This window comes from Eucyclogobius newberryi, unplaced genomic scaffold (genome assembly GCF_026437365.1).
Source record: "Eucyclogobius newberryi isolate DKJ021-1_F unplaced genomic scaffold, fEucNew1.0.hap1 SCAF_19, whole genome shotgun sequence".
NCBI lineage: Eukaryota > Metazoa > Chordata > Actinopteri > Gobiiformes > Gobiidae > Eucyclogobius > Eucyclogobius newberryi.
This window is the reverse complement of record NW_027315823.1, coordinates 6,184,474-6,328,652: the sequence shown is the minus strand read 5'-3', so window position 1 is coordinate 6,328,652 and position 144,179 is coordinate 6,184,474. Positions and strand designations below refer to the sequence as shown.

Below are 144,179 nucleotides of genomic sequence, written 5' to 3'. Positions count from 1 at the left end.
ACTGGTCTAATCCGCCCTGCTGGACGCTGAGAATACTGCAGGAACCAAAGTTGTTCTTTAATGGCCTGAGCGAGTGCCCGTCCGTGCTCTCTCCAACATGTGCTTTTACGGCAGCTCTAGGTTTGAGCACTTACGACCGTGCCCTACTGAGCATGTGCAGAGGAAAATGCCAATCAACAACAGTGTCAACAAGTGACACAAACGTTAAGCCTTTAAGCTCTGTTCACGTTTCAGATGATTCGATGATTAGCTACGAATACAGGCAGTATTTTAAAAACGTAGAGCGCTAGTTTGTGTGTGTTAGAAAATCTGAATTGAGCAGTGACACTATTAGCTCGGGTTGACAACTATCTCAACCCCAAATGAGGGACACTTTCTTCCAGGTGCGTGCGCGCACGCACTCCAACAGCTGACCAATAATAATTACAGAAATTACAAGGTTTCATTAGCCATACCATAAACCTACTAATTTCAGTGTAATTTTGGCAAACCACTACTGTACTTGCTTGGATGTATTGTTCATTGGAATAGTGAAGACAATTATTAATTATTATTAAGTTTCTCTCAAATGTCACGTTAGCATTAGCCTATAACCATGTGCTGCAGACACTGAACTGAACTGAACTGACGCTTAACCTTCTGTTTCCCTTTATGGATATGAATAATACTTGATCTTGAGCTGGCGGTGGCAGTCAGAGAACGAGGACAGGCCAGGTATTTTAATTCAATCTAACCTCGGATCAGCGTGCAGCATCCGGAGTTCGGCTGCTGCACGCTGATTGGCTGAGACGCGCGTCTGTCACGCTAATTCCAGGAAGTGGAGCTTCGAGAGGCGCGTGGTAAATGTATGCATAGCGCGTTTGCAGTAGCCAATTATTGGCCGGCGAGGCTGTGATTGGAATACGGGACTGATAATTCGGGACATCCCGGGCAATCCGGGACGGTTGGCAACCCTACTGTTAGCACCGTTAGCACCGTTAGCATGCGAGTTTGGCTGTAGAATAAGCAAACATCTTGACTAAACATCGATGAGTCACGGCACGCTACTGCTTTACGTTATATCTTTGGGCCGAGACTTTTCCCTCGTTTTCCATTTGAACGAACGGACTTTACGGAAGTGTCAACACAATAGAAGTGCTAATCCTTGGAAAAAACAAGCAATAGTGGGCATAAAGTCTGAAAAAGTTGGTTTAAAAAAGGACAACGAGCACTGAACAATGTGCCAAACCCAGTGCAAACTCTGTGTTTGAAAATAGCGCTGCGTTAAACTAATATGACGATATCAGCACAAGTAGATCAGAAATAGGCGATGTATATGAGGCACGTGCAACGCCCCGCCCCCCCGCTTCGTCCCATCCTCCTCCTCCCATCCTCCTACTTCCATCCTCCTCGTCCCATCCTCCTCGTCCCGTCCTCCTCGTCCCGTCCTCCTACTTCAATCATCCTCCTCCCATCCTCCTCCTCCCATCCTCCTACTTCGATCCTCCTCCTCCCATCCTCCTCGTCCCGTCGTCCTCGTCCCGTCCTCCTCCCCCCGTCTTCTTCGTCCCGTCCGCCTCGTCCCATCCCTCTCGTCCCATCCTCCTCCTTTTTCCATCCTCCTCGCCCCATCCTCCTCCTCCCATCCTCCTCCTCCCATCCTCCTCGTCCCATCCTCCTCCTCCCATCCTCCTTTTTCCATCCTCCTCGTCCAATCCTCCTCGTCCCATCCTCCTCGTCCCATCCTTCTCGTCCCATCCTCCTCGTCCCATCCTCCTCGTCCCATCCTTCTCGTCCCATCCTCCTCGTCCCATCCTCCTCCTCCCATTCTCCTTTTTCCATCCTCCTCGTCCAATCCTCCTCGTCCAATCCTCCTCATCCCATCCTCCTCCTCCCATCCTCCTCGTCCCATCCTCCTCGTCCCATCCTCCTCGTCCCACCGTCGATCTGATCTTTGGCCCCGATTCCCGGTGACAGGGCGCAGATTGAGTTGCACAGCTTCTCTAATTCTCTGTATTAATGAGACACGCTCCGCACTGCTGCCCCGGACACCTCCTATTTATCACAATTTGTCATCTTGTCTCCGCTCCAGCCTCCTTGTCTCCTCACCTCCTCGCCTCCTTGCCTCCTCGCCTCCTCGGTGCCTTGTTCCGGGGAGCATACTCATACCCCGTCGCATGCCTCGGAGAAGCCCAAATACCTCATATTCTCATTCTACTGCGGAGGTTTATACAGCCTGATGTTTTGCACTCGTCCCTCCAGTCCCTTCAGTCTCTTTAGTCTCTTTAGTCCCTTTAGTCCCTTCAGTCTCTTTAGTCTCTTTAGTCCCTTTAGTCCCTTCAGTCTCTTTAGTCTCTTTAGTCCCTTTAGTCCCGTTAGTCCCTTTAGTCCCTTTAGTCCCTTTATCTTTATATAGCCTTGCAACAGTTCTATGTGGACACTGTTGCACAAATTGGCAGCAACTGAAAGACTGCTGCAGAGAGTGCAAAGAGAGTCCATATTCACGCAGCAGCAGCAGGAACAGGGACCTGAACTTATAATTTGGGTTTTGACAGTTCTCTTTTAAGATGAAGGTAATAAAGCAAAAATGTCCAGGTGGAATCGACATAAAAGTCCTAATCATTTTTCATTTTAAGGTAATACTTTACTTTTACAGACCCTGATGCTTCCCAAAACTATGCATTTGACTGGAAATAAGAGTGTTACAGCTTCATTTCATCTACAGTATAGAAGCAGCTTGAGAGTTCACTTTTATAAAATAGTGGACAAATAGAATAAATAAAGAAAAAGTCCAACGTCGCACGCGCACGGATTAAAACGTCCACGGGCTGCATGTTTGATACCCCTGCTTTAGTCCCTTTAGTCTCTTTAGTCCCTTTAGTCCCTTTAGTCTCTTTAGTCCCTTTAGTCCCTTTAGTCCCTTTAGTCTCTTTAGTCCCTTTAGTCTCTTTAGTTCCTTTAGTCCCTTTAGTCCCTTTAGTCTCTTTAGTCCCTTTAGTCCCTTTAGTCCCTTTAGTCTCTTTAGTCCCTTTAGTCTCTTTAGTCCCTTTAGTCCCTTTAGTCTCTTTAGTCCCTTTAGTCCCTTTAGTCCCTTTAGTCCCTTTAGTCTCTTTAGTCCCTTTAGTCCCTTTAGTCTCTTTAGTTCCTTTAGTCCCTTTAGTCCCTTTAGTCTCTTTAGTCCCTTTAGTCCCTTTAGTCCCTTTAGTCTCTTTAGTCCCTTTAGTCCCTTTAGTCCCTTTAGTCTCTTTAGTCCCTTTTGTCCCTTTAGTCTCTTTAGTCCCTTTAATCTCTTTAGTCCCTTTAGTCCCTTTAGTCTCTTTAGTCCCTTAAGTCCCTTTAGTCCCTTTAGTCTCTTTAGTCCCTTTAGTCCCTTTAGTCTCTTTAGTCCCTTTAGTCCCTTTAGTCTCTTTAGTTCCTTTAGTCTCTTTAGGCCCTTTAGTCTCTTTAGTCCCTTTAGTCCCTTTAGTCTCTTTAGTCTCTTTAGTCCCTTCAGTCCCTTTAGTTCCTTTAGTTCCTTTAGTCCCTTTAGTCTCTTTAGTCCCTTTAGTCCCTTTAGTCTCTTTAGTCCCTTTAGTCCCTTTAGTCTCTTTAGTCCCTTTAGTCCCTTTAGTCTTTTTAGTTCCTTTAGTCCCTTTAGTCTCTTTAGTCCCTTTAGTCCCTTTAGTCTCTTTAGTCCCTTTAGTCCCTTTAGTCTTTTTAGTTCCTTTAGTCTCTTTAGTCCCTTTAGTCCCTTTAGTCACTACTCTCTAAAGGTTAGTGGGCAGTGAAGGTTTGCAAATGAAGGGTTAGTTGGTAAATGGCCTCAGTTTAGTCATAAAGTCATTGTAGTATTAGTACTGTAGTATTAGTACTGTAGTATACTAGGGTACTTGAATCCTCATGACCGGATAACAGCAAGATGACTTGTTTTTGAGTGAGATGGACCTGAGCCGTTACTATTGGTCATAAACTCATCACACAAGGAAATATAGTTAAATCACTTGAATATTTGTGGAACAAACAAGTAAAAAGTGAGTCTGGAGGTTTATGGACCAAAAAGAGTCGAGGTTGTTACAGAATCATTATTTTAATGATAAAGATAAAAAATAGTCTCTTCAATCGAGCCTGAGCCTCGATGACAATTTTATTTATTTTAATTATGTGTCATTCCCAGTTTGTCCTCAGTGTTTGTCCTCATCAGACGTGTCTTTGGAAACCGAAGAGCTGAAACTGAAGCTGTACATTTATACACACTCAACATAACTACATTTATATCACAACTTAAATTGAGTTTGTGTGTTCGATAGACATCGGCATCAGCAGCTCTAGGTTCTGGAGTGCTCGACCATCAGCCGTATCCCATGACAACAACAACAACAACAACAACAACAACAAACCACCTTGACTTTTGGTGAAAACAGCATCCTGTAGTTTAATTGCACCAAACATCGCCCGCGTGTAGGTGACAAATATGTAATCAGCGAACACCAATACGGTTCTGAATTAGAGTCTTATTTACCGCCGGGAGAGGAGCTTACTTAACCTTGGGGCGCGGCATGAATGTAAATGTCCCGGAGGAGAGAGCTGCTCTGTATGCCTGACCGGAGCGCACAGGACATCGCCGTGGAAACCAACTCAATGTAAGAAGAAAACCTTTTGGAACTGATGTCATCATTTCAGGGCCTAAATATCTCACTGATTTTTAAAGAAGGATTCACATATTTGGACTTTATTTATCTTAGAGCTTGTAGAGATTGTCGAGCCTTCCTGGAGTTTAGAGTCTGGTACTGATGTAAACATTCTAGCTCATTCGTTTTAATTAGGCAGAGGTTCGTATGCAGTGCAGATTAATTGGTTTTGTTTATTACATTTACAAACAGGTGTTAAGGGTCGATATCTAACTTATTTTTTTATATTTTCTATTTTTTTACATCTTCATTAAGGTTTAATTATCAGACAAATGTGAAATGTCCAGAAATCTCACTTCTTTGCCCTAATTGAAAGTTGTTGTTTTTTAATCAGCTCTTTATTTTTATTTTTTTTCAGTTTTCAAATGTATAAACAGAACTAACAAATATATCAATGTCTAACTCCTTTCTTTTTTTTTAACGTCTTCATTTAGGTTTAATTATCAGACAAATGTGAAATGTCGGTAAAATCAATTGCAAATATTTTCACTTCTTTACCTCAATTGAAAGTTAATTATTATTATTATTATTATTATATTATTATTATTATTAATAATAATAATAATAGTAATAATAATAATAATAATAGTAATAAATATACACCTATAATATCTCTATGACCTTTTTGCTTTTCACAACAAAGAGCCACCTTTTTTTTAATCTTTATTCTGACCAACTCTAAATTGTGAATATATTAAAACCAATTATATTTCATTTGTAAATTCTAAATGTCACGCACGCCCTTTTCGATGCATTTTTCTACCATTTTTAGTCATTATTTTGTGTTTATTCCAAAGCGAGTTCCTTGTGTTTCAGATTCTGATGAGCTTTGATCAGTCCGATATCACAATCAGACCGAGGCGCGCTGCAGAAACGACAATAGTTTGTGCATTTCCCGTGTCACGAGCCGACGCCTTTGCCCCGTATCTCCGCCCCGTTTTACACCGCGGACGTGAAATAAGATGTCAATCGTGATATGGAGGGATTGGATCTGATTTCATTTACCGCCCGTCCGTCGCGTCGGCTGTCAGCCCGAGTGTGGGGAGCTTATCCAGGCCCAAACCCAACCATAAACACCAAAAGAACACAGTGTGAAATGGTGAATAATTGAACAGCTGTGCTGCCGAGGCGGCTTAAGCGGCGACAGGAGGAGGAGATGGAGCCGGCAGCCCTTGGGACGCCGACGCTTGACCTGGCAACCCGGGGGACGCCGGCGACCGCATTAGCTCGCCGAAAGTGGTGGAGCCAACTAATGCAGTAGTAGAACAACAATATAAGTCATTTCTACTCATTTTTGTATAATCCAGAAACTAAGGATGACGCTGGAACGCTTCTTTTTTGGTCTAAACTTACACGTCGGACAATTAATCGAATTCAGACTCAGATTGGGTCATAGATAATTGTCCATAATCAAATCTTCTGTCACTTAAACCTTGTTGTTTGGAGCAGAGTTTGGGTTTTGGTGAAATAAATGTGGCTATTTTGTGTGTTTAATGGCAATGATTTAAAGTCTTTCCTGTTTATGTTCATAAAATCATCACCGAAAGCAATTTTGTTGTTTTGTTTTTTGAAAGAATAAATTAAACTGAATCAAAAATTCTGTTTAATTTATCAGAGGATTTTTATTTTATTTTATTTTTGTTTTGTTTTTTTGCTTTACTTTACAGCCCTTGTCGTACTATTTTTTTATCGCCCACCAAATCCGTCTGGAGCAGTGGCAAACCTGGGCCCCCCACGAGGTTCAAGGTTCAAAGGACGCTCTTGTGCTACGTTTGGGGTACATTTACACGGCCAGGAAAAAGCAGCTCACTGGATACATAAGGAATCAGATTACTTACATCAGACGTGACTGTTTACATTTCAATAATCTAATTGAACTCCAGAAATCAGATCATGATCAGATTTTCGGTCTGCAGGTTAAACACGAGCTGCAGGTCTCACAGACTTTGGGCGACACAGTGGGCGACACAGTGGGGCCTTTCCGTGTGGAGTTTGCACGTTCTCCCCGTGTCTGCGTTGGTTTCCTCCACCACTAAACCCGGTGCAATAGGTTCCTCCCCTCTGGGCCAGGACCACCTCTCAGTGGGACTTTCCTGATCAGATAAACAGATCAATAGAACAAACGGTGACGCGCCCAAACCGACCAAAGCAGCTAATTTAGCACAAAGCAGACTATTTTTATTCACGTTCTTTTCTAAACCAGCGGAGGGAAGCGCAGACAGTGACACGCACTCCCTTTATTTATAGTCCCTACTTTTGTTTCTGTAACTAACCTCGAAATGCTTCTCCTCCAGTTCAGCCCAAACAAAACCGTCCGAGTTTGACTCGAGGCGAAGTGAGAATACAAAACAATGAGAGCGTAACCTGTGTCAGAGAGGACAGAGAGGCAGCTGGGGCGGAGGGAAAGAGCGAGGGATGACAGGGGCGAGGGATGACAGGGGAGGAGAGAGAGAGGGCAGAGGGAGAGAGCGAGGGATGACAGGGGCGAGGAATGACAGGGGAGGAGAGAGAGAGGGCGGAGGGAGAGAAAGAGGAGAGAAGAGGGAGAGAAAGAGGGCGGAAGGAGAGAGCGAGGGATGACAGGGGCGAGGGATGACAGGGGAGGAGAGAGAGAGGGCAGAGGGAGAGAGCGAGGGATGACAGGGGCGAGGGATGACAGGGGAGGAGGGAGAGAGGGCGGAGGGAGAGAGCGAGGGATGACAGGGGAGGAGAGAGAGAGGGCGGAGGGAGAGAAAGAGGAGAGAAGAGGGAGAGAAAGAGGGCGGAAGGAGAGAGCGAGGGATGACAGGGGCGAGGGATGACAGGGGAGGAGAGAGAGAGGGCAGAGGGAGAGAGCGAGGGATGACAGGGGCGAGGGATGACAGGGGAGGAGAGGGCAGAGGGAGAGAGCGAGGGATGACGGGAGGAGAGAGAGAGGGCGGAGGGAGAGAGCGAGGGATGACAGGGGCGAGGGATGACAGGGGCGAGGGATGACAGGGGAGGAGGGAGAGAGCGAGGGATGACAGGGGAGGAGAGAGAGAGGGCGGAGGGAGAGAGAGGAGAGAAGAGGGAGAGAGAGAGGGATGACAGGGGCGAAGGATGAAAGGGGAGGAGAGAGAGAGGGTGGAGGGAGAGAAGAGGGAGAGAGCGAGGGATGACAGGGGCAAGGGATGACAGGGGCATTCAACAGAGGAGGAGAGAGAGGGAGGAGAGAGGGAAGGGAGAGAGAGAGAGAGAGAGAGAGAGAGAGACGGGGATCAGGCACGAGGGATGACAGGGGCATTTAACAAGGGAAAGGAGGAGGAGAGAACGAGGGGAGTGGAGAGTGAACTGCCGAGCGCAGAAAAGAAAAGACAAGAAGTGAGGGAGACTGAGAGAAGATGGTGGAGAGGAGAGAAGAGAAAGCAGAGAGAGAGGGAAACGGAGGAGAGACGGGGATGACAGGGGCGTTTACGCCAGGAGAGAGAGTGACCTTCTTTTGGCTCTTTAAGCGAAGCTCTCGGCGGCGGTGAAGGTCTGACGTGTGCCGGACGTTATGAACTCTAAACATGAACTCTAAACATGAACTCTAAACATGAACTCTAAACATGAACTCTAAATACACCGACATCAGGCCCAGGACGGCTGAGGGAGGACGGAGAAACACCTCACCCTCCTTCTCCCAGAGCCTCCCCTGTCCTTAGACCCTCCTTCTCCCAGAGCCGCCCCTGTCCTCAGACCCTCCTTCTCCCAGAGCCTCCCCTGTCCTCAGACCCTCCTTCTCCCAGAGCCTCCCCTGTCCTCAGACCCTCCTTCTCCCAGAGCCTCCCCTGTCCTCAGACCCTCCTTCTCCCAGAGCCTCCCCTGTCCTCAGACCCTCCTTCTCCCAGAGCCTCCCCTGTCCTCAGACCCTCCTTCTCCCAGAGCCTCCCCTGTCCTCAGACCCTCCTTCTCCCAGAGCCTCCCCTGTCCTCAGACCCTCCTTCTCCCAGAGCCTCCCCTGTCCTCAGACCCTCCTTCTCCCAGAGCCTCCCCTGTCCTGAGACCCTCCTTCTCCCAGAGCCTCCCCTGTCCTCAGACCCTCCTTCTCCCAGAGCCTCCCCTGTCCTCAGACCCTCCTTCTCCCAGAGCCTCCCCTGTCCTCAGACCCTCCTTCTCCCAGAGCCTCCCCTGTCCTCAGACCCTCCTTCTGCCAGAGCCGCCCCTGTCCTCAGACCCTCCTTCTCCCAGAGCCTCCCCTGTCCTGAGACCCTCCTTTTCCCAGAGCCTCCCCTGTTCTGAGACCCTCCTTCTCCCAGAGCCTCCGCTGTCCTGAGACCCTCCTTCTCCCAGAGCCTCCCCTGTCCTGAGACCCTCCTTCTTCCAGAGCCTCCCCTGTCCTGAGACCCCTCCTTCTCCCAGAGCCTCCGCTGTCCTGAGACCCTCCTTCTTCCAGAGCCTCCCCTGTCCTGAGACCCCTCCTTCTCCCAGAGCCTCCCCTGTCCTCAGATCCTCCTTCTCCCAGAGCCTTCCCTGTCCTCAGACCCTCCTTCTCCCAGAGTCTTCCCTGTCCTCAGACCCTCCTTCTCCCAGAGCCTCCCCTGTCCTCAGACCCTCCTTCTCCCAGAGCCTCCCCTGTCCTCAGACCCTCCTTCTCCCAGAGATTCTTATGATTTTTAATCTGTTGACCTGTGTGGTTGCTAGGTAATAGCTACCCCATATTTCACATCTGTGTTACATTTTATGCATAAAAACTGCTTAAGTTTAATATAAAAATATTCAGGTCACACTGGAAAAAGATCTCAAAGGGCTCTTGCCTGGATAAATAAAGGGGAATAGATAAATTAAAAAGTATAAATCAAGTTTGATTGGTTGATTGAGCTGCTGCCCAAGTCAAACCAGGAAATGACTTCAGTGGAAATCTAGGAAAAATAGGTAATATTTTAACATCTTAAATGTGATCATGTTAACTATGTTTAGTTTAATAAATAACCTGTCATATGCACTTTGAAATCATCTTTCAAAGATTGATAAGTGCATTTACCAGTGGCTCAGTCGAATATCAGGTTGTTCAACAGCTTTTTTGTTCACTTTTTACATGGTTTTGGCTAATGTATCTCTATGCACATTTAGCTAGGGCCTGGTTCATGGGCCCCTGGTGGAGGTTTAGGGCCTCATCATCTCTCGCTCATCATCATCGCTCCTCTGATGGCGTCTCCTCAACTGATGCACCTGTACTCATGTTCATCATTTGGGCAGATATTTTAGCATCCTTTCGAAACGTAACTCAAAATGGGCGGGCCACTTCCGTATTATCAGTCGTTTTACTTTAAAAAGCTCACGTCCAGTATTTGAGTCCTTTTTCTCTCGGGGGATTAATAAGTGAACTTATTTCTGAAACAAATCTCATCCCGTCTCCTCGGTTACTCCCACGTGCCGCCGTCGGTCATGTATTTACCACAGACGTTGGTTTATTTTTATCTCCTGTGTGTCTGACAAACGCCCTGGAACATCTCATCAGGCTGAACTTTAGAACTGTGGGGTGTCACCACGATAACCTGAAGAAGGAAGAATCCTGCTCCGGAAGAATCCTGCTCCAGAAGAGTCCTTCCCCGGAAGAGTTCTGCTCCTGAAGAGTCCTGCCCCGGAAGAGTCCTGCTCCGGAAGAGTCCTGCTCCAGAAGAGTCCTGCCCCGGTAGAGTCCTGCTCCGGAAGAGTCCTGCTCCAGAAGAGTCCTGCTCCAGAAGAATCCTGCCCCGGAAGAGTCCTGCTCCTGAAGAGTCCTGCCCCGGAAGAGTCCTGCTCCGGAAGAGTCCTGCTCCAGAAGAGTCCTGCTCCAGAAGAATCCTGCCCCGGAAGAATCCTGCTCCAGAAGAGTCCTGCCCCGGAAGAGTCCTGCTCCAGAAGAGTCCTGCTCCAGAAGAGTTCTGCCCCGGAAGAGTCCTGCTCCGGAAGAGTCCTGCTCCGGAAGAGTCCTGCTCCAGAAGAGTCCTGCCCCGGAAGAATCCTGCTCCAGAAGAGTCCTGCCCCGGAAGAATCCTGCTCCAGAAGAGTTCTGCTCCGGAAGAGTCCTGCTCCAGAAGAATCCTGCCCCGGAAGAATCCTGCTCCAGAAGAGTTCTTCTCCGGAAGAGTCCTGCTCCAGAAGAGTCCTGCCCCGGAAGAGTCCTGCTCCAGAAGAGTCCTGCTCCAGAAGAGTTCTGCCCCGGAAGAGTCCTGCTCCGGAAGAGTCCTGCTCCGGGAGAATCCTGCTCCAGAAGAGTCCTGCCCCGGAAGAGTCCTGCTCCAGAAGAGTCCTGCTCCAGAAGAGTTCTGCCCCGGAAGAGTCCTGCTCCGGAAGAGTCCTGCTCCGGGAGAATCCTGCTCCAGAAGAGTCCTGCTCCAGAAGTGTCCTGCTCCAGAAGAGTCCTGCTCCGGGAGAATCCTGCTCCGGAAGAGTTCTGCTCCAGAAGAGTCCTTCTCCAGAAGAATCCTGCTCCTGAAGAATCTTGCTCCTGAAGAATCTTGCTGCTGAAGAGTCCTGCTCCTGAAGAGTCTTGCTCCAGAAGAGTCCTGCTCCAGAAGAGTCCTGCTCCAGAAGAGTCTTGGGTTCTAGTCCTGCTCCAGGTTTAGCTCTTGATCTTGGGTGCCTTCAGACTTTTGCTTGTCTGGTCCCGGTTTGAGTCCGGTTTAATCCCGATCAAGATATTGTTTAGTCCTGGTTTAATCCTGGTTTAATCTTGTTTTAGTCCTGGTTTAGTCTTGGTTTAGACCTGGTTTAGTCCCGGTTTGGTCCTCGTTTAGTCCTGTTTTAGTCCTGGTTTAGTCTTAGTTTAGTGCAGGGCTGAGATCAAACCTTGAGTTGAGGGGAAAGTCTGAAGTTTTTTTCTTTTTCTTCTAGGGCAAGTTTGAGAATGAGTCTTCTGCAGAAGATCATATTTTTCTGACTCACCAAATTAAATATTCATCATTGTATTTTTAAAAGGGAAATGATGTTAAAGATGGATGTTTAAATGTTTTAGGACCAGATTTGATGAGAAGAAAGCCATGGGAAAATACAAGAGGAGCGTCTGGACGTACAATAAACTACAATAAAAGAATTAAAAGACATTCCAACATTTCCTGGATAATAATTTCATGTCAATGTCACAGCTCGTCAGAAGTAACCAATCCAAATGTCCATAGCTCAAAAACAGCACGTTGAAAGCAAGCGTTTTGTTAAGCTGCTCCCACAGCTCGGAACACTCTTCAGACGGTTCTGAAACAAGTGCTGCTTCTGAGTATGTGTCGTGGAGAGAACATCACATGAACCGTGTTTATGGTTCTAATGCAGCTTTGGTCTGTGAAAGACTTTGTAACTTTGTGACGACCAGAAGAACCAGAACCAGAAAAGTTTAATTGCCGTTGAGAATGAACAGAATTCACAAACAGGAACTTGTTTTGGTGAATCTGTGCAACATAAAACAACAACAATGATAAACCAACATATATAAAGTCAGAAAGAAAAACAATTTAAATCTGCCATAGGATAAAAATCAAAATGACCAGTGGCTTTATCCTAAATAAACATCAAATACCGTATTTTCCAGACTATAAGTCGCACAGTTTTTCATAGTTCTGGCCGGGGTGTGGCTTATATTTATACTCATACTCCGAAGCGACTTATATGTGATATTATGTTATTTTCACACTGAAAACCACAAGAGGGCGCTCTAGGCTCTAAGCGACGCAGAAGAAGAATCTGCACTTCCTCTTCCTCTGGAGTTTGTAGAGTTGTTTAGAAGTGACACAGAGGAAGAAGAATTCAATGGATTTAGTGATTTGGGGTAAAACTGATGCTTTGGTAAACTTGTTAGCATGTTCTTTATGCTATAGTTATCTGAATAACTGTTCATATGTTACGTTAACATACCAGACACTTACCACAGTTCTGTCTGTGCGTCATGTAGCTGAAGGTGTTAGCGTTAGCATACGTCATGTAGCTGAAGGTGTTAGCGTTAGCATACGTCATGTAGCTGTAGGTGTTAGCGTTAGCATACGTCATGTAGCTGTAGGTGTTAGCGTTAGCATACGTCATGTAGCTGAAGGTGTACACCTATTCACCATGTTCTCTCATCTGTTATTATTTTAAACTGAAGATTAAATGTCTGTTCTTGGTTTTGGATTTTATCAAATTAATCCCCCCAAAAAATTCGATTTAAACGATAAACTGAATCCCACTTTTACCGTTTTGTGCCACAAGCCCAAGTTACAAATCTGATCCGTGGAGAGGCAACCCCGCTCTCAGTAAGAACGCATTTCTCGCTTGTTTGGTTTTTCACTCTCAAGTCTCCCGTAATGTGCCAGATTTGTACATTGAAAGCCTGATTATGGAACATTCTCCTTCTCTCACGTTAATCTGCTGTACAATTATTTATATGAATATTTTTACGCCACAACCTTATATACATGAGACTAGATGCTAAATAAAGGATGTTATTTGCTTGCATTGAACAGTTAGCTAGAGGTTGGCTGTTATCTGATATTTCGGCATCTATTACGCGGTTCAAATGAAAGGACGTAAATGTGTGTCTGAATAGAACCTCTCGCCGCCTGGTACATATTTATGAGCGCGGGGCCCATTCTTCTCCGCGGTGAAAACACGACTGAATGATGTTACGGGGAAAAGAAAAGCAGTCAGAAGAAAAGCCCCGACGCCGTGTACGCTGAGTTATAATGTGCTGCGCTTACGGACCAGTCTCTAAATCTGAGGACTCGCGTCTTTGGGCCGTACATCTTCTCTTTGCTTCATTATCATCTCGCAAAATAATCACGGCTTTATTTCAAACTGGACGTCTTTCAGCGTCGCATTAGCTCGTGTCAGCGCATTACGGCGGCAGCGTGGCGTTCTGCCGGCTTTTATTCGCCAAAAGAAACTGTCTCCGGCTTATTTTTCTTATTGATTGGAATTTTACAAAATGCAGCGACCAGATTGTAGTCAGTATTTATGCTTTAGACCTAGTTTAGACCTGGTTTAGTCCTGGTTTAGGCCTGGTTTAGGCCTGGTTTAGGCCTGGTTTAGGCCTGGTTTAGGCCTGGTTTAGTCCTGGTTTCGTCCTGGATTAGTTCTGGTTCAGTCCTGGTTCAGACCTGATTTAGTCCTGGTTTAGTACTGGTTTAGACCTGGTTTAGTCCTGCGTCCCGGCTGGAGCGCAGTCACACGGGAGAAGCTCGGAGTAGAGCCGCTGCTCCTCCATATCGAGAGGAGCCAGCTGAGGGGGCGGGGTCTATGTCTCTCTGTGGCCTGGGAACGCCCCAGGAACCTCCCGGAGTAGCTGGAGGAGGTGTCTGGGGTGAGGGGAGTCTGGGAATCCCTGCTCAGACCTGGCCCCAGACAAGAAGAAGAATATGGATGTACAATATTTAAAGCAAACTAATCTGATCAGTTTATTTTGCTTCAAAATTAGCACTAGCATTAGCATTAGTATTAGCATTAGCATTAGCATTAGCGTCGACTCAAACAGACCTTTATAAACGCACACGTGATATTCACCTCAGTTGAAATATCTTACACATGTGTGACATCCACCTGTATTTATTTACTTCAGTTTAAAAAGAAAACCTGAGCGGTAAAAGTTCCGCAGTGCAGCTTTCCCCGTCTCGCTCTCGGTGTTTTCTCCTCCTGAGCTCTGAATCATTCATGTGAGCGACACGCGGGTGTTTGAAAAGTGGTTCTGGAGAACGAAGTCATGAATGATTCAACTCAGGTTAAAGTCGGCTGTTGATTAACCCTTATCCTCCGCCTCACCCGCCCCACCCGCCTCACCCACTTCACCTCACCAGCCCCACCCGCCTCACCCGCCCCACCCACTTCACCTCACCCGCCCCACCCACTTCACCTCACCAGCCCCACACGCCTCACCCGCCCCACCCGCCCCACCCACTTCACCTCACCAGCCCCACCCGCCTCACCCGCCCCACCCACTTCACCTCACCCGCCCCACCCACTTCACCTCACCCGCCCCACCCACTTCACCTCACCAACCTCACCCGCCCCACCCGCCCCACCCACTTCACCTCACCCGCCCCACCCACTTCACCTCACCCGCCTCACCCGCCCCACCCGCTTCACCTCACCCGCCCCACCCACTTCACCTCATCCGCCCCACCCACTTCACCTCACCAACCTCACCCGCCCCACCCACTTCACCTCACCCGCCCCACCCACTTCACCCGCCCCACCCACTTCACCTCACCCACCCACCCACCCACTTCACCTCACCAACCTCACCCGCCTCACCCGCCCCACCCACTTCACCTCACCCGCCTCACCCACCTCACCCGCCCCACCCACTTCACCCGCCCCACCCACTTCACCTCACCAACCTCACCCGCCTCACCCGCCCCACCAACCTCACCCGCCTCACTCACCTCATCCGCCCCACCCACCTCACCCGCCCCACCCACTTCACCCGCCCCACCCACTTCACCTCACCAACCTCACCCGCCCCACCCACCTCACCCGCCCCACCCACTTCACCTCGCCGCCCCACCCACTTCACCTCACCCGCCCCACCCACTTCACCTCACCAACCTCACCCGCCTCACCCGCCCCACCCACTTCACCTCACCCGCCCCACCCACTTCACCCGCCCCACCCACTTCACCTCACCAACCTAACCCGCCTCACCCACCCCACCAACCTCACCCGCCTCACCCACCTCACCCGCCCCACCCACTTCACCCGCCCCACCCACTTCACCTCACCTGCCCCACCCACTTCACCTCACCCGCCCCACCCACTTCACCTCACCCGCCCCACCCACTTCACCTCACCCACCCCACTTCATCTCACCCACCTCACCCGCCCCACCCGCCTCACCCGCCCCACCCACTTCACCTGACCCGCCTCACCCACTTCACCTCACCCGCCCCACCCACTTCACCTCACCCGCCCCACCCGCCTCACCCACTTCACCTCACCCGCCTCACCCGCCCCACCCACTTCACCTCACCCGCCCCACCCACTTCACCTCACCCGCCCCACCCACTTCACCTCACCAACCTCACCCGCCCCACCCACTTCACCTCACCCGCCCCACCCACTTCACCCGCCCCACCCACTTCACCTCACCCGCCTCACCCACTTCACCTCACCCGCCCCACCCACTTCACCTCACCAACCTCACCCGCCTCACCCGCCCCACCCACTTCACCTCACCCGCCTCACCCGCCCCACCCACTTCACCCGCCCCACCCACTTCACCTCACCAACCTCACCCGCCTCACCCGCCCCACCCACCTCACCCGCCCCACCCACTTCACCTCACCCGTCCCACCCACTTCACCTCACCAACCTCACCCGCCCCACCCACTTCACCTCACCCGCCCCACCCACTTCACCTCACCCGCCCCACCCACTTCACCTCACCAACCTCACCCGCCTCACCCGCCCCACCCACTTCACCTCACCCGCCTCACCCACCTCACCTGCCCCACCCACTTCACCCGCCCCACCCACTTCACCTCACCAACCTCACCCGCCCCACCAACCTCACCCGCCTCACCCACCTCACCCGCCCCACCCACTTCACCTCACCCGCCCCACCCACTTCACCTCACCCGCCCCACCCACTTCACCTCACCAACCTCACCCGCCCCACCCACTTCACCTCACCCGCCTCACCCACCTCACCCGCCCCACCCACTTCACCCACCCCACCCACTTCACCTCACCCGCCCCACCAACCTCACCCGCCTCACCCACCTCACCCGCCCCACCCACTTCACCCGCCCCACCCACTTCACCTCACCAACCTCACCCGCCTCACCCGCCCCACCTCACCCGCCCCACCCACTTCACCTCACCCGCCTCACCCACTTCACCTCACCAACCTCACCCGCCCCACCCACTTCACCTCACCCGCCCCACCCACTTCACCTCACCAACCTCACCCGCCTCACCCGCCCCACCCACTTCACCTCACCCGCCTCACCCACCTCACCCGCCCCACCCACTTCACCCGCCCCACCCACTTCACCTCACCAACCTCACCCGCCTCACCCGCCCCACCCACCTCACCCACCTCACCCACCTGACCCGCCCCACCCACTTCACCTCACCTGCCCCACCCACTTCACCTCACCCGCCCCACCCACTTCACCTCACCCGCCCCACCCACTTCACCTCACCCACCCCACTTCATCTCACCCACCTCACCCGCCTCACCCGCCTCACCTGACCCTCACAATAATAAAATAACAGACAAAAAACTGATCTTTGGTCTTTTCTCTCGACAACCGCCTTTTCTTTTTCATACTCACTTATTATAATATGTTTCACGTCTTTTCTTCGATGCACTTACTGTTCTCGATCCTTTGATTTCTTCTGTCACAATCACTCCGTATATTCACCTTTTGTTTTTTTTTTATATCTGCAGCATTTTGTCACCGTTTCTTTAAAAAAAAAAATAATAGAAGACATACACAATGTTTAAATTTAGCTTGAATACAAAACAACCATTGACACGATCCCAGTTTTGATATATCTGGTTCTAGTCGTTCTCGTCGTTTCGTCTTAAAGCAGACTCTATGTAAAGTGTTAAGTGCCCGCTGCGGAAGCCGGCGCGAAGTGCGCGTGTGTACATGTGTAATTGGCGTGACGAGACAGGATGTTGAGGAGGCGGCGGAGCGTGTCCCCACAGCGCCTGAACGCACCGCGGAGGGCCCGCCGAGAGAGGAGCGAGGAGGGGAAGACAGAAGGAGGCTACGAGACCAGGGAGGAGACGCGCAGCCATGAATAGTCAATGTCTCCGCGCCGGGCCAGGACGAAACTAAGCCGTTGTGTTCGAGTCAGATCTGGAGACGGGGTTTTATCGTGTCAAATTCAAGGGGTTTTCGCGGCAAATTATTGGCCCATTTTTCCGTTTTGTCGACATGTTTTCCTGTTATACGGACGCCATTTCTGTTGTGGTTAGCAACGGAATAAAGACAATGGATACGGTTAAAGGGCCTATGACAGGTTTTTAAATATCTCAAATTTTTACTTTATTTTGTGTATTTATACCTGTTGTACATATAAATTGGAGTTTTGCACCAATCGAGCAGGTATTTGTGGAGAAAAATATGCAGAAAATAACAGGAAGTGACTTCACACCAGGAACACTCATTCCAGACAGAGGTTATGCAGAAAAATGCTATCACAGAATAGCACATTTTTTAGATTTATAATTTCACTTCCTGTTTGTGACATCACAGTAGGAAAATTACCCAGCAAACACTGGGCCAACACTATCTAATGTCACAACGGTTAGCCACGCCTCCTCATCAGACCCACTCCCTACACCTGTCTCTACTCCACCCCACCGGTTAGCCACGCCTCCTCATCAGACCCACTCCCTACACCTGTCTCTACTCCACCCCACCGGTTAGCCACGCCTCCTCATCAGACCCACTCCCTACACCTGTCTCTACTCCACCCCACCGGTTAGCCACGCCTCCTCATCAGACCCACTCCCTACACCTGTCTCTACTCCACCCCACCGGTTAGCCACGCTTCCTCATCAGACCCACTCCCTACACCTGTCTCTACTCCACCCCACCGGTTAGCCACGCCTCCTCATCAGACCCACTCCCTACACCTGACACAGCTCTGGCTGCATTTAAGCCTACTCCTGTCAGTTTAAGACGAGCTCAAACTGTCCCATTTACGAGCCGCAGACACCGAGCAGGCGAGTGCATGTGTCCCTCTGCGGAGAGACAAGCTCAAACAGTCCCGTTTACGAGCCGCAGACACTGTGTTTAAGGGAGGAAACGCAAATCAATTCCTACTTTACATCTGTAACAGAGAAATACCACTTTATGGCGAGAAAGCGGTTTGTTTTTGTCTTTAAAAAGCCCCAAGATGCCCTGCTGTGCATCACCTGTCGCAGTAGAAATGCAACGCCGAATAAATATAGCTCATGACAAATTTTTTGGGGATTGGAATTATGTCGCATGAAACTTCTGCTCGGAAGTTTTGTGGAGAAACATCAAGTCTTCTCAAGTCATTAAAATAGTGAGTCAAGTCTTCCCTATCAAGGTTCAAACAGGGACGACCTTTGACACTTGACAGGACTTAACACCTGGAGATTGATGTGGACTCAATCTCCAATTAAAAACGATAAATCACACAACATGATTCGGATGCTGTTCATGGGCGTTTCTCTCAAAAACCAGTGAGAGTTCTTCATCCGAAAAGAAGACAGATCATGGAAAGTCCCGGTATAAATCGTTTGACCGTTTCACTGACAATAATCACAAAACTCGTGTAAAAATAATTGTTGTTGAGAAGACGTTTATTTCCGTGTGGCTTTAGTTAGATGAATAAATACCAAACCTGGACAAACATCTGCATTTTGACATGAAGTCCTGCCCTTTGTGCGAGTGCCAGAACCTCGAAGTCTTACTCATAGCTGCACTGAACAAATATATATATATATAAATAATATATTCAAAAACATTCATTTTTGCATGTTCTCAAAGGCAGTGACATGTTTTAAGGAAAGGGAACTGGGAGCGGCTAATCACAGCTCCATGTCAGGCCAGAACCCAATGTGACTCATTACGTTCTAGCACCTTGTGGATGCAGCACGGAACTGGCTTAAAATACTCTTTTGCTTTGCTCTTTCTGCAGAATATTCAATTCAATTATAAGAAAAAAGCGGGAGTAGGAGGAGAGGAAATGAAGCGTCCACACACACAGTCAAGAGAGCAGTATTTTACTCTTTAGAAAATGTAGAATATAATGTGCGGGGCTAGTTTGTGGGAGCTTGGAACTAATGAAATGGATTTAAATACTTTCGTCTTTCTGTGAGCAACATCCAGATTTAAATGACTAATTCTGTTATGTTAAGGCCATTGAAAAACTGTTCAAAGAATGGCTGATTCTGTTCCTATGTATGTGTTTTCTCCAGGATAAGTATCTAGTTTCAAAATATGTGAATATATCAATACGTTCCTAGCCGTTGATTCTTTGACCAGCCTTTGGTGTGTGCGCACGTGAACTCAGCTCCTCATGAACCGAGTCCAGCTCCTTGTCCTAAAATGACTTTGCTCCTGTACGTCTCGTGTCTCTGGTCTCGTCCAGGTCTCGTCCGCCGCCGTCCTCTGCCGAGACACAACTTTGAGTTCTGTGTGGACAGTGTGAGCGGCGAGAGCGGCGAGGGGCCGACGGAGCGTGTGCGAAGTGACAGCGGTGACAACGGGCCCTGCGACCTTTGGGGGGGCAGGGCTACAGGAGCATGACGGCTGGGACAGAGGACGGGGGAGGAGACGAGACGAGGGGGAAGGAGGGAGGGAGGGAAGGAGGAGGGAGGAGACGAGAGACGAGGGAGGGGAGGAGAAGGGAGGAGACGAGAGACGAGGGAGGGAAGGAGGGGAGGAGAAGGGAGGAGAGGAGTGGAAACGAGGGGAGTGGAGACAAGGGGGAGGGAGGGAGAGAGGGAGGGAAGGAGAGGAGACGAGAGACGAGGGAGGGAAGGAGAAGAGGGGAGACGGGAGACGAGGGAGGGAAGTAAGGAGAAGAAAGAAGATGAGAGACGAGGGAGGGAAGGAGAAGAGGGGAGACGGGAGACGAGGGAGGGAAGTAAGGAGAAGAAAGGAGACGAGAGACGAGGGAGGGAAGGAGAAGAGGAGACAAGGGAGGAAGGAGAAGAGAGGAGACATGGCGGGAGGGAGGAGGGGAGGAGAGGAGACGAGAGACGAGGGAGAAGAGAGGAGACGAGGTAAGGGTGCCATGAGAAGAGAGGAGACGAGGTAAGGGTGCCATGAGAAGAGAGGAGACGAGGTAAGGGTGCCATGAGAAGAGAGGAGATCTGTTTTACAGTTAATTCTGATCATTTAAAATGGACACTGACTGAATGAAAACGTTATTGCCTCGAGGGGAATTTGTCTTGCACACGAAAAGGACGTAAGGACGACATGAAGCGGCAGGAACACAGTCCACGTGAAGAGCAGAGAGTGTATCATCTAACGCCCTTGCAGTTCGGCGTTCGAGGCATCACAAACCTTCGTCCAGACGTGGGAGACGGTGTCCAGCCCACAGAGAATGGACAAACTTCTGAGTTTCATAAGCGTCCATTCTATCTCCTCGAATCCGGCTCTCTATTCTTACAGTCTGATCTAGAGGAAAGTTTTGCCGCTGAAATACAGTATAAAGTAGTTTTGGTTTGTCTAAATGTTGAAGGTTCACGTGCGCCAACAAGTCAACACGATCAAAGGCTCCGCCCGGCGCAACGTTTTCGATCTTTCTTTTTGACTCATAATTCCAGTTGTCTTCTCCATTTGTACATTGCCGGCGGAGCAACTTCCCAACTCGCAAATCCCGCTCTAGAAACGCAGATAAAATGTCGATGCCCGAGTTAGAAAGCTGTAGGTCGCCGCGCCCTGCGTTTGACGGAAGCTAAATAACCCACAGCTTCATCAACGACGGTTGTTTTCCTGTTGCTTCTCCACTCGCCGCGTTTGGACCGGCGAGTGGAGAAACGCTGCTAACGTCGCTAACGCCGCTAACGTCGCTAACGCCGCTAACGCCGCTAACGTAACGACAACGTCCGGATAAATGCGTTTGTCTTAAGTCGATCTCGGCTGATTCAAGCAATTCCTTGGTTGTTGTTTTTATTGCGACCGACTTGCCTCTGTAATATTACTCCTCGTCGACAACCGGAACACAGAAACCCGGAGAAAACGTAGCGCTCTTGTACGAGTTCCGACCTCCACAAGCGACGCTAGAGGACGGCTTGGGTGTATTACTGTAGACGTTTTCTGCACAGGACTAGAAACAAAGACGACGTTTGCAATTCGCACGATGTCAATGAGTAAAACTAATCCCGTCCGTAAAAAGGGCTTTAGGTGACCGCGGATGAAGAGGCTCCGGAGAGCGAGGAGCACATGGAGAGAGCGGTGATGGAGTGAGAGAGGAGGAGAGTGAGCGGGCGGAGTAAGTTCACCCACGTCAACTGTCTGTTTATTCTGTTTCCCGGAGGTCACTTTGATACTCGCGCCGTCTAAAGCGCTCGTTAAGGGCCGACGGCTTCAACCGCAGCTCCAGCGCGCGAAAGAATTTAGTTTCTTCGCAGTTTTCTTAGAGCCTTGGTCGCAATTTGACTGTTGAGATTCGTGTACCGTATTTTCCGGAGTATAAGTCGCACCAGCCAAAAAATGCATAACAGAGAAGAAAAAAAACATATGTAAGTTGCACTGGAGTATAAGTATATAAGTATAAGTATAAGTCGCACCCCGGCCAAAACTGTGTCGTTTTCATACATATTTAAGCCATTTTATATGTAAACGTTTGGGACGAATAAGTCTGAAAAGTCAAGAGCCAGGGTTACATTCTTGGTTACATTTTGTTGACATATTTAATTAAAATTTACCGTGGCCATTTTGGATTTGGAGCTAGTGACTGAGTAAACTACATCCACCAGAATTTGCCATAAAAAGTCCAAATTCACCAAATGTTTCGGAGTTCAAGGCGTTTCCATGCCGACGGTCCTCTCCCCCATGAGCCTCAGAAAACACTCAGTTCCAAATGTCCATGAATCGTCACCGAGGTTACCGCTCCGAAGCATCACAGATCCTCTTCGGGTCGGGACGGGTTTGCATTATTAGCGCGTCGGGAGAAGCTAGCTTTTGTTAATTCCCTCTGCTGCCACTAGGGGAAGAAGCGCAAAGCATAAGATACTCAACGACATGTTTAAAGGTCAATAACAAGACTTCTTTTTTAGCATTTGCACATCCCAGACTACAGTTGCTCTCTTTACGCTCTGATAATACAATTAGCGCTTTGCTAACGATAATTGCGCCAGACCTTAATCACCCGTCCAGCTCCTTCACTCGCGTTAATTACTTTCCCATGTTTTCGAACCGTCCTCGTCTTCCTCTTCTTCACACTTTACACGCGTCTCTCCGCTTTTCTCATTAGGATCGAGAGCGGGCGCCGCGCTGAATAATTCATGGCGATCGGCGGCAGAGGCTTGTCCGGCGAGCGTCCCCCCCCGGCGGGAGTTTCCCCCGCCGCCTGTCCAACCGCCCGTCCGTCCAACCGACCGACCACCCGTTCACGCCGACGGGCCGCACGTGCGCTCGCCGTCCACGGGAGACGGCGCGTGATTTACATTTAACGCGTGAGACGGAATCTGAAAGTCAAATGCATTGAGGCGGCAGCCGAGTCAGTGCATAAAATGAGTAAATGTGTCTTATTCTGAGTAAATGTGTCTTATTCTGAGTAAATGTGTCTTATTCTGAGTAAATGTGTCTTATTCTGTGTAAATGTGTCTTATTCTGTGTAAATGTGTCTTATTCTGTGTAAATGTGTCTTATTCTGAGTAAATGTGTCTTATTCTGAGTAAATGTGTCTTATTCTGTGTAAATGTGTCTTATTCTGAGTAAATGTGTCTTATTCTGTGTAAATGTGTCTTATTCTGTGTAAATGTGTCTTATTCTGAGTAAATGTGTCTTATTCTGAGTAAATGTGTCTTATTCTGTGTAAATGTGTCTTATTCTGAGTAAATGTGTCTTATTCTGTGTAAATGTGTCTTATTCTGTGTAAATGTGTCTTATTCTGAGTAAATGTGTCTTATTCTGTGTAAATGTGTCTTATTCTGTGTAAATGTGTCTTATTCTGAGTAAATGTGTCTTATTCTGAGTAAATGTGTCTTATTCTGTGTAAATGTGTCTTATTCTGAGTAAATGTGTCTTATTCTGAGTAAATGTGTCTTATTCTGAGTAAAAGCTGTTGTTTAGACCGCGACACACGTGTTCTGGAAGGGTTGTAATTGCTGTTATTTAAGGCTCAAATGTTAATGATCCCGAATATATTTAAAGGAACAGTTTTTGTAAGATAGTAAGATTTAAACCTGGCGAGTCTCTCATTGCCAGATTCTGTGCTGATCTGCAGCTGGTTTGAACCTAAAAGACCTCTCGGCCCCTCGTGCCACGAGCCTCTCCAGACGGTGGTGAACTCCAGTGTGGTTCAAGGGTTTTAGAGTGTGGTAAAGGGCGGGGCAGAGCGGGGCGGGGCAGGGCAGAGCGGGGCGGGGCAGAAGCAGTGTGAGGAGGGAAGCAGCCCTCATGACAAAAGTCCCTCATCTTGAACATGTTTAGGAAAAGTCACATTTCGTATTGATCATATGATTTTTCTTGTTTCTGTTTAATCAATATTTGCTCAAATGAGTTTCTAGTTTCAAAAATATATCTCTCTCTCATTCTGTCTTTCTCTCTCAGCGATGGGTGAGGAATATTAAGGAAGGGAGGATAAACCAACCGTACAGTTTATATTCTGCTCTGAGACACAACTTCTCCTCCATAACTCTCTCTCTCTCCATCACTCTCTCCCCCTCTCTCTCCTCTTTCCCAACTCAGTCTCACCCTCTGTTTTCCTCTCTTCCTCTCAGCCTCTCCTCCCTCTTGTCCTCCCTCTTCTTAATCCCCTTCCTCCCCCTCTCTCTCCCCTTCAGAGACCACCGTGTGTCAGCTCAGTCTCACCCTCTCTTTCCTCTCCCTCTCTCCTCCCTCGTGTCTCTCCCTCTTCCTAATCCCCTCTCTCTCCCTATCCTTTCCTCTCTCTTCCTTCCTCCCCCTCTCTCTCCCTTCCTCCCCCTCTCTCTCCCTTCCTCCCCCTCCCTCTCCCTTCCTCCCCCTCCCTCTCCCTTCCTCCCCCTCTCTCTCCCTTCCTCCCCCTCTCTCTCCCTTCCTCCCCCTCTCTCTCCTCTTTCCTCCCCCTCTCTCTCCCTTCCTCCCCCTCTCTCTCCCTTCCTCCCCCTCTCTCTCCCCTCTCTCTCCTCTTTCCTCCCCCTCTCTCTCCCTTCCTCCCCCTCTCTCTCCTCTTTCCTATCCCCTTCCTCCCCCTCTCTCCCTTCCTCCCCCTCTCTCTCCCTTCCTCCCCCTCTCTCTCCTCTTTCCTTTCCCCTTCCTCCCCCTCTCTCTCCTCTTTCCTCCCCCTCTCTCTCCCTTCCTCCCCCTCTCTCTCCCTTCCTCCCCCTCTCTCTCCCCTCTCTCTCCTCTTTCCTCCCCCTCTCTCTCCCTTCCTCCCCCTCTCTCTCCTCTTTCCTATCCCCTTCCTCCCCCTCTCTCCCTTCCTCCCCCTCTCTCTCCCTTCCTCCCCCTCTCTCTCCCTTCCTCCCCCTCTCTCTCCCCTCTCTCTCCTCTTTCCCCCACCTCTCTCTCCCTTCCTCCCCCTCTCTCTCCTCTTTCCTCCCCCTCTCTCTCCTCTTTCCTCCCCCTCTCTCTCCCTTCCTCCCCCTCTCTCCTCTTTCCTCCCCCTCTCTCTCCTCTTTCCTCCCCCTCTCTCTCCCTTCCTCCCCCTCTCTCTCCTCTTTCCTCCCCCTCTCTCTCCTCTTTCCTCCCCCTCTCTCTCCCTTCCTCCCCCTCTCTCTCCCCTCTCTCTCCTCTTTCCTCCCCCTCTCTCTCCTCTTTCCTCCCCCTCTCTCTCCCCTCTCTCTCCTCTTTCCTCCCCCTCTCTCTCCTCTTTCCTCCCCCTCTCTCTCCCTTCCTCCCCCTCTCTCTCCCTTCCTCCCCCTCTCTCTCCTCTTTCCTCCCCCTCTCTCTCCTCTTTCCTCCCCCTCTCTCTCCCTTCCTCCCCCTCTCTCTCCCCTCTCTCTCCTCTTTCCTCCCCCTCTCTCTCCCTTCCTCCCCCTCTCTCTCCTCTTTCCTCCCCCTCTCTCTCCTCTTTCCTCCCCCTCTCTCTCCCTTCCTCCCCCTCTCTCTCCCTTCCTCCCCCTCTCTCTCCTCTTTCCTCCCCCTCTCTCTCCTCTTTCCTCCCCCTCTCTCTCCCTTCCTCCCCCTCTCTCTCCCCTCTCTCTCCTCTTTCCTCCCCCTCTCTCTCCCTTCCTCCCCCTCTCTCTCCTCTTTCCTCCCCCTCTCTCTCCTCTTTCCTCCCCCTCTCTCTCCCTTCCTCCCCCTCTCTCTCCCCTCTCTCTCCTCTTTCCTCCCCCTCTCTCTCCCTTCCTCCCCCTCTCTCTCCCCTCTCTCTCCTCTTTCCTCCCCCTCTCTCTCCTCTTTCCTCCCCCTCTCTCTCCCCTCTCTCTCCTCTTTCCTCCCCCTCTCTCTCCTCTTTCCTCCCCCTCTCTCTCCCTTCCTCCCCCTCTCTCTCCCTTCCTCCCCCTCTCTCTCCCCTTCAGAGACCACCGTGTGTCAGCTCAGGCGGTGGACCATGTCTTCACGTCCAGAAACACCTTTTTAACTTTCATATTCTCAGCATGTTCGAGCAGCTTCACTTTGTGCTTCAGTTTTTGTCCAGTTGTACTTTTTTAAACGTCGTCTTTTCGCTCTGTTTGGTTCAGAAATAAAGCAGCGAAGGAAAAGGCGAAAGAAGAAAAGGTGGAATGTCTGGGACTGTCCTCTCACTGCTGTCCTCTCACTGCTGTCCTCTCACTGCTGTCCCCTCACTGTTGTCCTTTCACTACTGTCCTCTCACTGCTGTCCTCTCACTGCTGTCCGCTCACTGCTGTCCTCTCACTGCTGTCCCCTCAGTGCTGTCCTCTCACTGTTGTCCGCTCACTGCTGTCCTCTCACTGCTGTCCTCTCACTGCTGTCCCCTCAGTGCTGTCCTCTCACTGCTGTCCGCTCACTGCTGTCCTCTCACTGCTGTCCCCTCAGTGCTGTCCTCTCACTGTTGTCCGCTCACTGCTGTCCTCTCACTGCTGTCCTCTCACTGCTGTCCGCTCACTGCTGTCCTCTCACTGCTGTCCTCTCACTGCTGTCCCCTTAGTGCTGTCCTCTCACTGCTGTCCTCTCACTGCTGTCCTCTCACTGCTGTCCCCTCAGTGCTGTCCTCTCACTGTTGTCCGCTCACTGCTGTCCTCTCACTGCTGTCCTCTCACTGCTGTCCGCTCACTGCTGTCCTCTCACTGCTGTCCTCTCACTGCTGTCCCCTTAGTGCTGTCCTCTCACTGCTGTCCTCTCACTGCTGTCCTCTCACTGCTGTCCCCTCAGTGCTGTCCTCTCACTGCTGTCCTCTCACTGCTGTCCTCTCACTGCTGTCCGCTCACTGCTGTCCTCTCACTGCTGTCCTCTCACTGCTGTCCTCTCACTGCTGTCCCCTTACTCATATAAACGGTCTTGTTTATGGAGTTTCCACAGGCCTCAAACATGAATAATATGGAAAAACAACAATATCAGAGGGTGAAAAGGACACACAAATGTCTCCGTCACAGTGAGTAATGCTTTTAAAGGAGATGCGTGATGTGAGGAGACGTTACACTTGTTTTCCCTTCTCGTTTAGCCAATCAAAGTTGCAATTAAAGTGATTTGTGCGCTCCGGATTGGGTTTTGCTTTTGAGATCTCTGTTCTCCGTTGTCTGATCACTGTAAAGATAAAGGCAGAAATCAGTGTCTTCTTCTTTTTTATTTACTTGTGTATATGTAGAAGACAAAAGTAAAATGTGTTTAGTAAGTTCCCATGTAATGTATATATATATATTTTCTTCTCTGTTTATATAAATATTTTCTTCTTTTAAAAAAAAAAAAATTATTATATTGTATATATTATATTCTCTTATTTAATGTATTTTCTTCTTCTTTTTTAATTACATTCTCTTTTCTTTTTATATTTATTTTTTCTGTTTTTTGATATATTTACCTTTTTTTAATACATTTTTTCCTCTTCTCCCCCCAATTTTTATAAACACACAAATGACCAGAGGGCGCAAATCAAAATTCAAAACACAAGTTGACATCAACAAAACATAAATAACAACAGAATCACGCCACAATTGAATAAAAAATCTCATTTGGTCCAGACGTAAAGTTCATTATGGGATGGCTTTGTGCTGCTTGTGCCTGATCAGTCTTTGATGCTTTATTTATAACTACAATAACTGCACTTCTTCAGTTTGAGTATTTACAGCGATATTAAACCATAAAACAAGTCAAAACACCTGCATTTTGATTTAATTTCAATTATGGGCAGTTAAAGTGCCTATGACAGGTTTTTAGGATTTTCTAATTTTGACTTTATTTGGTAAATAAATTGTAGTTTTACACCAGTCAAGCAGGTATTTGTGCAGAAAAATTTTAAAAAAAATCTGTAGAAAATGACAGGAAGTGACATCACATTCCACCCATACAATTTTTGACTCTCCAAACATTAATTTCAGCAAAATAAAGTCGCTCTCATATATTTTTTCTGTCAAACAAAAAAATGTGACATTAGATGAGTTTTGGCCCAGTGTTTACTGGGTAATTTCCTCGTGTGATGTCATCAATTTCAAACAGGAAGTGAAATTATAAACCTAAAAAATGTGTTATTCTGTGACAACATTTTATCATGTTTAGCAAAATTCTTTTGCTGCATTTTAGTTCAATGAGTGGTCCGACCTGTAGGGGGCGCTTTAAGAGTGCCCTGAAGGGCCGCAACGCTTACTCAACTAATCGTGACAATAAAAGATAATTATAGTCATATTTTTTTTTCGTTATCTGGACTGTACAGACTAAAACACGTATGAAAAGTCCTTTTATGACAAAGACAGTTGAGTAATTTAATCAAAATATCAAAAAAGAATCAAAACAATTTAGGATTTTAATCAATAATCCACTTTATTTGTGTTTTTTCTCCATCTAAAAACCTTCGGTCGCCACATTTCAACCTTTATTGGTTAAAAATACAAGTCGACTGCTAAAATAATCGCTCTGCGTAATTTCTGCATTTTCCCAGTTCACGCGGCACCAAAAACACCCAAAACCCAGGACCAAAGTCGTTAAAATCGCAGAGATTGAGCAGATTTCTGGCTCACCCCGGGCACAAAGCGGGTGGTCTGTTTGGTGCCCGCTCGCCGCTCGCCGCTCGCAGGTGTCAGCTGACCACCCGGAGGAAACAGGCCATTACTGTTGTGGCTCTTTTTCCGTTTCGGTCGCATTGTGCTTCCCCGGCGCTAATGAGACCCCGCGAGCCCCCTCATAATAAAGCGGGAAAAGGTGGGCGTGGAGGGAGGGGGGAGGGAGGAGGGGGAGGCGTCTGGGGAGAGGAGGGAGGGGATGTGTGTTGGGGGGATCGTGGTGACATTAGACCACTCCAGACTGTCGCGTATTGATCTGGACCGGCCGCTCCGCTGTGGCTCTCGTGATTTAACCTTTAGTCCGATCAGTCTGAGTCATATCGATTCTTATTTTATTTATTTATTTATTTTCTCAGTTCAGGACAAATGAGCGATATCTGGAGTCACTTTTGAGATGTGTCTTATCACGCTGCAGTGTCGGAATGTAGTGCTTTTGAATGTCCAAAGTCCAGGCGTGATCCATGTAAAAGACATATACTTGTATTTATTTATTTTTAACGTGTGGGTTTGGAGCATCTTTCTAGAAGTTCAGATTTTTTTCAATTATTATTATTATTATTTTTTCATTCTCAACATAAAATACATGTCAGTGACCTGACACAAAGAAGAGCAATCATCTGCCCCATTTCAACTTGTACTTAACACTGGTATTTTAAAACACAATAAACCTTATTTATTTATTCATGCGATTCTTCATTATTTATTTAATTATTTATTATGTATATCTTTTTGTATTTTACTCTTTCTTTCTTTTTTCTTTATTTATTTATGCATTTCATTATTATGTATTTCTTCCTTTTTTATGCATATACGTATTTATTGAATTGTTTATTTAATAATTTATGTATTTATTTAATTAATTATGTCTTTATTTATTTATTTATGAATGTTATTTATTTATGCATTTCTTTCTTTCTCTATTTATTTATTTATCTAAGTGTGTAATTATTATTATTTATTTATTATGTATTTCTTCATTTATTTACGTACGTATTTAGATATTTAATTATTTATTTATTTCTCTATTTATTTATGTATTAAATTAATCATTTATTTATGGATATATTTCTTTATGTATTTCTCTCTTTCTCTATTTATTTAAGTGTGTAATTATTATGTATTTATTTATTAGAATAACTTCTTTTTTAGGTTCAAACGCCGAGCAACTGATGAACAAAAAGAGAATAAATGTCCCGGGGGAATGTCGGATTCTACTGTTGTTTTGGTCGCGACGTCAGTAATCGCTCGTCGCCGTAGCAACTTCACGTGGCTATAATCATCACTTCATTCTTCATTCTTTTAACGATTCCATCCTCATCAAATCTGTCCGCGGCGCTTTATCGTTTGAACCGGGACCGTTTATCGCGATATTTTCCCGCCGCAGTTACGTATCGCGCTTCGAACCCGCGTTGCCGTGACAGCCCTGGTTTGAGTGGATGGTACGAGGCTGGTCTCCGGGGCGGACGGGGTGTTCTGGCTCCGCCCTCTCCTCGCCCTCCGGTGACACGGGCCTCACCATTAGCGCGCTCGCCTTTTCTTTTAAAAGGTGAACGCTCCCGGCGCTGTGTTTGGCTGTCTGCTTTTGACACGTCTCCGCTCGTTTTCAAAAGGTTCTTCTTCCTCGCTCTCTTCCTCTTCCTCGCTCTCTTCCTCGCTCTCTTCCTCGCTCTCTTCCTCGTCCTCGCTCTCTTCCTCTTCCTCGCTCTCTTCCTCGCTCTCTTCCTCGCTCTCGTCCTCGCTCTCTTCCTCTTCCTCGCTCTCTTCCTAGTCCACGCTCTCTTCCTCTTCATCGCTCTCTTCTTCACTCTCTTCCTCTTCATCACTCTCTTCATCGCTCTCTTCCTCGCTCTCTTCCTCGCTCTCTTCCTCGCTCTCTTCCTCGTCCTCGCTCTCTTCCTCTTCCTCGCTCTCTTCCTCGTCCACGCTCTCTTCCTCTTCATCGCTCTCTTCTTCACTCTCTTCCTCTTCATCGCTCTCTTCATCGCTCTCTTCCTCGCTCTCTTCCTCGCTCTCTTCCTCGCTCTCTTCCTCGTCCTTGCTCTCTTCCTCGCTCTCTTCCTCGCTCTCTTCCTCTTCCTCGCTCTCGTCCTCGCTCTCTTCCTCTTCCTCGCTCTCTTCCTCGTTCTCTTCCTCGCTCTCTTCTTCTTCCTCGCTCTCTTCCTCTTCCTCGCTCTCTTCCTCGTTCTCTTCCTCTTCCTCGCTCTCTTCTTCTTCCTCGCTCTCTTCCTCGCTCTCTTCCTCTTCCTCGCTCTCTTCCTCGTTCTCTTCCTCTTCCTCGCTCTCTTCCTCTTCCTTGCTCTCTTCCTCACTCTCTTCCTCGCTCTCGTCCTCGCTCTCTTCCTCTTCCTCGCTCTCTTCCTCTTCCTCGCTCTCTTCCTCTTCCTCGCTCTCTTCCTCGTTCTCTTCCTCTTCCTCGCTCTCTTCTTCTTCCTCGCTCTCTTCTTCTTCCTCGCTCTCTTCCTCTTCCTCGCTCTCTTCCTCGCTCTCTTCCTCGCTCTCTTCTTCTTCCTCGCTCTCTTCCTCTTCCTCGCTCTCTTCCTCTTCCTCGCTCTCTTCCTCGCTCTCTTCCTCGCTCTCTTCTTCTTCCTCGCTCTCTTCCTCTTCCTCGCTCTCTTCCTCTTCCTCGCTCTCTTCCTCGCTCGGAGACAGTGAACTGAAAACAACTGGACATCAACTCTCTTTTTCCCCATAAGTTGATGTGTTAATGTGGAAGATGCTTCCTCCACCGTTTGGAATTGGACTTCTGTGGCCTTGAAGATCGGCCGGGCCAAGTTACTGTATTGTATGTACTGTTATAACTGTATTGCACATGATTATAACAGTATTGCACATGATTATAACAGTATCGCACATGAACAGTATTGCATATAATTATAACAGTATTGCACATGATGATAACAGTATTGCACATGAACAGTATTGCACATGATTATAACAGTATTGCACATGAACAGTATTGCACATGATTATAACAGTATTGCACATGAACAGTATTGCACATGATTATAACAGTATTGCACATGAACAGTATTGCACATGATTATAACAGTATTGCACATGAACAGTATTGCACATGATTATAACAGTATTGCACATGAACAGTATTGCACACGATTATAACAGTATTGCACATGAACAGTATTGCACATGATTATAACAGTATTGCACATGAACAGTATTGCACATGATTATAACAGTATTGCACATGAACAGTATTGCACATGATTATAACAGAGCACAGCACTGAACCCTAAACTCTTTTGTGTCTGAGGTAAAAGCTGTTCCATATTTTTGCTCTGAATTATATAATGATGTATGATCCAGAGGAGAAGTCTTCTTTGTTTGACGCTCTTCATGTTTATATGTGACGTAATATGAGACACATGAATCCACATGTGCCAGAGATAAACGTGAGGCTCATTCTTATGCTCTGGAACAGACGTGAGGGGCTGAGGAGTCAGGCACGAGAGAAGGCAAAGTGCACCTTTAAGGCAACAAAAGAGGGCAAAGTGCACCTTTAAGCCAACGAAAGAGGGCAAAGTGCACCTTTAAGGCAAAGAAAGAGGGTAAAGTGCACCTTTAAGGCAAAGAAAGAGGGTAAAGTGCACCTTTAAGGCAAAGAAAGAGGAAGAGAGAAGGAAAACTGTTATTTCATCCCTTTTCATTGTTAATGTAGAAGAAAGACTGAGACAGAACGGGGCAGAGAGAGAAGAGATGGAGCATGACTGTATGTGCGACACCACTTTTGTCACAGATTAGACACAGAAGTATAATAATAAAAAGCAGATAACTTAGAAAAAAAAGAATAATAGCGCTCTTATTTACAGCAGTTATATGGACAGAAAATATTGCACCAGGATGATTGACATTATGTCACAGTATTGCACATGATTATGACAGTACTATTTCCAGTATTAGACAGGACCCCCTGGTGGACAGGACCCCCTGGTGGACAGGACCCTCTGGTGGACAGGACACTCTGGTGGACAGGACCCTCTGGTGGACACAACCCTCTGTTGGACAGGACCCTCTGGTGGTGGACAGGACCCTCTGGTGGTGGACAAGGCCCTCTGGTGGACAGGGCCCTCTGGTGGACAGGGCCCTCTGGTGGACTGGACCCTCTGGTGGTGGACAGAACTCTCTGGTGGACAGGACCCTCTGTTGGACAGGACCCTCTGGTGGACAGGACCCTCTGGTGGACAGGACCCCCTGGTGGACACAACCCTCTGTTGGAAAGGACCCTCTGGTGGTGGACAGGACCCTCTGGTGGTGGACAGGACCCTCTGTTGGACAGGACCCTCTGGTGGTGGACAGAACCCTCTGGTGGACAGGACCCTCTGTTGGACAGGACCCTCTGGTGGTGGACAGGACCCTCTGTTGGACAGGACCCTCTGTTGGACAGGACCCTCTGGTGGTGGACAGGACCCTCTGTTGGACAGGACCCTCTGGTGGTGGACAGGACCCTCTGTTGGACAGGACCCTCTGTGCGTCAGCCGGCCCCTGCAGTGTCGGGACAGTGACTGACAACTGCCAATCGCCCTGATTCGAAGCGACTGAAGGGGTCAGCGAACGCACCAGGGGCCAGACCGTGTGAAGCCACCACTGGACCAAAGACGGATCCAAACAGACAAGGTCGTCTGCAGTTCACGACTCTCACCAGGAGGGCGGGGCAGGGCGGGGCAGGGCGACAAAGGAGATCCATCAGAAGTGCAACGGGAACGCCAAGCACAAAAGAAGCACACGTTTACCTCTTTTCCAATAATAATAATAATAATAACTTTTATTTATATAGGGCTTTTCAGTGACCCAAAGACGCTGAACATAATAAAAATAAAAATAAAAAGGGGGGTATTTACAGACGGGGGGGACAACACGTACAATACACATTAATATACAGATAAAATGAACAAGACAGAAGAAGTAGAGAGAAAAAGATGGGGATGTAACAGGGGGTAGAAGAGTAGGCAATGGGGTAGAGGAGGCTAGGGGTAGGGGAGGTCATAGGCTTGGGTGAAGAGGTATGTTTTTAGGCGGGATTTGAATGTTGTGAGTGAGGGAGAGTGGCGGACAGGTTGGGGGAGGGAGTTCCAGAGTCGGGGTGCTGTTCGGGAGAATGCTCTGTCGCCAAAAGTTTTGAGTCGGGATGTTGGTGCAGTCAGGGTGAGAGAGGAGGAGGATCGGAGAGCTCGGGAGGGGCGGTGGGGGATGAGGAGGTCAGACAGGTAGGGGGGGGGCAAGGTGGTGAAGAGCTTTGAAGGTGAGGAGGAGTATTTTAAAGTTTATGCGCTGCTTGATGGGGAGCCAATGGAGAGAGCGGAGAACGGGAGTGATGTGTTCACGGGACCGGGTGTGGGTGAGGAGGCGGGCAGCGGAGTTTTGGACCATTTGGAGTCTGTGGAGGGAATGGGAGGAGATGCCAGTGAGGAGGGAGTTGCAGTGGTCGAGGCGGGAGGAGATGAAGGCATGGATGAGGGATTCAGCAGCGGGGAGGGTGAGACAGTGTCGGATTTTGGCGATGCGGCGGAGGTGGAAGTATGAGGTCTTGACGATGTGGCTGACATGGGGAGTGAAGGAGAGGGTGGGGTCCATGATGACACCGAGATTGCGTACCAGGGTAGAGGGGGTGATGGTCGAGGTGTCGATGCTGAGTGAAAAGGGACCAGTTTTATTGAGAGTGGATTTGGTGCCAATGAGGAGGAGCTCTGTTTTGTCACTGTTCAGTTTGAGGAAGTTGAGAGTGAGCCATGATTTTATTGTAGAGATGCAGGTTTCGATGTGGCTGAGGGGAGGGTTTTGGGTGGATTTGGTGGTGAGGTATATCTGGGTGTCGTCAGCGTAGCAGTGAAAGTCCAGGTTGAGTTGGCGGAGGATGTGACCAAGGGGGAAGATGTAGCAGATGAAGAGGAGGGGGCCGAGGACTGAGCCCTGGGGGACCCCCTGCGTTACTGGGGAGAGGGTGGATGAGTGACCGGAGAGGGAAATGAACTCTTGCCTGTTGGTGAGGTAGGATGTGAGCCAGTCAAGTGCAGAGCCCTCAACACCCAGTTGGCGCAGCCTTTGTAGGAGGATGGAATGGTTTATAGTGTCAAAGGCTGCGCTGAGGTCTAGTAGTAACAGGATGTTGAGGGCCCCGGAGTCTGCAGAGGTGAGGAGATCGTTGAGTACTTTGACCAGGGCTGTTTCAGTGCTGTGAAGTGGGCGGAAGCCAGATTGGAGGGGTTCATAGAGGTTGTTTGACTGGAGGTGGGTGTGAAGTTGGGCGGCGACGATGCGTTCCAGCGTTTTTGAGAGGAACGGCAGGTTGGAGATGGGGCGGTAGTTGGAGAGGTTGGCGGAGTCTAGGGTGGGTTTTTTGAGGATGGGGGTGATGGAGGCCAGTTTGTAGATGGAAGGAACATGGCCGAGGGATAAAGACTGGTTGAAGAGGGTGGTGAGATGGGGGATGAGAGCAGGGAGGCAGGCCTTGGTTAGAGTCGTTGGGAGGGGGTCGAGAGAGCAGGTGGTGGTTTTGGAAGCGGTGATGAGGTCTATGATATGAGAGGAGTTAACAGAGGAGAAGGTGGTGAGGGGAGGGAAGGGTGGGTGGTCAGAGAGAGGGGGGGCGCAGGGGTGGGGGTGGTGATAGAGTTAATGGAGACGGCAGTCATGGAGCTGTTGATTTTGGAAATTTTGTCATTGAAGGCAAGGAGGAAAGAGTTGCAGAGGTCAGTGGAGGAGGGTGGAGTGATGTCCGGTGGCTGGAGCAGCTTGTTGACGGTGGAGAACAGGGTGCGAGGGCTCCGGTGGGAGCTGTTGATGAGGGTGGAGAGGTGGGCAGATTTGGCGGCTTGGAGAGCGTCACGGTAGGAGGAGATGTGTAATTTGAAAGCTTCGGCGTGGACGGTGAGGCGGGTTCTTTTGAGGAGTCGTTCGAGTTGGCGGCCAGTCTGCTTCATGGTGCGGAGTTCAGGGGTGTACCAGGGGGCGGGGTTGATGTATGAGACGGAGGAGGTTTTCCAGGGGGCTAGGGAGTCAAGGGAGTCGGAGAGGGTGGTGTTGAGCATGACAGCATAGTCGTCGGGGGAAGAGGGGGGGGAGTCAGGGGGGAAAGCAGAGGATATGAGCTGGGAGAGCGTGAGGGGGTTGACTGACTTGATATTGCGGTAGGTGATGGTGCGTTTTTTGGGGTTGTGGGGCGAGGGTAGGGGGGCGGAGAAAAGGATGCAGAGATGATCAGAGAGTGGGAAGGGGAGGGGGTGGGGCTTAGATATGGGTAGGAGAGAGGAACAGACTAAATCCAGAGTGTGGCCTTTGGTATGGGTGGGGAAGTCAATATGTTGGGTGAGATGGAAGCAGTCCAGGAGAGAGAGGAAGTCGGATGTCAGTGGGGCGTTGGGGCAGTCAATGTGGATGTTGAAGTCACCAGTGAGTAGGAGGCGGGCAGAGAGAGAGGATGTGATGGTGAGGAGTTCAGACAATTCAGTGAGGAAAGAGGGGTGGGGCTTTGGGGGACGATAGATCAGGATAGCGGTGATAGAGTTGGGGAGGGAGAAGGCGAGGTATTCAAATGATGAGATGGATGGAAGGTTGAGGTTCAGTTCAGTGATGGATGTAGATTTTTTATGAATAACAGCAAGACCTCCCCCACGCCCGGAGAGGCGGGGTTTGGCAGTGTAAGTGTAGTTGGAGGGAGTGGCTTGGTTGAGAGCATAGAAGTCCAGGGGCTGTTGCCATGTTTCACAGAGGAGAAGCAGGTCAATGTTATTGTCCAGTAGCAGTTCAGATATAACAGGTGATTTGTTGGAGAGGGAGCGGCAGTTCAGCAGTGCAAGGGAGATGGATGGGGGCGCGGAGATGGATGGGGGCGCAGGGGTGGGGGGGCGGAGGTTGCTGAGGTTGGCAGTGCGGCAGGTGGGGGTGACGGGGGGGCGAAAACTAGTCCAGAGTGAGGGGATAGGTGAGCCGTCGTTGGAGTGTTGGTTATGGGAGAGACCAGAGCCCCTGTGGATGTAGCGGGGCCGGCGAAGGATCCCAGCTGAGCTAGCTGCAGAGGCAGCAGCAGCTGGGAGACGGTGGTTATGGTTGAGGAGGTGAAGGTCAGCAGCGGTGTAGGTGAGTAGGCGAGAAGTTGGTGGAGCGGTGGCCTGGAGGCGTGGGAGTGATAGTCCGAGGAGGAGATGGAACGTAGCAGCAGATGAGAGTAATCCAGTTAGTATGTTGGTGGTGGCTAGAGGCTGGTTAACTAGAAGCTGGTGGGCAGAGAGTTGTGAAAAAGCAGCAGTGGACCGGGTGTTGAAGCTGGTGGAGTGAGTGGCGTTGGTTGCCCCAGACCTTGTCTGCATGGCAGGGAGGCCCCGCGATACCATGACGGACCTCAGCAGGTGTTAAGCCAGCTGTTAGCTGGCGGCTAGGGCAGTAGATAGTCCAGGAGTGAGGGAGGAGATGAGTGATGGACGGTGCAGTAATGTCCGATGAAGTTAAGGAACAGGGATGTAGACAGAAGACAACACAGAGACGCGGGAACAAAACAAAACAATGGAAACGACTAACAAAACAAAGACGTTGGGACAGAAGCGGCAGTCCACATACCAGACGCCGGCGTTGCTCTAGCCCAATCAAGACGCATTTGAGTCCAGTTTTGTGACCAGATCGCCCCCGTCTGTGGAGCAGGGAAAGCAGAGAAACGGGGCTGTACCTTGGTTGTATGGGGCTGCTTTTCTCCGGGTGGAGCCGGTGCCCCGCTCTCCGTGTCTGCTCCTGTGGCGGGCTGGGGCCACACCTTCGCCCAGGTACAGACCTCCGTGGCGGCGGGTGCGGGAGCGCGGAGCCGGTGTTCGGGCGTGGAAACGCAGGTGCAGCGGAGGAGAAGCGGAGCCGCGTGCGGCTCGTGGCGGTGCGTGCCGCTCATGGTGGAGCCGGTGATCGGACGTGGAAACGCCGGTGCAGCGGAGGAGAAGCGGCGCCGCTCGCTCGTGGTGCGTGCGGCTCGTGGTGGTGCGTGCCGCTCATGGTGAAGCCGGTGATCGGACACGGAAACGTCGGTGCAGCGGAGGAGAAGCGGCGCCGCTCGCTCGTGGTGCGTGCGGCTCGTGGTGGTGCGTGCCGCTCATGGTGAAGCCGGTGATCGGACACGGAAACGTCGGTGCAGCGGAGGAGAAGCGGCGCCGCCGTATTTTCCAGACTATAAGTTGCACCTTTTTTCACAGTTTTGGCCAGAGCGACTTATATTTGATATTATTTGTTATTTTCACACTGGCAACCACAAGAGGGCGCTCTAGGCTCTAAGCGACGCAGAAGAAGAATCTGCACTTCCTCTTCCTCTGGAGTTTGTGGAGTTGTTTAGAAGTGACACAGAGGAAGAATAATTCAATGGATTTAGTGATTTGGAGTAAAACTGATGCTTTGGTAAACTTGTTAGCATGTTCTTTATGCTATAGTTATCTGAATAACTGTTCATATGTTACGTTAACATACCAGACACTTACCACAGTTCTGTCTGTGCCTCATGTAGCTGAAGGTGTTAGCGTTAGCATACGTGCACCTATTCACCATATCCTCATAAGTCATAAGGCATTTTCTTCCATCCGTCTTCTCATCAAGGGAAGCGTCTGGGCAGAGGGAGGTTTTGACAGCAGAATACGCCGCGTCGTTCATATATAGTGTAAAATAACACAAAAACAATCAGGCATTATTCATCCCTGTGCGTCGCTGTCTGGAAACGGCAACATCCTCCTGCTTTTAATCATAATAAATGCTTAGTTAGTCCTTAATCATTCCAACAAATTAATTAAATGGCAACAGTTCACGTCCCGTATCATCCGTTTTACTTCACGGCGCTTCATTTATCATTGCGGACAAAAGACTATTAAATTAAGCTGTGACAATTAGGCTTCTGATTTATACAGAGCCGAATGAACATATCCGTAAAGCGTACAGGAAGTGTCCACTCTATTAGTCTTCCGCTAATTGGCCCTGAATGCCGCTAACGAGAGATACGCATTTATCAGATTGGGCACGGGCGACGGTAGAATGTAATGAAATAAGACGCGTTCGGTTAAGTCACGTTAAGTCCGATTAACGCAGCTGTTGCGTTTATGTGCATTATGGTCCGAGTTAAAGCGCCCCCTACAGGTCGGACCACTCATTGAACTAAACTATATTTTTAATTCTGCTCAAAAATATCAAAATGTTATCTTAGTATAGCACATTTTTTAGGTTTATGATTTAACTTCCTGTTTGTAATTGATGACACCACACAAGGAAATTACCCAGCAAACACTGGGCCAAAACTCATCTAATGTCACAGTTTTTTTTATTTGACAAATAAAAATACATGAGAGCGACTTTAGTTTGTTGAATTCATGTTTAGAGTTAAAAAAAGTTGTTTCTTTTGTGTAAATTCTGCATAAACTTTGACTGGAATGAGTGTCCCTGCTGTGATGTCACTTCCTGTCTTTTTTTACAGATTTTTCAACGTTTTCTCCACAAATACCTGCTCGATTGGTGTAAAACTATCATTTATATGTACAACACCACCAAATAAAGTCAAAATTAGAAAATCGTTTTTTAGCAATAAAAACACTCAGATCATAAGTTCACTGTGATGCCATAATGTGGATTCCAGGCAAAGCAATGGCATCTCCATGGAGACAAGCAGGTGACTGACACTCCATTAGAAAAGTACCGTAGTGTCATTTTTTTTTACATATATATAATTGTTTTATTGTTTTATGTTGCACCAAATCACCAAGACAAGTGGCAATAAACCTTTTCTGACAATAAACCTTTTCTGATTCTGATTTTGGATTGTTCTGTGTTTTTCTTTAATGAATAAATAAATGATAAATAATAAATAAATACACATTAAAAAGAAAAAAATATCAAAATTTAAGCTCTGTCTTTTTTGTTTTTCATTGTTCCCTCCTCAAAAACAAACTTAGAGTCGTGTTTAGCTTCATTCCCTCGTGTTTGCGAAGTCCTCTCCCTCTGAGCCTCAGAAAACACTTCGTTCTAAACTTCCCTCATTTGTGACGCCATGAGTCGAGCTCCGAGATCTCCTGTGCCGTTTTCAACTCATCCCCAAACTCTTTTCTGTTTCTAACTCACATCACGTGCATTACAGCTGCGTGTTTACATTAGCACGTCGGGGCAAGCTAGCTTTTGTCCATTTCCCCCTTTGCAATGCCCTTTGCTGCCAGTAGACGGAGCTCTGACTCAAATCCTGAGCACGAAACGCCTCACCGATCGAACTCAACGCGTACTTTCAGTCCTTCTATGTTTTTACGTTCTAAAAAAACGTGAGAAGCCAAAGCAGAGCTACACGAGAACACGTTTAAAGGGCAATAACGTGTCTTTTGTTATTTTTTTTTTTTTAGAACAATTGAAAGGTTCCCGTTGCCGGCATTCGAGTCGTGTAGTCGTCCCTCGCTGGCGTGTGTGGCAGAGGGAGCGGCGGGCGGGCGGTCGGGTGGGGGGGCTCGTGGACCTCCTCCCGCGCTGATGAAGATGAACGAGCGAACAGGACATGACCAGATTGCTTTAGCGCGCGGCAGAGGAGGGCGACGGGGGCGGGGCCAGGCTGCCGCGGCCGCGCTAAAGGCCCGGCTTGATTTATCGTCTTGGCGGGCGGTGGCGGTTTAAACTGCCCTCTCGCTCAGCCGCCGCCCCACAGTGTTTAATTACTGCCGCGGTCGCTCAGCCGCGTCGTTATTACGGAGCGGTTCGGGGGGGCGGGGGCTAAAAAAGGGGGAGGCGACGCACGGGCGCTTGGAAATTAAATAGAAAAGCGGCGAACTTGCACTGCGCGAATGATAATGGAATCGTATTTTTGGAAAGACGCCGACAGGTTTTTGGCTCTATAGGTCCGAGGGTTAGGGTTACAGTTTGCCGAATGCGTCTCATGATTCTCACGCTCGTCATCCCCCATTCGCACCACTTTCACTTAGAATAAAACCGGGGGAAAAAGTTTAATATTATGAGTTATTTTTAGTGTTGTCACGTTAATACAATTTCAAAGTGAAGAAAATGCTGGATACTGAGTTTGATACCTTAATGGTGATTACAAAAATTAAAAATATGTTCTTTGTAGATGATATAACGTGATTTTCAACATGAAATAATAGTACTTTCTTTCGTATCATCGTGTGTGGCCTTTTACTAGTTCTGATAAAGGTCAAGATTATAATAAGAGTATTTGTTTCAGTATTGATTCTTATTTAAATGAGTATAGTTTATAGTTTTTGGATCAATCGACATTTAAGTTTTTATATTTTCAACCGTATTTAACCATAATAAATGACTGCTATGTTACTAATACAAACTACTACTACAAACTACAGCTACAAACTACTACTACAAACTACGACTACAAACTACTACAACAAACTACTACTACAAACTACTACTACAAACTGCTACTACAAACTACTACTACAAACTACTACTACAAACTACTACTACAAACTGCTACTACAAACTACTACTACAAGCTGCTACTACAAACTACAGCTACAAACTACTACTACAAACTACTACTACAAGCTGCTACTACAAACTACAGCTACAAACTACTACTACAAACTACTACTACAAACTACTACTACAAACTACTACTACAAACTACAGCTACAAACTACTACTACAAACTACTACTACAAGCTACTACTACAAACTACAGCTACAAACTACTACTACAAACTACTACTACAAGCTGCTACTACAAACTACGACTACAAACTACTACAACAAACTACTACTACAAGCTGCTACTACAAACTACTACTACAAACTACGACTACAAACTACTACTACAAACTACTACTACAAACTACTACTACAAACTACTACTACAAACTACTACTACAAACTACTACTACAAGCTGCTACTACAAACTACAGCTACAAACTACTACTACAAACTACTACTACAAACTACTACTACAAACTACTACTACAAGCTGCTACTACAAACTACAGCTACAAACTACTACTACAAACTACTACTACAAGCTGCTACTACAAACTACAGCTACAAACTACTACTACAAACTACTACTACAAACTACTACTACAAACTACTACTACAAGCTGCTACTACAAACTACAGCTACAAACTACTACTACAAACTACTACTACAAACTACTACTACAAACTACAGCTACAAACTACTACTACAAACTACTACTACAAGCTGCTACTACAAACTACAGCTACAAACTACTACTACAAACTACTACTACAAACTACTACTACAAACTACTACTACAAACTACTACTACAAACTACTACTACAAGCTGCTACTACAAACTACAGCTACAAACTACTACTACAAACTACTACTACAAACTACTACTACAAGCTGCTACTACAAACTACAGCTACAAACTACTACTACAAACTACTACTACAAACTACTACTACAAACTACTACTACAAACTACCACTCTAAAAGATTGGCAAAATTGGCAACTTTGACGACGAATCCCGAAAAAAACTGCAAGACTGATGAATACCAAAAAATGTGTTTCTGTAATAATAATAAAGATAGTCAAGAGCGTAATAGTGACTGCTAATATCCCTGACATCCCCATAAGCGTGTGTTTTTACAGTTTAATCCCCACGATCTCTCACTTCACTTTCTGCTAAACAACGCTACACGTTTCTATCTAATTTGTTTTACTTTCGCGACCCTAAAACGCCGGATCCGCTCGCGTTACCCGCCCAACATTTGCAGTTCAAAGGCCGGGCGCGGCGTCTGTCAAATGTCACGACCGCGTTAATGACACGTTTTATCACCGCCGCCGACGGTCACGTGCGCCAGAGCCGTTACAGGTGAGTCGATGGGAATCTGAAGGTCAATGATGAGATTTGAGATTTGTGCATAATGGAGAGGGCGGGAGAGGGGGAGGAGCAGGGGAGGAGAGGGGGGAGGAGAGGGGGAGGAGAAGGGGAGGAGAAGGGGGAGGAGAGGGGGAGGAGAGGGGGAGGAGGAGGCGGGAGAGGGGGAAGAGAGGGGAAGGAGAGGGGGGAGCGGGGGAGGAGAGGGGGAGGAGCAGGGGAGGAGCAGGGGAAGGAGAGGGGGAGGAGAAGGGGGAGGAGAGGGGGAAGAGAGGGGAAGGAGAGGGGGGAGCGGGGGAGGAGAGGGGGAGGAGGAGGGGAGGAGAAGGGGGAGGAGAGGGGGGAGGAGAGGGGGAGGAGGAGGCGGGAGAGGGGGAAGAGAGGGGAAGGAGAGGGGGGAGCGGGGGAGGAGAGGGGGAGGAGCAGGGGAGGAGCAGGGGGAGGAGAGGGGGAGGAGAAGGGGGGAGGAGGAGGCGGGAGAGGGGAAGGAGAGGGGGGAGAGGGGGAGGAGGAGGTGGGAGAGGGGGGAGGAGCGGGGGCGGAGCAGGGGAGGAGCGGGGGAGGGTGAGGAGCAGGGGGAGGAGAAGGCGGGAGAGGGGGAGAGGGGGAGGAGCGGGGCAGGAGCGGGGGAGGAGAGGGGGAAGCCTCAGGGACGGGCCGGCGAGGGCCGGTGCAGGGCGGGTTATGATAAACGCGGTGCATGAATTCATAAACGGTCTGTGGGGAGAAGGAGGCGGAGCCAAAGGGAAAGATCCACGAAATAAGAGGAAATGAAATAGGAGGGTTTAAAGGGGCGAGTTTGCAGCCGGCGAGGTTTAAAACGGTGTCGGATTAGATTGTGCGTGATCTTAACAAATGTTTCAAATGAGATCTTTCAATATTGTATTTATACGTGTAATTGTACGCAGAGGAGGGAAGTAACAAAGTACAGAAGTAAAAGTACTACTTAAAGTCCATGTGAAAGGTTCTCCTGTTTTTCTAATTATGGTGTAGAACCTGTGGTAAATATTTATCATAGTTTTACTTCCGTTAAGATGCAGTTTGTGAAGAAAATTTGAAAAATGAGAGTTTAAAATGACAGGAAGTAGAGCTGAATCTGTGATGTCATCAATGCAATCAAGCAGTTTAACCTGCTGCGCAATATTTATGAAAAGTATCGAAATTGCAATATTGGGAGACGATAATAATTGATATCGCAGCAAACTGAATATCATATTTCAGCATCTGACACAAATGTACTGTTTTTAAAATGAAAATGTTGAAAAAGTTTCATTTTTATTCATTATTTCGTCTAAATTAGCCTTGATTTTGTCTTTTTTAAGTTTTCATTTTGACAGAGTTTGACTGACACATTGTTCATATTTGTTTAAATATAACGGAAAATATTGTGTCAAAAATTTAAATATTGCAATATGTATTTCACAGCCATTACAGTAATGTTCAATATTGTGTTTTAACGTAACAAAATAACACAATATTGTACACTATTAAATAACATTTGTGCAGTTTTCACATTTAGTTCCAGTCATTATTGTAATTACCTCTGTTTATTTTTTTGCAGTTATTTAGATTAAGAGGTTTTTGCTTTGTTTTTTTTAGGACCAAATAGTCAAACAGTTAAATGCATAAAATAATTCCTGAATTAAAAAAATAATATTCTCACAAATACATTCAATAATTTGTCATTTCAAAATGTCGATCCGTTTTAAAACTGAATTACAGTATTTATAAAGCTGTTACAGTGAACACAACGTTTAAGTAATAATAATAATAATAATAATAATAATAATAATAATAAATGCGCAATTTATACCAATTTCCTTCAAATTAAATCCCACAAAGAATGCAGAAAAATGCTGAATATTTAACATACGCACATGTAATTCTGCAGGACTATTATAACAGACACTGAGCTTCTTTAGGCCTCTCAGATATCACACAGGAACCACTGCCACCTGCTGGTTCAGCCTGTCATTACAGAGGAACCACTGCCACCTGCTGGTTCAGCCTGTCATTACAGAGGAACCACTGCCACCTGCTGGTTCAGCCTGTCATTACAGCGGCCTCTCGTTAACAGCTCGTTCGGCTCAAATTAACTGGAGTTGGAGTAATTACAGTAACACACTTCAAAGAGCGCTCTGTCACCTTTCTGCAGGAGGAGGAGGATCTTGTCATGAGGAGGAGGATCTCGTTATGAGGAGGAGGATCTCGTTATGTGGACGAGGATCTTGCGTTATCAGGAGGAGGATCTCGTTATGAGGAGGAGGATCTCGCTATGAGGTGGACGATCTCATTATGAGGAGGAGGATCTCGTCATGAGGAGGAGGATCTCGTTTAGAGGAGGATCTCGTCATGAGGAGGAGGATCTCATTATGAGGAGGACGATCTCGTCATGAGGAGGACGATCTCGTTATGAGGAGGAGGATCTCGCGTTATAAGGAGGAGGATCTCGTTATGAGGAGGAGGATCTCGTCATGAGGAGGAGGATCTCATTATGAGGAGGACGATCTCGTCATGAGGAGGACGATCTCGTTATGAGGAGGAGGATCTCGCGTTATAAGGAGGAGGATCTCGTTATGAGGAGGAGGATCCCGTTATGAGGAGGAGGATCTCGTTATGTGGAGGAGGATCTTGCGTTATGAGGAGGAGGATCTCGTTATGAGGAGGAGGATCTCGTTATGAGGAGGAGGATCTCGTTATGTGGAGGAGGATCTTGCGCTATGAGGAGGAGGATCTCGTTATGAGGAGGAGGATCTCGTTATGAGGAGGAGGATCTCGTTATGAGGAGGAGGATCTCGTTATAAGGAGGAGGATCTCGTTATGAGGAGGAGGATCTCATTATGTGGACGAGGATCTTGCGTTATGAGGAGGAGGATCTCGTTATGAGGAGGAGGATCTCGTTATGAGGAGGATCTCGTCATGAGGAGGAGGATCTCGTTATGAGGAGGAGGATCTCGTTATGAGGAGGAGGATCTCGTTATGTGGACGAGGATCTTGCGTTATGAGGAGGAGGATCTCGTTATGAGGAGGAGGATCTCGTTATGAGGAGGATCTCGTCACGAGGAGGAGGATCTCGTTATGAGGAGGAGGATCTCGTTATGAGGAGGAGGATCTCGTTATGTGGACGAGGATCTTGCGTTATGAGGAGGAGGATCTCGTTATGAGGAGGAGGATCTCGTTATGAGGAGGATCTCGTCATGAGGAGGAGGATCTCGTTATGAGGAGGAGGATCTCGTTATGAGGAGGATCTCGTCATGAGGAGGATCTCATTATGAGGAGGAGGATCTCGTTATGTGGACGAGGATCTTGCGTTATCAGGAGGAGGATCTCGTTATGAGGAGGATCTCGTCATGAGGAGGAGGATCTCGTTATGAGGAGGAGGATCTCGTTATGAGGAAGATCTCGTTATGAGGAGGAGGATCTCGTTATTACGACAGGGAAGACATCAGGCTCGTGAAAGATAACGAAGCCTTTTGATTGGACCTGTAAATTAAGCCGACAATGAGGAGGAGGATCTCGTCTTGAGGTGGACGATCTCATTATGAGGAGGAGGATCTCGTCATGAGGAGGAGGATCTCGTTTAGAGGAGGATCTCGTCATGAGGAGGAGGATCTCATTATGAGGAGGACGATCTCGTCATGAGGAGGACGATCTCGTTATGAGGAGGAGGATCTCGCGTTATAAGGAGGAGGATCTCGTTATGAGGAGGAGGATCTCGTCATGAGGAGGAGGATCTCATTATGAGGAGGACGATCTCGTCATGAGGAGGACGATCTCGTTATGAGGAGGAGGATCTCGCGTTATAAGGAGGAGGATCTCGTTATGAGGAGGAGGATCCCGTTATGAGGAGGAGGATCTCGTTATGTGGAGGAGGATCTTGCGTTATGAGGAGGAGGATCTCGTTATGAGGAGGAGGATCTCGTTATGAGGAGGAGGATCTCGTTATGTGGAGGAGGATCTTGCGCTATGAGGAGGAGGATCTCGTTATGAGGAGGAGGATCTCGTTATGAGGAGGAGGATCTCGTTATGAGGAGGAGGATCTCGTTATGAGGAGGAGGATCTCGTTATAAGGAGGAGGATCTCGTTATGAGGAGGAGGATCTCATTATGTGGACGAGGATCTTGCGTTATGAGGAGGAGGATCTCGTTATGAGGAGGAGGATCTCGTTATGAGGAGGATCTCGTCATGAGGAGGAGGATCTCGTTATGAGGAGGAGGATCTCGTTATGAGGAGGAGGATCTCGTTATGTGGACGAGGATCTTGCGTTATGAGGAGGAGGATCTCGTTATGAGGAGGAGGATCTCGTTATGAGGAGGATCTCGTCACGAGGAGGAGGATCTCGTTATGAGGAGGAGGATCTCGTTATGAGGAGGAGGATCTCGTTATGTGGACGAGGATCTTGCGTTATGAGGAGGAGGATCTCGTTATGAGGAGGAGGATCTCGTTATGAGGAGGATCTCGTCATGAGGAGGAGGATCTCGTTATGAGGAGGAGGATCTCGTTATGAGGAGGATCTCGTCATGAGGAGGAGGATCTCATTATGAGGAGGAGGATCTCGTTATGAGGAGGATCTCGTTATGAGGAGGAGGATCTCGTTATGTGGACGAGGATCTTGCGTTATCAGGAGGAGGATCTCGTTATGAGGAGGATCTCGTCATGAGGAGGAGGATCTCGTTATGAGGAGGAGGATCTCGTTATGAGGAAGATCTCGTTATGAGGAGGAGGATCTCGTTATTACGACAGGGAAGACATCAGGCTCGTGAAAGATAACGAAGCCTTTTGATTGGACCTGTAAATTAAGCCGACAATAACGAACAAAAACATCTTAAAAGCACGAAATTTGAACATACGATTCAGCTTCTAATATCGTCGAGACGAAGAGTCTCTGGAGATGTTTGTGAGAAATGCACTTTATTACAAAACGTTGTACATTTAACGTTTTACTGATGTTGACGATTAAAATGATAGAATTGAGTTTGTTTTGCGTTTGAACGACTAAAGCGACGCTGCAGTAATTATCTCATGTCAACGTAACAAATACCTGAAAATCATCGGTTCGACTTTGCAATTTTATGAAACACTTGATCGTTTCTCTTCAAACTTTAGTAGAATTTCAAATACCGTATTTTTTCATAGTTTTGGCCGGGGTGCGACTTATACTTATATTTATACTTATATACTTATACTCCAGAGCACCACATTTCATACTCCAGTGCGACTTATATATGTTTTTTTTCCTCTATTATGCATTTTTTGGCTGGTGCGACTTATACTCCGAAAAATATGGTACACAATCTCAATACGGATTTGGATTTATTACGAGTCGATGGTTAAATCGTTCCCCGAATTAAGTCAGAAACACGTGAGAGTCTTAATTAACGAGAGGTTTAAGTGGATACTACAGCGTTCATGTGTAAATCAGGTAAAATGATCTGTTTTTCTTCTGCCCTCGATTGTTTGTAGTTTAACGGAATTCTATCAAACGCTCTTAAAAGACTCCCGACTTTCTGAGATCAAAACTTACAATTGCACAGAAAAGTTACACAGTGCACCTTTAAGCTCCATATCGTCTAAAACCTTTGACAAGCCTCTCTTTGTTTACACGACCCATCCATGCATTCATCCAGCTTTAAACGTTCTGGTGACTGTAAAGAGAACACAGACCTGACTCGTAAGTCGGTTTAACAGGATCGACTCTGAAGTATCCCCCTGCTCCATACACTATTTATATTTGTACTGTAGAGTATGTTTTTGTGGTTTTATTGGGTTGGAAACAAACTGCCGCGTGCGTTATCGATCCACGTCGTCCATTAAAGCCTTAAAGCGCCTCGGTGTTGTTGTCCTGCAGGGGGAGCTAAAGAGGTTTAGCTGAAATACAGATATCGATGTGTGGTTTGTCCCGAGAGAGCTGCGGTCGTCACGGGAGAAGAACACAATCTGTTTAACGAGGCGGATGCTTCGTTAGACACCATGTGCGCTTACATTTACATCTGCTCAAACCAGGACCACAACAGGGTCAGAGACTATTTATGCTGCACATTTTACAGATAAAGACCTTTCCAAAGTGCTGCACGTGTTAAAAAATAAAATGTATAAATAATAAATAATAATAAATACATTAAAGACAACTTTAAAACTTTAATACATATAATTTAAAAATAAATACATACAAAAATCATGTTGGATTTATAAAACAAAATTAAAATAACAATAACAATAATGAATAATAATAAATTATTAAAAAAAAAAAAAAATTAAGTTTAAAAGGGGGGGACCCATCACTACACTACACAACTCGGACTAATACCAGGGCTGGACCAGGATGTCAAGACGTCATGATGTGATTGGTTGATATTGTGGCTTTAGAGCTGGCGTGCCTAATAAAATGTCCGCTCCGTGTACGTGTCATCCTGTCGCTCACAAGTGGATTAGAAATAAACTCTTATCACGCTGCACGTTCTCCCTGTTTGTCCCTCACTCGCAGACGGCTGATAGTGCTGCATAAGACTAAATATAATCCATGCACCACAATAACACTGACTTTATGACAGTTAATAATAAAGGTGAGGATTGTGTCGTCTGTGTCAGAGATTTTTGCAACTAACGATAATTTTTTGACTCGTCAAACGATTATTTATTTTGTAAATTGAGACTTAAATACATTATCAACCAATAACAGTTTAAATATGGTGACTACATGCTTCCAAATACAGCATATGTATGAATAAAGTGTGTATTATTGCATTATTGTATCACTAATGAAAATCACAACTTATTTAGTGATGATAATAAAAAATGTATTAATTTTTTTCTGTAAATAAAATATGTAAATCCTGACTTGTGGACAGTCTCTTCAGCCTTTGATCCAGTAAAAGAGATGATACTAATGATACTGGACTGTTCTGGTCTAATGAGCTCTGATCATAACGAGGCCTCGCGCTCGACTCTGGAGATGTTTGTGGAGCTCGTCTTCGCTCACTGACTTCTGACTGTCGCTGCTCGGCCTCAACACCTGGAGCCAGAGCTTCATTATCACTTTAGCACAACGTTTCCATGACGATTTGAGCCGTTTGAGGCCACGATGACGGTGCGGTTCTGTATCGCTGGAGGAGGAGCCGGAGGTTTGATCAAGTGGATCCGTTTGGGCCGAGTCGAGTTCTTGTCTGAGATGCATGCATGATATTCATCATAATTAATAATAATTAAAAAAAAAAATAATAATAATATAATGAAAATAATAATAATAAGGATTTCAAGCCAAATTATTTAATAGAAAAGCCCTTTTGAGAACCAACACAAAATAAATTTACCCACATTTGCTTGAGTAACTTTTTAATAAAATTGTAGTTGAGAGGCCTGATAAATTAATTACTAAATTGACTTCAATAAATGAAACTGGAACAATATTTGAGGCTCAAACTTCATCGTGTGTATCTTTTTACTAACGTTACTAACGTTCAACAGTTCGTATTTCCGTCCTCTCTCGATTGTTTCTCCCGGACGTGTTTGAAAATGAGAACTTTGAACGGAATCGTCACGTTAACGCGCAAAAGGCAACGGCTTTTCAGACAAACTCGCAGTTGGATACGTCTTCCAAAGTGATCGGCCTTAATCTGGTGTGTGTTGTAGTCAATTTAGACCGATACTTTGAAGACGTACAGCTACAGTAGGTGGCGGTAATGTAACACTTTATGGACACCAACCACAATAAAACACCAAAGAAGAAGAAGAAGATGAGTCGGCGCCGCGCAGAAAGCAGCCGGTGTGCGACGTGTACATGTGATCCACGAGAAGTAACGTGAGTACTTACTGAGAATGTATTACGAGGTCACACAGTTATAATATGTATATTTTTGTCTTGATACAGTAAAGTCAAGAGCCTCTAAAATCAGGTACGAGCAACAAAAAACTTTTAAAATACGTTAAAATCAACTCTGACTTAAATCCAATCAACACATTCTGAGTGTGTTCTGGATGTTTCTGTGTTCTGGGCGTGTCTTTGTCTCAGAAATCACATGACGAGTCTTAAATGTTACTGAGATATTGTGTGGGTGGCTTTTTTCCCCAGCTTATTATGTCTTTTTAATTTGATATTTAATGTTTGTGCTTTCTGTTTGTCTGTTGCTGGCACAAAATTAGCCGTGTCCCAAAACTGGCACAGATTTACAGAATTAGTCATTAGATAAATCCACAGATGTTCCAGTCCACCATCTACAAAGTGCTGCACACAGTGAAATAAAACCAACTGGACGACATAGTAAATAAACTATAACAACAGGATAAAAACAGTAGTTTTAATTCAAATAAATGTTTAAATAAATAAAATAAATTTAAATAAATGTAAGTAAATGAAATAAAATACATAAACGAACTTCAAATAAACACATTTTAAATAAATAAACTTCAAATAAATAAATTAAATAAATAATAATCAAATAAAAAAACAAAATTTATAAAAAATTATTGAATTAATACAATTAATAAAATAAATAGAATTAATAACATTAATACAATTAATACAATTAATAAAATTAATAAAATATAGATATTAGGGATGGTTATTTATATATTTTTATCATATTGATCGATCAGGATTTTAGGATTCTATTTAATTTTGTATAATAGAATAAAATAGACCAAAGATTTTTAAATCAAATTAAAAACCAGACAAATCAATATAAATCTTGGCTGGTGTTAGTCCTGTCCTGTATCAGCCTGCTTTGTCTGCCTTGTACACAAACGCTCCTGCAACTCTCCATGTTGCTCTGTTGTTTATTAAAAAACAAGTAAACATATTTCACTAACTTGGTGTCGTACATTTACCAAAAGAGGGACTTTTTCGTAACTCTGGGTCGGGCAGCTGGGTCAGGCTCACAAATAAAGAATCACACCATTGCACATGAATGAAATAAGGTTAAGTTACATTTGGTTCTTGGTTTCAGAGCGAATGTGTGTTCCTAAAAGTCACAGTTCACCCTCAGCAGCAGGTTCGCGGCTTCGGTTCGGGGTCTTTTAATAGCCCCGGCAGCACGTGGTGTCGTGAGAGGGTCCCGGGGCGTTCAGCGCTCCTCTGCCAGATCCTCCTCGGATTCTGCACGGTCTCCAACCGACGCAGCACTCACAAAACCTCGCCGCTCCTCAACGCTCCTCAACCATGGCGCAGAAGCCGCCCGTCGACCCGACCGTGATGGGGGTGGGCAGGGCCATCGCCGTGCTGACCTCCGGGGGAGACGCTCAGGGTGAGTGCGCCAGGTGATGGGGGGGGCGCATTGTTGGGAGCTCAGCGGTTTAAGCACTTGTCCCGGGGAACGCTGTCAACAACGGTCACTGCAATATTCATCATATTTGAATAGTAGGTGGGACTTTAACGGTTTGTTTGCGGGTGATGAATGCAGCGCACAAACGTGATACACAGAATAAACGCGGCAGGTGAGCAGCGTCGAGTGCAAGAGATGAGACGTGCACTCGGGCTCGTTGGATAAACAATTACGCGGGATAATGTAGAGTTTTAATGCAGTGTTTTGGGCTTTGTCATTAGCTTTGGCGCCACTGTCTCCTCTTCTGTCCTGTCACTCAAACTCACAAACAAATCTGTGCACAAAAATACAAATACATCAATGTAACCACCACCTAAAGACTTGTGTGTGTACGTGAGACCCCGCTGTAGTTATTTGGACACTGTTTTGAAATTCAAGACCTCTGAAAGTCATTCTCAATCTACAGACCTGCTCTGAGCACCACTCTCAGGCCGGATCTTTCCTGATAATCACCTCTCTTGAGACTCTATTTTGTATTTTTATTGCACCGGCTAAGTTTCACCTTGAACATATCTTCTTTGTTACCATGACATCCTGAAATGGGCGTGGCCTGTAAATGAAGCTTCTGTTTAAAGAGCTCTTTTTGGTCTCCTTAACTCTCTCATTCAAACTCTTCTCCCGGTGACGAGTCCAAACAGGAACTAAAACATATAAACATAGACAATGACATTATTAAATAAAAATCTCCACAAAAGAATCAAATTTTCATAATTAACACGCTTTATTTGTATATATTCTCTCTCCAGTCGCCACATTTCAACCTTTACAATCGACAAGAAAGTAAAAATGATGATTTATGCTCTGTACTATTTCTGTAGCGTTTCCGGAAACACTGCCCCCTGGAGGGAGCGAGAGCGTCTGCGTCTGACCTTTGAGTGACCTTTGAGAGAGCGTTCACTGAAGGTCCCACTGTAAACCTCCCCGAGTCGCTTAAAAGATCAATCCTAACCCTGAAAACCAACTGAAATCTAACTTTTTAAGTGAATATCATTGTCAGGTCAGAAGAAAATGACAGACAAACTGAATTACAGACAAAAATGAACGACTAAAGTGAAGAAACAGAATAAAAACAGAGAAAGTTGAGGAGGAAATACCTACAAACATGTGATGGTAGTTTTAAATCAACATCAGCCGGGATAGAAATAAATTTGAAGTGCATATAAAGTGATGTTTCTGCACTTTTCACAGAGCGTTCATGTTTAACATGGCCCGGACCTGGACCTGGACCTGGACCTGGACCTTAAACTAGACATGAACCTGGACCTGGACCTGGACCTGGACCTAGAATTAGACCTAGACCTAGACCTAGACCTAGACCTAGACCTAGAACTAGAACTAGAACTAGAACTAGAACTAGAACAAGAACTAGAACTAGAACTAGGCCTAGAACTAGAACTAGACCTAGACTTACCGACTGTAAAAACAACAACACAGAAGTATTTGAACTACTCAAGAATCATTGCTGAAATAGTTTTAGAATCATTTCATTTCAGAATTTAAACACAATGTGCTATTTATTACTTTGACTTTGAAAATTACATTATTTTGTTTGTTCTTTACGTTTGTGGCAGTTTCAGAATTGGTCACGAGCATCAAACCTTTTCATTTAATATCAAAATGAAGTATGGAATCTTAGCACGACAACAGCGCGACTTTAAACGGTGTTAATACTTGGGACTGCGGACGTTCCTATGCGCTCCTCTGCGTTTTTGATGTCCGGCGCGACCGTGGCTCTCTGCGCGCGGCTAATTTTAGCGCCTGACCTTCTGTCTGAGTGTGTGGTCAGGCTGAACTTGACTGTAACGGGAGAAAGTCACACACACACACACACACTCACATGTACACACACATGTACACACACATGTACACACACACACACACACACATGTACACACACATGTAGACACACATGTACACACACATGTACACACACACACACACACACATGTACACACACATGTACACACACATGTACACACACACACACACATGTACACACACATGTACACCCACACACACACACACACATGTACACACACACACACACACACATGTACACACACATGTACACACACACACACACACACACACATGTACACACACATGTACACACACATGTACACACACACGTACACACACCTGTACACACACACACACACACAAACACACATGTACACTACATGTGCACACACATGTACACACACACACACACACACACATGTACACTACATGTACACACACATGTACACACACACACACACACACATGTACACACACACATGTACACACACACACATGTACACACACACACACACACATGTACACACACATGTACACACACACATGTACACACACATGTACACACACACACACACACACATGTACACACACATGTACACACACACACACATGTACACACACACACACACACATGTACACACACATGTACACACACACACACATGTACACACACATGTACACACACACATGTACACACACACACGCACACACACACACATGTACACACACACACACATGTACACACACATGTACACACACACACACACACACATGTACACACACACACACACACACATGTACACACACACACACACACACATGTACACACACATGTACACACACACACATGTACACACACATGTACACACACACACACACACACACATGTACACACACACACACACACACACACACATGTACACACACACATGTACACACACATGTACACACACACACACACACACACATGTACACACACATGTACACACACACACACATGTACACACACATGTACACACACACATGTACACACACATGTACACACACACATGTACACACACATGTACACACACACATGTACACACACATGTACACACACACACACACATGTACATACACATGTACACACACACATGTACACACACACATGTACACACACACACACACACACACACACATGTACACATACACACACACATGTACACACACATGTACATACACACACACACACACGTACACACACACACACACACACACACATGTACACACACACACATGTACACACACATGTACACACACACATGTACACACACACACATGTACACACACACATGTACACACACACATGTACACACACACACATGTACACACACACACACGTACACACACACACATGTACACACACATGTACACACACACATGTACACACACACACACACACATGTACACACACACATGTACACACACACACATGTACACACACACATGTACACACACACATGTACACACACACACACACACACATGTACACACACACACACACACATGTACACACACACATGTACACACACACACACACACATGTACACACACACACACGTACACACACATGTACACACACACACATGTACACACACATGTACACACACACACACACACACATGTACACACACACATGTACACACACACACACATGTACACACACACATGTACACACACACACATGTACACACACACATGTACACACACACACACACACGTACACACACACACATGTACACACACACACATGCACACACACACATGTACACACACATGTACACACACACATGCACACACACACACACACACATGTACACACACACATGTACACACACATGTACACACACACATGTACACACACACACACACGTACACACACACACACACATACACACACACACACATACACACACACATACACACACACACACAGTACAACAACAGTCAAAAATTGTGTATTATTTGAGGGCAATATTGTTGTTTTTGAATCGTGTCCGGATGAAATGATGGAAACGCATCTGAAACGTGCTTAAAAGTGCTGGTAAACGTCTTGGTTGATGTTCAAATGTCACACAAAAAACTGAATTTATATATATAGTGTATATATATATAATTTTTTATAATTGTCCTTCCAGTTTCTAATCGATGACATCACACCAGGAAACTCATCTAATGTCACACGCAAAAATATAAAAAATCAATTTTATTTTATTGTAATATTGTTTAGGGGGTCAAAAGGTGGTTAATTTTGTATAAATTCTGCATAAACTTTGGATGGATTGAGTGTCCCTGGTGTGATGTCACTTCCTCTCACAGATGTCTCCACTTTTCTCCACAACTCGCCGCTCGATCGCTGTAAAACCATCACTTACATTTACAACCGGTACAAACGCACCAGAAAGAGTCCAAATCAGAACGTCCCAAAAGCCTTTGGTACGTCCCCTTTAAGCGTGTCATGTCTCCTGTGCAGGGATGAACGCCGCCGTGAGGGCCACAGTCCGAGTGGGTCTTTACACCGGCGCCAAGGTCTACTTTGTGCACGAGGTAAAGAGAAGAGAGAAGCACTTGGACCCGAGCAGATATTACGGCTGTGGAAGGAGCTGATGCCTGTTTGTTTTTCCTCTCCGGTGACAGGGTTATCAAGGTCTGGTGGACGGCGGAGACAACATCCGCCTGGCCACGTGGGAAAGCGTCTCCATGATGCTCCAACTGGTGAGAAACGCCCGACATTTTTACGAAAACACACTCTGAGCTTGATCTCTGTCTCTCGATGGAGTAAACAAAAGTGAAAAAGTGTTTGGAGTTACCTTTTATGAGCCACAGTCGTCCCGCTGTCTGGCCCCGGGACGCTGGTTGTCACGGCGAAACACGACAAAACAACACAACGCTGTCAATGTTCTACAGTTAACGTCCTATTTCACAAAGCACTTTCTTTATTCGGACGCTCAAAGATTGTTTGATTAGATTAAATCACTGTATTATTAATTCATTCCGCAACTAGTGACGGTGCGATGCGTACAAAGTATCCCCCCGATGTGAGGAAGTACGAGTACAACCAAAAAACACACAAATGAGACGGTAGAAATAATAAAGAAGTGTAAAATAAGTGTGAAATGTTAGAAAGCTGGTCAAATCCTTTCTCTCTGGCACCAGCAGGGGGCCCCGATGTATTAGGCCGCTAATTATGATAATGACTTATGTTCAATAAATAAATAAATATATAATGTCTGCCACAGTAACGTATTTTCCCGAGTATAAGTCGCACCAGCCCAAAAAATGCATAATAGAGAAGAAAAAAAAACATATATAAGTCGCACTGGAGTATGAACTGTGGTTGCAAGTGTGAAAATAACAAATAATATCACATATAAGTCGCTCCGGAGTATAAGTTTAAGTATATAAGTATAAATATAAGTGTAAGTCGCACCCCGGCCAAAACTATGAAAAAAATACGGTATTTATCCTTCGTACATTATTTTTTAGGCATTATTTTTCTAAATGTTTGAGCCGCATGAGAAATGATAAGCCTCTTCATCGACATTGATATATATTTTGTACTCTTTATTTCCGTACAGTTTGGTTCAAAAGTGTTTATCTTTCTGCCAAAGTGGCTTCGGAATTATGATCTGCCGCAATATAAATAGTGTCTGTCTATTGTCACGTGCAGTACCGTCTCTGGCCAACAGGACGAGCTTGCCGAGATAATCGAATAGCCCCACGAGCGCACGCACCGCCGTGATCACACTTCCCGGTTCTGGTTATTAAGAAAGTAAGCGGAGCCCGTGTTCCATGTCGTGTAGCGTGTCGTGTTACAGGGCAGCGTCCCGGGCTCCGTGAAGGTCACACTGCCCTTTAAATGCCAGGGTTTATTGGGGAGACTCTGGGGCCGAGGAGCGGAGGGTTCATGTGTTGGCGCTTTTCCCCCTCCAGGGCGGGACGGTGATCGGGAGCGCGCGCTGCCAGGACTTCCGCACCAAGGAGGGGCGCACCCGGGCCGCCTGCAACCTGGTCAAGCTGGGCATCACCAACCTGTGCGTGATCGGAGGGGACGGCAGCCTGACCGGGGCCAACCAGTTCAGGACCGAGTGGTCAGAGCTGCTGCAGGACCTGCTCAAGGCCGGTGAGAAGAGGCCCCGCTTTAGGCCCCGCTTTAGGCCCTGCTTTTGGCCCCGCCACCGGCCCTGCTTAGGCCCCGCTTTAGGCCCCGCTTTAGGCCCCGCTTTAGGCTCTGCTTTAGGCCCCGCTATAGGCCCCGCTTTAGGCCCCGCTTTAGGCCCCGCTTAGGCCCCGCTTTAGGCCCCGCTTTAGGCCCCGCTTTAGGCCCCGCTTCAGGCCCCGCTTTATGCCCCGCTTTAGGCTCCGCTTTTGGCCCCCGCCACCGGCCCTGCTTAGGCTCCGCTTTAGGTCCCGCTTTTGGCCCCGCTTTCCCGCTTTAGGCCACGCTTTAGGCCCCGCTTTAGGCCCCGCTTAGGTCCCGCTTTAGGCTCCGCTTTAGGCCCCGCCACCGACCCCGCTTAGGTCCCGTCTTCACACGGGACAAGGTCGAGTCAGAGGCAGTTCTTCTCCTATAGCGACAAAAAGATCAGACCTGAAAGCGCCCCCTACAGGTTTATAATTTCACTTCCTGTTTGTAATCGATGACATCACACTAGGAAATTACCCAGCAACCACTCGTCTAATGTCACAACTCTTTTAATTTGACAAATACAAATATATGAGAGCGACTTTATTTTGTTGAATTAATCTTTAGAGTCTAAAAAGTAAATTCTGCATAAACTTTGACTGGAATGAGTGTCCCTGGTGTGATGTCACTTCCTGTCATTTTCTTCATATTTTTCAACGTTTTCTCCACAAATACCTGCTTGATTGGTGTAAAACTATGATGTATATGTACGACAGGAAGAAACACATTGAATAAAGTCAAAATGAGAACATCGTAAAAACCTGTCATACGTCACTTTACAGAAGTCATAAATTCAGATATATTTATAAATAGGGAGGTCAAGATTGTCAGGTAAATCGATATTTGCGATTATTCAGAAAAGTCAAAAAATAATCATTGTGACAATTTTAGAAGTAAAATTTAAAAAAAAATCTGTTTAAAAAGAACAAAACAGAAAAACAAGAAACACGACCATAGAGCTACAATAATAATAATATTTTAATCAATCATAATCATAATAATGACATAATATGATTTTCTAAGGTTTTAGACTCCACAAACCTGTATTTATTTGTAATTAAAGTCAAAGCATCGGCACAATTAGATTTACCACACAAATTCCACTGAACACTGCAGCTTCGGGGTGTTGTGGTGACGTGGTTCTTCTTTAAATGTCTGCCGTTTCCATGGTGACGTTCCAGGGAAGATCACGACTCAGGAGGCGAAGGCGTCCTCTCACCTGAACATCGTGGGAATGGTCGGCTCCATCGATAACGACTTCTGCGGCACCGACATGACGATCGGGACGGACTCGGCGCTGCACCGGATCATCGAGATCGTGGACGCCATCACCACCACGGCACAGAGGTAACCATGGTAACGGCGTCACCTTCTGTCACCTTCTGAGCGCTGGAGAGATGGTATTAAACGCCCGGTGTTTTCCCACAGCCACCAGAGGACCTTCATCCTGGAGGTGATGGGCCGACACTGCGGGTGAGAACGCTTTCTGTGTAAAGAATAGATTTGGATTCTACTCAAAATAATGATAAGAAAAAGAGGCGCGTAATCTTTGAAAAACAAAATGAGGAAATTGAGAAACAAAAGGTGTAATGTTGAACTGTGAAAAATTATGAGCGGATTTTCTAAGTTTCAGCGAGAAACAAAATGTTGAAGGTGGAAGAAAAAGTCCAATTAGAAAAACAAAAAAAAACTGAAACTTTAGAACTATTTATATTTTGAATGTCCTGGTCCTGATCGTGATCCTGGTCCTGGTCCTGATCGTGGTCCTGGTCCTGGTCCTTGTCCTGGTCCTAGTCCTGGTCCTGATCGTGGTCCTGGTCCTGATCGTGGTCCTGGTCCTGGTCCTGGTCCTTGTCCTGGTCCCTGGTCCCTGGTCCTTGTCCTGGTCCTGGTCCTGGTCCTGATCCTTGTACGGGTCCTGATCCTAGTCTTGGTCCTGGTCCTGATCCTGGTCCTGCTCATGGTCCTGGTCCAGGTCCTGGTCCTGGTCCTGGTCCTGCTCATGGTCCTGATCCTAGTCTTGGTCCTGGTCCTGATCCTGGTCCTGCTCATGGTCCTGGTCCTGGTCCGGGTCCGGGTCCTGGTCCTGCTCCCTGTCCTTGTCCTTTTCCGGTCCTGGTCCTGATCCTGGTCCTGGTCCTGGTCCTGGTCCAGGTCCACAGGTGTAGGATCGAAGCAACACTCACTAAACTCGGTCGCTCCGCGTGCAGAGAAAAACACTCCGTCACCTGCAGAGGCACAAATGGGTCAAATGGTCCTGGAAATAGCCCAGTTTAGTCCTGGTCCTGGTCTTGGTCCTGGTCCTGGTCCTGGTCCTGGTCCTGGTCCTGGTCCTGGTCCTGGTCCTGGTCCTGGTCTTGGTCCTGGTGCTTATCCTGGTCCTGGTCCTGGTCCTGGTCCTGATCCTGGTCCTAGTCCAGTCCTGGTATAGACCCAGCTCTGACTCTCCTCTTTCCACACCTCCTTCAGTTGGTGCACGTGTCACAGTGGCTTCCAGAGAGTTCTGTGGCTCGTGCTCATATTCCCTGGTGTTTCAGATATTTGGCCCTGGTCACCGCTCTGTCCTGTGGAGCCGACTGGGTGTTCATCCCTGAGATGCCCCCAGACATCGGCTGGGAAGACCATCTCTGCAGACGCCTCTCTGAAGTAACATACACCACATTTATGCATTCATGTTTGTGATGAGATATTGTTTTTAGAATATTCCGGTAGACAAAAAACGGTAGACAAAAAAGATAATACACTTACAGTGGTTGAAAATATTGATAATTGCATAAATACTTCTTATTAATTATGAATCTTCTACAATCATAATAGGTGTATTTAAAGGACACATATTATGCTAAATAGACTTTTAGAGCTTTTGATAAAATCCACAAATCCATAAATCATCACAGACTCGTTGAATCACCTTCATTACAGCTGCGCGCTAACGTTAGCATGTCGGGGGAAAGCTAGCTTGTGTTTATTCCCCCGTGGTAGTTCCCTCAGCTGCCAGTAGACGGAGTGCTAACACAAATCCTGACCAAGGAACGCCTCGCAGACATTATTTCAAGTTCTGACATTACAAATGATGCAGAATATGTGTCCGTCCACCACAGTTTTAAGCGTATTCATTATAATTGTGCAGTTTTTGTGTCACATTTAAACGTCGGCTTTATGTCCCGCAGCAAAGGGGGCGTGGCTCGCGTTTGAATATTATAATCGTGGCTGAAGGAGCGATGGACCGCGACGGAAAACCCATCACCAGCGATCAACTCAAAGATGTGAGTGCGGAAAACAGGGCCACGTTTGCTTTTCTTTTTATCTAAATGTTTGTATTTTTTGAAATTTAAGAACATATTTTTAACCCAATGTAATATTTGTTATGTCCATTATAATCACTACATAATAATGTTTTGATGGTGTTTCAGCTGGTCTCTAAGAAACTGGGCTTCGACACGCGCAGCACCATCCTGGGCCACGTCCAGAGAGGAGGAACGCCCTCCGCCTTCGACAGGATCCTGGTAAAACACTCATTGTTTCATTTGTATTTGGAGAAAATTACACCAAACAACAACGAGCAAACATCTGCCCGTTGTGTGTGAGATGTTCCTCAAACATCTGCCCGTCGTGTGTGAGATGTTCCTCAAACATCTGCCCGTCGTGTGTGAGATGTTCCTCTAACATCTGCCCGTCGTGTGTGAGATGTTCCTCAAACATCTGCCCGTCGTGTGTGAGATGTTCCTCAAACATCTGCCCGTCGTGTGTGAGATGTTCCTCTAACATCTGTCCATCGTGTGTGAGATGTTCCTCAAACATCTGTCCGTTGTGTGTGAGATGTTCCTCTAACATCTGTCCATCGTGTGTGAGATGTTCCTCAAACATCTGTCCATCTTGTGTGAGATGTTCCTCTAACATCTGTCCATCGTGTGTGAGATGTTCCTCAAACATCTGTCCGTTGTGTGTGAGATGTTCCTCTAACATCTGTCCATCGTGTGTGAGATGTTCCTCAAACATCTGTCCATCGTGTGTGAGATGTTCCTCAAACATCTGTCCGTCGTGTGTGAGACGTTCCTCAAACATCTGTCCATCGTGTGTGAGACGTTCCTCAAACATCTGCCCGTCGTGTGTGAGACGTTCCTCTAACATCTGTCCATCGTGTGTGAGACGTTCCTCAAACATCTGCCCGTCGTGTGCGAGACGTTCCTCAAACATCTGCCCATCGTGTGTGAGATGTTCCTCAAACATCTGTCCATCGTGTGTGAGATGTTCCTCAAACATCTGTCCATCGTGTGTGAGATGTTCCTCAAACATCTGTCCATCGTGTGTGAGATGTTCCTCAAACATCTGTCCATCGTGTGTGAGATGTTCCTCAAACATCTGTCCATCGTGTGTGAGATGTTCCTCAAACATCTGTCCATCGTGTGTGAGATGTTCCTCAAACATCTGTCCATCGTGTGTGAGACGTTCCTCTAACATCTGTCCATCGTGTGTGAGATGTTCCTCTAAAACGCAATGACGTGATGGTAGTTTTATTATTGTCAAACTATTATTTTCAATTCTATTTCTCTTGTATGATAATGAAAATATCGTATTTTCTGGAGTAAAAGTCGCACCAGCCAAAAAATGCACAATAGAGAAGAAAAAAAACATATATAAGTCGCACTGGAGTATAAGTCAAATTTTTTGGGGAAATGTATTTGATCAAATCCAAGACCAAGAACAGACATTTCATCTTGAAATACAGTTTAAAATAATAACAGATGAGAGAACATGGTGAATAGGTGTACGTATGCTAACGCTAACACCTTCAGCTACATGACGTATGCTAACGCTAACACCTTCAGCTACATGACGTATGCTAACGCTAACACCTTCAGCTACATGAGGCACAGACAGAACTGTGGTAAGTGTCTGGTATGTTAACGTAACATATGAACAGTTATTCAGATAACTATAGCATAAAGAACATGCTAACAAGTTTACCAAAGCATCAGTTTTACTCCAAATCACTAAATCCATTGAATTATTCTTCCTCTGTGTCACTTCTAAACAACTCCACAAACTCCAGAGGAAGAGGAAGTGCAGATTCTTCTTCTGCGTCGCTTAGAGCCTAGAGCGCCCTCTTGTGGTTGCCAGTGTGAAAATAATGAATAATATCACATAAGTCGCTCTGGAGTATAAGTCGCACCCCGGCCAAAACTATGAAAAACGGTGCGTAAAATACTGTACATGATAATGATAAAGATCAGAGCAGCCAAAATATGTACAAGTACAAGTAAAAAGCACTTACCCAAATAACTACTGAAGTATTTGGAGAAGCTAATATTTGAATACTAATAAACAGTTTGGATTTAAAATGTACTTAATTGTGATTTATGATTTGAGTTCATGTAACACATGAAATTAGGGACATTATCTGGAATTTCCAAAGAATGAACACAAAATGAAATCATATCCGAAGATCAGGTGTAAAAGTTTAATACTGTTATAGACACAACTTTTACAAACGAGGAAGAGGAACCAAAAAGTAAGAGTACGCGTTACGTAGAAAATAGAAAATACTATTCATGTCTTGTGTCGGAAAACGCTGCTGAAAAGTACAGTTTCTTTTAAAAGTCACTCGGGCGGATGCAACTGTCGGTGAATCCTTTGAGTTTGTTTGGTCCAGGCGAGTCGCATGGGCGTGGAGGCGGTCATGGGTCTGCTGGAGGCCACGCCCGACACGCCCGCCTGCGTGGTCAGTCTGTCGGGGAACCAGGCCGTGAGACTGCCCCTCATGGAGTGTGTGCAAGTGGTGAGTCTACTTCTTATACTGTGTACTGTTGTTGTACTGTTGTTGTACTGTTGTTGTACTGTTGTTGCACTGTTGTTGTACTGTTGTTGTACTGTTGTTGCACTGTTGTTGTACTGTTGTTGCACTGTTGTTGTACTGTTGTTGTACTGTTGTTGTACTGTTGTTGCACTGTTGTTGTACTGTTGTTGTACTGTTGTTGTTTAACATCTTAAACTCTGACCTACCAATGCGTCTTCTGTGTTGACCCATTTACTCGCATATTGCCAGTTATAATGATTTTTTTCCCTACTTATTCTGTAATAACTTTATTAAAGACGTAAAATTTGCTGAAAAGAACATTGTAAATTCAAATATTATTCCTTTTTTTGGTTTTAAGAAAAGAGGGAAATTGAAAAACTAAACAAAAACACAAGACAAAAAATAAATAAATGAAACAAAAAGTGAATAAAATAAAAATCTAATATAATTCAATACTACTTTTAATTTTTTTAATGAAAAATCATATTTTTTTTTCAAACTGAAAGAAAAGACAGAAAATTAAAAAGCTAAACAAAAACACAAGACAAAATACAAATTAATAAAATGAATACATTAATAAAATAAAAATCTAACATTATTCAATGCCACTTTTTAAAAAATCTAAAATTATATTACATTTTGTCTTTTTCAAATTGAAAGAAAAGAGAGAAAATCAAAAACTAAACAAAAACACAAGACTAAAAATATATATATATATTATCCAATGCCTCTTTATTTAAATGTATTATTATTTTTAATCTAAAATCATTCCACTTGCCCCAGAAGTCCCTGCACCCCTGGTTGGGAAACACTACATTTCTATTCATGTCCAGGCCACAATTTCACCCAAATCCACGACTAGACAATTTATATGAAACAATGTATTTTATAGTTTAAATAAAGTACTTTTTGGTAATTTGTGCACGTCAGTAGCTTTACTTATTCTAACTTCCTCTTTTATTGTACATTCTTCTGTATCTACCTCTGTATCTACCTGCGTTGCACCAATGAAATTTCCCCATGTGGGACAATAAAGGAATATCTTATCTTATCTATTGAGGGTAAACCAATACAATCGTCCTCACGATTATCGTACGCATAATCGTGTTACTTTTACTTCCCAGACCAAGGACGTGACCGCGGCGATGGCAGAGGGGAAGTTCGATGAGGCCGTGAAGCTCAGGGGAAAGTGAGGCATGCATGAACCGTGCCGCTCACAAACAAACGAGTCATTTCCATTGTACAGATCTAACCTTGGTGTTTTTCTTCGATGACAGGAGTTTCGAGAATAACTGGAACACCTACAAAATGCTCGCTCACGTTCACCTCCCAGACGTGAAGGTGAGGCTGGAGGCGTGGTCGTCCGTCTTGGCCAAAGGCATCGGTCATTGCAGTTTAAGTGCAAGGCTGTACATTTAGAGATACCGTATTTTCCGGAGTATAAGTCGCACTGGACTATAAGTTGCCAAAAAAATCCATAATAGAAAAAAAAAAACATATATTAGTCGCATTTTTGGGGATATTTATGTGTTAAAATCCAGGACCAGGAACAGACATTTAATCTTGAAATGCAGTTTAAAATAATAACAGATTAGAGAACATGGTGAATAGGTGTACGTATGCTAACGCTAACACCTTCAGCTACATGACGTATGCTAACGCTAACACCTTCAGCTACATGACGTATGCTAACGCTAACACCTTCAGCTACATGAGGCACAGACAGAACTGTGGTAAGTGTCTGGTATGTTAACGTAACATATGAACAGTTATTCAGATAACTATAGCATAAAGAACATGCTAACAAGTTTACCAAAGCATCAGTTTTACCCCAAATCACTAAATCCATTGAATTATTCTTCCTCTGTGTCACTTCTAAACAACTCCACAAACTCTGGAGGTAGAGGAAGTGCAAATAACAAATAATATCACATATAAGTCGGTCTGGAGTATAAGCACCTTTCACGCACAAAGAAAAGGGCTTCACGTAGTATTCATCCACAACAATCTGAGAAATATATAAAAATGCACATAATTTACACATATATACGAACCTATGCATAACCATGACATAAGTTATTCACCAGCAAATTGTCTTTACTGTAATGTGTCTTTAATCTAGACTTAAAAACGGTAGGCCTTATTTCAAGACGAGGAGAACGTGGGCATTCACTCTTTCCTCCTGGTTTGCGATTGATAAATTATGTATTTGGACAGCTTTAGTCACAAAGTGTTGCTTTATGAAGACAAAACAGGTGCTCCTGCTTGAACTATACGTTTACCATTACCCATGACTTGAATATACTTCTCTGGTTTGTCCGTAGAGTCACGTAAACATAGCGATCATGAACGTGGGCGCCCCCTGTGCCGGGATGAACGCGGCGGTGCGCGCGGCCGTGAGGATCGGGGTCCTGCAGGGGCACCAGATGTTGGCGGTTCACGACAGCTTCGACGGACTGGCTCACGGCATGGTATGTGTCGCTATCCTTATTATGGGGAAATACGGATGGAATAAACACGGGACGTTCCCCACGATGTTCCGCAGGTCGAGCCGATCGGTTGGAGCGACGTGGCGGGATGGACCGGGAAAGGCGGCTCCAATTTAGGCACCAAGAGGTAATCGTGAAAAGTCCAATGAATGAAGAAAATAATGGCTCGGGTTTTAAGACTCGCAAAGTGTTTGTGCTGGAAAATATAATCAAATATAATATGCACAATTTTACATGCGCGTGCACTTTTTTAGAAAGTCTGTCTTATTTTTTTAATCTATTTTCTTCCCTCGGGAATGAGTAAAAGTCGTTCTGATTTTGATTCTGATCCGAAGATTATGTGTAAATAAACACTTGGATTAAGTCTAATATATACAAAATAAATCAAAAACAAAATGCATGATATAACTTAAAATGTCTTGTATATTGTATATGTTCAATGATCTTTGTATATATATAGCAAAAAACAGAACTATATTCATTTATTTTCTTTGACTACATACGTTGTATTAACGAGGGCGCCATTAATGAAATGAAATGTTAAACTTTTAAGAATGCTCTGCTCCAACTTGGGATTTCACAATTATATGATAACAGGTATTCATCTTGAGTTGAGTATGTTTAAAGTATGATTGGCCTACAAAAACAAATAGTGTTTAATTCTTTAATTCAAGCACTTGTTACTGTATAATAAAGTACTACTATTGCGTGTTCATAACAGGAATAAGTCAGACATTTGATCAAATACGTCTCACTCTTGTGCTAAAACGACTTATCTCTGTGATAAAGATCTCTTCCAAATGAATTCCTGGAAGAAATTAGTCTCAGCATCACCAAGTTCAACATCCACGCTCTGATCATCATCGGAGGGTTCGAGGTAAAGATCGGTTTTAAACACTAATCCCGTGTTCAAGTTGAAAGGTCAGCGCATAATCGGTCATAATGGTGATGTTTTTGAAGGCGTTCATTGGCGGTCTGCAGCTGGTCCAGGCCCGAGAGCAGTACGAGGAGCTGTGTCTGCCTCTGGTGGTCGTTCCCGCCACGGTCTCCAACAACGTCCCGGGAAGTGATTTCAGCATCGGCGCCGACACCGCCCTCAACACCATCACCACGGTAACGTCGGGGGAAGAGCTTACTCTGTTAGAACGTGCGACGGCGACGTCTCGAGCGGCTCCTGAAGACTTTCCGTGTGCGTTTCCGTTTTGCAGACGTGCGACAGGATCAAGCAGTCGGCGGCGGGCACGAAGAGGAGAGTGTTCATCGTGGAGACCATGGGCGGGTACTGCGGTTACCTGGCGACCATGGCGGGTTTGGCCAGTGGAGCTGACGCTGCGTACATTTACGAGGAGCCGTTCAATATCCATGATCTGGAGGTGGGACACTTACATAAGGATTCACAGCGATAGACATAATGTAAGACAGAGAAAGAAAAGAACGAACAGGAACCTCCCCTCAGTCTACAATAGCTTCATCAGATTTCAGAAATCGAACCACTCAGGTAATGAGGAGGTTCTCGTCAGCTCTGAGGAGGAGGTGGCCGGACCTCAATAGGCCTGAACGACCCAAGCTGTAAATGTGACACTGGCAGATTGTTAAAAAAAAAAGGGCGGGGCAGGTTTCAGTTTGTGCTCAAACCATTTCCATGAGATTGAAAATGACTTTCGGATTGAGGCCGAATCTTCTCTTCTTTTTTCCGTATGTATAATTTTTAAACACATAGCAACAAAATTTACATAACACAAACTAACCTATATAAAGAAATAGAGAAGAAAAGAATAAGATATATTTATGCACATTCACGTATGTCCACATAATTCAAATACACATATTACCTCAGATTCATGTATATAATGTATATGTATGCACAGATTTATATTCACGTATATACACACACACACACACACACTCATTCTGCTTCAATAATAATAATAATAATAATGATAATGATAATAAAAGAAGATAAAGATAAATAAATAAATAATAAAAAATGAAAAGAAATAATTTAAAAATAATTTAAATAATACAAAAAATTAAATTGAAAAAGGGTAGGGCTGGGTAGGATCGTGGGGAACTCAGAATATGTAAAGAGTAAGGGTTAGCAGATAATGAAGTAGTTAGCATCTAATGGAAAAAGGGGTTAACGATTATGGCAGGAAGTATGAGTCCCTTTTTGTCCATTCCTCGAATCTTCTCTTCTAAACCGGTGTCCAGGTGTCCAGGTGACCTTTGAACCCTTCTCTACCTCCTCTGCCATGGACCATTGAGGAAACATGTCAAACATGTGTAATAGATTTCCAAATACAATCACGATGTAGCGCCAGTACTAAATAAAAACGACCTGTGATAAAGACGTTAGAATGTAAAAGTGCACTGTGTTTGAAGCGCGTGTTTTTGGGGTTTAGTTGAACGTGGATCATCTGGTGGAGAAGATGAAGACGACGGTGAAGAGAGGACTGATTCTGAGGTGAGCCGGGATCTATTCGAACCGCTCCCTTCCTCGACATGTACTGAGAATATACTCTTTCGTCGCAGGAATGAGAAGTGCAACGCCAACTACACGACCGACTTCATCTTCAACCTGTATTCAGAGGAAGGGAAAGGCGTGTTCGACTGCAGGAAGAACGTCCTGGGACACATGCAGCAGGTCACTTACGTCAGACACGAGCGACACGTTCACACAAAATGAGAGTGATTTTCTTTTCCTCGTGTTGATCGATCGCAATTTTCAATTCTATTTTATCCTGTCTAAGATTATGAATGATAAACAAATGAAAATGTCTTTCAATATGAACTTCCTGAACGTAAACACGACTTTTAACCAGGAAAAAGTCAAATTTCTTCGTCCAAAGTCTGAATTCTGCTCCAAACCACACACTTCAACACAAAAAAACATGCACATTAAGATAAAATTCTCATTTTTCTGTTGGTCTTGACCAGGCCGAGCAGAAAGATCTGGAGATGAGTCCTACGGGGACAGTAAAGTGTACCTGAATTTACATTAACAGTTTTATAACAAAGCCAGTGACCACAATACATCAAATTCTCCATAGTAAATAATTTATATGTTTTTTTAAATTAATGAACCACTTAAATTTTAAATATTTGTTTGATAAAGTATTTAAGTCTGAATGTGCGGTCTCCATCGGGACTAGACTGGGCTCAAACCAGGACCAGGAGTGTCAACATACTTTAACTTCTACTGCTTACTACTACTTCCTACTACTACTTCCTACTACTACTACTTCCTACTACTACTACTTCCTACTACTTCGTACTACTTCCTACTACTTCTATTACAATTTCCTACTACTACAAATCAGGACCAGGAGTGTGAACATACTGTATCTTCTACTTCTTCCTACTACTACATCCTACTATTACTTCCTACTGCTACTACTTCCTACTACCACTACTTCCTACTACTTCCTACTACTACTACTTCCTACTTCCTACTACTACTTCCTACTACTTCTTCTTACTACTTACTACTACTACTACTGTGCTGTTATGAGACTTTAGCCGGTTTAACTCCTCTCTCACATCAAAGACTCTGCAGACACGTTGTCTTTTAGCAGGTTTAATGATGTTTGAAAAGGTGAAACTGAAAATAGACATATTTAAAATCAAAACATGTCCATTACAATACATATAAATAATAAACAAATCCACATATATGTATACAAAGTAGACTAGATGACGCAATATTGATGGCTACGTGGTTAGCGTGTAATTAGCATATTGCAGAGATGAACAGTCAAATTCAATACTGGACACTGGCTTATAGAAAATAACATAAATGCAGCTGTTGTGCACGCGTACAACATACATACCGGCAATGCAACCTGAAAATAAAGAAATCTGCGATCTCCAAAAGCAGCCAAAAGTGCGTGCGGCCGTGCCTGGTGCCTTCGTGGCTCGCTGTTACTTCCCGTTAAATAAAGTTTTGTTCGAAACATGTGCTCTACCTGCAACATTTAAAGTGTCCACTAGATGGCGGCATAAGAAAACAAATGCAATGAAATTAAAGCATAGATAAAATATGCACTTTTAAACTAAAAACACAACATTAATGCATAACAGAACACTCCCCGTCTGGCGTGATTACATGCCACTATACACTTAGGAAGGCACTAATACAACAATTTCAGAGATTGGTCGCGTAAAAACCTTAGAACCATCTGATTTGGCAACTTTAACCTCTACTGTACGGACTTTGCCATCTTTAGAAGGAAACACTTGAGTAATGAGTCCAAGAGGCCATTGGTTTCTGGGTATTTGATTGTCCTTGAGCACAACCGTACTCCCAGGTGTTACATTTGGTTGTTCAGATTGCCATTTACGGCGTGGCTGGAGTGTAGGTAAGAATTCTTTCCTCCATTCGTCCCAGAAGGTGTTTGACAGGTGCTGGACCTGCCGCCACTGATGCTTATAGAGGTCCGCCACTGAAAAGTTGCCCACTGGCGCTTGAAGTTGGGCCGATTTTTGAGTAAGCAAAGTTGCTGGAGTAAGAATAAATGGGTCGCTAGGGTCAACTGAAACAGGAACAATTGGCCTAGCGTTTATGATAGCTGACACCTCTGACATAAAGGTGACCAGAACATCATGAGTTAGTTTAGTGTTTTTGAGCTGGAAAAACATTGTGTCCAATATTCTCCGAGCAAGACCGATCATCCGTTCCCACGATCCGCCAAAGTGAGAAGCGTGTGGTGGATTAAAAGTCCATGTACATCCCTGTTCTTTCAAGTAGGTTAGTACAGCTTTGTCCATGTTTGAAGGGATTTTAAGTTCTTTGCATGCACTGACGAAGTTTGTGCCTCTATCCGACCGAATGGTTTTGACAGGTCCTCTAACAGCTAGAAACCGTCTGAGTGCATTAATGAAACTTGATGTATCAAGTGACTCAATCACTTCGATGTGAACCGCTCTTATGCTTAAGCATGTGAAAATTACAGCCCATCTTTTGTTTTGAATAACATGTCCTCTGGTTCTTTTTGAAGACACAAACCATGGACCAAACACATCAATGCCCACATTTGTGAATGGGGGATCTGTAGAAAGGCGGTCTGGAGGGAGGTTAGACATTTTCTGTGTGCTTAGCGGAGCACGAAGTCTTTTGCAAGTTGTGCAGTTAAAGATTATTGTACTAACCTTCCTTTTGCCTCCAACAACCCACCAACGCGCAGCACGAACAGCTCCTTCAGTGAACAGACGACCTTGATGATGAGTTTGCTCGTGGTAGTGTCTTATGAGAAGAGCTGCCACGTGATGGCGACCAGGAACAATGAGAGGGGTCTTTTCGCTTTGATTCAGTTTTGAGTTAACCAAGCGACCACCTACTCGCAAGAGTCCATTTTCATCCAAGAAGGGGTCTAAGTTCTTTAAAGGGCTGGTTTTGGGAAGTTTTTCTTGGTTTTGTAAACACTTGATTTCGTCGGCGTACACATCCTGCTGCATTGCTTGAATCACAACATCTTGCGCTTGATTAAACTCAGCAACAGTGAGTCCTGTTTCGCAGTAGTGCCAGCCATTGCACTGTTTAGGTTTGCGTGAAGCTAAACTGAAATTGTGGATGATGTGCAGTAAACGAGCGAGTGCACGGGTAAGTGATTTCCAAGACGAAAACTTTGTGAATCTCTGAGAGCCGAGTTGGTTGGAACAGGTAGTGGTTTTGAGAGTGGATACCTGTGGTCTGACTTCTGAGTCAGTGCTGGGCTCAACGAGGTCATATGTGTCCGTGGGAATGCCCTGATTTTGCACCAGAATGTCTGGGCCAGTGAGCCAGTTACTTAGGGGTAGTTGGTAAGCAGGAACAGAACGAGTGGCGTGGTCTGCGGGGTTCTGACTGCTGGGTATGTAAAACCACTGACTGGGCTGAGAAGAACGGTGGATTCTGTTTACACGGTTACTAACATAGACATAGAATCTACGTGTCTCGTTATAGATATAACCTAAAACGACTTTACTGTCCGTGTAAAATGTGCAGTTATCTAGTTCAATGTCTAGTTCATCTGAGATTAGGTCTCCAAGATCTACTGCTAACACAGCGGCGCAAAGCTCTAATCTTGGGATGGTCTGATCAGGGCGTGGAGCTAGCTTTGCTTTACCCATCACAAAGCCCACTTGGCAGTTTCCTACTGCGTCTGTGACTCTAAGATAGGCTACTGCTGCAATGGCCTTAGTAGACGCATCTGAGAAGATGCACAGTTCTTTCTTTACAGCAGTAGAAGGTGAAATGTCTGTGTACACTCTGGGAATAGACAGCTTTGACAATTCTTTGAGTGAGTTTTTCCAGAATGTCCAAGTTTCTTGCATTTCTGAAGGCAATGGTGCATCCCAGTCTCCGTTCTCAACAGTGAGTTCCCTTAGAATCCACTTTCCCTGTATAGTGACTGGCGCTACAAAGCCTAAAGGATCGTAAAGGCTGTTTATTGTTGATAAAACGCCTCGCCTAGTGAAGGATTTCATCTCATCTAAAGTATTGAAGGTGAAACAGTCTTTTTTTATGTCCCAAAGAAGGCCGAGACTACGTTGAATGGGGACAGAATCGGCTTCAAAGTCTAAATCTTTTAGGTCTTTAGCATGGTCTTGGGACGGGAAAGCTTCCAAGACTTCTTTTCTATTGGTTGCAATTTTGTGCAGTCTCAGGTTTGATTTTGAAAGTGTGTCTCGTGTTCTTTGCAAAAGAGACACAGCTTTTTCAACAGTAGGCAAAGATTTAAGTCCATCATCTACGTAGAAGTCTCGTGTGACAAACTGCTGAACATCTGGATCACATCCACAGCGCAGAACGGACTGATGCAAGCCATACATGGCAACCGCTGGAGAAGGGCTGTTCCCGAAAACGTGAACAGTCATTCGGTATTCTGTAATGTCTTTGGAAAGGTCATTGTCACGGAACCACAAAAAACGCAAGTAGTTCCTGTCCTCCAAACGAACGTTGAAGCAATAAAACATTTGCTCAATGTCTGCGGTAAACGCAACAGCATCTTTCCTAAAGTGCATGAGGACTCCAAGTAGAGAGTTGTTAAGGTCTGGCTCTGTTAACAACACGTCATTCAAAGACACGCCTTCATGTTTGGCACTGCTATCAAAGACTACCCTAATCTGTTTGGGCTTCCTTGGGTGATAAACGCCAAATAGTGGCAAATACCAACATTCTTCTTCATCTTCCAAAGGAGGAGCTATTTCTGCATGTCCATTTTGAAATACTTTGTCCATAAAGTTTATGAAATGCTCTTTCATTTCTTCCTTTCTTTCAAAATTGCGGACAAGTGACATTAAGCGTTTCAGTGCTTGCGGCCTGTTGTTTGGTAGTTTCTGACGTTGAGATTTGAATGGCAAAGGCGCTGTCCAAGTACCATTTTTGTCCTTTGTAAGTCCTTCCTCCATTGTTTTCAGAAATGCCTTGTCCTGAATGGAGGGCGCAATGTAATTGTCAAGTTTGGTTTGTTTGAACAAATTACATCCTAAGTGGTCGGGTTCACATGTGGTGTTGTCACCGAGCTGAGTGCTGACACTGAAAGGAATTTGGAGGTCACAATGCTTTTCTTTAACATGGTATACATTTGGGCATGGCTCAAACACTGTGGGACGACCTTTCTCAGTGGCATTGGTGAAAAGAGTGTTTACTGCCAAGGTTTTGTGGACATCACCTAAACACACATTTCCTACTATGACCCATCCCAGGTCAAGTTTTTGCGCATAGGGTGCATTGTGAGGGCCACTTATCTGTTTGCGGACTTTGTGTACTCGTACTACGTCCCGTCCAAGGAGCATTAGTATATGAGCGTTAGAGTCCAAGTCAGGGATAAGATGAGCTACAGGTTTGAGGTGGGCGTGATGCATGGCCGCACTTGGAGTAGGAATCTCACATCTGTCATTTGGGATGTTTTTGCATTCAATGAGGCTAGGCAGTGGGATTTGGACTGTGCCATCTAAAGCTTCCACTATGTAACCAGTAGCTCTCCTACCCATAGCCTCTTTAACACCTGCACATGTTCTAAGTGAATAGGGAGAACTAGGACCACAGTCATTAAACAACTCAAAAAACTCTGGGCGGACTAATGATCTGTTACTCTGTTCATCATGAATGGCGTAGAGTGGTACTGCTTTGTCTGGACAGCCTACAGGGTAAACTTTTACGAGACAAATTTTAGAGCATGATCTACCTGCCTCACTCTCACCACAAACCTGAGTACATTTTGTCATTATCTCCTCAGGCAGTGCGTTACCTGGCTCCCCGCCGTGCTCTGATGCCGGCTCTGAGTTTAGCTCTGGTTCTGTCTGCCATGGGGCTAGGCCAGGGTGAAGTGCAGCACAATGTTTTTCATTGCCACACTCGGAACACTGGAGTCTGACTTTACAGTCTTTGGCTATATGCTTGGATGAGGCGCAGCATCTGAAGCAAATATTATTTTCTTTTATAAATGTTTTTCTCTCGTCAAGAGGTTTTATGCGAAAGGTTCTACATTTTGTTAAAGGATGAGCCTTTTTGTGAAGTGGACAGAGTTTCTCACTGTCTGTTTTTTTGTATGCATGGGTTTGTAAATCTGGATTGAAGCCCGTGCCTACATCAGTTTTGTGCACTGATATTTCTTTTTGTCTTTTTGCTTTCCAAGGGGGTTTGTCTGGTTTGGGAGCAGCATCTGTGTATGAGCTGAACTGAAAGCTAGGGTCATTCCTAGCATTGGCCTCTTGAGCGACAAAGTTCACTAAAACCCTGAACGGTGGATAAGTGACACAGTTTTGACGTTTGTATGTTGTTCCAACTGTTATCCATCTTTCCTGTAAGTTAAAAGGAAGCTTTTGGATGATAGGATTTACACCTCTGGCTGTGTCTATATATGAGAGGCCAACAAGGTCTCCTTCAGCTTTAGCACTCTGGATTTCCATTAGTAGGTCGCTGAACTTTCTAAGTTCTACATCTTTAGATGTGGTTTTTGGATATGAATCTACTCTTTTGAAAAGGGCATCTTCAATCGCCTCAGCTGAGCCGTAACATTGTTCAAGTCTATCCCAAATCATCTCAAGACCTGCTTCAGGATTGTTTATGTGTATGGCTCTGATTTGCTCCACATGTTCAGCGGATTCTTTGCCAAGCCATTTTAACATCAAGTCCATTTCCTCACTAGCTGTCAAGTCCAACCCTCTGATAGCACTGTTGAAAGAGCGCTTCCACGCTCTGAAGTTTTGGGGCTTATCATTAAACTGGAGAAGTCCTGTTGCAACTATTTCCCTGCGCGCAAAGTACCTGATAAAGTCAGTTGCATTACTGTCCCTCTCTTGGGGAGGATTGAAATGTGTTGGTGCTGACACCTTGTGGGTCTAGTTGGTATTGCCAGGTTTAAAAGGATGGGAAAAGGCACTAGCTGGAACATACTGGGAATAGTTGCCATTTGGAAAAGAAGCATGTGGAGTTAGATAGTTGTTGTTATCCTCCCCTCTAGGTTGTAACAACGCATTGCTAATGTGCTCCTGCTTGAGTTGCATTTGTGCATCATTGTTTTGTAATGGTTCAAAAGTGCAACCTTCACCCTTGTTCATAAGTGTGGCTTGGTCCTTGACATACTGTTCTGTGCGCTCGGCTTTTTCGGACCGAGTTGGATGGCTTTGAGCGTCTAACTGTGAAGCAGCGGCTGCCTCTAGTGCTTCTGCTTCTGCTATGGCTGAGGCTAAATCTTTTTCCTGCTGTAATAGCTCAATAGATGCTTCGAGTTTAGCTTTTTCTAATTTCAAACTCATCTCTTTTTCTGCAAAGTTGAGACGGGCCTTTGCTGCCTCAGCTTTTGCTCTTGCCTTGACAGCTGCAGACCCTGTTGATCCAGCTTCAGACCGGGTTTTATAGGATACAGACTTGTTGGATGGAGCCTTGGCGGATGTTGCGTTGCATGGCGTGCTGTCCGACGATGAAGCCTGGGTGGATGGAGCTTTGTCGGCCATAGTTGCGTTGACAAAGTGACGATTGCTGGAACACTGCTGAATGCCTTGCTGCTTGAGGCGTAGTAGTGGTCAGCGTAGATTCGCTCTTGTCGCAGGGGGATGACCGCAGAATCTTCTGCCTGGATGCTGCCGTTTCACTGTGCTTTTATGAGACTTTAGCCGGTTTAACTCCTCTCTCACATCAAAGACTCTGCAGACACGTTGTCTTTTAGCAGGTTTAATGATGTTTGAAAAGGTGAAACTGAAAATATACATATTTAAAATCAAAACATGTCCATTACAATACATATAAATAATAAACAAATCCACATATATGTATACAAAGTAGACTAGATGACGCAATATTGATGGCTACGTGGTTAGCGTGTAATTAGCATATTGCAGAGATGAACAGTCAAATTCAATACTGGACACTGGCTTATAGAAAATAACATAAATGCAGCTGTTGTGCACGCGTACAACATACATACCGGCAATGCAACCTGAAAATAAAGAAATCTGCGATCTCCAAAAGCAGCCAAAAGTGCGTGCGGCCGTGCCTGGTGCCTTCCGGTTAAATAAAGTTTTGTTCGAAACGTATGCTCTACCTGCAACATTTAAAGTGTCCACTAGATGGCGGCATAAGGAAACGAATACAATGAAATTAAAGCATAGATCAAATATGCACTTTTAAACTAAAAACACAAAATTAATGCATAACAGAACAACAGCTACTACTACTACTTTAAAACTGTTCTTTCTAGACAAATGAAAACGATGTCAATGTTCTCATGACAATCGACTCTTGTTTACTTCCCTCTCGCTTCAGGGAGGGACCCCAAGCCCATTCGACAGGAACTTTGCCACAAAAATGGGCCTCAAGTCTGTGCTCTGGTTGACTGATAAACTGAAGGAGTGCTACAGACACGGTAAGAGTGTTTCCCCTGAATCTTCTGCGTCACGTTCACGTATTTTGCCACTTTAAGAAGCACATGTGCGAAAAGAGTCTCGTTTGATGAATCCTGTTCTGTTAGTCCTCTCCCCCTGAGCCTCAGAAAACACTCCGTTTCAAGTTTCCCAGCCTTGTGATGTCATAGGTCGTTTTTAAGTCCAGATCATCACGGACTCGTTCTGAGCGTTTCTGCCTCGAGTTGCGTTTGTCACAACTGTGTGTTTGTACGAGCATGTCGGGGAGAGCTAGCTTTGGTTTATTTCCCCTTTGTAATTCCCACTGTTGCCAGTAGATGGAGCGCTATCAGCAATTCTGATGAGGGAACGCCTTACGGATATAAAGTAATGTGTGCGTTCACTTTGAAAAATTTGATGAGATGCAGGAACAAAGGAACAAGCGCGAGTTTAAAGGCGATTAACAATACAACTAATGCACAATGTGTCCGCTAAGAAATACTGAAGAGACTTATCATAATATCTTCCATAATTATAAAGCAAAAGAATGGCTTAGCAGTTTGAAAATATAAGACAAATTGCAGGTTAAGGGTATGAATTACATTTTATTTTATGGTCCATTCACTTATTGTGCATTGAAGTTTGGAAAATATTGTCTGATTATTGTCAAAAAACAGATATTGTCCTTGTTTCCCGCCAATTTTCATATTTTGTTGTGGTTCCAGGTCGTATTTTTGCCAATTCCCCCGAGACGGCGTGTGTTCTGGGAATGAAGAAGAGATCGCTGGTGTTCCTGCCTCTTTCAGAAGCCAAACAAATGACGGACTTTGAGTAAGGACTATTTTTGTTACTGAAGATATAAACTCATGCATTTCCCGGATATTTTTGAATTGTTACCTTTAGTAGCAGTAAATATATAGCTATTTTTTATGCAGAGAAAAATAATTTAAATGTGAATAGGTTTTCATATGTTCTAACCCTGTACTTTAGACATCTACATAGGGAAATGCGTTTGATTCTGGCATTAGTTTAACAGTAAAGATGTCACAAAAAAGGCATAATAGGGAAGAAAAAAACATATATAAGTCGCACTGGAGTATAAGTCTCATTTTTTGGGGAAATGTATTTGATAAAATCCAAGACCAAGAAGTTTAAAATAATAACAGATGAGAGAACATGGTGAATAGGTGTACGTATGCTAACGCTAACACCTTCAGCTTCATGACAGAACTGTGGTAAGTGTCTGGTATGTTAACGTAACATATTAACAGTTATTCAGATAACTATAGCATAAAGAACATGCTAACAAGTTTACCAAAGCATCAGTTTTACCCCAAATCACTAAATCCATTGAATTCTTCTTCCTCAGTGTCACTTCTAAACAACTCCACAAACTCCTGAGGTAGAGGAAGTGCAGATTCTTCTTCTGCTTAGAGCCTAGAGCGCCCTCTTGTGGTTGCCAGTGTGAAAATAACGAATGATATCACATATAAGTCGCTCTGGAGTATAAGTCGCACCCCGGCAAAAACTATGAAAAAAGGTGCGACTTATTATACGGAAAATACGCTACTTAAGTGTTTGGATTATTGTGAGAAGAAACATCACAATATTATAATTATTAACAATGATTGACACCGTGACCAAACAACTGTGAAATCCTGTGAGGTGGAAATAGAAGCATATTGCACATTTGTACTTGAGAGAAAGTACAGTTACACGGATAGAAACGCTCAAACTACATGAAACTCAAGTATAAAGTGAGTCAAATTAGAGTTTAATGTAAGTAAATGTGAAAAGCACACAACTGTAGAAGCATCCCTTTGTTCCTTCCAGACATCGCATCCCGACACAGCAGTGGTGGCTGAAGCTGAGGCCCATCCTGAAGATCCTGGCCAAATACGACGTCGGTCTGGACACGCTGGAGAAGACGGAGATCGAACACGTCGTCGCCAAGCGAGGCCAAAGCGCTATCGTTCACCCTAAATAGACACACTTTCTGTAATGCGACTCGAAAAGCATGGCTATGTGCAATAAAGACTCATAAAACTATATTTATGGAAACATTGTCTGAAGCGTATTGAATTTTTTAGAGAAGGTTCTGTGGCGTTTTCCCCAGGAGGAGATAAGAAAACCTTCATTTGGGGGAATTGTAACATAGAGTTAAAAAATAAAAATAAAAGTAATAAAGAACCAACTATGAAAAATATAATAAAATCTAATAATTTACAATGAATATTATACTTCAGGCAAGATATAAAAAATTGCCAAATATTGCAAATGTAAATAAAAATAAACACAAGATAAAGTAAAAGTAAATATAGCAAAGTACCAACATATTATTATCCATTTTGTTGTATCTTATTTACCATTTTTATTTTATTTATTTTATTTATTTTATTTATTTATTTTATTTATTTTATTTATTTTATTTATTTTATTTATTTTATTTATTTTATTTATTTTATTTATTTTATTTATTTTATTTATTTTAATTTTATTTATTCAACCAGGTTAAAACCCATTGAGATGGATACCTCTTTTTCAATTATTGTAGCACACCATCATAAAAACATTTACACATTTACTCTAAATCAAGAGGTATTTTCAAAATATTAAAACAGAGCTACATTTAAAAGCAACTATTCCTCTGGTGCAGATCTGTTTTCTTATGTGATATTAATTAATTTGTGCACAGTCCCTGACAAATATTAAACTAACAAAACTGGTGCCAACTTATCCCACAGGAAGTGAGGAGAACACAGAATATGATTACGCATTGGTGTTACAATGGGCTATGAAATTAAAATAATGATTAAATCAGAAATGTACGTGATCTGTCCATTTGTCCTTGAAAATACATCTCTTCTGCCATCTAGTGGAGACAGTAAGCTATGAACTATGCTCTTTAAATCTTCATTTTTATGTTTTGCCTTAAAATAGTCAAGACATTAAAGATTGGTATATTTTTTTGCATGTTTTTGTTATTACTTTAGCTGTCTATATATATGACAGTGTGGGGAAAGAGACAGTGTGGGAGATATATGTGTCACAATATGTGAATTGTGTCTTTTTTTATGAGGTATGTTGTTACTGTTTGATCATTTCTGTGTCTTCTTTGATCTGTTTGTTTTTCCTAAACCACTGGCTGGTCCTGCAGTTGTACAGTTTGCACCTGTAACTGACAAAACTGTCCAGGAGATCATCACCAAATGCAAAGAGGATGCAAAACAACTGTTTCCAGCTGATCTCAGACAAGACTGAAATAATCGTCTTTGTCACAGAAACAAAGAGAAAGTGTTAGCGTCACCTCCAGAGTCCCGCTCTAAAACCGACAAATCAAGTTAGAAATCTGGGGGTAATAATGGACTCAGACTTGAACTTCAACAGCCACATCAAATCAATAACATCAGGAGCTTTTTACCATCTAAAAAACATTGCCAAAATCAAAAATATAGTGTCAAAACCAGACTTGGAGAGACTTATCCATGCATTTATCTCCAGAAGAATAGACTACTGTAACTGCCTTTGTTTCAGTTTTATGAAGCTAAAATCTGGAACAGTCTTCCTAAACATGTGAGACATGTTCTACTCTGACAATGTTCAAATATAGTCTAAAAACAGTTTTATTTAGCTGTGAATATTTAAACTCTCCTCTTTTATGTCTTAAACTGTTTTGTAATTTCTGTCATTTCATTGTGATTTTTATGCTTTGAATTGCCTTGTGTACGAATTGTGCTCTACGATTGAACTCGCCTTGCCCATCGACTACATTTCCCAACAACCCCTGCGTTTTCCGTTTGGCGCTGTGATTGGTCAAAAGTCGCCATTCAAAAGCAGTGCGCGGCGCGGCTGATGCGGATTACATTTCTTTGACACTTTTGGCAACATAATCTGCAATAACTTTGACATCCAGTGATGCTCGTTCAACAGACATTTATCTTTTAAAGATAAGAAACACACCCCGTTCACGTAAGTCCTGCTTTAGCTTTATAAAAATGACTTAATGTGCGTTTGTGTTGACACTTTAGGACACAATTTAGCAACCGCGGCTAAGCTTGTGGCTAACAACAAGAATGTCTCACGATTTAAGTCAAATGTTTTAGGTTTGACCTTTTGTTTTTATTCACACAGCTTTTGACATGAAGTGTTTAAAGCTAGATGAGTTTATTAAAAGGACCACCTCCGCCAAAGAAACGGAGCTTTTGCGACTTGAACTACGGGTAAGTTTAAACTTTTTTAACAGTTTGAACATAACTATCACATGCTAAGCTAGCTGTTAGCTGAAGAGCTTTTAAACGCCCGAGAACAAATAATGCAGTTTAAAGTTAGAAATGGAGGCAAATATGAAGTTGGACATAGTGGATTCACCTCCAGAATATTAAAAAAATCAAAATTGTTTTTGTCAAATGGAAATCCCTCAGATACAGTGATGTCAGAGCCTGTTGGTATTGTATTTTTACGTTATTATTTATTTAATAGAAGATTCTAACGCTGGTCTTAATCAACAAACACTCACAGAAATATCACTAACAATAGTTTTTCCATTTTATTTACAGATAGATTGCATACTTTACCACAAATGGTACTTTTTCTGAAGCTCAAATACAGTTTTCAAAGCTAGAAATGTATTTTTTTCCCCATTCCTCATAAAAGAGAAGCAAATAGACTGATATTTCGATGCTGGAAATGCAAAATTGTTCCACTGATTTGTTATATAGACTTGAAAATATGTAAATATGCAGAGGCGGGTATAGAGGAATTGTCTAAGCAGATCTTTTGTTGCATAATGACGTGTTTTGCAATTTCAAGCTTGTCAGATGAATAATATTGATGGTACACGGCGGACGGGATCGTAGTAGGCTGTTTACTCTCCAGGTAAAGCACTTCTAATGTTGACCGTCCTCCAGGAGCATGTGAAGGGCCGGCCGGGGCTCCAGGGGCGGACCCTCTGTGACCGTGTGATCCGGGCCTGTAACCACCACCTCGGGGTCGGCCCCTCCGAGCCCGCACACGTCACGGAGCTGGTGAAGCTGGTGAAGGTCGCTGTGGACGGCTACGACGCGGCGGGGAACGGCGCACCCCAGAGCAGCCCCTTCTACCTGGAGAAGATCGTTTTTCACATCCTCAAGAAGCTGCGGGCTCTGGAGGTCCACGTTCTATGCAACGCCGTCGCCGAGCTGCTCCACACCCGGCTTCTGGAGGCGGAGCAGGTTTGTGCCACGTTGAGATGCGCTCTGGGTCTTCTGAACGGGACTATTTCTTAGTTTTGTGTGACGTAAATTACAAAAACTATGGGGCATATTATGGATAGTTTTTTTGTTGCCCCAAAATTTCATTGTGTTAAATTGGAGAAGTCTTATTTCGGGGGCACACCTAACACACTTTCATTATTTATGACATTTATTTGAATTGCTTAAAAAACCAAAAACATTTAAATTAATGAATGTATTTGCTGTGATTATGGAGGGGTTATCTGTGATTTTGGTACTGATCCAATACTAAAAAGGCAGCCGATATTTGGGACTACCGTATTTTCCGAACTATAAGTCGCACCAGCCAAAACATGCATAATAAAGAAAAGAGACATGCAAGTCGCACTGGAGTATGAAATGCGGTTGCATGTGTGAAAATAACAAATAATATCACATAAGTCGCTCCGGAGTATAAGTCGCACCCCGGCCAAAACTATGAAAAAGGGTGCGACTTATATTCCGGAAAATACGGTAATATGTTTTTGGCAGCAGACTCTGTCCATGGGTTATTCCCAGTTTGTTCAGTGACTCAGAGCAGTTGGGCTAAAAATATGGGATTACATTTATAGCAAAATATAGTGAACTTTAACTTATACATTTGGACTTTGCTTTGGATCTTCTTTATCTGCCACAACAGCGAGACACATTTTGAAAATCGTTATCGGCTCAATAAATCCACATTGCCCCCATGCCTAGTTGTGATGGACATTTAGTAGCGACTGATTCTTTCGGATGCAACAGTCACTATGGCAGACTCGCTCATTAAGTTTGTCACGATTATTGACGCCGTCTGTACATTTTCCCAGTGCGACGAGCTCCGGACTCTGGCGTGGAGCACTTTCTCGGTGCTGTGGTACGGGCTCTCCGCCGCCAAAGAAGAGACGGCGCCGGCTCCGCGAGACAAACTCCGCTGTCAGCTCCGGGCTGTGAGCTTCCTCCTGCTGCTGGACCCGGCGAGCGCCAACTCCTCTGTGCGGAATTCCCCAGTTTACGCCCAGGATGCGATTTTGCAATTCCAGAACGGCGGCGCGATGACGAAGGAGGACGCCGTCTTTCTGTCCGAGGAAATACGCACATGCTTTTGGAAAGTCGTGGATGAAAGTGGAGCTCCCAAACAAAGAAAGAGATCAAACCTGCATCCAATTCTGCACGTCGTATTAATCGCCACCAAAGTCCTCTGTAAGGCGGGCCACTATGACACGGCGTCTAACCTACTGGACGCGACCGAGCGCCACGTCAAAGAGCGTACCGACTGCCCGTGCGCGGCGCTGGTCCTCGGGAGGCTGGCGGTGAAGATCCACGCCGCGCTGAAGACGCCGCAGCGGGAGGCCGGGCAGTTGTTGACGGCATGCGCCCGAGTCCTGAGGTCCGCGTCTGCGCTCGGGGACGACGAGGCCGGCGCCGTGCTGGAGGGCTGCGGGCTGGTGGTGTGGGTCGTCGAGAGCGGCCACGGCAAGGCGCTGAGCGGGCCGCTGCTCCTCGCCCTGTTTTCTTTCCTGGAGGAGCATCAGGAGCGTTTGTCCAAAGTGCTCAAGAAGGTCAGTGTGTAACGGTTTTGAGGTCTGTCGTGGTTATGACTGTATGGACTCGTGGTTCTGTAAAGGAACGATGGTTTTTGGGATGTTTATCGTGTGAATCTTTTTTCTTTGCACCAATGGTAAATGTTTTAATTTTTACTTTAAAATGTTTGACTTTAGACTAAAACGGGGCTCGTCAACATGAGTCCCATCTTCCAAACTCGTTTACCAGTTTTATTCTGGTTTAGCACTAGATTAGACTGGTTTGGTCTTTTGGTTTAGTCCTGGTTTGATTCTGGTTCAGACCTGGTTAGTATTAGTCTAGTCCTAACTTAATTCTGGTTCAGTTCTGGATGGGCAATTTTGTAAAGTATTTTTTGTACCTTCTTTCCCCCAACAAATCTAATCTAGCAGTAGTTATTTTATTGCATTAAGTCAATTTATTGAAATTGTGCGACCCATAATGTTGTTGCAATAGTGGCGTGTTCTGCACCTTTGGCCCAGAGACCTCGGTCCTCCCAAGAAATCTGGCCCTCAAATAAAGTTGAATGGCCCCGGACTGAACAATAGTTACGAACGACTTAAGTGTTTGATTCTTTTCTCTCTCAATACAGTTCATGTTCTTTACAATATGGTTTAATGGGATTTTCCTGCTTTAAATGATTGTTTCAGTGGCACAAAGTAGTTTCAATATTAATGTTTTGTTTTTTTAAATAGAGTTATACACATTTTAAATGCATCCAAGCAGGAGCAGCGTTAAGCCCGGCTGAGAATTAAGTCCGAATAATCAACAAAGTCATCGGAACCACAGCCCTTGTATTTAAATTATACATATGGGTCATTAATGTCTTAAAACCTCGTAGTCGTTTATCGTTACAGATTCATGTGTTTTGTTCATGTGTTTTGTCGTTTTTTTCCCAGAATTCCATTTGCCAAATTGAAAATGGCAAACTCCAGCAGATCGTGTGCGTCAGCCTCTACCAAGGCTTAGTGTTTGCTTACGAGAGCATGCAGGCTTCACAGGTAAATATGGATAATTATACCGAAATACTAATTCGATTCTGACGTCTGAATGGTTCTTCTTTCAGTTGGAGGACAGCGCCACGTTGGACAGAGTTCTGCTGTATTGTCAAGCTTCTGCTGCTCAGATGATGAGAGAATTCCAGAAACTGGACAGCGAAAGCCTCTGCACCAAAGCCGGTGATTATGCACTTATGAAAGTTATTATGTTATTAAAACTAATAGTTAGTAAAGCGACTGAAAGTTAAAAAAATAAATGGTACGATCGATCAAAGGCACAACACTAAAACAAGTCAAAGTAAAGTCTTTGACCGTGGTAGAAACATGTACTTTTTGGACTGAATGCATTACATTTTGGGGAGGATTTGACAACATTTCAATTAGAATAGTTATTTTTACCTTATTTTCCGGAGTACAAGTCGCACCAGCCGAAAAATGCATAATAGAGAAGGAGGGGAAAAAAAACGTAAGTTGCACTGGAGTATGAAATGCGGTTGCACGTGTGAAAATAACAAATATTACAAATAAGTTGCTCTGAGTATAAATATAAGGTAATCCTTTACACATGGGGGGCAAAAGTCGCACCCCGGCTAATAAACGTATAATCCGGAAAATATGGTAATCAAAAGACAAACAAATCGAGACTATCACTTAGTTTCAGGACCAAATGTGACTGTATTGTGCCGTTTCTTCCTCGCAGTGGTCGCCGTGAGCAATTTGGCCTGTGGACTTTACAACCGGCGTCTGTACGAGCCGGCGTTTGTGCTGCTGGAAATCCTCTGTAAAGATCTCTGCAGAAACACTCCCGCGTCACTGTCGGCCGATCGGGTGAGTCGCTCACACCGTACACTTTGCAGTTCTGTTCACGCTCCTGATGATCGTGGATATTTGAACACTGGTTTTATTTTGACGGTTGAGTAGTAAATTAAAGTGACCTGTGACAGTTTTTTTTACGATTTTCTAATTATGACTTTATTTGGTGTGTTTGTACCTGTTGTACATATAAATTATAGTTTTACATCAATCGAGCAGGTATTTGTGGAGAAAATGTTGAAAAATCTGTAGAAAAAGGACAGGAAGTGACATCACACCAGGGACACTCATTCCAGTCAAAGTTTATGCAGAATTTACACAAAAGAAACAACTTTTTTGACTCTCTAAACAATAATTCAACAAAATAAAGTTACTCTTATATTTTTATTTGTCAAATACAAATATATGTGACCGTAGATAAGTTTGCTGGGTAATTTCCTTGTGTGATGTCATCAATTACAAAAAGGAAGTGAAATTATAAACCTGAAAAAATGCTATTCCATGATAAGTTTTTAAGCAATTTTTAGCAATTCTAAATGTTTAACTTAACGGTGGTATGGATGATTTTTTTTTCAGCAAATTTGCTATATTTCCTCGTGGCGTGGATAAATCATTTGTCCTGCCACGTATCAATCATAAAACGCACCTACCGCTCCCCTGCAGCCGCGTCAGGCTCGTCCCCACGTTTCCGCGTGTCTAAGCGCATGGATCTATCATAATATAGTTCCCTCAGTGTACGGGGCAAAATGAAGACGGAGAAAGACAGTTCGAGCTGACGCAGAAGTGGACAGAAATCTACGGGAGACGAGAGATGCGATGCGCTCCGTTGCGCTATCGTCCATACCGCCTTTAACTCCATTTTAGTTCAATGAGTCGTCCGACCTGTAGGGGGCACTTTAAGGCACGTAGTTTTTTTTGTTGTAATAAACTGAAATTATTCTGTCGAAGTATATCAAATGTCTTTAATTTTTTTATAAAGCAATAATTGTATCACAAGAGGGTGAATCTCCCGCAACTTGTTTTGACCCGGTTCCGTACGTCCTGCCGACAGTTTAAGCCAGGGGTGTCCAAACTTGGGTCGCATTTTGAAACTTATACGGAGCAGAAGGCCACAAACAACGTGAAAATGTCGATTATTTATTTATTTATTTTTTTGGCATTTGACATAGTTTTGATGCCTTAATAAGACTAGGAAAATTAATATTATGTTATAAGATCAAAATGCTTCAATCTCTCCAATTTTACAGTAAAAACTACTACTTTTTGTTGTTTGGACCAACTTGGCAGGAAGCCGGAGGGCTGACAAAAATTGGTCCGAGGGCCGCATTTGGCCCCTGGGCCTTAGTTTGGACATGCCTGGTTTAAGCGGTTAAAAGTTAAACGGCGCTTCTCTTTGGGCTTCAAGCTGCTTTTGTGTCCACTGACCTTTGACCTCCGGCGTTCCTCTGCAGTTGAGCCGTCCCTTCATGATCGCCGTGCAGACTTCTCGACGCACCGGGCGCCTGGAGCAAGCGTTGGACTGGGTCATCCTGTGGCTCAAGGCCCTCGGAGACAACATCACGGCCCACATGTCGGAGCCAGTGGCATTGTGGGTAAAAACCAAGATGGACGCTGCTAACAACGCGGACGAAGACATCAGACTGAGGTACAAATTGACGCCTGAATTAATCAAATGTGTTTGTTTTTTTAAAGAATTTTTAAACCCTTGTAAAACTATAATTGTGTTTATTGGCAACTTATTATAATTGTCCTACATTATCACCATTTTCTTTAGTATTTGGATCACCATTAGCTCTTTTTGCGTCGTTATTTTATATACATTTTGCATAATCTTTCAATGTCTCTGGGCCTCTCACGATAATCACTATATAAATTATTGTATATTAATGATAACATAATTTTTTGAGGCTCAGTATTTATCGTGTGGACCTCCAGCTGAGCTGCTATTCTTGTGGCTGAAAGATAATTAAGCTGTAAAGGGTCAAATAAGTAACTCCAAAGACGCTAACTATTTCATTCTGTAATTTTGTTTACTCCAGTTCGTTCTTTTAACAATAATTGTACATTTAGAATAAGGTTTTTGGGGATTATGCAGTTGTTTGCTATTATCGTTTAGTTTTTTTTTAGACAAGTGTGATTTAGTTGTGTTTAGAAATATCACGGGAAACGATAATATTGCGCCCACTTACGGCCCCTGACAATAAACCCAGTAAACCCATTACCGTTAAAAATACAAGTTGCACTGGAGTATGAATTGCGGTTGCAAGTGTGATAACAAATATCACATAAGTCGCTCCGGAGTATGAGTATAAGTCTCACCCCGGCCAAAACGATGAAAAAAGACTTATGCGACTTATAGTCCGGAAAATACGGTAATTATTTAGTTATTCCCATACCGTAATTGGTCTTATGTGAATTATTCCACTCAACATTAAAACTATAAAAAAAGAAAGATCATGAGCTCCTCTTTCCCTCAGGACCTTACGCGACGGGTTCGGCCCCGACGCGCCGGAGGAGGCGGTGATGCTGTCGCTGTTGGAGGAGGAGCTCCGGGCGTACAAGGAGACGCCGGGGGACACGGCTCAGGAGCGCTACAACACACTGTGCGACCTGCTGGAGATCTGCCACGAGGAGAGCCCGCACACCCACCTGCGCGCCGTCTACCTGTGCCACATGGCCCAGGTCGTGTGCTTCCAGGACTTCAGCGAGCAGACCGACTGGTGAGGACCGACCGTATCCATGGAGACGAGCAGTGTATCGGACCTTACTCAAAATATCAATGTGTCGTGGGACTAGGGACGTCGTGGTATCGAATGTTGCGATTAAAAACGTCACGATTTAACGATCAGTCGCGATTATTGAGACTGAAATCGTTCATTTTCTTTGGTTCTCGCGGTCTGACATGTGACTGTTCTTCAAGTTTGTGAGGGACAGTCGGCTTTAAGAAATTGAACTTTCTGAAAGACGAAATAAAGTTAAATGTGACAAAAGCAGCGATCTGTATAGTGAACAAAAAATACAGAATTTTGCTTCTAAAATACGGTATATTGAGACCTGAATCATCACGATTATCGATTGACCGGATATTCTCTACACCCCTAATCATGATAGACTTCTTGGAAATGAGAGTAGCGATACGGTGTTTAAGTGTAGAAATCCATAATTTATAATGAATTAATGCCGTTTAAAGTTCTCCTGTTTTTCTAATTCTGACTCCGTTTGGTGGTGTAGAACCTGTGGGGAATATTTATCACCGTTTTATATCCGTTAAGTTGCAGTTTGAGAAGAAATCTTGAAAAATGGCAAGAGTTATGAAATCCCTCTGTCATCAATGTGCGACGTGCCATTCAAAACACTTATTGACACTTATTGGACAAACTTTTCTGACGGTTTAAACAGTCATTCAACAAAATAAAGGTGTCATCAGGTTATATTAACAAACTATTAATCGATGGATTTTTGGCCCTTGTTTACAGTCTGGTTGCTATGTAAACGTAGTGGAATTACCTCTACCTACGTCACATTTGCCGTCCGTGTCCAACCAGGAAGTACAACTATAAACTAGATGCAAAACTTGTCAAAGCTGGGCACAAACGGGCAAAACGTTTAGTCAAATCTGAAATATTTGAGTAAATTTAAACCCGAATCTATGGAACTAAAGTGATGTACTGTGCACCTTTTATGTTCTGATGGTAAGGAGTTTTGTTGTTGTGATTTATTGCACTTTAGTCAACTTTAAAACATTCTCGGTCGACTAAAGACGCGTGCCCTGTTTCATGCGTAAAGTAAAAAGAGAACGACGCTAAAAGTGCTTCTCAAACATTCAGTCGCTGAACTTCTTTGTTTGAGTTGATTCAAGTCCAGGAGATTGATTGCGATTCCTCTGATCGTACAGCTCTGCGGTCGACTTTACCCACGAGGCTTTGCGGCTCCTGGAGGCGGAAGAGAGGACTCCGGAGAACTCCGACAAACTGACGGACGACAAGGCCCACGCGCTGCTCTGGCTCTACATCTGCAGCCTGGAGAAGAACCTGCAGGAGGTGGCGCTCTTTCACACCACACCGTCTCTTTCACACCACACCGTCTCTTTCACACTACACCGTCTCTTTCACACCACACCGTCTCTTTCACACCACACCGTCTCTTTCACACCACACCGTCTCTTTCACACCACACCGTCTCTTTCACGCCACACCGTCTCTTTCACACCACATTGTCTCTTTCACACCACATTGTCTCTTTCACACCACATTGTCTCTTTCACACCACATTGTCTCCCCTTTTAGAATTTCACTTCCTGTTTAACTGATGACAAATGTATGAGAGCGACTTTATTTTGTAGAATTATTGTTTCGAGCTCCAAAAAAGTTGTTGTTGTGTAAATTCTGCATAAACTTGGTGTGATGTCACTTCCTGTCCTTTTTCTACAGATTTTTCAAAACTTTCTCCACAAAGACCTGCTCGATTGGTGTAACACTATAATGTATATGTAACACTAAAAATGTGTAAAAACCTGTCATATGTCACTTTTTAAAATGATTTGTTTAAGCTCGTTTCTGCAACATTTAAACCTGTTTTTAAGGCTATTGCGAGGGACCAGCAGCAGAGAGACCAGAGCCAGTCTACAACTCATCAGGCATGGACCAATGACTTAGAATACGAAGACGAGCAGAAGAACCAGGAAAGCGTGGTCGTGTACGAGGGCCTGCACTTCAGCCTCGACGCACAGAACAGTACGTGTGGGGGAACTAATAGCAAAGATAATGATAATAATATGAAATATAGCCGCAAGCGGCAATGATCGGCCCTCGCCACGCCGCCGCAAGAGGAGGGGGCGCTAACGGGCCGCCGGCCTTCCGACTCTGCTCTCTGCATTTTACAGAGATGGCGCTAACGCGCCCTCATTGTCTAAGGACTAAGACAGTGACACTTTGGACATGTACAATGCTGTGCTTAACCAGTGTAAATAAACACAAATATCGGTCAAATGTGCGGCTCCAGCACACGGAGACCGTGACACTTGGAATAAAAATATGGATAACTTTTGATGCCCCGCTTGTGTAGATGATTTTCCCCAAATATGAGCTTGATCGAGCTATTGCCCACAGAGGAGTTTGTTAAAGTGTGAAGCGTAAATGTGAACATTTCAAGGATTTTGCTGTTTTCCCATTTGTGACATATTTTTGCGGGTCAGCCACACAGAGACCGTAGCACTTAGAACAAAAATATGGATAACTTTTGATGCCCCGCTTGTGTAGATGATTTTCCCCAAATATGAGTTTGATCAGACAATCGCCCTAGGAGGAGTTCGTTAAAGTGTGAAGCGTAAAAATGTGGTGATTTGAGGAATTTCGCGATTTTTCCCATAAGGATATCATGGGATGTTTCTGTCATCGTTACGGTTACGCCGTACAAAATATGACTTTGGCTCTCATACTTTTATGATCAGGATGGCAAATTAGAATTTTGTGCAAAATATAATGTCATTTGGAAAAAACTCTATTGTTTATAGGCCACTCTGAAGGCCAAATAGTCAGAATTCTGGGAAAAGTTTGCGGCTCCGTCGCACAGAGACCATAAAAGTTATCCTTAAAATTTGGATAACTTTAAATGCCCCACTTGTCTAGGGGACGTACACAGATTTTGAGGTCAGTGGGCAAAACGCCCTGGGAGGAGTTCGTTAAAGTGTGAAACAGAAAAATGTGGATATTCGAGAGATTTAGCATTTTCCCATAGGGATAACATGGGAGGTTTCCGTCATGGCTACGGCTACGCCGTAAAAATTAAGGCATAAGTTTGATTAGCCTTTTGCTCGGGACCCCAAAATAGAATTTTGGGCAAAGTTTAGAACATTTGTGTAAAACAGTTTTTGTCCATCAATGTTCACTCAAAGGCAACTCTGTAGGGGGCGCTATCGCGCCCATTTCAATTTTGTCATCCTAAACTGGTCCAAACTTGAGAGTTTAACAACTGATTAAAATTTGGTCCTAATCGGACTCGTTTTGATCAAATGGGAGCAATTTTTAGAATTGCAATATCTCAAAATAAGTTGTCCAACTTTGCGGCTGCGCCGCACACAGTAAAAGGTATCCCAAAAATTTGGATAACTTTAGATGCCCCACTTGTCTAGAGGACGTACACCAATTTTGAAGTCGGTGGGCAAAACGCCCTAGGAGGAGTTCGTCAAAGTTTGACGTGAACAAAATGGCTAACTCGGCGTGTTTTCATATTCAAAGGAAGATGGCGGGCATAGGGTAAGTCTGGGGGCGTGGCTACAATAATATATTTTTTTTGTCCTCACGAGAGGAATGCGTGTTCCGAATTTCGTAGCTCTATGACAAAGTTGACCTCCGGGCGTCTCCCATAGGCGCAATGTATTTTGACTTTTGTCGGTGGCGCTGTCGCGCCATTTTTTTAACGAAAAAAAAACGGCCCAGAAAAAAATCTAATTTTTCGCCGATTCTGACTTTTGGGCAAAGTTTGAGTTTTTGAGCATGTTCAGGGGGTCGAATTAGAGCTCAAAGCGCTGAAGAACAAGAAAAATAAAAAATAATATTTTTAGCAAAAACAATATAGCCGTTTCCACTATAACAACAAATTATACATCGTTTGACAGCTCTAAGCCTTCCCCATGCCGCCATGGGGTGGAATCATCATTACGAGCGCTTACGTCACTCCCTATTCCGTCGGGATGCCCCGCCCACTCCCCATAGACTTCCATTGATTTGAGCAGATACAAGCATGACCCATGCCTGCGGCATGGATTCTCGCGTACGGGACGATGCCAGGAGGGTTTTTGGAGGAATGCAGCGCTTCGCGCTGCTGTTGTCAACAATTAACGCGCTTACGCGTTGACGCGCCCCAATTGTCCTTTTAGTACGCCTACTGCTGAATCTGTGACGCTGTCACATCTTCTCCCCTTTGTTTTACCATCAAAAAGCAATTTTATTTTGAATTCTTGGCAAAATGTGCGGCTTTGCCGCACAGACACCGTGACTCTTAGAATAAAAATGTGGATAACTTTTGATGGTCCACCCCTGAAGATGAGTCTCACCAAATTTTAGGTTAATATGTCTAACGCCCTAAGAAGAGTTCGTGAAAGTCTAAAGTGTAAACATGTTCTGGCGATTTCCCCATTGCAATAACATGGAAGGTTTCGGTCATCGTTACGGCAAAGCCATAACAATTATGACATGAGTCTCATTGACTTTTTTGATGGGGATGCTAAAATTGAGTTGTGCCAAATTTCATATAATTTCACAAAACTAAACATTTAACCTCCATATAAAATCTGTAGGGGGCGCTGTGGCGCCAAATTAATTAATTTCACTTCGAGTAGGTTTAGAGTTTAACAACGGATTCTAATTTGACGCAATTCGGACTTTATCTGCGCAAACGGCAGAAATGTTAAATTTGGGAGATTTCTGAAATTCTTGCTACAGTTTGCGGCTTCGCCCCACAGAGACCGTGACAGGTATCAATGTAATTTGAATAACTTTTGATGTCCCACTCCTCAGTAGCATTTTCACCCAATTTCAGCTTTTTAGGGCCAACGCCCTGGGAGGAGTTCGTAAAAGTACGACGTTTGGAAAAACTCCCGAGTCCTGCTTAGCCATTTTTGAACCAATATGGCCGACATTTGGTTGGGTGGACGGCGTTTCATTCTCCGATCAGATTTTTTTTTGGGTCATTTCCCATCTCTCAATGCATTTTTGGTACATTTGGGGGCGCTGACGCGCCAATTTTTTTATTTTAGAAAAAGGAAATAGCCAGAATGTAGAGAGGCACAGTTTTTAGAGGTGTGCAAATTTTTGTGACTTGGAAGGAAGGAAGGAAGATTTTTGCATTACATGCTTATATGCACGGAACATGCAAGATATGGGGAACATATTCGTGAGCTACTTAGCGCAAATGAGTGCTTTATATGGGGATGACGACCGCTTCGCGTAAATGTAAAGTGCTCGTTTAGTGCGCACTTTTGCACGGGCTTCGCCCGTTTACAACGGTAAAGTTCCATTTTCCTACTACTAATTAGTATGCACGGGGAGAGTGCTTCGCACTAGAGATTAATAGGTCTCTCGTCAGCTTGTGGCGCTCGGGCCTAATAATCTGCCAGTTCTGTTGACGTTGTGGCCAAATGAATCTGCAATCAAGCCACAAATGAACCTTGAACCACAAACATCTTTTAAAACTGCACTGTTGTTCTGTCCATTCTGTTTGTGCTTTTATTAAGTCTGTTTTAGTCTAATGCTTATTTTACCATAGTTTATTTCTTACTATTATAGAAAAAGGACAACTGAGGATCTACAGACATTATTCTTTGTTATTTGTGTTTATGTTAAATTGTAAGTTGGGATGTCACGATTGTCTGGTTAATCGAGAATCTTGATGATTTGGGTCACAACATAATCGTGAGAACCATAAAATGATGATTGTGACAATTTTAGAAGCTAAATTGATTATTCTTTTGATCTATTGTCAAATTTAACTTTGTTTGGTCATTCTGAAAACGCGATTCCATAAAGCAAATTTGAGGAACAGTCACAAAAGAGATTTCACTGTTTAGTTAGTCTCAATAATTGTTAAATTGTGTTTTCTCACAATAATTCTAACTCTAACATTTAATATTGTGACATCCCTAGTTCCAATTTGACAGTTTTGTTCTTACTTTTGAACTTATTCTGATCAAAACTAGATACTTGTGCAGGTATTGATACTTAAACATTCCTGCTATTAGAGTTCAGGCTCTTTTTATTTTATTTTTTTTTTAAAGCATTTTGTTCCGTTCTGTTTTTGTTTTCCTTGTGTCAAAATTGAGGTTAAAATATCAGCATTACTTTTAATAAGTGAAAAATTAATTAAAATAAAAAAAATAAATAACAATAAATGAAATAAAAGTAATGAATTGAAAAAAATATACAAAAAATAAATTTAAAAATAAATATATATAAAATAACATAATAAATGAAAAAATAATAAATAAAATAAAAATCATAAACAAAATAATAAATGAAATGTGGGATGTTTTTATGCTACTGAATATATTTTTATTTTATTATGAGATGTTTTTCATCTTATTTCAGAGCAGAGCCAGCCTTTGGAGCAGGCGTTCTCTGATTGGACGGCGCTCCTGAAAAGTGGCATCGTTCCGTCCGTGAGGAACCCCAAACAAACCTGCAGCTCCATCGCTCTGATGGCCGCTCTCTTCAGACTCATGGGAAAGGTAAACACATTTATCATCTGGACGTTCAGTGAAATTGTTTTCGGCAGAAATGGGGAATTCTGTTTAATTTGCTTTTGTGGGGAATTGAATTAACATGACTCATGAAAGATGCTGCTATATTAATGCCATCTTCTGTACTCAATTTATATATGGTTCATTTTGGGACAGAAAAAAGAAATATAGAACATCATCTAATCGATTATTTAAATAATTGTCAACTAGTTTAATCCTCGTTATCTGGTCTATACAGAGAAAAAGTTTATTTGTCTTTGTTTTGTCTGGATTGGGAAAGAACTGGATTAGACTTTTCACTAAATTTGAGCCAAACAAATCAAAAGAATTGCTAGACTCATCGATTATCAAATGAATAGTTTGTTGCAGCCATAGTTTATTTCTAAAAAAAAGTTTACTGGGATTATTACGGCACAAAGTAGTCTACAATATTATCGTTATATATTTCCTGGAGCAGTTTTTCAACACTTGCCCATTGCAGACTTTAGGCTTTTTCTTCATCGTTGAGCATTGACACACAAGATGTTCTCGTTCTTTAGCCCTTGAAAGCGGCGGAGGCTTATCAACTCGCCATCCGACTCGCGCAGGAGCTCGGCGACGCCCAGAGTTGCGCCGCGTACCTGTGCCAATGCGCCGGCCTCCTCCTGGACTTGGGCAGCCCCGACATCGCTCTGGTAAGGATCCACTTCTGTGACGGTTGAAAAATGCAGCGTTCTGACCCATATATTCATAAAAATGTTGATAGTATTTCATGAATCAATCCAAAATCTGCTAGAACGTTCCTGTGAATGTCTTGGAAGTTTAAAGTGCCACCTACAGGTCGGACAACTCATTGAACCAAAATGCAGTTTTGTTTAATAGATTTAAAATGTTGCAAAAAATTATGGACATTTTTATCAAAGAAAAGCTTTTTTTTTTTTAGGTTTAATTTCACTTCCTGTTTGTAATTGACATCACACTAGGAAATTACCCAGCAAACACTGGGCCAATACTCAATGTCACTTTTTTTTTTTTTTTTTAACAAATAAAAATATATGAGAGCGAGAGAGTCAAAGTTCTTTGATTCCAGACAAACCAGACAAAGTTCATGCAGAATTTACACAATGTCCCTGGTGTGATGTCATTTTCTACAGATTTTTAAACTTTTCTTCAGAAATACCTGCTCGATCGGTGTAAAACTATCATTTATATGTAACAAGTTTAAACACACCAAATAAAGTCAAAATTAGAAACTCGTAAAAACCTGTCATATGTCACTTAAGTGTCTTGCTCAAAGTGAAAATAACCTAAAAAGTGCAGAAATGTCAGAAAAATAGACGGGAAAACGGTTTCATTTTAGTACTTGGCCCTAGTGAACTGGCCCAAATTACTAAGTTAAGTTTTGAAATGTACATTTTAGATACTGCCAAAATGTTAACAAACAACTCTTTTTCCGAATATTAACTTGGAGCATTAAACATATTAACTTGGAGCATTAAACATGACCTACGACTCTCAGTTTTTGTTGCTTTTCATTCCTGTAATTGTGTTTTCTCAAGGCTCAAATTGAAAAAGCAGAAAAGTGTCTGTCTTCAGAGAGCGGCGCCGTGGGCCCCTCGTCCTGCTCAGTGCTGCTCACGCTGTTGAAATCCCAGTACTACTACAGCTCGGGACAAGTATGTGCATTCAGATGGACTATGGACTTTGTACTTTAGCATTTTCTGTCGTTAATAGAAATAATTGTTGGACCAGACGACTAATCAAAAAAAGCTAAATAACAGTTACAGCCCTTTAAACCTCTTAACCTATCAAAACGGACGTATTTTCCGGAGTATAAGTCGCACCAGCCAAAAAAATGCACAATATAGAAGAATAAAACGTATATAAGTTGCATTTTTTGGGGGAAATTTATTTGATAAAATCCAAGACCAAAAACAGACATTTAATCTTGAAATGCAGTTTAAAATCATAACAGATGAGAGAACATGGTGAATAGGTGTACGTATGCTAACGCTAACACCTTCAGCTACATGACGTATGCTAACGCTAACACCTTCAGCTACATGACGCACAGACAGAACTGTGGTAAGTGTCTGGTATGTTAACGTAACATTAACAGTTATTCAGATAACTATAGCATAAAGAACATGCTAACAAGTTTACCAAAGCATCAGTTTTACCCCAAATCACTAAATCCATTGAATTCTTCTTCCTCTGTGTCACTTCTAAACAACTCCACAAACTCCAGAGGAAGAGGAAGTGCAGATTCTTCTGCGTCGCTTAGAGCCTAGAGCGCCCTCTTGTGGTTGTCAGTGTGAAAATAACTAATATCACATACATCGCTATGAAAGAAGGTGCTACTTATAGTCCGTAAAATACTATACTCTTCTCAATGTATTTGTGTGCGTGCTGGATGTACCACTTGCGTTTTGTATAATACTTTTGTAGGTGTCTCTTGGCGTTTCTTATCTGTGCGAGGTTCTGAAAGAGGCCAATGAGCAGAAACAGTCCAAGAGCTGGTACCTGCTCCGGGCCCGGACCCTTCAGACGGTCGGGTCCTACCTACTCCTGGACACAAAGACCCTCCCACATGCCCAAAGGACCCTCCTCCATCAGCACGGTCAGTTTAAACGGGATTTTGTTGTAAATGTCACTTAATGCCATAGGGTTGTGCTGTTATATGCAGTCATTTTAAGTGTTTTGAATATGAGGTCCACAGTCAATCCTCTGTGTCCTAGGATTGTATTTAATGTTTTTAAATGTATTTTTTTTTGAAGGCTTTATTGGACCTGACAGTGTAGTGTGAAATGGGGATGAGAGAAGGGAAAGACATGCAAGAAATTGAACTCGTGACCCTGCTGAGCTCCATTGCACAGTCCTTCTGATTTGAATAAATACCTGCTTTAGAGAAAGAGGGCCACATATTAAACCACAGACGGAACACTTAAGACTTGAACATTCATTTTAGGTCGTTATCTTAATTAAATGTGATGTCATTGATGTTACAGTGGTAGAATTATTTACATTTGCAGTTAAAAAATAAAGTACTGCTTATGATTATGATTTAGTAGAAAACCTGAACTCCCTGATTTTTGTTGTCTATATTCAGGTTTCTCCAGCCCCGATACCGCCGTGTACGAGAGTCTGAAGCTCTTCTGCAGCCTCCTGGTCACTCTTGTCGGTAAAGGTCTCTATGGCAACGCCGGGAGCGCTGACGTGCGCTTCGTCAACCAGGGTAAGCTTTTCTGACGCGAATAATGGAGAGACCGTGCGCTATTGCAATAGTTTCTAAAGAATATGGTCCGACTCTGCCTTTTGCCTGTCATTGTGGCGTCACCGACGGGCTTAACTCCACCTCGTCTGTCCCACCGTCCAGGGGAGAACCTATGTCTGAAGTGGCAGCTGCTGTGCGACCTGCTCTCCTGCTCCCTGCAGATGGTGGCCGTGCGAAGCCACGCCGGAGCTGTGACCGACGCCCGGCTGCAGTGTCTGGAGGCGCTCAAACTGGCCGTCAAACTGCAAGCGCTCAGCCAGTAGGTGCAACACGCGCACCCTCTAACACGCGCACCCTTACCCGTACGCACGCGCAGGTCCAGCGCACGCACGCGCAGGTCCAACGCACGCGCAGGTCCAACGCGCAGGTCCAACGCGCACGCACGCTCAGGTCCAACGCGCACGCACGCTCAGGTCCAACGCGCACGCACGCGCAGGTCCAACGCGCACGCACGCGCAGGTCCAACGCGCACGCACGCTCAGGTCCAACGCGCACGCACGCGCAGGTCCAACGCGCACGCACGCGCAGGTCCAACGCGCACGCACGCGCAGGTCCAACGCGCACGCACGCGCAGGTCCAACGCGCACGCACGCGCAGGTCCAACGCGCGCGCAGGTCCAACGCGCACGCACGCGCAGGTCCAACGCGCACGCAGGTCCAACGCGCACGCACGCGCAGGTCCAACGCGCACGCACGCGCAGGTCCAACGCGCACGCACGCGCAGGTCCAACGCGCACGCACGGGCTGGTCCAACGCGCACGCACGGGCAGGTCCAACGCGCACGCACGGGCAGGTCCAACGCGCACGCACGGGCAGGTCCAACGCGCACGCACGCGCAGGTCCAACGCGCACTATGCAAGAGCCAACTAGGTTGTGACATTGTTCCCACATGAAATATAGTTTTGTAGTTGAGTTTGGCTTCAGTCACGCTCACGAGCCTCAAAACATATTTCCACTCTCAATCACAAAATAAAAGCAGCAGATTATTTAAATGTAATACTTATGCTTATATTAGCATGTTGGGGCAAGCTAGATTTTGTTTACTTGTCCATGGTAATTCCCTCTGCTGGGAACGCCTCACAAATGTAAAGTAATGTGTGCTTGTATACATTATTTTAAGAGTTGCCAGAGCATCGTTATTAAAGGTCCCTTATCATGCTATTTTTCCTGTTTCGTAGTCTACCCTAAGGGTATATTTGATAATAAGTGTTGTGCAACACCCATAACATAATAGTTATGAAATATCACCCATACCATGGACCCCGCTCACAAACCCAGAAATGCAAACGGCTAAAGTAATAAAGTGAGAATCACCCGTTTTTCTGCAGATTAGAGGAGGAGGATATAGACTGAACTCTAGCTAATAACAACAGTGGGAATCAATCAAAAAACACTTTGGGCACATATATGAAGCACTAATAGCACTGTAATGAGGTTAAAAGCTCTGACAAGTCGATTTTGCACGATATGGGACCTTTTTTAAAAGAGCATGTTTTAAAGGCTAATAATGACACAAATCTATAATCTGCTTTTTAATAGCCATCTGAACATAAACGTCATGGTAATTGTTAAACGCTTTACATACTTTTTATAACGAGTTATATTTTCCCAAACTCGTTCTGCTCTATCTCCATGTCATTTTTCATTAGTTTGTCTGTTTCGGGCTGTAAGCTGCCGCAGCTCGTTACCAAAAGGAACTCTCTTTGAACCACACGTCTGTTTGATCTTCAGATGTGCCGAGCTGCTGGTGTTGAAGGCCGAGCTGGAGCTGATGCAGGGGGATACGATGGGGAGTCGACTTGATCTGGACAGGGTCAGAGATCTGCTGGAGCGTTGCACTGGTCAGTTTTTAAATTTAATCATGGAAAGAGTCTGTCACTTTGCTGCAATTCATGGCTTTCAGCTTCCTGTTTTTATTTGCCTAATTCAAAAGATATGTTACTACTGCTACTTCTACTACACCTTATCAAGACTAGATATTCATTCAAGTATCAATAAAAAAAAATTGGTAACTCCTAAAAATAAATCTTTTGTAAAGTATAAGGCATTAATAAGCACTAGTTATTTGCTTATACACTTATAAGGCATTTATTAACTTGTGTAGACGGCTTATAAATGTTTATACGCCATTAAATATTTGTAAGAACATTAATAAGCTGTTTAATAAACTATTTACCATAACTAAGTGATAAAAGCCTTTTTATAATCACCTGTACACAAACTAGTCCTTTTTAAAACTGTATAAATAGTTTACAAGGGAACTGTATTTTAATGAAAATAAAAATATAATTAAAACAAAAAAAAAACCTTTATATAGTATTATAGGGTTTTCTATTGATACTTGTTTGAATATCAAGGTTTTTTTCTCACTAAATTAAGATTGATAGTAGCATCCTGTGCATAAAATGTCAAAAGCTGTTTTACATTGACTTGGAATCACTCTTTTTAGACGTTTCTGGTCAAAAGCAAAAGCCGGAGATGAAAATCAAACCCAGAAAGGGCCGTTCAGCTCAGAAGCCCGACTCCCCGCTCCCGGCTGTCGGCGACGACCTGGGGGGCTTTCTGAGCACGCGCCGGATCACCAAACAGCTGGTGTGGTCGGACCAGACCAGCCCCCCGACTCTGAAGTGTCGCCCGCGCCGTCTCTCCGCGCTGTCCCACGAGCTCGACTGCGGCTGCTGCATCTGCCTCGAGCCGTGCCTGGGACGAGTGACCGTGCGCTGGGCGGCCGCGCTCGCCGACCTGGACCTCCGGCTGGACCCGGACCAGACCAAACCCGGGGAGAAGCTGCACTGGCTCGCACTGGCCCGCTCCAAGAACGTGTCGGCAAAACTCTGGGCGAAGCTGGCCGCGGTGTTCGCCGTAAAAGCCCCGGCGAAACCGTCCTTTCTGCACGACGTGGTGGCTCGGATTTACCTGCGCATCGCCTCGTGCGGGCTCGACCCGAGGATGAGTAAAAACTGCAGCGCGTGGAAGGGTTTGGAAGCGGGTTTAGCGTTTGTTGAGTCGACGCCGGACCCGGTGGTGCAGCCAGTCAAAGCCGGGTTAATGGCGACTAAAGCCATTCTGTCTCTGGTCACGTTGGCGTCCAATAAGGGCTGTCCACCAGAAGAGCTTTTTTCACACTTTTGGTCTTGGAAACTGCCGAAAAAAATGCGTAAAATCGTTCCTCCGACACCTTCGACAAAGAAAGACGCAGCAGCCAAGGCCAAAGATGGCGATAAACATGACAAAACAAAAGAGTTGAAGAAGCTTAAAGTTGTCAAAACGAGAGTCGACAGTTCTAGTTCCTCATCCCGGGCGAGAACTCCAGTTCCCATGACGCCGGTGATGCCCAGGTCCAAGTCGACGTCCGGAGAGTTGAGCGTGTTCGATTTTAACACGGCAGTACCAACCCTGGCCTGTACGCCGGCGAACAAGTTCAAGCCTCCGGCCTCGGCCCGGAAGGTCCCCAGAACCGCCTCGAAGTTCCAGGTTTATCAAGAGCTGTCGCCGGAGCAAGAGCCGACTGGACCGGTCCCCGCGGCTCCCCGGCGCATCAGGAGGCTCCGGTTCAAGGTGAGGACGTTTGAGTCGGGGAGAAATGTTTAGTACACACAATGGGGAAATAACCTCACTTAAAAATGGACTAATTTAAAAAGCAATGGACAAAATGGGACAATTATTGCTCCATTTCCTTTTTAAAAATAGTTTGTTCTGATGCCGCGCCCTTATTTTCTACTTGTACTCCTTTTACTTTATATTCTACCTGGTCTTGCTTTTTCTGTGTGTTTGTTTTGTCATCGTTTTTGTCCAAATATTTCTTTTCACCAGAACTTAGAACATGAAATTTGGCGTGTGAGATTTTGACAAGAAATTGTATAAACGCCTTTGTCTCTCCTGATAAAGATTGATGTCTGGAGGAATATCAACACTAATCAATATAATTCTCCCGATCATATTATTTTCCCAGTCGGTCAGAAATGCTAAAATGCCCTGTAAATAATTAAATAGAAAGACTTTAAAATGAACTGCAAACATGCATAAATGTCACCTCAAACAGGCCATGTCGAGATGATTAGGTTCATCGATAAACAGGATTATTTAAATCATAATTTTATCGTAAAGATTAAAACATTATAATCATATATTTTTGAGAAGAAAGATTTAAAACAAAATCTAATTAAATTTATTTTAAAGTGACCATTTTTGAACTAAACTAGGTATTTTTTTTAATTTATTTCCGCTCAGCCTTTCCTCAGTAAAGTGCTTTCTTATCTTGCTGTTTGTCAAATTAATAATTCAGATAGTTTGTTTTGATGAAGCGGGTCCTGTACTGAGCAGCGCTGAAGTGTCAAGAAAACAAGAAGGAAAATGTAGGATTTTATTGTCGTTTTGGTCGTGATGTTCATAATTGCGAACAATCGTAATGTTCTTACAATAAGCGTTACTCTAACATTTGAAATTTTGACATCCCGGCCTCAGACACATTTGCTTTTGATATTCTAAAAACTCAAGAGCAATTGTGATATTTTAATTTATCTGCCCATCATTGATTTATTTGACTGATTTTAAATATTCCACATGTTTTTGAAATCGTGTCCTGTACCGTATGAAGCACATTATTAGAATATAATCATGTACCAAGTCTATAAATAAGGGCGGGACATGAGCTGAAACGTGACAGGGTCCATTAGATTAAATAAGTTCTTTTTTTTTTTTAAATATATTTTTGCCGTCATTGTAGCACCACTTTTGGGAACCTCTGAAATGTCATTCACCCTTTTTTGTGTCCAAGCCAAATGTAAAGACGGTAAACACTCACTACATTTTCACATGTGTGTGCTGTCCTTTAGTGAGAGATTTACTTATCGTTTACAGTTTTTGTCCCAATTTCCATGTTCTCTCCGTCAGGTCGAATTCAGCGACGAGAGCGACTCCGAGGCCGATCCCCCGCCGACCACAAAAGACGTCCCCAAGACCCGCTCCGCCAAGAAATCCGTCCACAGCGGCAGAACTCCGACCGCCCTGGACAAAACTCCGGCCGCCAAAAAGAGGCCCGAGCGCAAGAAGAGCACGGCGGGCGCCGCCCCGGTCACGTCGTCCGAGGACGAGGCGCCGGCGAGAAAGGGCCGGTCCTTGAGGGCGACCAGAGGAGCCAAAGCCGACGGAGACGACGAGCCGGACAAAATGAGAACCATAGACGAGGAAGCGACTGAGGCTTTTGACATGAGCATCGAGGAGCTGAGGCAGTCGGACGCAGAGAACGACGAGGAGGCCAGCGCAGCCCTGGGTGAGCTCTGTGCTCCCTATGAGCTCCCTCTGTGCTCCCTATGAGCTCCCTCTGTGCTCCCTATGAGCTCCCTCTGTGCTCCCTATGAGCTCCCTCTGTGCTCCCTATGAGCTCCCTCTGTGCTCTCTATGAGCTCTCTATGAGCTCTCTATGAGCTCCCTCTGTGCCCTCTATGAGCTCCCTCTGTGCTCTGAGCTCCCTCTGTGCTCTGAGCTCCCTCTGTGCTCTGAGCTCCCTCTGTGCTCTGAGCTCCCTCTGTGCTCTGAGCTCCCTCTGTGCTCTCTATGAGCTCCCTCTGTGCTCTCTATGAGCTCCCTCTGTGCTCTCTATGAGCTCCCTCTGTGCTCTCTATGAGCTCTCTATGAGCTCCCTCTGTGCTCTCTATGAGCTCCCTCTGTGCTCTCTATGAGCTCCCTCTGTGCTCCCTATGAGCTCCCTCTGTGCTCCCTATGAGCTCCCTCTGTGCTCTCTATGAGCTCCCTCTGTGCTCTCTATGAGCTCCCTCTGTGCTCTCTATGAGCTCCCTCTGTGCTCTCTATGAGCTCCCTCTGTGCTCTCTATGAGCTCCCTCTGTGCTCTCTATGAGCTCCCTCTGTGCTCTCTATGAGCTCCCTCTGTGCTCTCTCTGTGCTCTCTATGAGCTCCCTCTGTGCTCCCTCTGTGCTCTCTATGAGCTCTCTATGAGCTCCCTCTGTGCTCTCTATGAGCTCCCTCTGTGCTCTCTATGAGCTCCCTCTGTGCTCTCTATGAGCTCCCTCTGTGCTCTCTATGAGCTCCCTCTGTGCTCTCTATGAGCTCCCTCTGTGCTCTCTATGAGCTCCCTCTGTGCTCTCTATGTGCTCCCTATGAGCTCCCTCTGTGCTCTCTATGAACTCTCTATGAGCTCCCTCTGTGCTCTCTATGAGCTCCCTCTGTGCTCTCTATGAGCTCCCTCTGTGCTCTCTATGAGCTCCCTATGAGCTCCCTCTGTGCTCTCTATGAGCTCCCTCTGTGCTCTCTATGAGCTCTCTATGAACTTTGTGCTCTTTCAGACACAGATTTCGAAATCCTGAGACACGATCGGACTTTTGGCTTGGGAAAAGGTGTTTTATTTGAGCTGAAGACCAGGGCTCATCCAGCAGAGGGCGCACAAACCCCGCTCCCCCATGACCACTTCAACCCAGGTGAGCGCTTCAGTTATTTACTTTGTATCAGTGTTTGTTCATGTGATTATTTTGGGTTCTCTGTCCTCAGACGATCTGTCCCTGGAGGAGGTGAAGTCCCTCCTCTCCTCGGCCTGGTCCCTCCTTCAGCATTGTCCTTCTCCAAACATCTACTCCTCCGTTTGTGCCCTTCTGGCTTTGGCCACTGGACAACACGACCCGCACACGGCTGCCATGCTCCACATACAGTCTCTGGGCATCTCCAGCCGCCATCGCACCCTCAGGCACTTTGCCCACAGCCTCAAGTAAGAGTTTGTGTTCTAATGTGCAAGTCCGCGCAATATAACGAATATAGAAATGATGAAAAATGGCAGGAGAATCAGGAGGAGACTACTACTAGAAATGAGTACGGTAGTTTCCAGACCGTAACGATAACTACAGCATAAAGAACATGCTAACAAGTTTAACAAAGCATCAGTTTTACCCCAAACCACTAAATCCATTGAATTCTTCTTCCTCTGGAGTTTGGAGTTGTTTAGAAGTGACACAGAGGAAGAGGAAGTGCAGATTCTTCTTCTGCGTCGCTTAGAGCCTAGAGCGCCCTCTTGTGGTTGTCAGTGTGAAAATAACAATATCACATGTAAGTCGCTCTGGAGTATAAGTCGCACCCCGGCCAAAACTATGAAAAAAGGTGCGACTTACACTCTGGGAAATACGGTAATGAAGCAAGTGAAGCTGCTGCAGATGAGCTCCAGTAAACGCTACTTCCTGTGCTGTGTTCGGTCTCACTTTGGCGTCAGATTGGATTCGTAGTCTTTCTTACTCCATTTGTCGTGCGTTTAAAAATGGTTCAGAACTGTAAAATCCTCTCGTGTGTGTGTGTGTGTGTGTGTGTCCTTTTTGTCAATATCCTAGTATTTAATTCTCGATCCATTTCCCCTAAACTGAACCGTTGTTTTCTTTTCCCCAGGAAGCTAAACAAGAATTCAACCCACGAGCTGCAGGAGCGTCTGAGTTCCCTGAGCTTAAACGAGCCCAGTCCAGATGACTCCGGGTCCTCGGCGGCTCAGAGGCTGAAGCAGCTGGAGAAGGTCTTCTCTTTCACCAGCGCAGACGACTCGGACGCCACAGAACAGTTCACGCAGCAGATCCAGCAGCTTCCTCCAGGTACTTCTGTCACGTTCACCGCTTCTGCACAAACGGTTTAGAGCAGACGGGCCTCAGGAGCAGCTTTGGTGAGGTTTGTCCTTCTGTAACTAAGGCCGTTATTACAAGTGTTTAGACATGTGTTTTATTATCTCCATCTAGACGCAATAATACAATTGTCATTTGAATAGTACCAGGGTAAGAAATATACATATTTTACTCATAATAAACCTTTCCCATTAAAAGAGGAGACTGTGGTGGCTTATATTTTCTTCCCTCCAAAAAAGACATTTTATAATGACTGTTCAGAATAACCAGTGGGAAATATATCAATGGTTAGATAATATGGGAAATGTTGTGAAGATATGCAAAATTTGATTATGAAGTATATTGTTTAAAAAATAATGGCGAGAAAGTGATTGTACGCTTTCAAATAAGAGTATTTTTGTCCCTCTCCTGCCCCTCTGTCCCTGCCCCGCCCCTCTGTCCCCCTCAGGCGTGGTGGTATGCGTTCTGTCCGCCGTGGGGCTGAAGCCGGGGCAGATGGGCGACTGTCTCCTCCTCTCTCGACTGGAAAAGGACTGTGTCCCCGTCACCGTGCAAATCCCCAGCTCCAGACGACAGGTCAGCCTCATGACACCGAGCGCGCCCGCACTTGGCACTGAGCACGCGATACACCATGTTTGAGAGACAATCATGCGTCTGTGTGTGTAGATAATGCGCAGATGTGCTGCTGGGACATTTTAAAGTTTTCGCATTGAGACTAAATCGCATGCAAAAATGTTATGTTAAAGGTGGTGGCATTATTAAATCAAAATATACAGAAAAGAATGAACACTTTCATTAATAATACACTGTAGCAGCAAATAAACAACTACGACTTTACTGGTCTTTTTCAGCAGAGTCCTACATTTTGCTTGTGAAAGTGTTTTCCTGACCATCTGTATTTTGAGCGTGTGTTTTGCTCCGTCAGCGCCCTCTGAGCTGGATGGTGCAGGAGATCGACAGTATTCAGGTGGAGCAGAAGGTGGTGAGTTCTGTGGGCGAAAAAGCAAAATGGTGGGAAGGACGCCGCTTTCTGGACGAGCGAGTCGAGGTCAGCAACATTCCATTCATGTCTATATTTACATCTCCTGAATGGTGTTTTGAAGATGTGCAAAATTTGAATATCGTTTAGTTTTTAAAAAATGCTACAAAAAGATTATTAAATATACAAATCGAAAAATTATTTAAATAAGCTCAGTACAAAACGTAAAATCTACTGAGAAAACTATAATATTTAATTATACATGCAGCAGCCCACAATATGGATATCATATCACCAAATTGGTATTACAAATGTTACATATTTTTGCACATTTGATTATTCACGCGTCATATTTGTGCAGGTGCTGCTGAATGAGATGGAGCTGATGCTGACTTGTTGGAAAAGTCTTCTTTTACCGCTGTCTTCAGACTCGGAGCTGGACGCACAAGTCCACACCCTCCACACGGCTCTGACCGCCAGAGACGTCCACCTCAATCTGCACATGCTCAAAGTGAGTCTTCCTGACCAAAATCTACTGCTTCTACTTGCGTGATCGTCCTTCGTGGATCTTGTCTCTCTTCATCTTCGAAGGCGCTCGTCTAGATCATGTTTCAGACTTTTTGACTTCAGTGCGATTATGGCGGCCGTTGTACAAATGTCTAAACGTGTTTTTCAGGCTTTATTGTCGGCCGCTCCCGTTCTCTCTGAAGACGACCTGAGAGCGTTTGCGTTTGGCGTTTGTCCTCAGTGGGACTCTCACTGCGAGCAGCTTCTCCAGGACGCAGTGTCCCAGCTTCTGGACCGGGACGAGCCCGCGGGCCACGTCGTCCTCATTCTGGACAAGGTCTGAATCTGGATTATAGACGACTCATCGATTTGTGTTCATCTTGTATATCTGGGCCCTGTCGTTTTCAGACATTCATAGATAACTACTAAAACAAAAGATGAATATTCTTAAAGGCTGAAAATTGTCGATTGTTTAGTGATTTTAATTTTTTTATTCTATATTTAGTTGCAGTATACAGTAGGTTACAGGGCCAGTGTGTACGCTCTTAGTGAAAATGATTCAGCATAAATGTTGCAAATGTCTCTATATTGGGCCAAAAAAAAATAAATGGTGTGTTTCCGATAACATTGGGGGGAAAAAAACAGGTCGGTATGTCGGATTTTTATATATATATATATATATCTCCATCCTCGCACAGGTTTTGCAGACTGTTTTCTTTTCTCAGAAGTGAGCGCTTTGCATTGAAGTGGCGTTATTGGTGCAGACGAACCCGTGACACTAGTTTTCTTGTAACTACGTGATGTGAGCACTTTTCGACCGTCACACAAAATATCTTCACCGCTGCACAGGCACTAGATCATACACTCCAGAGTCTGATCCTGTGAGTTAGGAGTGTATGATCTAGTGGTCCAGCCGGTCTGGACGCTCGGGTAAAACGAAAACTGATCAAAAGTGCGGCGATTTTCATATCTTTACAATCCTCACAGATGATTTTTTTTTTCTTTTTTTTTTTTTCCCGCAGCTTTTGGATTCTCTCTATATTTGACATTCTCGAAACATACGGCCAGTAAATATGCGATCAAATGTTTAAGGTCCAGTTTTCTTTATTTTGAAATCCAGCTCGCTCGGGTTACTGAAAACGCACCATTTTTTCTTCTTGGCCTAAGCACCTTAAACATCTTGAACTCAACAAACTGCTTGAAAATGTCATGAATTACACATAAACGTCAATAATTCAAGGAACTGCTTGGAAACATCATTAATTCAACATAAACATCAATAATTCAACGTAAAAATCTTAAACGTCTATGATTCAACCAACGGTTTAAACATCGATAATTTGATTTTAAAAACATTCATTCAACAAACATCTTAAACATGTGTGAGCAAACGATACATATTTTTTTAGAATTGTCACTTGTCCTTTTTATGCACTTTTCCCTCCCGTTCTCTCATTCTATAGTTTCTCACTGTATTTGACTCTGTGAACGTGTTTTCTGGGTCCAGCACCTGCACAAGTTGCCGTGGGAAACAGTCTCCTTTCTGAAGTCTCGCTCCGTCAGTCGAATGCCTTCGCTTCACTCTCTGATCGCCTTGAGCATCGACAAAGAGGTAAACAAGCTCAAAACCTGCTCTGAACAACCTAAAAATGTACAAGAGAGTTAGCACGTAGGCAGAGGAGTGCGCTTGAGTTAGCACGTACACTAATTTGAAAAGGACGAGATTAATATATTTTGTTCAAACATTGCAATGTGTGTAGTTTTTTTAAACCAGACTCAGTCCACCGGATCATTCATATTTGAGGGCAGACTAAAACATGTGCTCTTGGAAACTCTATATTCACTGTCCAAAAAAGTGGCACAAGTTCTAATATTTCAAAATACATTAGCATAACTCTTTTCCATACATTTGTAAAACATTTATATTACAAACCTTGTCCCTCGACTGTAGCTTAGGGCTTTTATCACGTTACTTTGCGTTACCTTTTCTTTGACGCTCGAGTAGATTTTCGCTTCACGACTCCTTCCGGTTACACAGGAAGTTGCCAAAATAAAAGTGTAACCTTGTAATATGTAAAAGTGTTGATTTGACCTTTAAATCATGACGGAACGATTGAGCGCAACCATTGTTATAAACGTTTGTCTCAGATCACGCCGCGCTCCGTCTTGAAGCAGGGCGTCGACACAAAGGAGGTGTTTTATGTCCTGGATCCGGATGGAAACTTGGAAAACTCAAAGGACCGATTCAAGGAGTGTTTCAGCAGGTACGTCCGGGTTCATGTGTGCTCGCCCGGGGTTCATGTGCGCTCGCCCAGGTGTTCGCCCGCGCTCGCCCGGGTGTTCGCCCGCGCTCGCCGTCGCTCTGTCGAGGTGTTGATGGCGTTTCTGTTGCTGTTGTAGTCGATCGGACTGGGATGGAGTGTGTGGAGAAGCTCCTGATTCTGCAAAGCTGATGGAGGCCGTTTCAGCCAAAGATCTTTACATGTGAGTGTCAATGATCTTTATGTGCGACTGTCAAGTAGTTTTACATGATCTTTACGTGCGAGGGTCAAGGATCTTTACGTGCGAGGGTCAAGGATCTTTACGTGCGAGTGTCAAGGACGTGGGTCATGTTGACGGGTGCTTCTCTCAGTGACGGGTGCTTCTCTCAGTGACGGGTGCTTCTCACACAGTTACGTGGGTCATGGTGCCGGGGCGAGGTTCTTGGACAGTCAGGCCGTCCTGAAGCAACAGATGAGAGCGGCGTCGCTGCTGTTCGGCTGCTCCAGCGCCGCTCTGGCTGCAAGAGGAGAGCAAGAAGCACAAGGCATCGTACTCTACTACCTCACAGCAGGATGGTAATTATATATATATATATATATATATATATATGTATAGATACACACTACCTCACCGCACGATGGTGAGGACAGATAAATAAATGTATATGACGACATTTGAACTCAAATTCTGTTTGTCTCTTTCGCAGCCCGTTTGTTTTGGGAAACCTGTGGGACGTGACCGATCGGGACATAGACCGCTTCACCAAGGCCCTGCTCGAGTCCTGGTTTGGTTCTGGACCCGGGGCCCCGTTACTGGACTTCATGGGTCCAGCTCGTCAGGCCCCGATCCTCAAACACCTGATCGGAGCCGCGCCCGTCGTCTACGGCCTCCCCATCCACCTGCTCTGAGGCGCTCGCCACCCAGACTGAGGCGCTCGCCACCCAGACTGAGGCGCTCGCCACCCAGACTGAGGCGCTCGCCACCCAGACTGAGGCGCTCGCCACCCAGACTGAGGCGCTCGCCACCCAGACTGAGGCGCTCGCCACACAGACTGAGGCGCTCGCCACACAGACTGAGGCGCTCGCCACACAGACTGAGGCGCTCGCCACACAGACTGAGGCGCTCGCCACACAGACTGAGGCGCTCGCCACACAGACTGAGGCGCTCGCCACACAGACTGAGGCGCTCGCCACACAGACTGAGGCGCTCGCCACACAGACTGAGGCGCTCGCCACACAGACTGAGGCGCTCGCCACACAGACTGAGGCGCTCGCCACACAGACTGAGGCGCTCGCCACACAGACTGAGGCGCTCGCCACACAGACTGAGGCGCTCGCCACACAGACTGAGGCGCTCGCCACACAGACTGAGGCGCTCGCCACACAGACTGAGGCGCTCGCCACACAGACTGAGGCGCTCGCCACACAGACTGAGGCTGTAGATCTACGCTAATTGACCTTTTCATCTGTTTAATTACCAGGACTAACCACAGGAAACCGATTGACTAAAGTGTTTTTTCACAGTAGTTTCTAAACGAGACGCCTTTTTTCAACCCCAAAACACGTGGTTCTGGTTAGTTGAAATACTCTAAGTCATAGATATTAATAACAAACTGACGAGGTTCAAAACGTGCAGGTTTTCAGTTCATTTCCCGTGAATTGCATCAGAAAAGTTCCTCGATCTGATTTCATGTGGTGAACTCTGTGGCACGTGTACATTTGTTTAATTTAAATCTAAATGCATTTTACGTTTTATTAAAGACTTGAACGTCTACTATTTTAGCATTGTAAATGTAACTATTAATACGCATTTTAATGAGCTTTTTTAACTGTCCGTCAAACAGTTTTGAATAAATGTCAGTTGGTGATTTGTTTTATTTCTCTCACGCTGATGAAATGTACTGTGGTTTTATGGCAGCTGAAAATGTTTTTATAACAGTTTTAAAATGACAGTTGTCGCCGTGCTCGTTTATGAAAGAAAGGGCAAGAATCAAAATGGTTAGAATGAATCAAATGTTTAATCCCTGTCAGTACAATTCTAATACAGAGATAACAGAATGCTTACATCTGTCCCTATCGAATGTGATCAGCGACTTACACACAGCTTTCCCTGCGCTGCTCGTACATTTATAGCGTTTGGATATAGAGCGTAATATGAAGGGTGACGCCTCGCTCAGTATTCTTCCACTCGCCGGTCTATCGCACACAGATGTCTTTGGGCTCGTCTGCAGCTTTCTCCTTATCTAGGAATGTGATCTGTACGAGGTCCCTTCACAGTTTGTATTAAACTGAGTTATTCTAAGTTGAATTGAAACTAGTAAAGTTAATATATTTGGTATTCCCTGCAGTTTCTTGTTGCTGGTTTTCCTTTGCAGCCATTTATTTAGAGAATTATGGTTAAGGTACACTTGATTTTGCAGTTTATTTTAAATACAAATTACATACAACACACGATCAATTAAGAGAAAAAGGTCAAATCTACATGTTTCGAAAGGTAAATGAAGTCGTCCTGAGAAAATCCAGGGAGCTCTCTTTAGCATCTTCGGCATTATCAGAGTCTGAGTCACGCCCTCTGATGGTCTTCTTCTCCACTCTTGTGAACGTCGTGGTCTTACTCTGCGTCGGAGTCTCCCTCGAGCCGCCGCTGTGATCGATGACGCCGGCGAGGCCCAGTCTCCACTCGAGCGTCTCCGTGGGAAACTCGTCCGTGTTTCCCAGATCGGTAAAACCAACCACGTAGTCCTTGGTCTTCCCGTCGATCAGCAGCGCCAGCGATGGCAGGACCTTGATGCGAAGTTTCTCCGTCAGAAACTGCGCCTTCTCCACGTTCAATTTGAGAAATTTGGTCTCCACGTGCTTCTTGGCCAAGATGGACAGGTGTTTGTCCAGGATCTCGCACCTGAAAGTCGCGTCTCTGTAGAAGTGGCAGACGACTCTCTTGCTTTCTTTCACCTCTCTGAAAAAGTCTCTCTCGCTTGGGATTTCCCTGTATTCCCCGTGACCTTTCGACAGCCATTCCTGCTTTTGTTTCTGGGCCTTTTTCAGAGACTCCAGCCGCTTTTCTTTAATCCTTTCCAATTCGTCGTCGTCCAAGTCGTTCAGTTTGCTCAGCTCTGCGTCGACCTGTTCCTCCACCATTTCCAAAACCTTTGCCATCGCGTCCATCGGTTGGTTGGCCATGGCTGGATGATTTCGATGTAATCCGTGCGCTACTTCTCTTCTGATGCGCGGAGAAATGACCCGGCTCTGAGGATGCGTCTCCTTTAGTCTCTCAAACCATTCGCCGTCTGCTGCTCAAACGTCTCGACTGCTCCGCTCTAGACTTGGCGAGCTCTTCTTTAGTGTTTTATGGCGGTGTTTGTTGTGTTATGGCGGTTGGCATCCAATTGTTGCATTACCGCCAGACTTTATTCCTCAGACTTTTCGTAGTCCTCAGACTGTCGTAGTCTGTAAAAGTACTCCTTCCATTGCTTTGGTGTTACAAAGCCCATGAGGTCATGATATGTCTTTGTGACTAGAATAGTTGTTTCAGAGACCGACCGGCTTTATTCCAGGGAGACTCTTCTTCATCTTCCTCTCCTTCTTTGACGTTCGGTGCTTCCACCGTACAGCTTTATTCTTTAGGCTTCATTCTATAGGCTTTAATATGTCCACTGATGTCGCTGCTTGGTAGCCGTGCGTCTACGAGACTGGGCGAGGACAGGAGACCACCCCCATCTCGTCACTCTGATCACTCTGACTCCCCAAAAGCAGACCCCCATCACTCCGACTCCCATTTAGCGCCTTTAGCCTGTTTTCTATATCTGCCCAATCAAGCTCCTTTGTTCCAAGGAATCTCCCTGCAGCTTTAGCAATGATCCTGATCCTTTCAGTTCTGCTTTGAGTCTGAGCAGCACAGTTTACAACATCCACCATAAAGAGTACAAAATCCTCTCTATCCACAACCAGGGTATTCTCATTAATTCTGGAACCTGCACACTTGGGATCTCTACTCTTGAAACCTTCACACTTCTTGGGAGCCACGCTGGCCTTTCTCATTTCGCCCTGGCTGGGAGCAGCGCTGGCTCCTCTCTCTGTATTTACTCTAAACTCGTTACTTGAAACTTTCTTGACTGCATCTGCATAGGATATACCTTGAGAGACCTTTATTTTCTGCACCTCAGCAGCTCTTTTGCTAAACCTGCATCCCCCATAGGCAGAGCTATGTTCTTCCCCACAGTTACAGCACTTCAGTTTTGCTCCCACGTCACACTTCCCATACTCGTGATCTCCTGCACATTTACCACATCTTTGCCTCCCTCTACAGACCGCTGCAATATGCCCAAAGTGCTGGCACTTAAAGCAACGCAGGGGCGGTGGAACATATGGCCTAAGGTCATGGCACATGAACCCAATGAACACCTTACTAGGCAGGCACCTCCCTTCAAGTGTTACCATTACCGACAAGCTGTCACATCTTACCCCAGACCGGGTCACCTTCAACCGCCTAGCGTCCACCACCGTAGCTCCAGTCAAATTCTCCTTAACTTCATCCACAGACGTCGCCGTAGGGACACCTACGATAACTCCTCTGACCGTGTTTCTTTCAGCATCAGACACAAGAATGTCCTTTCCACCCAGACGTTTAGTTCCAATCGCCTTCCGTTGCTGAGCCGCGTCCTTGCACACGACCAGCAGCGAGCCATCTCTAAGGACACTCGCACTCTTGATCACTCCCACAGCTACAGTTAGGCTCTTTGACAATGCCACTGAATTCCACTCCTTAAAGGATGCACTATCCTGTGCAAGCTTTATGATCACCTTACAGTCTCTGCTCTCACTCCGGATATCAATTGCTTCAGCCTCATCCTGCTACTCATTTCCAGAACCCTCGGACGAGCTAAGGGACTTTTTACTTTTCCGGGCACGTGCAGCCAGAAAAGGCTGCTCCTCCACGCCGTCCAGAATGTCTTCGACCACCGATCCACTCTCCTCCTCCATCTCCCGTCTCTCCAGACCGGAGACTAGACTCTTCTTCTTCTTATATAATTGGATACTGATCCGTTGTTGTTGTCTCTGAACAGCTTGTCGGTAATGGTAACACTTGAAGGGAGGTGCCTGCCTAGTAAGGTGTTCATTGGGTTCATGTGCCATGACGTCAGGCCATATGTTCCGCCGCCCCTGCGTTGCTTTAAGTGCCAGCGCTTTGGGCATATTGCAGCGGTCTGTAGAGGGAGGCAAAGATGTGGTAAATGTGCAGGAGATCACGAGTATGGGAAGTGTGACGTGGGAGCAAAACTGAAGTGCTGTAACTGTGGGGAAGAACATAGCTCTGCCTACGGGGGATGCAGGTTTAGCAAAAGAGCTGCTGAGGTGCAGAAAATAAAGGTCTCTCAAGGTATATCCTATGCAGATGCAGTCAAGAAAGTTTCAAGTAACGAGTTTAGAGTAAATACAGAGAGGGGAGCCAGCGCTGCTCCCAGCCAGGGCGAAATGAGAAAGGCCAGCGTGGCTCCCAAGAAGTGTGAAGGTTTCAAGAGTGGAGGTCCCAGTGCAGGTTCCAGAATTAATGAGAATACCCTGGTTGTGGATAGAGAGGATTTTGTACTCTTTATGGTGGATGTTGTAAACTGTGCTGCGTCTGCATTACCACCACCTACTGTAGTTGTTGTTGTTGTTGTTTTATGGCGGTTGACATCCGAGTGTTGCATTACCGCCAGACTTTATTCCTTAGACTGTTGTTGCTGTTGTTGTTTCAGATCTTGTTGTTGTTGTTGTTTTATGGCGGTTGGCATCCAAGTGTTGCATTACCGCCAGACTTTATTCCTCAGACTTTGTCGTAGTTGTTGTTGTTGTTGTTGCTCTACGGCGGCTGGCATCCAAGTGCTGCACCACCGCCAGACTCCACTCCTCAGACCTTGTCGTAGTTGTTGTTGTTGTTGTTGTTTTATGGCGGTTGGCATCCAAGTGTTGCATTACCGCCAGACTTTATTCCTCAGACTTTGTCGTAGTCCTCAGACTCTGTCGTAGTCCGTAAAAGTACTCCTTCCATTGCTTTGGTGTTACAAAGCCCATGAGGTCATGATATGTCTTTGTGACTAGAATAGTTGTTGTTTCAGAGACCAACCGGCTTTATTCCAAGGAGACTCTTCTTCATCTTCCTCTCCTTCTTAGTTGTACTTCTTAGTCTTTAGACTTTATTCTCTTCAAAGCACATGTGGTCAAAGTGGACAGGAATGGAACGCTGTTTTATGGCGGTTGGTATCCAAGTGTTGCGTTACCGCCAGACTTTATTCCAGCTGGCTTTTTTTCCACGCCAGACTGAATGCTTTTGAGAGGAAGAAAGAAGTCTTGGATACCAACTGCCATAAAACACCAAAGAAGAAGAACGCTTTGAGACGTCACAGAGCGCTCCATCATGCAAAGGCTGGAGCGCTCTCTACTGGACAGAAGGATGTCAACTGCCATAAAACACCAAAGAAGTTTCTCCCTTTGATTCTCTCTCCTCTAGCTTTCACTCCTTTTTCTCACTGGCTCTTGCTCAGTAAAACACATACTTTAAAGACGTACAACTACAAAAGACGTATAACTACTTTTTTATCTTTTTGTATTTTTATTTTATTTCCCCCCCTCCATTCCCTATTAAGATAGGAGAGGAGTTTTGTTCATAAGAGTTTTTTTGTTTTGTTCATAAGAGTTCTATTAAGAGTGTTTTGAAACTTCCTATTATCTGTCCTTTCCTCCTGTTTCTACTGCGTTGGAACACGTAATTTCCCCTTGTGTGGATATTAAAGGTTTATCCTATCTTATCTACAGTGGGTGGCGATAAGAGCACCTTTTCAGTTGACAACCACCATTAAAAGCAAAAACAAGTCTAAAGAACAAAGTCCAAGACGTATAACTACTTGGATACCATCTGCAATAAAACACCAAAGAAGAAGAGCCTTATTTTCTCTTTCTCTCACTTTCTCCCCTCTTTATTTTTTATGGTGTAGCGTAAAACACTTTGAAGACGTAAAACTACAGAGGGTGGTGTCATTAATAAACCTTTAATATTGTAATGCTGGCTTCACACGCACACTGCAAATATATACATGTATTTCCTTGCTCTGCTTCTCTCATGGACTCAAGGTCAGGTATCTCCATGTCCATATTAGACCATATTAGGAACGGACAGAGAAAGAACATCTTCATGGAAAAGTACTGCGAGGCTGGTCCCGAGACGTTCAACCTTCATTAATAATATTCATATTCTTTGTTTTAAGAGCGTGAGGGAAAACGTTCCAAGCACAGCGCCTGGTGGAACTCCGTGTGTGAGGGATAATTCACTTGTTTTAGCCTGTAAATTGTCAGGGAATAAATTATTTTCCATACAACGCGTCCTGTCTTGTCTTCTTAACTCTACTGGACATATTCCCCAAGCTACAAACGCATGTAAACGTCAATTAAACTGAAATGACAGCAAACAAACTCGACCAAACAGGTTTTACTGAGTGTCTTTTCTACAATATGTATTTTTTTAATCTATAAACTTACATTCGTCCCACTTTTACTACAGTTTGAGGAGGTGTTTCGCCCTGATTCTTGCCTGTTTTTTCTTGGTTTCATCGGTTCAAACTGTAAAAAGAAAAGCTTTGTTTGTTTTTATTGTCAAATTTCTTCATACAATTTACAATTTTACATTTATGACAGAACACAAGCAGTTAAAGGAATGCCAGGGGGGGCATATTACAATTACAATTACATATCAAAACGATTTAGTGACATACAATTTTCATAGGTAGAAATGGCTTTTTTGTTTAAACTTTTGGAAATGGTGAGCAAATATGATTCAATTTGTTTAATAACGACAGGAAAAAAGGGATACTGATGATGAAAATGTACTTTTATGAATATAGAATTAGCTAAATATAAGAATTAAATTAATTGCCATTTTCTTTCCACTTGTCCACTTTTGTGTCATGAAAATCAAAAATGTTACGTTCAAATTTTAATCTAAAGTTGAGTTCAATGTGACGTATAATTGTAAACAGTCTTTCCAAAAGGTTTTAATAATAGTGTCAATTGTAAAAAGAGTGCGATCCCAAGCGTCACCGGAAGAGGGCAACATTCCGCCGCCGCTGCACCGGAAGCAGTTCGTCCGCCTCACGCGTTCTCAAACATCATGGCTGTGAATCTGACAGACCTTTCTCTGCCTCAGCTGGAGAGTTTAAAGACGCAGCTGGACCAGGTAACGACGCGGCGTTTGACGGTTTAACGCGGCGAAGTAAAAGATTCGAACAAAAGCGCAATCGCACGAACTTTAGCGGGAAAACTTGCGATGCTAACTTAGCTCCGCGCGTTAGCATGTTGTGTCCCACCTACTTCCCCCCGTGTAAAACTCTAATTTATAAACTCTTATTCTGCAGGAAAAGGCGCGTTTATTAAATGCTTTTGTTCATGTTTTAAATTTGATATTTGTTGAAAAAAATATATAACATTGAATCACACAGCACAACATTCTAATAATGAATGACAGATAATGATGTGTAACACTTAATTATTCCCTATTAATATTGCACTGAAGAACATAAATGCATATAATTAAAACAATAATATATGACACATTTGCACGTAAGAGTTTGTTTTGTTGTAGCTTCACATTGTGTTAAGTCTAATTTTAAAGTTATTTAGTTAGTTTTCAATGCATGTTTCTATTCTCTTGCTGTGCCTGAACGTCCCCAGTGTTGGACAAATAAATGATGTTTTCTTCTTTATGTCAAGATGATTAAACTTATAGAAAAGAGACAATTGTGCAACTCAATCAAGTCTTTTTTAATTATTATTTTAGAAGCAAAATTATGTCCTTTTTGCTCAGCCTTTCTTCAGAAAAGTCCACTTTAAATGTAAAACGCTTTTCTTTTTTTTTCTTGTCATTTAAAACAAGAAGGAAAGAAAATGCAGGATCTTAATTTTGATTTGGTCGCGATGTCGGTCATCACAAATCATTAAATTGCTTTCAAATTTTTGTGCAGATGTGTTTTTGTGTTTTATGTTGTGTTTGTGGTTTCCTAGGAGACGGAGTTCCTGACCTCCTCCATCGGGCAGCTCAAAGTGGTGCAGACCAAGTTTGTGGAGGCGAAGGACAGTCTCAGCGTCCTCAACCCGAACAATAAAGGTGAGATTTAATCTGTAAAATGTGTGTTTGGACGTGTGTCGCACTGGGGCAAAATGTGTCTGCGAAAGTATCCTCAAATCATACATTATTTATTAATATTCTAAACCATCCAGCCAAAATCTAACGAAATGAAAAAAGTGTGTAAATCTCACACAACATTCTTGACATTATTGACATGTTGACATATCGTCCGCCTCTTTTTTAATATTCATTCTTTGCACTTGTTTTACAGGTAAAGAGCTGCTCGTGCCGCTCACCAGTTCTGTATCCTCCACGTTTGTCACGACTCTGTTCTTCTGCTGTTTTACCCGACTTTACACAAATACATTTATACGTCGGAGATCCAGTAATTAGCTTTAGCTCTAAGGCTGTGATTATCAAAGTGTTGTCTTAAGCAAACGGATAAATAATGAGTATAATTATTGCTCTGATCAGTTACAGAAAGAGACACAGATATTGAAATGACCTCCAGCCTTTTCCTTAGCGTTTATGTGTTAATTATGATTCTCTTTGAGTCCAAACGTTGCCCTTGACACGTTCTTCTTCAGATGTACGTTCCCGGAAAACTGAACGACGTGGACCGCGTTCTGGTCGACATCGGCACCGGATACTACGTGGAAAAAGTACGTGGTCTTTGGTCAAATCAGAATGTAAACGCGTCGTCTTTGTCCGCGACGCGAGCTGACGAAACTGCACGTTTTGTCCCCTCAGAATGTGGACGACGCCAAGGGTTTCTTCAAACGTAAGATCGACTTCCTGACGAAGCAGATCGAGAAGATTCAGCCGGCTTTACAAGAGAAACACTCCATGAAACAAGGTCAGGCACTTGACCCGGGGCCTCGTATCTCCATCTATTTTTGGACAATAGATTGAACTAAATATTTACCGTATTTTCCGGAGTATAAGTCGCACCAGCCAAAAAATGCATAATAGAGAAGAAAAAAACATAAGTTGCATTTTTTTTATCTTGAAATGCAGTTTAAAATAATAACAGATGAGAGAACATGGTGAATAGGTGTACGTATGCTAACGCTAACACCTTCAGCTACATAACGTATGCTAACGCTAACACCTTCAGCTACATAACGTATGCTAACGCTAACACCTTCAGCTACATGACGTATGCTAACGCTAACACCTTCAGCTACATGACGTATGCTAACGCTAACACCTTCAGCTACATGACGTATGCTAACGCTAACACCTTCAGCTACATGACGTATGCTAACGCTAACACCTTCAGCTACATGACGCACAGACAGAACTGTGGTAAGTGTCTGCTATGTTAACGTAACATATGAACAGTTATTCAGATAACTATAGCATAAAGAACATGCTAACAAGTTTACCAAAGCATCAGTTTTACCCCAAATCACTAAATCCATTGAATTCTTCTTCCTCTGTGTCACTTCTAAACAACTCCACAAACTCCAGAGGTAGAGGAAGTGCAGATTCTTCTTAATTGTAACATAATTATAATCATAATAGTCATAATAATAACACTTCATGTGACTTGTCTGTCGACTCCTGTAAAGACGTCAGCGATTATGTGTTTTGTGGATTAAGTTCAGTTTTGGGACGGACTGATGAGTGAAGGCCTGTTTGTGCCTGACCTTAAGAAGGCGTGGCACACCGAGCCGACGCCCACATGGTCACGGCACACGCTCGTTATGTTTGGAACGCGGCTCGGCTCAGAAATTATGTTCTCGGCCAGTCGCGTCGTTACCGTGCGACGTCTCCGAGGGTCGACCCACAATCTCTGAGCAGCAAAGCTAACATCGTGAAGTCACCTGCTCGTCTCCATGGAGATCGAGACAAACCAGAAAAGTTACATAGTGCTGCTTTAAATGTTTTCGGATTCTTTCTCATGAACCGTTTTGTCTTTTATACTTTTTAAAAAAAAAATGTATTGGCGTTGTAGTTTTGACTGTTTTTGTGTGTTTTTTCTTCAGCCGTGATCGAAGTCATGAACATGAAGATCCAGCAGCATCAGCAGAGCCAACAAGCGATGCAGGTCAAGGCCTCGTAAACATGTGCTGCCTTTACTTCCACATTCACGTCACGTTACTCGAGGTCTTCAAGCCCGGCTCACTCTCGCACACGTCCAAACTGAGACTAAACCTGGGACTTAACCCAGGACTAAACCTGGGACTAAAGCGATTCTGCGAGGAAGTGCGAGCGCCGCATTCGTCTCATTGCAAACATTGAATGATTATTTATGTTCCGTCGTCACAATAAATGAATGAATCAAACTGTGCTTGTTTTTATGACAATGATTCTACTGAGTTTTAGATTGATATGTTTATTGAGCTTTAATGATTTCACACACAGGGAATTATGATTATTATCATTATATAACTGTAAAGATGTGAAGTCTCGTGACAGAGAAACTGGAGAAAACTAAAACTGGATCTGCTTCTGTGTTTGAGGCTCTAAAATAATGTTCCTTTATTGAATCTACAATAACTGATTTCTACTTTTTGGTTCAAATGCCTTTAAATTATTACATGTAAGTCATAAAATATTAGACACTTGAAGTTAATGAATAAAAGTACAGAATACCTGTCACAGTGGATCAGAAAATGTGAAAAATCAAAGTGTTTTTTCCGGAAAGTGATAACAGGATAGTTAAAAACAAATTCAAATATACATTTTGTTCCATTCTTAGTTTGTCTTTGACATTTTGTAGCATTGGGAAAGGCACACGGCGTGTAGTGTGTACGGCTATGGCCCTGCATCCTCTTAACAGGATCTTAACTGGTTCAGTCTTTAAAGTGCCATAAGGCTGCTCTTTGTAGTCTGCCTCTGATGAGATCGCATCCTCACGAGGTTCTTTTTGACTGACAGGGAGCGACTGAGAACGTTTTTGACTGTGTCACGGATCACATACATTTTTGATACACAGTGTTTGCTTTTGTAATATAGCCACATCAAAACAACCAAGACACAGTAGTTCTCCATCTTCTGTCCAGGTCAGGGGCGAAGTTTACATCGTCTCCTCTGTCGATTTTGAATTCAACCGGGACAGAATTTACACAGAGAAGTACTTTCTACAAAGGTTTCTCTTTTGGGTTGCTGACTGAGCCTAGAAAGTAGTTCTCTGTGACTTCATTCACTGACCTGCCACTACGACACTCTGGGCCAGTGTCACATTTTGTGACAATTATGACATGTAGCTTTGGAAGCAGAGCACTTTTCATTTGTTTTATGAGCTGTTTTTCCACATCTGCCACACTTGGCTGGGAAGGCCCCTGGGTGAGGGTGGAGATGGGGTGAGGAATCTTCAGTGGGAGTAGATGTTGCAGGGGGCAGGGCCTCTGAGGGCAGGGGCGATGACAGGGTCATGTTATCGAGCCTGTCACAGATGGGTCCAAGGCCTTTGATGAGGACCCTTATAACTCCTGCGCTGTTCTCGGTGAAGATTGTTGTGATGCTGTTGCTGATGAGTCCTTCGCTGAGGGCGGTGGAGGTGATGGTGGAGCAGCTGGAGCTTTGCTGGTGGTGGTGGAGCGGCTGCTGATGAATCCTTTGGTGGAGGCTGTGGTTGTGGTGCTGTTGATGTTGAAACATTGCCTCGGTCTCTGGCTGATGGAGCAGGAATTCTTCTCTCACTCCTCTCTTCTCTAACTCAGGGCCCAGTCCAATGTCTCAGAGCGTGGAGCAGGTTTTGATTTCCATTTCATCAAACACGTCGAATAACTTCAAGAAGTCTCTTTTCAAAACTTCAGTCTGTTCTTGCTGCTTGTCCACTGCACGGGCACAATCAGCTGTTTCACTCCTCGATGACGGCCCTATCAGAGACCTCGATGTTTGACACCGATTCTCTCTCTGTCGCTTTTAGAACGACAGTCACTTCGGTTTAGGTTGAAAATAGCTGTTTTTCTTACCACTGGATGACACTGGAATTGTATCTTGGAGAACTTTTTCAGATTCTTAAGCAAATATCTGCGCTTGTAGCTCATGAATTTCTTGATTAAAAAGCTAAACAAATAAGGAAAGCAGCTGAAGCAAGCAAGTGAGTTTGCACTAGTGATGTTTGTGACGTAAACAGTAGTTTTATATTGTTTTCCACGTTGTGCCTCTTTGGGCCGTAGCTCCTGTACAGCGCCTCCTTTCTGGCGTTCTTGAGTTGCACTCTCCTCGTACTGCCTCACATTTCGTATTGTGAGTGCTAATGTGAGGTCTGACATCAGCTGCAGTTTGCGTGAGATTTCTCTGTCCAAGATCCTCACCACGATCCGGTCGCAGATATGTTCCTCTGGCGACCCTGAACTCACAATGCTCCGAGAGCTCGTATAAGGCTCATATAAAGCTCTCTGCTTTCTCGCCGCTGGACACGCTGGTGAAAACACGCTCTCTCGTGTCGTGCATCACGTTCCTCTGCGGAAAGAAGAACTCAAACTTCTCAACTCAAATCAAACTTTGCCAATAGAATCTTAATGTCATCACGGTCCTCGTCTGCAACGTGAATGAATTCAAATTATTCTCGGCTTCAGCGCCCGTGGCATAAATCAGGCTGCTCACCTGCACTGCTCCCTCTGCATTAAGTTAAGTCAAACCACTGTTTCCAGTCCGGCCATTCCGTAGGCTTGTCAAAGGAAAAGTTTGCGGGTGGATTAAACTTAGCCATGGGGCCTGATCGTCTTCAAATGTCTCGTTGCGCGGCGATAGTCCGGTCCAGGTCACTTGGATGAACGTGCCTTTATTTGAAACACCAGGCATGAACAAGGGAGTTTGTTGTTACACAGTGTTTACCACTCAGCACTATCTTCCTATCGAATCACATAGTGTGCTGCTGTAAAGTGTGTTGCAATACATGCGCATATATGACAGACTATTTCTCCAAATGGGATTATTTCAGGAAAAATACAAGTGGATATTGTTTTTCTCTGGATTATGGACAGAATGAGTACAGCTACTGATGGATTGAACCCCGTTGTGTCTGTCAGAACCGGAATACAAGAAATGTGTAATGAAAAGTTGATTTTTATTATGAACTATTGGCAAATGCTTATTGGGGCATATTATTTAATGCAAATCAATGACATATTCGTTTTGTTGAGTAAATAATCTTTGAAATGATGTATAGCTTGCTGGTATTGACAATGAAAATAAAGTGATGATAAAATAGTACGTCTACATCTGGTGGTTTCAGCACGTGCGCGGGCGGATGTACTGGCAATAAAAGATAAATATACAGTGTACACAACTTTATTTAAAATATATCTATATAAGGGACGTTAGTGTCTTATAGTAGCCTCTACAAGTTGCTGAGCAGTATGTGGGAAGCTTGGTTCTTCTTCTCCCGCCCCTTTTCATTTTATGACCGTGTTCAGAGGCTCGTTCATGCTCCGCTCACTAACAGCAGCTTGTTTTAGACATGTTCTCCGAGGGTCACACAGCCTCAAACCCATGGATCCATGCTCAAACCACGCTGAATGAACCTGTGTAGAAATCTTGTGCCTAACTGAGCATGTGCAGAGGAGAAGTGACCCAACAACAGCGCCTAGTTTCAACAAACTGACTTTAAAACTATTTATATAAGCCAGCTCCAACTCGAGTTGCTTATGTTGTAGACAGCATGCTAGTTGACGCGCTAGCAGCTATCTATCCGTCTAAACTTCTATTTAAAGGTTTGTACAAAAATAGCGATTACTTGTCCCTGTTTTGATTCATTCTGTCACATCTTCTTTAAGCCCTGCCCACCAAGCTCCCCCTGTGTGACTGAGCTCCTCCCCCTATCTCTAAGGGAGCGCCCAGCCACCCGGCGGGTTGAACCTACATTTCGTCTTTTTGTTGCTTTGAAGCTTCAAAACATCGTTGTGGCAGTCATTGTTTTGAAATGCTAAAAAACTCTCAGCAACGAGCATTAGGCCAACATTAGGCGGCGGGTGCGTGCGCGGAGCATGGCGGGTGCATGCGGGAGAGCAGGGAGCAGGGCGGGTGTCGCCAACGCGGCTGGTGCAGAAAAGTTGGAAAAGCTTTTTTGCGGCAAGACGCGGCGCAGCAAATGATCAAGAGATTTGGCTCTAGTAACGTGCTGTTGTTGTTGTTGTTGTTTTATGGCGGTTGGCATCCAAGTGTTGCATTACCGCCAGACTTTATTCCTCAGACTTTTCGTAGTCCTCAGACTGTCGTAGTCCGTAAAAGAACTCCTTCCATTGCTTTGGTGTTACAAAGCCCATGAGGTCATGATATGTCTTTGTGACTAGAATAGTTGTTGTTGTTTCAGAGACCAACCGGCTTTATTCCAGGGAGACTCTTCTTCATCTTCCTCTCCTTCTTTATTCCCCAGACTTTGTCCCCTCAGACTTTGTCGTAGTCCTTAAAAATTCTTATTCCATTGCTTTGGACAAAGCCCATGAGGTCATGGGACGTCTTTGTCGTTTTACAAAGCCCATGAGGTCATGGGACGTCTTTGTCGTTTTATCCTTTAGAAGTCCTTCTTCCATCACTTTGGCGTTTCTAGGCCCATGAAGTCCAAGCGCGTTAGAACATCCTCTTGCTCCTCATCCTCGGCTCAGTCTCCAACACCCCCCACCTCTATAAACGTTTACCCAGCCCTGTGCTACATAAGTAAGCAACCACAGCCTGACACAAACCCTGTGACTGAATCGCCAGAACGTTCCGCAGATTGAACTCCCGCCCATTATTCCGAAACCACAAGGCCAACCCGGCCCTTTCTCTATCATAAGCCTCACAGCAAATCAGCACATGCTCGACAGTCTCTGGCACCCGACAGTGACCACACAGACCGGTCGGATGTTTGCCTATCCTACTCAGTGACCAATTGAGTCCAGTATGGCCAATCCTCATGCGGGCGAAGGCCCTTTCCTCCCACGCGTTCCTGCCCATAGACCCGCAAGGACCCACACTACCCTGTACGTGATAGAGATGCCGTCCAGTAACACAGTGGCTCCAAAATTCCTGCCAAAGGCCGACCACATGACTCTTGATAACGAGCTTGATTTCAGATTTGCTTAACTCAACCGCCACATCAATTGATGGCCGCCTAAGGGAACATTTAGCCAGTGTATCAGCCATTTCGTTACCATCCACCCCCACATGCGCAGGGACCCAAATGAAGGAAACCCTCACATCCTTCCTGGACAGGGAGAGCATCAGACAGAAGATGCCATTCAACACATCCTGTCTGCAATCCGATTTCCCAGATTTAATGCTTTGCAATGCAGAAAGGCTGTCAGAGGCCATCACAATGCCGCAACACTGCAAAGCAGATTCCGCCCATTCCAATGCCAACCGTATCGCTATGAGTTCCGACGTGAAAACAGAAAGGCGATCTGTCAACCTCTTCTTGACCGCCAGCCCCAGGTCAGGCACAAAATAAGCGGCGCCAGTACGCCCATTCTCAGGATCCCTAGACCCGTCGGTATAAATAAACACATCACCTAAGTGCTTATAGATGAGCGCTTGAACGGCAAACTGCGGTGCCCTCCCAGCGACTCCTCTAAGCTTGCCATGCAAGCTAACATCAACAGGAGCCGGGACAAACTTCCACGGAGCTATAGCAGACAAAGCCACCGACGGGCTCACACGCAGATCACCAACCACCGCAAGCCGCGCCTTCGCATTTCCTACCTGGCTAAAAACCATACCGCCAGCCTCATTCTGCCCCCCATCAACCCTGAGAAAGTCCCTCACCGGGTGAGCGCTCGTATGACCTTGCACATTAACCCAGTAAGCCAACAGAAGTTCTAGCCTCCGGAGCCGTAACGGCAATTCCCCCAACTCAACCTGCAGCGCCGAGACAGGGGAGGTCCTAAAAGCCCTACAGCAGATGCGCAAGGCCTGGGCTTGCTCCACATCAAGCTTCTTTAAGTTAGTCTCAGCCGCAGACATGTAGGCTATACAGCCATAATCAGTAGCCGCCCTCATGATGGCCCGATAAATACCCAGGAGCGACCTTCTGATGGCCCCCCAGTCCTGGCCGGATAGACAACGAAGCAAGTTATTCACCCTTTTGCATTTACCACTGACCTCATCAATGTGCTGACGCCAACTAAGCCTCTCGTCAAAGGTGACCCCCAAGAACCTCACCTCCCTGACCTGTTCGAGCACCTGCCCATGCAGTCGAAGGGAGACGTCCCTATGCCCATTGAAGAAACAGATCACTTGAGACTTCCGTACGGACAGTTTAAACCCCCACTTCAGGGTCCACTGCTCCACCTGCTGTATTGCCCTTTGCAGTTTCGCCTCGTAAAACCGGAGATTCCTCCCTCTCACCCATAGAGCGCCATCATCAGCATAAAGGCTCCTCCCAACAGACCCATCCACGTCGTCAAAGATGTCCTTAATCATAACATTGAACAAGATAGGGCTACACACACTCCCCTGCGGGATCCCATTCTCTACCTCATAGACCCCAGAGTAAGCAGCGCCCACTCTGGTTTGAATACGCCGGCCAGACAGAAAGCTCCGGACCCAGTTAAACAGTTTACCCTTCACACCACACTTCCACAGCTTAATGAGGAGCCCATCCTTCCAAACCATATCGTACGCCTTCTCCACATCAAAGAGCACCGCAATAACCTTTTCTTTCTGAGCCCTGGCCAGCTGGATATCAGAATCCATGGTGTTCCTGCCCCTACGGAAACCACTCTGGTGCGCGGGAAGCAAACCCTGACTCTCCAAGAAGTAATCCAACCGCTCGGTAACCATGCGCTCCATCGATTTCCCGAGCTGCGACGTCAAGGCCTATAACTTGAAGGGTCAGACGCCGGCCTACCCGGCTTCAGAACCGGCACCACCGTAGACTGTTTCCATGCAGATGGAACACAACCTGAATCCCAAACACGATTGAAAAGACCCAGGACTAGCCCAAGCGTGTCATCAGTCAAATGAGAGAGCATGTCATAGCACACCTCATCTTTACCCGGGGCTGTCTGTTTCGCCTTAGAAAGTGCTCTCCTTAGCTCAAACAAACTAAACGGAAGGTCAAGGTCATCTTGAGTCGAAGGCTGGTGCCCAATCAGCTCAGAATTCTGGGCCAAAGTACTCTCCCTGTAGTGCCTTTCCGCAGGTGAGAGATTGTCAGAGCTGTGCACCGACACAAAGGTGCTGGCCAACAGTTCAGCTTTGTCAACGTCGCTGACTGCTTCAACACCATTCAGTATTAGGACCGGGGTCCCGTGACGGCGCTCAACCCCATGCATCCGCTTAATCATCCCCCAAACATCCCCGAGACGCGTTTCTCTCCCAATTTTGGAACAATACCGCCTCCAACAGGCACTCTTGGCCGTTCTTACAGTTTTCCGCACAACAGCGCGGGCCCTCTTGTAGTCAATGAGGGCACCCTCAGTGTGGGTAACCCTTAGCCGGCGAAACGCCGCATTTCTTGCCCTAACAGCATAACCACATGCTTCATTCCACCACGGCACCCGCTTCCTATGTCCACTACCACCACTCTTAGGAATCGTGCCTACCGCTGACTGCGTGATGAGCGAGACAATTGCACTATTGAAATCATCCACCTGAGTCAATCCTCCTTCCTGCAGAACCCTAGAACCATCATCAGCTTTCCTCAGGAAAAGCCCCCCAGTTCGCCCTTGCCAACTGCCACCTGTGGATCCTCGTCCCCCTGACCACACAGCTCCCAAAGCCAATCTCGGTGCGGACTAGATAGTGATCGCTACCAAAAGAAAGATTACCAAGAACCTCCCATCTACAAACACCAGCTAACTCCTTGGACACAAGCGTAAGATCTATTGCACTTTCCGTACCGGTCCCCATATCATAGCGGGTCCCACTCCCATCATTCAGACAAACTCCCTTTGATTGATAAAACCCTCTACCACCTGCCCATACCTATCGGTACCACACCTATGCGCATTAAAATCCCCACACCACATGGCCTTTCCCCGAACATCCTTACCGATACTATGTAAGGACTCTAACGTTAACTCACCACACGGATTATAAAGGTTAACCACAGTAACAGCTTCACCATCCAGCCAGACCCTCACGTGCTACGCACTGACCGGAAGAAGGACCAACACAAACCCGCATGAGGTTTCGGCCAATCACAGAAGACGTGAGATTCTCACTGTGACAAAAGCGCGTGTTCTGCTTCTGTCATTCTGACATGTCTAAAGTCTAAACACAGGCAACTGACAATTACAGGTTTTGACAAGAAACATTAGTTTCTCACTCTCTCATCCTCTTGAGACTATCTCAATGTGGTCATCTGACAGTTTGGGTTGAATGGGATGTGTCGTAGGGCCCCTAGGGCCCCTGGACCATGTGGATTAAGTAAACAAACATGCGCGACAGGTGACATTATTTGGAGTTGATAACTTCTAAATATAAACTTACCAAAGGATGTTCACTAGAGGTGAGCAGCTCTATCAAACTACTATCGTTTTATTAACGCGTAAAATTTTATGTGAAGCCAGACAAAGTCTTTTGGGGGGGGGGAGGGGGTCCAGAGAGAGACGAAAAGCTTCAACCCATTTTGAGATGATCCCTAACAACATCGAGCGCTAATTTTTGTAATGAATTGATCGGAAAAGTTTCTTTATTCAGCAGTTTCTACAGGTGTACAAAAGACTCTCTATAGAACCGGTCGGATGTTAGGCTGACGTTTGCATGCGTCTGTAGCTTGTGGAGTGTCCAGTGGAGGGCGCTACAGCCATTGTCGGGCAGGATGGAATGGTGCGTAACGTCAGAAGACGCAGCTTACATTCCATTCTACGGACACAAATAGAAGAATAAAGTCTAAAGAATAAAGCCCAAAGAATAAAGAATAAAGCCTAAAGAATAAAGCCCAAAGAATAAAGCCTAAAGAATAAAGCCTAAAGAATAAAGTCTGGCGTAATGTAACGCTTAGCCGAGGATGAGGAGCAAGAGGATGTTCTAACGCGCTTTGACTTCATGGGCCTAGAAACACCAAAGTGATGGAAGAAGGACTTCTAAAGGATAAAACGACAAAGACGTCCCATGACCTCATGGGCTTTGTAAAAGCCATAAAACACTAAGAAAAGTCTGAGGAATAAAGTCTGGCGGTAATGCAACACTTGGATGCCAACCGCCATAAAACAACAACAACAACAACAACAACAACAAAGACGTCCCATGACCTCATGGGCTTTGTACTTCCAAAGCAATGGAATAAGAATTTCTAAGGACTACGACAAAGTCTGAGGGGAGGAAGAACTTCTATAGGATACAATGACTGCTTTGTCAAAGCACTGGAGGTCAAAGCACTGGAAGAACAACTTTTAGGACTACGACAAAGTCTGGGGAATAAAGTCTGGCGGTAATGCGACACTCGTTGGCCTTGTGGTTTCGGAATAATGGGCGGGAGTTCAATCTGCGGAACGTTCTGGCGATCCAGTCACAGGGTTTGTGTCAGGCTGTGGTTGCTTACTTATGTAGCACAGGGCTGGGTAAACGTTTATAGAGGTGGGGGGTGTTGGAGACTGAGCCGAGGATGAGGAGCAAGAGGATGTTCTAACGCGCTTGGACTTCATGGGCCTAGAAACGCCAAAGTGATGGAAGAAGGACTTCTAAAGGATAAAACGACAAAGACGTCCCATGACCTCATGGGCTTTGTAAAACAACAAAGACGTCCCATGATCTCATGGGCTTTGTACTTCCAAAGCACCGAACGTCAAAGAGGGCGAGGAAGGTGAAGAAGAGTCTCCCTGGAATAAAGCCGGTTGGTCTCTGACACAACAACTATTCTAGTCACAAAGACATATCATAACCTCATGGGCTTTGTAACACCAAAGCAATGGGAGGAGTACTTTTACGGACTACGACAGAGTCTGAGGACTATGAAACGTCTGAGGAATAAAGTCTGGCGGTAATGCAACACTCGGATGCCAACCGCCATAAAACAACAACAACAACAACAACAACACTCGGCTGTCGACTGCCATAAAACAATAACAACAGCAACAACAGTCTAAGGAATAAAGTCTGGCGGTAATGCAACACTCGGATGCCAACCGCCATAAAACAACAACAACAACAACAGCTTGAATAGTAGCCGCCCAGGGTTGGTAGACGTTTATAGAGTTTGGGTGTGTTGGAGGCTGAGCCGAGGATGAGGAGCAAGAGGACGTTCTAACGTGCTCTGAACTCATGGGCTTTGAAACACCAAAGTAATGGAAGAAGAACTTCTAAAGAATACGACAAAGTCTGAGGCATAAAGTCTGGCGGTAATGCAACGCTTGGATGCCAACCGCCATAAAACAACAATGCTCTCCCTGTCCAGGAAGGATGTGAGGGTTTCCTTCATTTGGGTCCCTGCGCATGTGGGGGTGGATGGTAACGAAATGGCTGATGCACTGGCTAAACGTTCCCTTCGGCGGCCATCAATTGATGTGGCGGTTGAGTTAAGCAAGTCTGAAATCAAGCCCGTTATCAAGAGTCATGTGGTCGGCCTTTGGCAGGAATTTTGGAGCCACTGTGTTACTGGACGGCATCTCTATAACATACAGGGTAGTGTGGGTCCTTGTGGGTCTATGGGCAGGAACGCGTGGGAGGAAAGGGCCTTCGCCCGCATGAGGATTGGCCATACTGGACTCAATTGGTCACTGAGTAGGATAGGCAAACATCCGACCGGTCTGTGTGGTCACTGTCGGGTGCCAGAGACTGTCGAGCATGTGCTGATTTGCTGTGAGGCTTATGATAGGGAAAGGGCCGGGTTGGCCTTGTGGTTTCGGAATAATGGGCGGCAGTTCAATCTGCGGAACGTTCTGGCGATCCAGTCACAGGGTTTGTGTCAGGCTGTGGTTGCTTACTTATGTAGCACAGGGCTGGGTAAACGTTTATAGAGGTGGGGGGTGTTGGAGACTGAGCCGAGGATGAGGAGCAAGAGGATGTTCTAACGCGCTTGGACTTCATGGGCCTAGAAACGCCAAAGTGATGGAAGAAGGACTTCTAAAGGATAAAACGACAAAGACGTCCCATGACCTCATGGGCTTTGTAAAACAACAAAGACGTCCCATGATCTCATGGGCTTTGTACTTCCAAAGCACCGAACGTCAAAGAGGGCGAGGAAGGTGAAGAAGAGTCTCCCTGGAATAAAGCCGGTTGGTCTCTGACACAACAACTATTCTAGTCACAAAAACACATCATGACCTCATGGGCTTTGTAACGCCAAAGCAATGGGAGGAGTACTTTTACGGACTACGACAGGGTCTGAGGACGATGCTGTAAGAGGCACGGTCAGGGGAGTTATAGTAGGCGTCCCTACGACGACATCTGTGGATGACATAAAGGAGAATTTGACTGGAGCTAAGGTGGTGGATGCTAGGCGGTTGAAGATGACCCGGGATGGGGTAAGGTGTGACAGCCTGTCGATAATGATTAGATTTGAAGGTGGGATCCTGCCTCGTGTGGTGTGCGTTGGGTACATGCGCTATGGCGTACGCCCATATGTTCTGCCGCCCCTGCGTTGCTTCAAGTGCCAGCGCTTTGGGCATATTGCAGCGGTCTGTAGAGGGAAGCAGAAGTGTGGTAAATGTGCAGGAGACCACGAGTATGGGAAGTGTGACGACGGAGCAAAACTCAAGTGCTGTAACTGTGGGGGAGAGCATAGCTCTGCCTACGGGGGATGCGTGTTCAGCAAGAGGGCTGCTGAGGTGCAAAAAGTTAGAGCCTCTCAAGGCATATCCTACGCGGATGCGGTCAAGAAGGTGTCTGGTAGTCAGGTGACGGTGGATGCAGTGGGGGCTGCCAGTGCTGCTGGTGTCCTAGGCGACAGGGGAGGGGGCAGCGTTGCCCGCGGCCAGGGGGAGGTCCCCACTGGGATGCCTGTGAGTGTGGCTTCCACGGGCAGAGGCCCTGTGGGTGCGGAGGATGTACTGGTTGTGAAGAGGAAAGATTTCTTCCTCTTTATAGTGGAAGTGATTAACTGTACTGGGCAAACCAAGAAGAGATCCGAAAAGACTAAGATCATCGCTAAGGCTGCAGGGAAGTACTTTGGAGCTGGGGGCCTCGAGTGGACGGAGATAGAGGATGCGCTGCGTGAGGGCGCCCTGCCCCATTCTGGCAGTGGGAGTGGGGGGGCTCCCGATGCGCCGTCAGGTTCCGGGGGCTCATAATGGCGGTGGTTGTCTTGCAATGGAATGCGCGTAGTCTTCGTGCTAATGGCCAGGAATTTAAGCATTTTGACTCTACCTTGTTGAACAAGCCTTACGTTATGTGCGTGCAGGAGACTTGGTCACTTGGGGTTTTGGGATACAAGGGTATGTGTGTGTTAGGAATGATAGGGTGCAGGGTAGAGGCGGAGGTGTGGCTGTGTTTGTCCGAGATGACCTAAATTACGTTGTTGTCAGTGTGTGTAAAGCGCCGGAGGCCCTGGCGGTGAGGGTCTGGCTGGGTGGTGAAGCTGTTACTGTGGTTAACCTTTATAATCCGTGTGGTGAGTTAACGTTAGAGTCCTTACATAGTATCGGTAAGGATGTTCGGGGAAAGGCCGTGTGGTGTGGGGATTTTAATGCGCATAGCGCTTTGTGGGGCGGTAGTGGTACCGATAGGTATGGGCAGGTGGTAGAGGGTTTTATCAATCAAAGGGAGTTGGTTTGTCTGAATGATGGGGGTGGGACCCGCTATGATATGGGGACCGGTGCAGAAAGTGCAATAGATCTTACACTTGTGTCCAAGGAGTTAGCTGGTGTTTGTAGTTGGGAGGTTCTTGGTAATCTTTCTTTTGGTAGCGATCACTATCTAGTCTGCACCGTGATTGGCTTTGGGAGCTGTGTGGTCAGGGGGACGAGGATCCAGAGGTGGCAGTTGGCAAGGGCGAACTGGGGGGCTTTCCTGAGGAAAGCTGATGATGGTTCTGGGGTTCTGCAGGAAGGAGGATTGACTCAGGTGGATGATCTCAATAGTGCAATTGTCTCGCTCATCACGCAGTCAGCGGTAGGCACGATTCCTAAGAGTGGTGGTAGTGGACATAGGAAGCGGGTGCCGTGGTGGACTGAAGCATGTGGTCATGCTGTTAGGGCGAGAAATGCGGTGTTTCGCCGGCTAAGGGTTGCCCACACTGAGGGTGCCCTCATTGACTACAAGAGGGCCCGCGCTGTTGTGCGGAAAACTGTGAGAACGGCCAAGAGTGCCTATTGGAGGCGGTATTGTTCCAAAATTGGGAGAGAAACGCGTCTCGGGGATGTTTGGGGGATGATTAAGCGGATGCATGGGGTTGAGCGCCGTCATGGGACCCCAGTCCTAATACTGAATGGTGTTGAAGCAGTCAGCGACGTTGACAAAGCTGAACTGTTGGCCAGCACCTTTGTGTCGGTGCACAGCTCTGACAATCTCTCACCTGCGGAAAGGCACTACAGGGAGAGTACTTTGGCCCAGAATTCTGAGCTGATTGGGCACCAGCCTTCGACTCAAGATGACCTTGACCTTCCGTTTAGTTTGTTTGAGCTAAGGAGAGCACTTTCTAAGGCGAAACAGACAGCCCCGGGTAAAGATGAGGTGTGCTATGACATGCTCTCTCATTTGACTGATGACACGCTTGGGCTAGTCCTGGGTCTTTTCAACCGTGTTTGGGATTCAGGTTGTGTTCCATCTGCGTGGAAACAGTCTACGGTGGTGCCGGTTCTGAAGCCGGGTAGGCCAGCGTCTGACCCTTCAAGTTATAGGCCGATTGCCTTGACGTCGCAGCTCGGGAAAACGATGGAGCGCATGGTTACCGAGCGGTTGGATTACTTCTTGGAGAGTCAGGGTTTGCTTCCTGCGCACCAGAGTGGTTTCCGTAGGGGCAGGAACACCATGGATTCCGTGTTGTGTTTTGAATCTGATATCCAGCTGGCCAGGGCTCAGAAAGAAAAGGTTATTGCGGTGCTCTTTGATGTGGAGAAGGCGTACGATATGGTTTGGAAGGATGGGCTCCTCATTAAGCTGCGGAAGTGTGGTGTGAAGGGTAAACTGTTTAACTGGGTCCGGAGCTTTCTGTCTGGCCGGCGTATCCAAACCAGAGTGGGCGCTGCTTACTCTGGGGTCTATGGGGTGGAGAATGGGATCCCGCAGGGGAGTGTGTGTAGCCCTATCTTGTTCAATGTTATGATTAAGGACATCTTTGACGACGTGGATGGGTCTGTTGGGAGGAGCCTTTATGCTGACGATGGCGCTCTATGGGTGAGAGGGAGGAATCTCCGGTTTTACGAGGCGAAACTGCAAAGGGCAATACAGCAGGTGGAGCAGTGGACCCTGAAGTGGGGGTTTAAACTGTCCGTACGGAAGTCTCAAGTGATCTGTTTCTTCAATGGGCATAGGGACGTCTCCCTTCGACTGCATGGGCAGGTGCTCGAACAGGTCAGGGAGGTGAGGTTCTTGGGGGTCACCTTTGACGAGAGGCTTAGTTGGCGTCGGCACATTGATGAGGTCAGTGGTAAATGCAAAAGGGTGAATAACTTGCTTCGTTGTCTATCCGGCCAGGACTGGGGGGCCAGCAGAAGGTCGCTCCTGGGTATTTATCGGGCCGTCATGAGGGCGGCTATTGATTATGGCTGTATAGCCTACATGTCTGCGGCTGAGACTAACTTAAAGAAGCTTGATGTGGAGCAAGCCCAGGCCTTGCGCATCTGCTGTAGGGCTTTTAGGACCTCCCCTGTCTCGGCGCTGCAGGTTGAGTTGGGGGAATTGCCGTTACGGCTCCGGAGGCTAGAACTTCTGTTGGCTTACTGGGTGAATGTGCAAGGTCATACGAGCTCTCACCCGGTGAGGGACTTTCTCAGGGTTGATGGGGGGCAGAGTGAGGCTGGCGGTATGGTTTTCAGCCAGGTAGGAAATGCGAAGGCGCGGCTTGCGGGGGTTGGTGATCTGCGTGTGAGCCCGTCGGTGGCTTTGTCTGCTATAGCTCCGTGGAAGTTTGTCCCGGCTCCTGTTGATGTTAGCTTGCATGGCAAGCTTAGAGGAGTCGCTGGGAGGGCACCGCAGTTTGCCATTAAAGCGCTCATCGATAAGCACTCAGGTGATGTGTTTATTTATACCGACGGGTCTAGGGATCCTGAGAGTGGGCGTACTGGCGCCGCTTATTTTGTGCCTGACCTGGGGCTGGCGGTCAAGAAGAGGTTGACAGATCGCCTTTCTGTTTTCACGTCGGAACTTATAGCGATACGGTTGGCGTTGGAATGGGCGGAATCTGCTTTGCAGTGTTGCGGCATTGTGGTGGCCTCTGACAGCCTTTCTGCATTGCAAAGCATTAAATCTGGGAAATCGGATTGCAGACAGGATGTGTTGAATGGCATCTTCTGTCTGATGCTCTCCCTGTCCAGGAAGGATGTGAGGGTTTCCTTCATTTGGGTCCCTGCGCATGTGGGGGTGGATGGTAACGAAATGGCTGATGCACTGGCTAAACGTTCCCTTCGGCGGCCATCAATTGATGTGGCGGTTGAGTTGGGCAAGTCTGAAATCAAGCCCGTTATCAAGAGTCATGTGGTCGGCCTTTGGCAGGAATTTTGGAGCCACTGTGTTACTGGACGGCATCTCTATCACATACAGGGTAGTGTGGGTCCTTGCGGGTCTATGGGTAGGAACGCGTGGGAGGAAAGGGCCTTCGCCCGCATGAGGATTGGCCATACTGGACTCAATTGGTCACTGAGTAGGATAGGCAAACATCCGACCGGTCTGTGTGGTCACTGTCAGGTGCCAGAGACTGTCGAGCATGTGCTGATTGGCTGTGAGGCTTATGATAGGGAAAGGGCCGGGTTGGCCTTGTGGTTTCGGAATAATGGGCGGGAGTTCAATCTGCGGAACGTTCTGGCGATCCAGTCACAGGGTTTGTGTCAGGCTGTGGTTGCTTACTTATGTAGCACAGGGCTGGGTAAACGTTTATAGAGGTGGGGGGTGTTGGAGACCGAGCCGAGGATGAGGAGCAAGAGGATGTTCTAACGCGCTTGGACTTCATGGGCCTAGAAACGCCAAAGTGATGGAAGAAGGACTTCTAAAGGATAAAACGACAAAGACGTCCCATGACCTCATGGGCTTTGTACTTCCAAAGCACCGAACGTCAAAGAGGGCGAGGAAGGTGAAGAAGAGTCTCCCTGGAATAAAGCCGGTTGGTCTCTGACACAACAACTATTCTAGTCACAAAAACACATCATGACCTCATGGGCTTTGTAACGCCAAAGCAATGGGAGGAGTACTTTTACGGACTACGACAGAGTCTGAGGACTACGAAACGTCTGAGGAATAAAGTCTGGCGGTAATGCAACACTCGGATGCCAACCGCCATAAAACAACAACAACAACAACAACAAGAAGAGTCTCCCTGGAATAAAGTCTAAGGGATAAAGTCTGGCGGTAATGTAACACTTGGATACCAACCGCCATAAAACAACAACAACAACAACAACTACGACAAAGTCTGAGGAATAAAGTCTGGCGGTAATGCAACACTTGGATGCCAACCGCCATAAAACAACAACAACAACAACAACAACTACGAAACGTCTGAGGAATAAAGTCTGGCGGTAATGCAACACTCGGATGCCAACCGCCATAAAACAACAACAACAACAACAACAACAGCAACGCTTGGATGCCAACCGCCATAAAACAACAACATAAAACACCAACCAAGAAGAAAAAGCCTTGGAGTTGGCAATCATTGGATTGGTTTATCCAGACGAACGAGCGAGCGATCAGACGGCTGAGGGAGGAATCAAAGCAGAGTCGGAGAACCATCAGATCTGTGTGTAGCTGTAAGGTTCAATAAAGCTCCTGGGCCCGTCCCCGTGTCTCCTCATTGTCTCCACCTGTCTGAACATCCATCCGGCCTTAAGTAGTGCTCTGGCCGGCTCTCCAGAGCAGTGACAGCTACACACCTGAACCAGCACCTTACAGTCCACTAGTCCGGAGTTATCTCTCCAACGACAGGTGAGGAAGATTAGCGCAGTAAGATACAGGTGTTCCCCCTTCATACGGGAGACAGGGGTTCAAATCTCACTTTTGCAAGTTGTTTTCACTTTTATGATCTTCTCTGTCCCTGGAACTGCAGATTATTTGTTATTTCAATTGTATTTACTTGCATTTTCATTTCGGTGGAACAGGCTAAAACGTCTCTGCTCCAGTGAAGATGGCGGGGCTGGAGCCGCTGTACACCTGCAACAGGGACAGGATCATCTGTGCCGATGACGCTGTGGTGTTTTTGGTGCACTGGGTGCTGACCACAGCAGGATACAGGTGCATCGGCTCCGGAAACCAGGTGACATGCTAATGCTAACAGCTGCTAACGATATGAGATGAGACGGCAAGATAATGCGTAAACATGATACACAACTTTAAATGTTACAGTTGTGACAACCCAAATAATTGTCAAACTATTTATATTTTAGACGGACCAGTCGTTGTTTTAATTGGATCAGATCAGGTTATTATATTTTTGGGAAGTGTGTCGCAGCTAAAAAAAACAGCAATCTATCCGTTTAAACTTCTATTTAAAGGTTTGTACAAAAATAGCGATTAGTTGTCCCTGTTTTGATTCATTCTGTCACATCTTCTTTATCGTGAATATGTCGGTGTAATCCCTCATTCGTCCTGGAGTGTTCCATTGTAGAAGAAGATTCAATTGTATCAGACCCTGTTTTCTTCAAAAAACTATACGTTTTGACTCTCTTCCAAGAGTCATTCTCATCACTCTCATCATTCTGCGAATCAAAACGGGAAACTCAGAAATGTATCCTACTCTGAGTAAGCCCTGCCCACCAAGTTCCCCCTGTGTGACTGAGCTCCGCCCCCTATCTCTAAGGGAGCGCCCAGCCACCCGGCGGAGGAAACTCATCGCTTGTATCCGCAATCTTGTCCTTTTCGGTCATCACCCAAAGCTCATGACCATAGGTGAGGTCAGGAACGTAGATTGACCGGTAAATCAAGAGCTTTGTCTTTGGACTCAGCTCCTTCATCACCACAACAGTCCCATGCAGCGACTGCATCACTGCAGCCGCTGCACCGATCCAACTGTCAAACTCACGCTCCATTCTTCCCTCACTCATGAACAAGACCCCGAGATACTTGAAATCCTCCACTTGGGGCAAGGACTCCCCACCCACCTGGAGAGGGCAAGGACTCCCCACCCACCTGGAGAGGGCAAGGACCCCCCACCCACCTGGAGAGGGCAAGGACTCCCCACCCACCTGGAGAGGGCAAGGACTCCCCACCAACCTGGAGAGGGCAAGGACCCCCCACCCACCTGAAGAGGGCAAGGACTCCCCCACCCACCTGGAGAGGGCAAGGACTCCCCACCCACCTGGAGAGGGCAAGGACTCCCCACCCACCTGAAGAGGGCAAGGACCCCCCACCCACCTGGAGAGGGCAAGGACTCCCCACCCACCTGGAGAGGGCAAGGACCCCCCCACCCACCTGGAGAGGGCAAGGACTCCCCACCCACCTGGAGAGGGCAAGGACTCCCCACCCACCTGGAGAGGGCAAGCCATCTTTTTCCGGTTGAGAACCATGGCCTCGGAGGCGTTGATTCTCATTCCAGCCGCTTCACACTCGGCTGCAAACCGGCTATAAGCTTCCTCTTAATCAGTTACACAAGGAGGAGAGAGAGTGTGAGCCAGGGACAATAGGAGGCTAATAGCCCATAAAAGGACTGATAGTAAACAAAGAGGCTAGTTAAATATCTGAGTTCCCGGTCTTGATCGCAGATTGAGAATGACTCTTGGATAAGAGTCGAAATGTTTCACAAAAACAGATGATGAGTACAGATGATACAAGTGAATCTTTTTCTACAATTTATCTTGAATAGCATAACCAAATGAAACAGTTTGTTTTGAATCTAAATAGTGTAAATTTTCCACGTCCCCAGGCGCGCAGCAGTGATGAGAGGTCCGAGCTGCTGCCGTCTGACTGGAACAGTAACAATGAGGTGTACACCCTCAGATACAAGCACACGGACACAGACACGCCCTACATGCTCATATGCATCCCCATCGAGGGCGACCTCTTAGTGAACTTTGTGGTAAGTGCAGCTTCAAGGAGACGGACTCTGACTGTCGCATGGGATAGAGCCCCAGCACATGATGTCGCACTATCTCTGTTTCTTAAAGTAAAAATGTTCTGTTCATTTTCAGATTTTTACCTTAATTTTTTCCTTAAAAACAAAAACCTTTTTCTGTTTCACACAGAACACAAGCGATCGGGAGGTGTTGGACTTGATGGTAAACATTAGTGACCACGTGAACGCTGACCAGCTGCAGACATTCAGCAGGTTTGGTTTTGATTCTTCTATTTTACTCCATTTTTTTATTTTAAAGAATCTCTAGAGATTTTGAACAGTGGGATGTGAATAAGGTGACGTGTAGAAACCTGAGCACTGACTGCTGTTTGCACTCAAAACTAACTAGCTGCATTCAAACAAAAATAAATGCATTCATCAGTAATCCATGTAGTGTTCTGGAAAATTATACCAAAAATCTATACATTGTAATTGTTTCTAAGGTTTTTGGCCCATGGGCTTCATTTGACAGGACAGTACAGGATAGAGAGAAAGGGTGGCAGAGGTGGCAGAGTAAAGTTACTTCAAAATAATATTACCTTTTAAGTAAAACGTATAAAGTGGTCCAAGAAATTGAGTGTAACTGGACGTAACATCTGATTTATGATTTGAAGTTAATGTAGGGCAAAGCATTTAATAATGAATCAAATATTTTAACGTCATTATAAAGGATAGACAAAATAAAATAAGAAAACAAAATCATATCTGAAGGAAAATCATTTAAAGGACACATATGATGCTTTATTTGTCTTGTTATTGGCCTTTAAACAGGCACTTGTACCTTTTTACTTTGGCATCTCATGTTTCAGAACAAAAAAAAAATATTTGGATAAAAAACAACAGACTTCATGTCACTGGCGTTTCCCATGCTAGAAATTATTTTTGGCTCCATCTATTGGCGACAGAGGGAATGACATAAGCGAGATAAATAAATGCTAGCTTTCCTCCGACATGCTAATGCAGCCACACAGTTGACCTGATTGTGATTTGTGACAGAAATGTTCAGGACGAGTCTGGTGATCATTTATGAACATAAAAACCGTGCAGAAGATCTCAGAGCTCTATCTATGATGTCACAGATCAGTGAAATTCAGAAGAGTGTTTTTGACCCTCAGAGGGAGAGAACTTTCTAACCAGGATTCATCAAACTAGTGTGAATGAAACAAAATACAACTCCAGGTATATTTTTGATGAGCGAACAATGTTTAAAAGCTCCAACAAACTGAATGTTGCATAATATGTGTCCTTTAATATTGTCAACATATTCTAAAAAATATTCTTAAAAGTAAAATGACTCTCAAAAACCACTACCCGCTTCTGAACGAGGGAGTAGAGCTGGAAGGACATTCAGCTAATTCTTGCTAATCAATGTTACAACATTGAGGCCGGCACAGAGCCCGGCTACTTAGACCTCTGGACCAGCGGTCAGCATCCCTGTCCAGAGCGGCTCCGATACGCCAAAGATCTCACTCCCACTCGTCCCCTGTCTGTCTCCAGCGTGTACAAAGACGTCGAGAGTTTATCCCAAATGATCAGGAGCCGGCTGCTGCATCCCCCAGAGCGAGCGATCGCGAGGGTCCAGGACCAGGGCACAGACCCGCTGCACACACCCCCGAGACTTCCTGCTGGACCACAACCACACTGGTCAGTATGAGAGGAGCGTGGCCCCCAATCCCCCGCATTTTGTGTGTGTACAACTGTATATTTTCTGGACTATAAGTCGCACTGGAGTATAAGTCGCATTTCTGGGGGGACTTTTTTTTTTTATCAAATCCAAGACCAAGAACAGACATTTAATCTTGAAGTTTAAAATAATAACAGATGAGAGAACATGGTGAATAGGTGTACGTATGCTAACGCTAACACCTTCAGCTACATGACGCACAGACAGAACTATGGTAAGTGTCTGGTATGTTAACGTAACATATTAACAGTTATTCTAATAATAACTATAGCATAAAGAACATGCTAACAAGTTTACCAAAGCATCAGTTTTACCCCAAATCACTAAATCCATTGAATTATTTTTCCTCTGTGTCACTTCTAAACAACTCCACAAACTCCAGAGGAAGTGCAGATTCTTCTTCTGCGTCGCTTAGAGCCTAGAGCACCCTCTTGTGGTTGTCAGCATGAAAATAATGAATAATATCACATATAAATCGCTCTGGAATATAAGTCGCACCCCGGACAAAACTATGAAAAAAGGTGCAACTTATAGTCCGGAAAATACTGTATGGTCTGTGTGGTCTTGTATTGTCGGTAAAAAGGCGGTGAGTGTAAAAGTAAAGCTGCAAAGATAAACTGTAAAAAATCATCTCTTAATTTTTTTAATATAAATTGTTTTCTGGACTACACACTCTAAAACTCATGTGAAAACACGTTGTTATTCCCTAAACAGCTGCATGGATACCTTTATGTCAATAATACACTTTATTCATAGTTATTGTCCACTCTGAAGGCTTCCATATTTCAACCTTTCTTTGGTTAAAAATGCATATATGGGCTCTAGAAAAAAATATTGTGACTAGTCAATTAGCTCTATTTGATTTCTAAAATAATAAGACGGCAACAATTAATTGACCAATTGTAAAGCATAATTGTAGCGTACACTGTCCAGAAGTCACAGGCGCACTGATATTCCGTAGGACCGCCTTTAGCTTTAGCCTTTATCTTTTCCAAGACCACGGGATTCGTCTTTCCACATGGTTGTTTCAGAAATGAGAAGCCACCCACTGCATCAGTCGGGTTTAAACACAGTGTTGCAGCTGAAAGATCATCACCCCTGCAGCAGTTCTCCTCTAGTTTAATCTGCAGTAAATAACTGTCATTTGATAATCGTCATCTGGATTATATACGAAAATACTTGGAGTGGGGAGTAGTTACCATAGCATTAAACACTTTCCAACTAAATGAATCATTCTTACCTCGTCATAATCTGACTCTTCATCTTCTGAACGGTCAAAAGTCCTCAAAATGGCGCCTATAACGGGAAAGCGAAACCCTCCAACAACACACAAAGTTGATGAATGTGTCTGTGTTGCAGGCCTGATCCTCTAGCGCCCCCGTTAGGCGATGATGGGGTCGACTTCCATTACTTGCGTGGGTGAGTTTTTAAAACATTTCTTTATGCGAGCGGTTTCAGGAGCGTGAGTGGCGTTTCCATTTGGGCTGAAATCCATTAATATGTTCCCATTCTTCATCTGTCAGAACAACATTAACCTTCTCTTTCCCACTTATTTTGATGATGTGTTTTACCCTTTTTGTTTCTCCAGGCCTGATCCAGACCACTTGCTTCCTCCACGTTTCGATGACGACGTGTAGAAATTTGTCTTCCTGTCTCCAGTCAAACGGACTCGTTTATCGTAGTTTGAATTATTTTGTGTGAATAAAATTTGACGAATGTTCCACATGCCAAATATTGAGTTATTTATAAAGTTCATAACGATTATAATTGTTGTTAAAACACATCTTGTCTACTTTACTTTGAAAGCCACAGGAAGTACTTACCGTTGCCTGGAACTGCACTTTCATTTTCATTTCGGTGGAACAGGGTAGAACCTTGGATCTATTATATTATTTGGATAGGGTATTGCTAGCCTAAACATGTCGCTAGCGCTCCCAGTGGCTGGTCCATTGGTACTGCAGCGAAAAAATTGTCTGCCCCAGAAAGCTTTTTTTCCGTAAACGTAAAACTGCCCGTGTTCACAGGGACTTTTCCTCAGTTTAAAATTCTTCAGTTGTCTTTAAAACGCATATTAAGCCGTTAGCTTCGGCTACGCTCTAGCGCGCCACTCTGGTCCAGCGCGTGTTCTGATTGGTCAGACTGGTCCAGACCGATCAGCGCGTGTAGGTGCCATGAACGAGCTGCAGGCGTAAAACTGTGGATCCATGGGTTTAATAACAGAACAGCTCATGGAACTTATGACCACCATGGATCTGAGGGCCGTGGGTCTGAGGGCCGTGGATCTACTCTTCTTACATCCAATGATTGCAATTGTACTTAACACTGATGCTGTAGAATGCATATATATATATCACCATAATCTAGAACTGAGGGAAATATAGCCTGGATTAACACGTTTTATTTCTAAAGAAGAATGACAGCTCTTGTATGTTTATCAAAGGCTGAAGCGGCATTCAGACACTGTTCACCGCAGAAGAACACGGTACACGAGAGGTACTGCACAATGTTTACTGCAGTACACGAGAGGTACTGCACACTGTTCACCGCAGAAGAACACAGTACACGAGAGGTACTGCACACTGTTCACCGCAGAAGAACACGGTACACGAGAGGTACTGCACACTGTTCACCGCAGTACACGAGAGGTACAGCACACTGTTCACCGCAGAAGAACACGGTACACGAGAGGTACTGCACACTGTTCACCGCAGAAGAACACAGTACACGAGAGGTACTGCACAATGTTTACCGCAGTACACGAGAGGTACTGCACACTGTTCACCGCAGAAGAACACAGTACACGAGAGGTACTGCACACTGTTCACCGCAGAAGAACACGGTACACGAGAGGTACTGCACACTGTTCACCGAAGTACACGAGAGGTACTGCACACTGTTCACCGAAGTACACGAGAGGTACTGCACACTGTTCACCGAAGTACACGAGAGGTACTGCACACTGTTCACCGCAGAAGAACACGGTACACGAGAGGTACTGCACACTGTTCACCGAAGTACACGAGAGGTACTGCACACTGTTCACCGCAGACGAACACAGTACACGAGAGGTACTGCACACTGTTCACCGCAGACGAACACAGTACACGAGAGGTACTGCACACTGTTCACCGCAGAAGAACACAGTACACGAGAGGAGGTACTGCACACTGTTCACCGCAGAAGAACACGGTACACGAGAGGTACTGCACACTGTTCACCGCAGAAGAACACGGTACACGAGAGGTACTGCACACTGTTCACCACAGACATGATTGTAGGGCTGTTGATGACAGTGGCACGGCAGCGTGTCACC

The 144,179-nt window shown here is 45.2% G+C and overlaps 4 protein-coding genes and 1 pseudogene across 4 annotated transcripts; 4 read left to right on the top strand and 1 right to left on the bottom strand.

The window, feature by feature from the left end:
- Window positions 1-51,252: 51,252 nt before the first annotated feature.
- pfkmb (phosphofructokinase, muscle b) lies at window positions 51,253-78,685 on the top strand. Its single transcript, XM_072451516.1, has 22 exons — window positions 51,253-51,409; window positions 55,800-55,873; window positions 55,964-56,041; window positions 57,260-57,449; window positions 58,694-58,859; window positions 58,941-58,985; window positions 60,050-60,158; window positions 60,683-60,778; window positions 60,926-61,018; window positions 63,166-63,291; window positions 64,434-64,498; window positions 64,587-64,650; window positions 65,634-65,780; window positions 65,855-65,925; window positions 66,588-66,675; window positions 66,759-66,911; window positions 67,007-67,171; window positions 68,201-68,262; window positions 68,331-68,442; window positions 76,546-76,645; window positions 77,348-77,453; window positions 78,456-78,685. Exons 1-22 carry the CDS (start codon window positions 51,325-51,327, stop codon window positions 78,607-78,609), a joined length of 2,349 nt encoding a protein of 782 aa, XP_072307617.1. The 5' UTR covers window positions 51,253-51,324; the 3' UTR covers window positions 78,610-78,685.
- A 1,819-nt stretch (window positions 78,686-80,504) lies between these two features.
- On the top strand, window positions 80,505-110,004 carry espl1 (extra spindle pole bodies like 1, separase). Its single transcript, XM_072451515.1, has 32 exons — window positions 80,505-80,591; window positions 80,754-80,842; window positions 81,530-81,832; window positions 82,681-83,412; window positions 84,313-84,414; window positions 84,480-84,591; window positions 85,112-85,239; window positions 86,676-86,869; window positions 87,702-87,944; window positions 89,120-89,264; window positions 89,807-89,957; window positions 94,308-94,447; window positions 94,999-95,133; window positions 95,998-96,114; window positions 96,887-97,058; window positions 97,548-97,673; window positions 97,815-97,971; window positions 99,443-99,552; window positions 100,161-101,269; window positions 102,605-102,983; window positions 104,015-104,146; window positions 104,217-104,430; window positions 105,096-105,292; window positions 105,768-105,895; window positions 106,245-106,367; window positions 106,660-106,809; window positions 106,975-107,142; window positions 108,313-108,417; window positions 108,954-109,069; window positions 109,206-109,289; window positions 109,478-109,642; window positions 109,774-110,004. Exons 2-32 carry the CDS (start codon window positions 80,762-80,764, stop codon window positions 109,973-109,975), a joined length of 6,420 nt encoding a protein of 2,139 aa, XP_072307616.1. The 5' UTR covers window positions 80,505-80,591; window positions 80,754-80,761; the 3' UTR covers window positions 109,976-110,004.
- Window positions 110,005-111,544: 1,540 nt separating this feature from the next.
- LOC140366273 (thioredoxin domain-containing protein 9 pseudogene) lies at window positions 111,545-112,302 on the bottom strand (annotated as a pseudogene).
- A 4,834-nt stretch (window positions 112,303-117,136) lies between these two features.
- On the top strand, window positions 117,137-120,428 carry pfdn5 (prefoldin 5). The gene is made up of 6 exons (XM_072452793.1): window positions 117,137-117,275; window positions 118,100-118,202; window positions 118,435-118,466; window positions 118,751-118,825; window positions 118,914-119,019; window positions 120,155-120,428. The coding sequence occupies exons 1-6, from the start codon at window positions 117,210-117,212 to the stop codon at window positions 120,229-120,231; spliced, it is 459 nt and encodes a 152-aa protein (XP_072308894.1). The 5' UTR covers window positions 117,137-117,209; the 3' UTR covers window positions 120,232-120,428.
- Window positions 120,429-137,256: 16,828 nt separating this feature from the next.
- Window positions 137,257-139,208, top strand: LOC140366272 (proteasome inhibitor PI31 subunit-like). The gene is made up of 3 exons (XM_072452938.1): window positions 137,257-137,388; window positions 138,994-139,146; window positions 139,194-139,208. The coding sequence occupies exons 1-3, from the start codon at window positions 137,260-137,262 to the stop codon at window positions 139,206-139,208; spliced, it is 297 nt and encodes a 98-aa protein (XP_072309039.1). The 5' UTR covers window positions 137,257-137,259.
- The last annotated feature ends 4,971 nt before the right edge of the window (window positions 139,209-144,179 follow it).

What these genes read in the sequence shown, in the direction of transcription:
- pfkmb (XM_072451516.1), top strand. Translation starts at nt 51,325, where the DNA reads ATGGCGCAGAAGCCGCCCGTCGACCCGACCGTGATGGGGGTGGGCAGG. An exon ending in AAGAGAGGACTGATTCTGAG is followed by an intron (nt 68,263 to 68,330) that starts GTGAGCCGGGAT and finishes CTTTCGTCGCAG; the next exon opens with GAATGAGAAGTGCAACGCCA. An exon ending in GAAGGAGTGCTACAGACACG is followed by an intron (nt 76,646 to 77,347) that starts GTAAGAGTGTTT and finishes TTGTGGTTCCAG; the next exon opens with GTCGTATTTTTGCCAATTCC.
- espl1 (XM_072451515.1), top strand. Translation starts at nt 80,762, where the DNA reads ATGAAGTGTTTAAAGCTAGATGAGTTTATTAAAAGGACCACCTCCGCC. An exon ending in TTCTGGACGAGCGAGTCGAG is followed by an intron (nt 106,368 to 106,659) that starts GTCAGCAACATT and finishes ATATTTGTGCAG; the next exon opens with GTGCTGCTGAATGAGATGGA. An exon ending in TCAATCTGCACATGCTCAAA is followed by an intron (nt 106,810 to 106,974) that starts GTGAGTCTTCCT and finishes CGTGTTTTTCAG; the next exon opens with GCTTTATTGTCGGCCGCTCC.
- pfdn5 (XM_072452793.1), top strand. Translation starts at nt 117,210, where the DNA reads ATGGCTGTGAATCTGACAGACCTTTCTCTGCCTCAGCTGGAGAGTTTA. An exon ending in CCTCAACCCGAACAATAAAG is followed by an intron (nt 118,203 to 118,434) that starts GTGAGATTTAAT and finishes CTTGTTTTACAG; the next exon opens with GTAAAGAGCTGCTCGTGCCG. An exon ending in TCGTGCCGCTCACCAGTTCT is followed by an intron (nt 118,467 to 118,750) that starts GTATCCTCCACG and finishes GTTCTTCTTCAG; the next exon opens with ATGTACGTTCCCGGAAAACT.
- LOC140366272 (XM_072452938.1), top strand. Translation starts at nt 137,260, where the DNA reads ATGGCGGGGCTGGAGCCGCTGTACACCTGCAACAGGGACAGGATCATC. An exon ending in GCATCGGCTCCGGAAACCAG is followed by an intron (nt 137,389 to 138,993) that starts GTGACATGCTAA and finishes CCACGTCCCCAG; the next exon opens with GCGCGCAGCAGTGATGAGAG.